General features: G+C 37.4%; 1 long non-coding RNA gene across 1 annotated transcript; it reads left to right on the forward strand.

Annotated features, from left to right (window-relative positions):
• The first annotated feature begins 4,826 nt into the window (after positions 1-4,826).
• On the forward strand, positions 4,827-119,790 carry LOC114013040 (uncharacterized). The gene is made up of 3 exons (XR_003555882.2): positions 4,827-4,981; positions 29,981-30,055; positions 119,657-119,790. It is a non-coding gene; the product is annotated as an uncharacterized LOC114013040 (long non-coding RNA).
• Positions 119,791-144,179: the final 24,389 nt, after the last annotated feature.

Here is a 144,179-nt window from a genome sequence, read left to right on the forward strand (position 1 = left end):
GTCAAAGTGTATTTTCCATCCCACCTCCTCATGTCCTCTTTGTGGTCCCGCACAGGAGATCCAGTTTTGATTTGGTTTTTCCCGTGTGTTCCTGCACAGGAGATCCTGTGGTTTGTACCTTCGATAGCCTCCCTCTTAAGCAAAAGGACACTTACTGTTAATAGCTGGGATGAAGGGCTGTGTAGGTGGGGAGTAGGTTCTATCCTCGTTGAGTTTCTGGACCAGTTTCTCCACAGCCAAGACAAGGGAGGAAAAGAGATTTTCTTCATATTGCCAGAACTGGAGAGCCACTTCATCCACCGCCAGTGCTACTTTATCTCTCTAGCTCATTACTGCCAATGAGTTGACATACGACAACAGTGTGCTCCATACAAATTTTCACCACATGGGTTGTGGGCATGGGACTTCATCAGGATCTGTGAGTAACTGTGTGTTGTTCAAGCCATAATAAATTATGTCTAGCATGGCTAATTCCCTCAGGTACTGGATACCTCTCTCTACTACTTCTCATTTGCCTGGACAACATGTAACATCTTCCTTGAAGGGATACCTTTCCTTCATGCTTGACAGGGATCAGCTCCAGAGGCTGAGGACTCATGTCCCTCTTCCAATTGTCTTCTTCCCTAGAAAGTGATCCCAGCTGCTTGGCTACCCTAGCCTGTAATTCCAGATTACTAGCCCCATTGCCCCAACATTAGAGCAGCCAGGTGATAATGTGCTCACCGGGACAACAGCTGAAATCTTTTCATATATCCCACAGCTCACTCAGGGATAGGGGTTGAATGGTTACCTCTTGTTCTGCCTCTTCTTCCTGTTCTTGTGCTGGCCCTGCTGCATCCTTCTTTACTAAATGAGCTGACTTTCATGGCCATTTCTTCTTATGTATTGGAGCAACTGGTACCAGCATGGGTTGGTTCTTTGGTTCAGCTGCAACACCTGTTGTGGGAGTTGGAGTAGCTGCAGTGTTTGTCACTGGGGTTGGCATAGCTACAACATTGTTGTTTTGTCATCAGATCCAGACACCTTCTTGTCCCCTTGAGGGTACTGAAGAGTGTTCAGCAGGGCTCGGTAGGCATGGGCTGGGCCCCAGCACATTGCAGTGATTTGTGACTATCTGAAACGACCAGGGTGACAGCGTACTTTTTCCAAATACTTTACCGGTTTTTTCTGGATTCTGTACTCTTTCAAGGGTGAAGTTCCAAAACACTGGAGGTGACCAGGGTCCTAGGTACTTGGCTGTACTACCTCACACACCCTGCCACTCACATCTAACTTAGAGACAGATCTCTGGGTAATATTCTTAAATAGTTTTTTAACCTTAAACAAGACCCACAACACATTCAGCATTCCTTGCAATAGGCTCATGCTTGGGATGCCAAGGATATTAAAAAATTTCAAAGTTGTCAAATGTTACTGTAATTAACCTGGTGGGGAAAGGGAAGATGTGGAATGATGTTTTCTCCGTAGGTTGGCTTCCCAAGGAGAATATTCAAAAGATGTAATTATTAATAGTTCCCATTAGATGACCATTGAAGTACAGATGATGTGATGGCAATGCTGAGTACACAGACCAGATTAGTTTCATGACCAGCAATTCCATAATATCACAAGCCAGTATTACAAAGTACAACAAAATGATAACCTTAGCCCAGGCCCCAGAGATGACAAACAGCACAACAGGGAACACATACTGCAAGATGTAACATTATGCAACTCTGATAACAAGTGCAACAACTCTGAGAGCAAATAAATCAACATTGCGACCGTTGACTATTAAACCAATACAATGAATGCTTATAACAAATCTGGTTTAGCACGCTCTGATCACATCTGCCATTATCTCAACACTTTGGGCTCCACGCTGGGCACCAAAATGGGACTCTCCACCCCCTGGCCAACTCCCCGCACCTGATAGACTGAGCATATCAAATGGTATGTAATATCCCCCTGGCTTGCTCAGGTCAGTTGTCCTGGCTGTGTCCCTTTTCAACTTCTTGTGCCCCTCCAGCCTTATTGCTGGCAGGGCCTGAGCTGGAAAGTCCCTGACTTACTGTAAACACTACTTGGCAATAACTCAAAACATCAGTATGTTATCAACATTATTCTCATATTAAATCCAAAACACAGCACTGTACCAGCTACCAGAAAGGAAATTAACTCTACCCCAGATGAAACCAGGACACCCATCATTACTGAAGGTTATTCTGAAGTCATCGGAGAAGAAATGAGTTCACTATGATAAAAAACCTCAGGAGAAATGTGATCTCAGGCAAATTGATTGATGTACAGAGCATTATTCTAACTGAGAATACTAAAGACTGTAATGTGCTGAGAAATAAAATTGATAACTTAGAAAAGAAGTCTGCTAAAGAAACAAAAGATTGATGGGAGGTTTTGGAGGCATGACAATAAGAAAAACTAATTTTTATTATTTGCACTGTATTACAATGTTTTGTATTATAGTATATCAAATCCCTCTGATGAAGTTGCACTCTCTTCCTACTTCAACTGCCTTGATTGAAAGCCAAGGTTAGAGCGAATAGACATTTATCACATTGCAGTGCCTTTTACCAAACTCTCACACTGATAGATGAGCTACCTAGTAATCATTTCACCCAGCACTGGAGTCTGGTTACTTTTTGTGCACAAATCAACAGTACTCTGCTACATTAAACAACAGCACTGGATTGCTGCTTGCCATGGCCCAGACCCAGGGTGTTGTACAGGGACTGCCAAGGCCTATCCAATGCTTTGACTGCTACTTCCTGCTGTTCTTCTAAGTGCACACCAATGATACTGCCAGGAGTAACCTGGACAATACCAAAAATGACTATAGAGCCTTAGGGTTGATGGTCAGGGGCATGGGTGTCCCAGTGGTGCTTTCCTCAATCCTCCTGGTGAAAAGGTTATGATGGCACTGGTACTGTGTGTCAACAGTTGATTGCAAAGCTGGTATCAGCAACAGGGTTTCAGGTTCTATGACTGTAGGACACTGCTTGAGCATTAGCATCTCCTCAGGATGGAATTCACCTCACTGAGTGGGGTAAAGGTATCACTGTCAGCATGATGGCTGATCTGGTAAGACAGGCTTTACAGTGGGAATGAGGGAGTGAGAAAGTTACTAGCAGCTCTCTGAGGGAGTGATGGACAGGTTTGGCAGGTGAAGAACCTGGAGAAGTGTGAATGAGAGGGAACACAAAATCAACAGCACTGGGTTTAGGAGGGGTAACTTCAAGCACTTGCATATAAGCAAATGTCAAGCGACTACAAGGCACTGTCACAGGGAAGAAAACCAAAACAAAACCCAACCCCAAAATGAAAGCCAAAACCTACGTGGAACTGAATGCAGCATGGGATGCCAAAGGCAACAACAACGGCTTCTCTAAATTCACAAGTGGAAAAAAGAAGAGTTGATAAAATGTGGGTCCATTGTTGAATGTGGCAGGAGGTCTGCTGACACAGGGTATGAAGAAGGCTAAGATAGTGAATGCCTTCTTTGCCTTAGACTTTACAAGCAAGCCTGGCCTTCAGCAATGCCAGAATAGGACCAGGTGGACTCCAGAGGTCTCTTCCAACATCAGCTATTCTGTGATTCTGTGAGCATCAGCGCAGTGAGGTAGCAATCAGGGAGCTTGGACTGGCCTGGCTTATTTATCCTAGGCTCTAAACTGGGTTTGGAGACCTGAGAGGTTTGCTAGAAGTGTGCATACCGGCTATATCAGAACACAAAGCAACAGACTCCCTGGGGTGTAGTTGGACCTGAGAGAGTCTTAAAAAAGAGATGCCACCTAGCAGAGCTGCCAAAAACTTGGCAGTTACACTATGTGAGCAACACACAGTGCCACTGGCACCAGGTTCCTTTGCAGTGGCATAAACTGGTGCAAAACCTGGAATGAACTGTATCATCAGAGGCCATGATTTTAAGGAAGACTGTCTGTCTTCTGTTTCTCAGCTTGTAAGACCCATGTTGTGATCAAGCATTGACAGCAAGTGTCTGACCAATGTAAATCTAAATTACTGCTTTGCAGGATTTGGTGCACCTTTGGATTAATCTTAGTGTCAATGGAGTGAGAGGGCAGCACAGCACATATAATGATACTAATAGGTATTCCAGACACTAACTTATAATTTCTGAAAGCTGCTGGCACAATAGAAACAAAGCTACAAAGCCAATCAGGTGTTACCAGCAGAAAGGACATGACAGGACAAGGTATAGGAAAAAACAATCCATGCAAAGAAAGTGTGCCGCTTTTGCACAGCTGACTGATAAATCTTTTTGCCGTGGTGGCACATATGATTATTATCATTGAGTTTTATCAACTTTTTGTTACATGTACATCCTAGGCCAGAAATGTGCCAGAAAAATTCGTCTTTTTATTTTAGCTTTACTAACACTGCAGCTGTCAGTCATTACAATGACACAACAGACTTAAATCTAAGCATAAAATGCAGCAGCAGTTCTTCTTGGTATCTGATAGTAAAAGATAAATCAGAGACCTAACCCTATTAAATAAGCATTCAGCCACCATGTTTCTTACCTTATGATATTTACTCTCAATGCATATTCAATGGTGACAAACCCATTTTTCAATGCTATGTTGAATGATTAGTATTTATGAAAATTAACATGTAAGAGACACAGTTTTGTTATATCTAACCTCATTCATCAGGAGATGAGATCATTCAATGCAATTAGGGTGATGACAGAGACAGATGGTAAACGATCATACCAAAGGATTATTATAGTTGGGTTATTTTAGTACAGACAGACATTATACAGTAAGATGCATTCACTTGAAATGTCTTTGGGAATTACAATAATGGAATGTCAGTTATATGGAGTTCACCATTACCTGGTTTTCGTATTACCAGGAATGAATACTCAAACAGAAAAGAAAAGAAAATGAAAGATAAGAGAAAAGAGAAGAAGATATAAAAGCAGAAAGGAGAAAGCAGAAAGGAAAAAAGTAGAAGGTACAAGGTAAAAGGAGAGGAGAGGAGAGGAGAGGAGAGGAGAGGAGAGGAGAGGAGAGGAGAGGAGAGGAGAGGAGAGGAGAGGAGAGGAGAGGAGAGGAGAGGAGAGGAGAGGAGAGGAGAGGAGAGGAGAGGAGAGGAGAGGAGAGGAGAGGAGAGGAGAGGAGAGGAGAGGAGAGGAGAGGAGAGGAGAGGAGAGGAGAGGAGAGGAGAGGAGAGGAGAGGAGAGGAGAGGAGAGGGGAGGGGAGGGGAGGGGAGGGGAGGGGAGGGGAGGGGACGGGAGGGGACAGGAGGGGACGGGAGGGGACGGGAGGGGACGGGAGGGGACGGGAGGGGGAGGGAAAGGGAAAGGGAGACACCAAACAACATCCCAACCAACATTCAAACTGGTAATATCAAGGGGAAAGTCATGCTAACTCTCCTAAAAACAATAAAAGTCCATGTTATCACTTGCTTTAATATCTTTAACTATTACCTTGTACAAACAGTTGAACTTTTCCTTCTTTTTTTAGACTTACTGCTTTCATTTTTTGTGTTTGATCAGGATCAGGTTGGCCATTAAGGGTTGATGAGAACTTCAATCACAAAATAAACCAACTTTGACACCTTTAGATTGAGAAGCAGAAGAATAAATTCCAGAGATTTTCAAATAAGCTAAGCATTTTCAAAGCATACTGAGAGATTTTACATAGCAATTAAAAGAAGTTTTAATTTTAGGCTCAAATATAACCTGGTTAAATGTCTGTTATATTTTTTCTAAATAATTTTTACCATCAAATATGTGTCTTTTACCTTACACCTTTGTGAAAGAAATATTGTCAGAATCTAGCATTAATTGTACTACAGTGAGCAAGGAGAATAAAAATCATGGTGCGTCCCAAAAGGAAGTCCATAATCAAGCATGAAATACCATTCATTCTACTGAGCTTCTGTGCATGAAAGTACACTTAAAATTGTTTGAAGACCCTCTCTTTTGCTCTGTCCTACTTCCTCCTGGCAATCTGGTGTCATCTGATTTTCTCTAACCTCCCAAATCTTTGTTTCTTTTCCACCAATAACACAACTCCTCACAGAGGATAAAACTCTTTGGGGGTTTTGTTGTTGGTTTTGGTGGTTGGGTTTTTTTAATGGTCTGGTGACTAGAACATTTTCTGTGGGAGGTAAGAGATCATCAGTTATTTTAGCAGTGTTTAAAGAAAACGGGTTAAAAGATACCTTTCCCATGATCAGAACCCTAGCAGATAGAGTTACCTTCTTCCCACCCTGGCTAAAATTGAGGCTTACATCTCTCCTCAGATTTTACCTGTTGGCAGTAACCAGTTACATGCTGATTTTGATAAATGTCTCTTTGGAGAGGAAGAGTCACCTTAAGTGACACAGAGCCTATTTCTGCAGTTTTGTAAACACATACCAGTACAATTTGTTGTTTTTAAACATATGTTGTTTACTAGATATGCCAGAAAGGCTTCAAGAGCTAGTATGGGTGGTATATATTCCTTACTCTACTTTTCCAGGGACTTCATTATGAGTTCGTAACAGTTTCTGAAGAAGAAAGTTTAAGACTAGTCTTTTTTTAAAAAAAATTATAAAATTACATTTTTAAGCAAGCTGAGTTCTCTCTCTCAAATGAGATCTAGGAAGACTCCACCAGCATGATTATTTTATTCATTAAAAATGCAGATAAATTTTGAAGTACATTTTTAAATGCCTGTTTGGAGGATCTAAATGAAAATGTCATGATTCAGCCTTATAATAGCTGTACACAACAGTAGGCCTTCTATCTCCCTGCTGACTTGTCCTGTTTAAGGAAAAGTCAGAAATAATTGAAGATAAATCTACATTTGTGTATGTACAGTTATGGAGTATTTTTATTGCAAGCTAGGTTTGAACAACATAACTGATGGAAGACAAACATGGAAAAGATAGGAGAAAATGGCACTAATGCTTTACTGTGCCAGAAATCATGAATGGTGACAACACTGTTGAAAAAAGCTTAAGAGAGAACCTGTGAGAACTGGAAAGAACAGATGACTTTCAGGAAAAAAAAAAGTAAAACAAAAGATGTTTAATCACTGAATACATATGAATATATGCTGAATAAATATGTATATCACATATTTATCTTATTTAAACATTGAATCTTGTGTCATCTTGCACCTAAGTGTGATTATAATGAAACTGGAACTCTGCTAGTTTATCTGATAACAGATTTCCATAAATATTTCCTCAGCAAATGTTAATTATGTTAATTATGCACAAACCAGTGGAACTTTCTCTGTTCAGCTTCATTGTTGGTCAAAACATTCACCAATATGTTGCCATTTACTTTTAACCCTTCAGTCCCCATTTTTACATATTTAAATGTTTAAGCTTTTAACCATGGAAAAATCACAGCTTTGTGCTCTATCACTATCTATATATGCTTTATACTTTAACACAGAATTCTGCGCTCTTGAATGCAGCAAAGTATTTAGAAACACCACACCAAATCCGTATGACTCCTGTGATTTGCCACTAAATTCACTAACAGCTGTAGCTGTGCCTGATCTCCAGGCCAGGAAGTTCTTAATTGTATTCCTCTGAGCATAAAGGAAGCATGTTAGTATCAGCTGTGATTTTATACTTTTCTGCAGTATGGACATCCTTCTTTTACAATCTGGGTGCAAAGGATGTCGTCCACACTTTAATATGACTTGAGTAAGTACTTGCTGTCCACGTCACCATGCCTCTTGTGGAGTCCCTCATGTTAGACACAGAGTGAACTTTTTCTTCCTTCTCCTGTTAGAATTTTTCCTTTTGTTCAAGCAACTTTCAGGTTACAAGCATCAAGCTCCCTTGTTACCTTCAGAAAACTTCAGTCACATACACAAGCATTAATCTCTTCTGTTGTAATATAAGGCTTTCCATGTTGAAGTTTTTTTTTCTCCCTTCCCTATTTTGTGTTGCACCTGATCATATTTGGGACATGCTGAAAAAGCAGCTTGGTTTTGTTCAGAATTTTTCAATAGAAAATGATCAGATTTTTTCAATACAAATGTTACAATAACAACACACTGCATATTTATAGTATTACGTAGACTTTGTAAGCAGTTTTCATTTATTATTGATCATTTACTCTCCTTCTAGAAATGCTCTTGTATTTCAGGCAATACATATAAGAGATAATTTTTAAATGGAGGTTCTAAGACTATAACAGAATTTTTACCTTTGTAATTGTCATTCAGTTTGATGTGCCTCTATATATTCAGATATACTTCAGAAAGTATGAAAAACCCCTGAGGGATGGGATGTGATTCAGAGGGATATGGACAAACATGAGAAGTGGGCTCATGTGAACCCTGAGGTTCAACAAGGCCAAGTACAAGGTCCTACATCTGGGTCAGGGCAACCCCAGTATCAATACATGCTAGGGGATTAAGGGAGTGAGAGCAGCCCTGTGGAGAAGGATTTGGGATTACTGGTGGGTGAAAAACTGCACATGAGCTGGCAATGTGCACTTGTAGCCCAGAAAGCCAACTGTATTCTGGGTTGCATCAAAAGAAGCAGGACCAGCAGATTAAAGGAGGTGATTCTGCCCCTCTGCTCCACTCTAGTGAGACCCCACCTGGAGCACTGCATCCAGCTCTGGAGCCGTCAGCACAGGAAAGACATGGACCTGTTGGGGCAGGTCCAGAGGAGGGCCACAAAAATTATCAAAGTGATGGAACATCTCTCCTCTGAAGAAAGGCTGAGAGTTGATGTTGTATAGCCTGGAGAAGAGAAGGCTCCAGGGAGACCTTATTGCAGCCTTCCAGCACTTAAAGGTGGTCTATAAGAAAGATGGGGACAAATGTTTTTAGCAGGGCCTGTTGTGATAGGAGAAGGGGTAATGGTTTTAAATTAAATCAGGGTCGATTCAGACTAGATCTAGGAAATTTTTTACAGTAAGGGTAGTGAAACACTTGAACAGGACACCCAGAGCGGTGGTAGATGCCCCATCCCTGGAAACATTCAAAGTCATGTTGGATGGGGCTCTGAGCAACCTGATATAGCTGAAGGTGTTCCTGAGGAGTTGAACTAGGAGATCTTTAAAAGTCCTTTCCAACACAAACCATTCTATGATTCTATGAAAACATGAATCACAAAGCAAAACTTTGTGGGACCTCTGATTATTGTAATGATGATAAAAAGATTCCAGAGACAGGATATATTACATTAGCAGACATTCTGAATGTATGAAAAATATATGTGTTCTTTATATTCACTAAAACATTAATCTGTAATAAAATTTTTTAAGGAAGTAAATTTAAGGAAGCAAGTAAAGGATTTTTTTCATTAATTGACATATTCTGAAGTTCACTTTAAATTCAGTATAAACCTGTTCCAGACTGGGTTTCATTTAAATGCTAGTATGATAAAATAGTGCGTTCAGATGTTACCTTTTGAGACCTTTAAGGGGCTATTTTATCTGTATGCTGTTTCACAATTTTTTTAAACATGATTTAGAATATCACAGACACGTTATGTCCACAGTACTAATGCTTATGACCCATTCATGAGCTACTTTGTCTGTCATTGTATCATTGTATTGTTAAACTGAATTTTGTCTCCTGATTATAGGTCAAACCAAAGTGATTTGGGTGTTTTTTTTCATGTGGAATATATAATTTTATTCCACCAATTAAATTTTAAATTGAAATGTAGTTTTCAACTGACAGTGTTTCAACAACATTTCAAAACTGCTGTCTAGAAATTGCTTCAATTTCGATGAATCTGTGCTTTTCTGATCAAAATTCATGTCAAAATAATTTTGTACTAGTACAACTACATAATGCACCTGATGCCTTGCCTCATTCTTTTCTGATTTAGGATTTCTCTTGAACTTACAAATGATTAGAAACTTTATGGCACATAAAAAAAATACAGTATAGTCTTCTTTCTTGTGAAGACTAAACAGTCTAATGATTTGAATAAAGGCTAGAAAAATGACTAGAGATGATCTTTATTCTCAGCAGAAATAAGCCAACACACAGGCAGAATAGGCCTCTAATTTATTACTGTATTCTGGTTAACAGCAAGGATTGGGTATGTTGTTTTAAATTTTAAAGAAATGACAACATAGCCTTCAATTTGTTTGAGTGATGCTAACCTTAAAATGAACATAAGTAGTAGCTATTAGGAATTGATATTAACCATCTCTTCAAAACCTGCATTTGTCAATAGTTACCAGAAGCAAGATGTCACCACAATGTTTCCATGCTTTCCTAAAATTAACATTTTTCCATATACAAGTCTGTGATGGAGTAACTTTTCACTCTTTTTAAAAAGCTGCTTTAAGCATTACAGTAAAAACTTTTTAATATATTTTTTCATCAATGTGAGAGCGTGTGTTCAACTTTTATATTTTATATTTATTTAGAGTCATTAATGACCATATATACACCTAAATATTTATTAAATTTATTCAAGAGCATAACTAAAAATAACTTGATATGCAGAAGGTAAAACAGTATCAGCCCTACATACATTAGACAGGAAAGTTATCAGAAATAACTAACGTTAAAAGATCACCTGAGGCAATATTACACAATTAAAAAATTTACAAATAATAAATACTGCATTATTAATATGAACATATAAACTTTCACATCAAATTAGGTATTAGTTGTGGAGATTTTTCTTTTCCTCTGAAACATGAAGAACCTAAAATCTGAAGGAAAAAACAGGGAATTGCCTTCTTGCAATAAGAAAATTTGAGGGTGTATGGTAGCAGATTCCAGCAAAATGCTGTTATTTTTTGTTTTTTCATTAAATGTGATGGAATATGGTTTGAAAAAAAAATTGATATTACAAACATTATTCTCTGTATACTACATTGAAGAGGATTTCATGTAGACAACTTATATTTAAATCAAGTGTGCATTGATAACATGATGCAGAAATCATCCAGTCACCAAAGCATCCAATTTACAATCTAAAGTTCAAAGTGCCAAAGCAGAAACCTGATGATCATGTCCCTACAGACAATATCCTCACCTGTAATTTACCACTTAGTGCATTTCCTACTTTTATGAAACAGGAGGACCATAAGCACAACCAATCCAACAGCTGTTCAGCATTTCCAGATTCCCCTGAATTAAAATGCTCACACTGATGACTTCAGGGCAGAAAGAGTTTTCCATTATAACTCTGTTTCAGAATATAAATGATTAGCTGGATATCGTTGCATTCTAATTTTTATACTGTGTGCCCACATTGGTGTTTGGGGTTTTTTTGTTATTTCAGTGTTCAAATAATCGCTTAGCAGTTCAGTACTTTATGTTTGTTGTAAAGTGATAAAACTGCAAAGACTTTTCTTCATATTTTCTAAAAAATGACATAAAATTACCATAAATGCATCTATAACACTTAATATTTTCATTTCTTTCTTTTAGCATAGTATAGAAAATACACTTTTGCTTTAATAAGTGTCTCCCACTGTTAAAATATGCACATAATGGGTTATGTTCTGAACTACTCTGTTTAATTTATATATTCACTTTCAACACATACCATGTACCATAAGATATAGCAATGTGTGCCCTCACTAATGACACACAGTGCTATACTTGTAATTGATAAGACAAAAAGTCTGAGAAGAGATACTTTTTGGGAAAGGTAGTCTGTGGTGTGATAAATGACATTCAAAATATGGAAATGATGGGCTCTAATTTCACCCTGAAATGAGTAATGCAGTGTATCAGAACTTCAGAGATCACATCACAAAAAGGTTTTGATCAAACTATTACCTTGGAATATATATGTTACTATGGATACCTGGTTACTAAGGTTACAACCAGATCTGTAAAATAATATAAGGTCATGACATACTTGATAACTCAGAATCACAGTAGGAATCTACAGTTCTTTGATTTGAGCAAAGATTTTCCTCCTTTGACTACCACTTCAGCCTTTCTACTATTATTCTTTTTGTGGTGGTTACTCTAGCTTTTAAAAAAGAATAAATTTATAAGGATGCATTAAAACATAATTTTCATTAATATATAGTATATAATATATAAATATATATTAAAAATTAAAAATTAATACTACTATTTATTATAATAAATCCAACCTTTATATAAAATTATACAGTCAAATAAAGTATATAGTTCCTTGATACAGCCTAGGCTGTAAAAAAAAACCAAAAAACTGAGCTGAGAAACCCAAGATGTCAAGCCCAAGTAGAAGGTGTAAACTCAAGGAAAACAACTTTGGTTCATTGCTTAATTTCCTTATGCAAATCCCTTTTTCATACTTTTCTCTTAAGATTTAAAAAAATGTTGCGTAGGTGCATATTTTAAGATTTGCTATGTACTGCATGCCACCAAGCTCACAAAACTGTAGAACCAAATGTGGTTTACTCCACTCAGCTGTTACTGTGAAGTTGGAACAGACGCAAACAGTGAAAATGGACATACCCATAGAGATGACCTCATTTCTGTTGTCTTCCTTCAAGGATTTTATAGGGAACAGGCTTTAAAATCTAGCCAGACATCTGTATCAGTCACAACCTTTAAAATACCCCAAGAAAGAAAATTTCTCATGCAGGGTTGTCCAGTACAAAGCCCTTCTCATTATCCAAAAATGTCTGTTGTCTTCCAGGCTATTTTTATGTTTCTCATGGCCTACTTGAGAAGGACAAGTGTGACTAGATCCTAATCATTGCTGTTAGCTTTATTAGACATGAAGCTGGATAATACCAGAAGGGTTCTGCTGCAGGTCCTAAACCCACTAGTGTAACACCTGTCAATTTGAAAAAGAACTTATATCTCTCCCGTCTCTCAAGGTCTCCAGTGTCAACCAGTAGTTTTCTGACTACTTATGCAAGAAAGTGTGTACATGGGCATGCATGCTGATTTTTTTAGTAAAATTTAATAGGAAAGTTCCTTTTTTGAACTGTGGGTTCTTCCAAAGCTAAAGATATGGTGTTCACAAATCCACAAGGTTCAAAGCCAGACAAGTTTCATAACATCTCAAGGAGGCATGGAAGGTTCCTCTCCACTAGCAAAGTTTGTTCCAAGTTTATCATAACTAACAAGGGGCAGGGTGCAAGTTAAGTACATCTTTCTAAAGACAGCCCTTTAAAAATAGACTAGGAGTCTGGTCAGCTACCAAAGGTGAAGAAAACATAATCCTTATTTGAAAATCTTCTCATTTGAGTTATAACAGTTCAAATTGTTCATTTTTAGAAGTCCTTTACAAAGTCTGAGCAAATGTAAGGTCAATTTATTAAAATGAGTTGAAATTTATTAAATATTCTTAATCATAATTAAGCCTTAAATGACATATGAGATCAATGCAATTGGTAAGAAAACATGACAAATTGCTGTATACTACAGCTTAGATATTTAAATATTAGTAGCCTGTAATTTTAATGAACATAAAGGGCTAATTATCTGGTACAATAAGTATAATATAACCTTGTTAATATGTATAGAGAAATGAAACATACAAAACAAAATTAAACTAATTAACATATCCTACCAATGGAAAAGAAACTGAATATTCAATTCCCTGAAAAAATAAACTGCAATGGAAAAAATAAAATCTAGAAGTTTTAAAAAAATCCATAGTGACTAAACTTTAATGGGAATCTGATGGGAACTTCAATCTGAGCATTGGTTCCTGCTTCATAGCATGCTCAGCTCTGAAGCACAGATCAATTTCTCTTTATTTTAGATGAGAAGTGATTTAAGAAGTGAATAATGTTATTCAGAATTTTCTTCATAATCCGAACTTTTTTGAAAAGAATTTGTGTTTTGTACACTAACCCTTTAAAGCTTTAAAAAGATGAAAATATCTGACTTAGATGTCTGAGTGTCCATTTCCAGTTCAAAACCAGTAGTTTGTTTCAAAATACAAACTTCTATTAAACAAAGTTACTGAAAATGTCATAAAAAAACCAACTGTTGTTTTGTCTTCCTCTGAATTCAGATTGACAGTTTTCAAAAATTATTTGTCTTCACTTGAAATCTACTCACATAGTCTCATATCCAGCTCTGCTATAAGGTGACGTATAACAGAAATCAGAAAGCAGGTTCTATTCCCACCTCCTCTGAAAGCTGTGTGACCCAAGCAAAGCATGACCTTTCCCATTTCTCTCTTTACCAGTGTTAACTATAGAACTCAAAGGAAAACAAGAACTGTTTCCAGCTACACATGAACTCTAGTAATAATCCCCCACCTATCTTCGGGAAGCTGGATCTTGCTCTGGAGAGCATCTGTGGAGTAGAGCTCTGCCAATGGCAACGCCAACCCAGAAAAAGTACCTCAGATGTAGACATCTGTGTTGTAAACACCTAAAGTTTGATGACATCAATCACATGTTGCTCACATGCAGGGTGACCTCAAAGTCTCCCTTCTCCTAGAGTAAAAGCATTTATGTAATTTCATTTACTTATTTACTTCTGAAAAATAAGTGTATATTTGAGGTAGTTTATTTTTAAGGATGAGTGGAAATTTCTTCTTGTGGGAAGAAGAGTTCATTTTTGCATGGAAGTCCTTTTCGACAAGTTTGACAAGACAGTCTGCTCCAGAGATTAAAGAAAATATAAAATGTTCTGATAAAACAATAAAATGTGTAATGATCCAAAGCCTGTGAAATTATCAAACCTTTGATCCTTTGTATGTAGACATACAAAATTTTTAACATACTTTTCATTTGGAAATCTACATTAACATATAATACTAGAACTCTATATTTTTTAGTCTACTTACACCAAAAGCAACACCATAAAAATAGCAAACTGACCTCTTTAAGAAGTAAATGTAACTCCTATAACATGACTTAAAACTGATTACTTCAGAAAAATGTGTGCAAGCAGAATGACTTTACTATCATATTTTATTTCTTCTTTAAAAAAAAAAAAAAAAAAAAAAAAAAAAAAGTGGTCATTTCATGGTCCAGGATTTTTGTTTTCCAAACAGTCTTTAGAAATACTAAGTATTTTTAGTGCATCCTTTTCCCATTTGTAAAACACAGTCAACTTCTCTTAAAATATGATGTTAAATGGGCTAGGTTTTATTATTAGGAAGATTCAGAAGGTACTGTCAGTAATACACAAACTGCTAAGCTCTAAGAATAACCTGAGTTCCATATTTACTGCATCCTTAGTCATCAAATTCTCATCTTTGGATATGGCAAGAAAAACACAGAGGAAACAAAAAAATGTCTGAAATATGGACAAATCTAAAAAGACAGTTGTATGAAGCATAATAACTTAGATATCACAGAAATTAATGATGTAGATTGGAGTAACCCATTGTCTTTAACAGGATTGCTTAAGATCTTTTACATGTCCTAATGTCCTAACATTAAAATTCTGCCTTTTTCAATCATATACTAATTGTACAGTAATACCTGGGGGAAGAGGAAAAAGCATAAAAGTAATCCAATTTGGACTGCCAGTGTTATTTAACTAATATGGTCCCCATGTACCACCGTATATTTTGTTTCATGCCAGTTAACCTCACATTAGACTTTTGTATTTTTCCTTGTAATAGAATGGCAGGGTTAGGAGCAAAGGAAGGCCAGCTTGCAGACAAACTAATGGATATCATTAGTAGGACTGGGTTTTGTGCACTGTTTCCAGTGTTGACTAAATTCGACAGTGGAATCAACAAGCAGAAACAATCCTTTTAGGACAAAGAATTTCAGACATCAGTTCCTATGCAGAGGGGACAATAAAATTGCCAAAGTATGAATGAAGCCTGGCTTCAATCTTAACAGCTAAGGAAGAGGAAAGCAGAATGATCCATAGTGTTGGAGATAGGAGGCCTAATAAACAGCGTAAGGTACTTGATACATTGAGGTATTTGAGTCAGATAACTTATGGTGATACAAAATATGAAATTATACAGATTGAATTGATTTGTATTCAATGGTTATACTGTTCTGCCTTGATTTCATAACAGTTGTTGTGAGCCTTGCTCCAACATTTTAATTGTTCATATGTTCATTAGAAGTGGACAAAATCGCATGCATGATGGTACATGTAAGATACCCACTTAAGCGTTGCTTTGGATGAAGGAGAGTTTTTATTGTCCACTTCTGGTTTTTTCAGTCTGGTGGTAAATATTTTAATCTCTGCAAAAGGTAATCACTGGTTTGCAAATACTCTGTGAAAATTAATCTATTCTCGCTATTTCAAAATATCAAGTGATGATCATAAATACGCAGCTAATACATTAAGTGGTGAAGAACTCAATGGCTTTGGCACCGTTGATAACATCAAAATTTATGTTTTGGAGTTCGGTGAATGCAACATTCCCTTATGTCTAGCCTAATGTGATCTAATAAATTTAACTACAGAAGTAGTTTACAGTCCTCCTCAAAATATTATCATTAGCAGAGTGCAAAACTGCATTTTGCCAAATATCCTCATGATGCTTGGGTAATGTGACCTACTTTCTGCTTATCAGAGACTGTCATGATGCTAAATGTGCCCTTAAGCATAAGTAAATTCTAAATATCTAACATTTACCAAGAAATATCCTTCCAGCAACAATTTCACATGCAAAATAGTTCTATTTTGAAATAACCATAACCTTACAAACATATGGTAATTCAAAGCCAAGCACAAAACACAAGTAAAAGTTGCATAATCAAAACATGGAATAAAAGTCCTTTACTTGACACTGGGAAAAAACAGCACATGATTGTATGAAAGGTGCTGAGCTAATGTTGAAATTTTTCACACTCATGAATACCCTGTGCATAAGAACAACAGCAAAAGTTAATTCTAGAGTACAAATTTGACCTACTACAGAGGATTATCTGCATGACTTGTATGTAATATATTCATATGTATGGAATGTCTCCTTAAAATTTAATCTGAACTGAAAGTAATGTTATACGACCTTTAGTATTAAGTCTAGTAGTTCAGTGTTTTGTTTCTCTCTACAGTCATTTGTTCTCTCAGAAGTGAAATGCTACCACTTCAGAAAGGTAGGTTTCTACAGAAGTAATAGATGCAGGGTGATGCAATAGAAAATATTGTCAACAGTATTATAACACAAGTTAAATGTGTTATATCATCTTGATGCAGCATGACAATGAAAGCTTCCAAAGCTTACAGCTACACACATACACACACAAAGAAAGAAATAACTCCATGATTAAATCAATGCACATAGATTAAATAGATGACAAAACTCTACTTCCTGGGATTTAAATCCTCAGCAATGAAAGAAAATCTGTGAAAAGCCTGGCAATGCTACAGACTAATGCCAATATTTTATAAAACAAATTATTAACATTAAACACAACTAGACCTATTCATTCTAACCATATAACCTATGTTTATGAAGTCAAAGTATACTGAAGTGAGGTACTGAACTTTGCCCGGTATCAAAGTAGGCTGGATTGGAACTGTACCATTTAAAACATGCAGGAGTGTTGCTAAGAAGTGTCTGGAAAAAGCTGAGTCACAAGCATTATATGTTGTTTCTTTCTTATCTTAGAGGGTTTTCTTAAATAGTCTTATAATTAGCTATATAACCGATCTGATCACAGTAGGTTACTTACATGCAAGTCAGGCTTAAAGACTGGTTAAGAACACATTCACTTTGTCTATTCCAACTAAAATGAAATTCAGATGAAAAAACCTAACCACTCAGATGAAATTTGCAAAATCAAACAGTAATGATATTCAAATGTATGCAGATTTGCAGTGCAACTTTAATTTCTTCTTAAGTATTTGCACATTATCTTGTAATCTTCATTTATATTGTCACACACCACTGTTTTCATATGGCCTGCCTCTTTAGTGCACAGGCTTATACATATATACTGAAAACATTTCCCTTTTAAATTTTAAGGAGAAGCTCCCAGACCAGAATACATAACCTCCAAGGCTAAATACTGAAGAAAAGAAAAATAAAATATCAATGTTTCTGAGAGCAACTTAAACTGAAAAATGGAAATAGGAACTGAGGAGTAGCCAACTTTTACATGCAGGGAAATGTGCAATGAAGCAACAAACCCCTGCAGTAGAACACTCAGGAGATGGGCATAGGTAACGTTCATAAAGCTCAAGGAAGAGTGTAGGCAGTAATTGTTACAAGGAAAACTAAAAGCATCTCAACACAAAGGGGACTACAATGTAGGCCTTCTTTTATACAAACTTCTGTAAAAGTGGATCAACTGTCTGTATGACTCAAGTGGCTCAAATGGTTGTGTAAATGGCCTTCACTGCATTAATCAGGAGAGTATATCCTCCCTGAGCTAGACAAGACCAGCATGGGGAAGTGTATACATGGCTCAGCATAACATAGAGTACAAAAGCTAAATAAAAAAAACCCAAAATAACAGAATTAACTTTGAAGACAGCAACAGACTTCAACCCATGCATTACTTCCTGACTGGTGGAGACGCCTGACAGCACCATGGTGGTAAGCATATGAAGGCCGGTAATGGGAATCACATTTACATTGTGATCCATCAGTATATTGCAATTGCCACATTACGCTGTCCTATGATTTCAGTACATTTCTGTATCACTCCACTAAATCAAAATCTTGTGTAGCATGAACTATGACTAATGAGCACATTTGATATTAAACATTATACCTTCCTCATGTGGAATATCTAAAAGATCTGGCTAGAGAGCACTGGACTCCAATAAAAGGTACCAAGATTTGCATTCATCTCCTACTTGGAGACAACTGAAGAACTCTCTGGGGCTGACATCAGAAATACTAACATATGGCTAAACTGTGTGGCAAATGATTCAATCACAGTACAGGTGACTATCTTAACTAGTAAGGAAAACGACCCTGTTTACTTCATTCCCAAATATCTCGCCAAAATATCAATGTACCCTGTGATGACAGAGGAGGTCATTAAGCAGATTCCATCAAGACCACATCATTGGTGACACAAGCAGAAAGATCAGTCATTAATTAAGTTCTCAAAGTGTCATGTTTATTTTTTTTCTACAAGGTGCAATGCAAGAGACTGTCAGAGCTCTGCTCTCTCCTTGAATTCATCAACACAAACCATAATCCTGAAGAGGGTGTTTTCACATTTTTACATCTCTTTCATGTGTTACAAAAACTATTTCTGATACACCTATAAAATCAGTTCTTCTGAAGGTTCCTTCTCCAGACAGACATTACCCATATATCAATGACCTGAAGAAATAGTGGAAGTAATCTTCACACAGGAAGTTCCCTTCAGTCCCTCACTGTAGGAACAAAACCATGTTACAACATCAAGCAGCTTTGATTCAAGCAAGATTTCCAAACTTCAAGTTGTTTTGTTAAATTTTAAATATTTTTATGATAATAACCTATAAAAGTAGGTTCATTAACTTTTCTCATGTAATTTATCCACAAAGTAACATTTTGCTTGCAGTCATTCCTAGGTTACACATCTAAACCAGGACTGTGGTTTAGTCACTTGGGTACCAGAAACAACTTCTTGCTTTCTTACTTAGAAAGTTTGATGTTTACATATTGACATGTATAAAAATAATAATCCTCCTCATTCAACCCAACATGGAGTGACTCTTTCTTATAAAAGGGAGAAAGTAACCTTTAACACTCATGAGGGGCTTCTTACAAAACAGCTGTTTTGGTTTTGGTTTTTAAAGTAATTGTTAGATGGTTTCATCTCAACAATCTACATTTTTACATCAATTCTTATTACCTCCTTTTAATTTATTTTTTTATTTATTTATTCAGAGGTACGTGAATAGTACCAATAGAACCAATTTCTGTAGGAGAAAAAAACTGCTTTAAGAAATAACAGGCAGCTTGTGCCAGTAGGAAGTACAATACAAAGCATAATATTACAATTGATTTCATTATTTAACCCTCAGGTAAAAATCTTGATTTAATATTAACTTTGTAAGTGCATTTTGCATAGTGCTTGACATGCAGAATACAAATGCCAATGCCATTGGCATCAAAATGATAAACATCATTAAGTTATGCCCAAGTGTTTGTTAAAATAGTACACTCTGCAAGGTTATATATTTTTGTTTGGTACCAAAATTTAACATCAGCATGAAAAGATGTTTCTATGTGTAATTATAATCAGAATGGTTTTGGTTTCATGGTATTTAAGTAATCCAAGAGTTCTTGAGCCACTAGAACTGGGCTTTTAAAAAGTAAAGACATGACTATTAAGAAAGAAGGCTAAAAACCAGTAGTAATGCAAGTTATTCCACAAATGCCCTGACATAATTCTGTTACTTTATTATATTATATAAAGTTATTTCACGCGAAGCATAAATAGATCCAAATTAAAACTAGTACCATAGCAACAGATACGGGATATTTATTGACCTATAAAAATAAATTAAGTACAAAACACACATACCCTATAAATTCAAATTACAAGACTAATTAAGAGATAAATATTTATTTCATTCTTTTTGGCATAGTGTGTAGGTAGTATGAAAGAAAAAAACAACCAATCAGCAAAACACCAGTATGTCCTCCCCTCAGTACATCAAATTTAGGCTTCACTAAAAAGACAAGAATATATCCAGTCCCAACCTTAAAATACCCAGTTGTGAGTAAACCCACAAGTAAAAGCTGTGGATTTCCATCCTGCTCATTTCAAAGCAGTTAAAGTGTAGATCTAATACATAATTATGCTCTTCTACACAGTGTATCTGTCAGACTGGGAACATCAGAATATTTTTAATATACAGGGCCCCTGAGAAAATTTTTAATTTTTCAATAGTGCTCTCAAAAAAAGATAAGGCAAGTATTTCCAGTTATGCTTTGTAAAAATGTAAAAATATTTCTCATGTAAACACACATTCATCTGCTATAATGTCTTAGCAGAACATGAATACTTAGTACACTAAATGTGTTCTGCTTCTTTCTGTATTTAGGTAGTCATTTAACTTGGCAACCAGATGAGCATGTACTGATTTATGAATTTTATGCACTTAATCCATTTTATTGTTAGCTACATACTCAGAAGATACTAGATGTTGCTATATTTCTAAACAAAGAAAAATAAAAGAATCATGAGCAGATAAATACAGTTTGTAAACTTCAGCCTTAAAAAAAAAGTTGTCCTAGAAGATTTGATCAAAATAGATAATAAAAAAGGTCTTGTAGCATGTCCCAGGTTTCCAGCAATATTGACGTGAAGATTGCTGCACTAATGCACAGCATCCTTTTTCAAGCAACAAATTTATCATCTATCATAAGCAGTTTCATATCACTTCCAGCAGGTACATGCTGAACCTAGATGTCTGAATGTATCTTAAAATTAGTTTCATAAGTAACCTACAGCACACAAAAATGCTGAGGAAGAAGACAGAATCCTAAGTATTTAAAAAAAAATCCAACACTTCTGATTGTTGTAAAAAAGAGAAATTAAAGTTTTAAGTAGGTAGAAGATTATATTCTTCTGCATTTTCATTTTGGAGGAGTTTAAAGCATTCATTTCTTTCAAAATGAATAAGCAAAACGATTGACATCTTTGGTAAATGTCTGTCATGGTTTAACCCCAGTCAGCAACCAAGCCCCACATAGCCACTTGCTCACTACCCCACAGTGGGATGGGTAGAAAATTACAACACTAAAAGTAAGAAAACTTGTGGGTTGAGATAAAGACACTTTAATAACTAAAGCAAAAGCCACTCACACCAGCAAAGCAAAACAAGGAATTCATTTGCTACTTTCCATCGGCAGGCAGGTGTTCAGCCAGAAAGCCAGGCTGTACCATCACGTGTAACGGTTATTTGGGAAGACAAAAGTCGCCATTCTGAAAGTCCCCCCGCTTCCTTCTTCCCCCAGCTTATGTACTCAGCATGACATCATCTGGTATGGAATGTCCCTTTGGCCAGTTTGGGTCAGCTGTCCTGGCTGTGTCCCCTCCCAACATCCCGTGCCCCTCCAGCCCTCCCAATAGAAGGACCCTAGAAACTGAAAAGTCCTTGATTTAGTATAGACATATCCTAACAGCAACTAAAAATATCAGTGTGCCATCAGTATTGTTCTCACCCCAAATCCAAAATACAGCACTGCACCAGCTACCAAGAGGAAAATCAATTCCATCCCAGATGAAACCAGAATAATGTCACAGAATAAATTAAGCTGGACTGGACAGCTGGATGTCCTCTGGGCAGCCTGCCACTCAAAACACTGCCAGCACCAGTAAGGTTGTGCAGGGTCTTCTCTGGTAAAACTTAGAGAATGTCAAAGGATAAGGTTCCACAACCTCTCTAGATGGCTTTTTCCAGTGTTCAACTACCCAAATTGTGAATTTTTTGTTAATAACATCATGTCAGAATTATAGCAAAAAATGTAGTAAATTGTACACTCAAAGCTTTTCTCTTCATTTAATGAGACATCTATAGAAATTACAGTACATTTTTTTCTAAATTTAAAAATTTGTAATTCAATGAAAGAGTATAAATTTGGTATAAAACCAGCTCTTTCTGAACTTTTGAAGTGTTTGTGTTAATAGCTCAGATCTGAAACCTCACAGTCTTTCTTCATAGGTTTCATGAACAGCCTAAGTACAAAATTTAGCAATATTAAACAATAGTACAGTGACTCGGCCTTTGGCATTTGACCTTTAATGGTTTGAAACCAGCACTGACACAAATGAAAGGCATGCAGACTACAGCTATGTAATAAAAATTATAATAATCCAGAATTTCTGTCTTAGGGTTAAATCAGATTTAAAGTTCAGACTTAAATATTGTAGGTAATTTGAAACCTTTGCAGCTTACCCTCTGACTAAAACAAGGTGTTCATCCCTACAGCTGTCGCTGCCAGCACCTTTCATTATCACTGGCTTTAACTTCAAGAACTTTCAATTTCATATTTGCAACCTGTTTTTCTCAGCTTTTAACTTTTTTCCCTCTATAAATGATCCTGCAGTTACTAAAATTAAAATATATTAACAGACACATGATAACTTACTGTATTAGAGAAAATTTAATTGAGAGTATTAGATTACTGTGACATGTATCTGTATCAAGGCTTTGGTGAGAGATCAATAATCTTTAAATCAGTCAACAAAATGGTTACAATGCTGCTGAAATTTAAATACTCCAGCAATCATGCTGACATGAAACCAAAATCCATCCTATGGTCTGTAGCTTCTAGAAATTAACTCGCTTTTGCCTTTAAAATGTCCAGCAATCTCTGCTTCCATTTTTAATTTTCCACTTTGCTTTCTGGCTGAATATAAGATTGACAATATAAACCAGTATTTTTTTCTTAGATATTGTCATTTTTATCATTAGGAGGAGCTGCTTTAGGGAACTATAAAATCCACCGCCTAGACACTCTCAGATGAATTTGCAGCTATAGGGAGCTTTCACAATAATCAGCGGTCTGCCTGAAGCTAGACCCGCTCCTCTGCTTAACAGCTAACATGATCAATCTAATGTAATAACACAGAGGAATGTCACAGTGCCCTGGACAACATACTAGATGTATTTTAAAAGAAAAAAAAGAAAAACTGATCTTATTCTCTGCTCTTATACTCTTTCCCTGTGTAAGTCATTTGTCCCGGCTGTTTGCATACTTTCATCACCTGAGTCATTATATTCACACTTAACCGGAGCAACTGAGGTTACAGCTGTTTAATGTTTTGTCAAGAGCTGTTACAGACTTTCAATAACATTCCAAAATATCTTACTTACACGTAAAGAGAAATACATATTCAAGATATTTTTCTAAATGTCTTTAACTCTTCACTGAATCAAGTACAAAGAAAATTTCCAGTTTTACTGTAGCAAAAAGAGGAGAGCTTAAACTTACTTCGAACTTCTCAAATCTGCATTAGAATTTCAGTGAGTCTTAAATTTCTTATTTGATACTGTGTATAATGCTATACTGTTATAAAAATAAGACAAAAATTCATAACTGTCCTTAAAAATGTTAAGTTCTGCTACAGGTGTTCCCTCCTAAATTTTGGGCCTAGAGTATGTACAGTAGTTTAAATACCTACAAATTAACTCACTGATGACTCAAGGGAATCATGAAAGTGTTGACTAATAGAATTCCTATTTATCCCAGGAATATTTTGACACAGATCTTTGACTATCTGGACCTTAAGTGCTTCTGAAAAAATCTTCTAACTGCACATGTCCTGAAATACTTTGAAAATTCACTCTTCTCTGTTTAAGACTAAGTTTTGGGAAAAAAAGACAGTAAAAACCAAATTAAGAGCTTGTGGCATTTTTTAAATCATGATAGAAAATATCTACATATTAACTGCTAAATTCTGTAGTCTCTATATAAATTCACAAATCCTTCAGTACATAAGAATTTAATGTCTTTAAGCATGTGATGGAAAAGGTATGGGCTTCATTGAGCAGCAAAATAGTACCATTTTTCCTCCAGCTCAGTTAATATTTCAGAACCATAATTCCAGTAAGATAAAACTATACCCCTTAGATTCCTATGGAGCATGAAACACTGATCTAAAATAATGAGTAAAACAAAAATATTAGTTAATATCATCACATTTTCTAGAGTCTAGAATTTGATGCTTTTGGAAATAATTTGGAAAGGAGAAGTAATTTGCATATAGGTCTTGAAATTTCCAAATCAGTGATACTGAGTTATAATACTACCACTGAATAATTCTGTTTGCATAATAAATCTGCCCAACCACCAGCTGTTGGGACAATGGGAAACTTAATCAAAATGGATCATAATAATATATTTTAGGTATTAAATCCCCAAAATGCACCTGCTGTCCTATTTGTCTGCATTGAGCTTACACACAAATAGTTATAATCACATTGTTTAGTCATGGGTGCTGCTGATTCTTGACAGAATGCATAAATAAATCTTTTGAACAGAATAAAATTGGTTGAAATACTTGAAGAAAATATCGATTACATTACAATTTTAATATCTCAAATGTATAAATATTTCTATAGAATTGGAACTTTCTGACTCTTGAAGGGTCATTCCCTTTTATAAAGGGAAATATTTTCAATCCATTTCTAACACATGCCCATAAAAATCTGTTACACATGCAAATGATTATTTGTATTTTCATGGAAGGACAGTGTAAAGATAAGGTACACAAAGACTCTTGCACTCAGTTTCCATAAATAGCTCATTGCTGTTTATATGACACATGAGACTCCTTAAAGGAAACGTTCCGTACATCCCTCAACTTTGGTGTGGTAGATATCTTTAAAATTGTAACCATTAGAAGTATTTGCTGAAAGTGATATTTTAAAATTATTCTTGGCACCAAATCATTCAACCACCAACTAAGCAAAGTAATTTGAATTTATTTGATATTCATTAATGCTATATAAATGTCCATTTAACATCTTTTCCATCAAAACCAATTTGGGAAGGCATTAATATTCAAGAAGCTACTTAACTTTAATTAAGAACATTTCTCTGCAATTCAGTGCTGTTTTCAAAACTCATCCATTTGTTACTTGCACACTGTACTTTTATAGAATAGATTTCTGTTAGTGTCTTCCATATTAAAAAATTAAATAGCAATATTTTCCTCAACAGCTTTCTTAATTAGAACTATCTGGCCAGAGTATCATTTTACTATTAGGGTTTAATTTCAAAACTACTACCTTAATATAAGATTAAATGATTAGCATCCACTCATAGATTTTTATATTTTCCACTAATAAAACCAAACAAAGTGGGTTTGGTACTACCCACACATCTGTTATATTGGGAAAGCTACACACATCAGAATGAAATGATGGCCAGGCAGTAAGATTTGTCCAGAGTACTGCATATGTTTCACTATCATAATCTGGAGAAATGGCGTTCTTGTAAAGATTGTGTTGTAACTGGGGAGAATAAAAAAGATGTACAGAAAGAAAGAGAAATATATATTTATCATTGCATTTATAAAATAACATGGATAAAAAAATGAAATAGATAAATCTTATGGGGTGCTCATTCATTTAGAACAGAAAAGGAGTTGAACATTTTATGAGAAAACATAATTATTTTCTATGATGTAGGCAGTACTTGCTTTTCTCAGTGAATCCACTATCATATTTTCTCAGAACAAATGTATTTAGAGCATGAAGCAAATATTGTGATGAAATCTACACTACTGTTTATAGAAAGGCAATACAGTTAATAAAATGTATATGTATGGCTTCTTCTCAGTTCTCAAATATTACATGAAAGATGGATAAAAACTGACAGAAACAAACAAAAAAAATATTAAATTTTCTTCCTGAAGATAATAAATATACAGGTATAGTTACATTGAAAATACAGCAAAACTTTATATATATACTTTATATATATAGCATTTAAATTCATTGCATTTATAGCACATATAAAACCTCACATTTATAAATATAAACCATATATTTATGAATATAGTGAAAATTTCTTTGCAGAAGGATGCAGTCAGTACATTGTGTAAGCATAATTTGATTAAAGTCAGCTCTTACATATAGTAATGTATTGGTCAGCTTGTCTTCTAAAAGCCTCATGAACTTCTTGAATTTCAACAAAAATCTCCACTTTCTTATTTTAAATCCTTTTTCTTTCTCATTTGTCCTGATTTCAGCTAGGATAGAGTTAATTTTCTTCTCAGTAGCTGGTGCAGTGCTGTGGTTTGGATTTGGTGAGAAAACAATGTTGATGGCACATGGATGGTTTTAGTTGTTGCTGGGTGATGTTTATATTAAATCAAGGACATTTCGGTTTCTCAGGCCCTGCCAGCCAGAGGGCTGGAGGGGCACAGGAGGTTGGGAGGGGACACAGCCAGGACAGCTGACCCAAACAGGCCAAAGGGACATTCCATACCAGATGATGTCATGCTGAGTACATAAGCTGGGGGAAGAAGGAAGCGGGGGGACTTTCAGAATGGCGACTTTTGTCTTCCCAAATAACCGTTACACGTGATGGAGCCTGGCTTTCCTGGGGATGGCTGAGTACCTGCCTGCCAATGGGAAGTGGTGAATGAATTCCTTGTTTAGCTTGCTTGCATGGGCAACTTTTGCTTTGCCTATTAAATTGTTCTTATCTCAACCCTTGAGTTTTACATTCCTTTCTGATTCTTCCCCCCATCACTCTGGGCGAGGTGGGAGGGAGCGAGCAGCTGCATGGTGCTTGGTTGCCAGCCAGGGTTCAACCACAACATCATTATCTCTTTTCTATTACATTCCTTTTCCTTGAATCACGTTCCCATACTTTTCTATTATAATAGATTTAATCAGATGATTTGAAGACATAAGATTTCTGAATTTGGATTCACTCTTTTATAGTCCATACAATTCCACCATGTAGCTTTGGATGAAAAAGAGCTTTACTAAGGCTTAGCTGGTAAAACAAACCTAAAGAGAGAATATATCTACCTCTTCCACTTACGCAAGTTATAGTTGTTGCAAATAAATGTCTTTCTTACATGGTTCATCCTTCAATATGATAATTCCAATAAGCTGAATTACCAACTGGTCATCAGTAATTCATAATTACCTGTCATCCCAAGTTTCCCTTACTTCTCTTCATCTGGCCCTTATGCAGGTATGCCTCCAAAATAACTGAGGTCATAAACGAACAAGTCTGACAAAAGATATTAAAGTTTACCTAGTTTATTACTTGGGCATTTCTAATACCCTTTTATACAAATTTCGTTGTCAGGTTGGAGGTTGAAGAAAGGCATGTGTAATTAGAGCATAAATAACAATTTCATTTATTTTATTTCAGGAAAGCATTTCTCATTTGCGTGGTGGCTACTATTGAAATAATGCAATGTGTTCTGAGCATATGGCAGATTTCCTAGAGGATATGCTCCTGCACATTAACGATTTGGTATCTTTTGCTGGCATTTTGAAGATACCATTGATGCCTGAGAATGGCAGCAGCAAAATGACAGAAGTTGTGTAGATATTAAGTGGGTTAGGTGAAACCAATCTTAATGAGCCATCAAAGGATGTGTAAGTGATTCACTTTATGGTTTTAGCTCATGGACACTAAGGGCATGTAGGTTACTTAAAAAGAAAAAATGATTTTAATATCATTACACAAGTTTTGTCATAATAACTTCATTTTAGCAGCCCCTTGTGTCTGTGCCCTCATCATCTACTTATTTATTTATTTATTCATTTGCAAAGTTTTGCTTCTGCTGCTTTCTTACTTCCTATCTGTGGGCCTGAAGAAGGGCTGTCACTTCTGCCAGAGGATAGCCAAAGTGAGTTTCAGAGTTAGAAGGGTTCCTGCTGATGGTCACACTAGTGGGGTTCACAGCCACATGAAGGTAACAAGCAGACACAGAACCTGGAGATTTCACATCCCAAATGCAGGTGATTTAGGTTACCCACAACAATTACTCTCCTTTAGAAGAAGCTCTTCTAAGTTCACCTTACCAGATTTCAAGAGAGAGGTCTAAGACATCTCCCACCATTCATTTCTTCTGTAGTGTAAATACATTTCAAAAAGTAAATAAGATTTTCTTTCATAAGGTCAAGAACAGAATTCTTTTTTTACTAGCAAAACACTCCAGCATAAAGACAAAGATTTGAACACTGACACCTACATTTTCTGCTTTCAGTGTTCACATGATTGTGGGTTTTTGGGGGGTTTCTTATTAGTTCAGCAGTCTGCATTTGGTTGTTAGCAAAGTTTTGTGCTTTCTTCCAAAAATATGATTAAATCATGTTTACAATTGTTTGATGTTCCCCTACTTTATTTAACCTTTTACTGTCATAATCACAAGCATCACAATCAAAACTTTCTGACCTTCTGCCTTCATTAAAGGGAAATCCAGGCATACTGAAAGTTTACTTTTGTTTGCAGAATGTGATGATGACAGGGAAACTGGAGGAAATCTCCCTTTGACCTAGTAAATAAGGAGATTTTCCTACCTCCACAAACCAGGGTTTCTTTTACTGGGTTTCTAACAAACTGTAGGATCACTAGAAGTGCATGCTTTGAGCTGCATTTAGCATTGCCAGTATATCTTCCAAGGAAAAGGGATGTTTCCCCAAAGGAGTAAAGCATTTACTGTATGCTAACAAGTACAATGTTAGGACGGGAAACACTGAAAGTTCTTCTGAGGAAATAACTCTAGCATCGCAAGAATTTCCTCTTATTCTCTCCTACCAACCTCTCTAAATATAAGTTCCAATTTTAATTAGAGACACTCTACATCATCCAAGGTGGCAAGTCCACTGCAAAGGTTTTACTAACCAGGTAAAGAGCTGGTAGTGTATAGTTGTATTAATACAGAATGCATAATTTCTTTGTTCTTCTGTGAGAATTCCAGAAAACAGGTCAGATGGCTACACTTCAAAATACGGAAATAAGGATTAAGCTTAAGATGGTGTTAATTTTACAATATTGCCATTCTTCAGTATAATTTCTTTAAGCAACATAGAATTATCTTCTGGATCATGTCCTGTTAATATTTCTGTCTACACAATAGTTTTGGTAGTTGGTAGGGATAGTTGTGTTCAGCCAAAATTCCCACCGCAACAACAGGTCCAGTAGTAGGTCTGCCTTGCAAATGAGTTCAGTCAAGCAGTCGGTTGTGATGGTGGTTGCCTCTCATCACCGAAGTAATTAAATTATATTTCAGAAATGCTGAAAAAATCTATATATCACATGCAGCTTTGCTTCTCTGCATGCCCCCCTTTGTTGCTGGTTAAGGTTTGCTCATACTTTGCCATGCATTAATAAAACTTTGTTTTCAGACCTGAGTCCTCACTTCCTTCCCATCCCTCAGACACTGGCATAGAGTTTAACAGCCTTTAGTTCAAAGAATATATTTTTCCATCACTTCCCACATGTCAGCCCCATGTTCTTGAGCTCTCAACAAACTCCAGAAAAATGCTCCAGAGGATTTAGCAACAGCACAGGAAAAATGCTTAAATTTGTAGTAAATAATAAAGACTAAGACAAAGGGTTCAATTTCCCTTTTGTTCTGCTGCTCTGAACTCAGTGAGCTATAACTTTGATTTTAAAAGGGTGGGCAAATTGCAAATGATAACAGCACTATTCATAACATGAAACAATTTGATTTTGCGTAATATTTTCTGACAGGGGTACCGAATCTGACAGCATAAGCCATCAAAACCAAAACGAAGAAAAAGTAGACATGATGTGCATGAGCCCCAAGTAAGGACTGTAACTTACTTTTAATGTGCACTCCTGAAAGCTAACAAAAAGCACTGCATCCAAAAATCATCATCCAGAGACAGAATATTTAGCATTTTTGTCCTGGTTTCAGCTGGAATAGAGTTAATTTTCTTCTCAGTAGCTGGTGCAGTGCTGTGTTTTGGATTTGGTGTGAGAGCAATGCTGATGGCATCTGGATGGTTTTGGTTATTGCTGGGTAATGTTCACTTTAAGTCAGGGACTTTCCAGTTTCTCAGGCCTTGCCAGCGAGAGGACTGGAGGGGCAGGGGAGGTTGGGAGGGGACACAGCCAGGACAGCTGACCTGAACTAGCCAAAGGGGTACTCCCTACCATGGGACGACATGCTGAGTATATAAACGTGGAGGTTGGCCCATGCTGCTGATCATTGCTCAGGGACCAGCTGGGCATTCGTCAGTGGGTGTGCAATTGTATTGTGCATCACTTGTTTTCTTTTCCCTTCTCTTTGGATTTAGTTCCTCTTAACCCTCCCTCTTTTTCATTATAACTGTAATTTTTTAATTGTTTTTGCTCTTTCATTTTAATTTTATTTCAATTATTAAACTGTTCTTTTCTCAACCCTTGAGTTTTACATTCCTTTCTGATTCTCCTCCCCATCCCTCTGGGTGAGGGGGGAGGGAGTGAGTGGCTGCATGGTACTTAATTACTGGTTGGAGTTAAACCATGACAACTGTCTACAGCAAAGCCATCAGAAGGGAATCAGAAGAGGATTATATATAAGCTTTACCCCTAATATTTTTTTTTTTAATATGCTGTTGTTTTATTTGATGCATACCAGCAGTGAGACCTTGCCTACTAAGGTCAGAACACCAGATCAAAAGATAATATGCAGGTTTGATTTTAATGCTCAGAAAGTTGTACAGATTTTATGTTGTGTCATAAAAGCATCTGTGTCATGTAGAATCTTAGCAGAACTATTTTTTTAACATACAGATTTTTTTGCATGATTTATTGTGTAAGACCCTTTAATAAATGTAGTCCATACAGCACATAAGCTTAGTCCAGCAGCTATCAATTAGGTGTAAAAATTAGCAAATGGAGTTCAGACTACAAAAGAATTGAGGCCAACTTCATTATGAGATGAAACGTCTGATTTTTTCATTCTCTTTATCCTCCTAAACCAGAAGTTAAATGCCTTGAAAAAAAAAAAAAATCCCAAGTTTCACATTAGCATTCATTAACAGACAGGAATTTGTCTGACATACTTTACAACTATTTTCCTGTTTCTCTCATTTATCAGTCCTTCCAGCAGAAATGTGCATATGACACATTCAAAACTGTGAAATTAAAATAACGATGTCTTAAAAAAACCATGTCCTCTCACTGTGCTTTACCTTCTTATTAGGATTTTCTTTGTAATTGATATGCTGATCAAAACCAACAGTCTCAAAACTTGTCTGATCCTATAAATATACTCATGACAAAGAAAATGTTGAAGTGAATTTGTGTTTGGGGAATGGAGGTAATTTTAATAAGAAAAAATAAACATGATTTCAGGAAGGGAGGATTTTTTACCTTTTAAAATATGCAGCGTTGTTTCCTCCTGAAACACAGGCCACAATTTTTCTTAGCTAAAACCATATGAAAAGTTAGTGAATTATCATCTGGCTGATAAATGCTTTATAAAGGAGAGGATGATCCTTCAAAATATGCATCAATAATATTTTTACATGAATCAAAGAGCAACATATGAAAAGCACAAAATATATTCAATATTTTTGTACCATTCATTATGCTGAGAAAAAATTCCATTGCCTTCTTCATTTTACCTCATGCGAGTGTGTTTCTCTACAGCCCATTGAAAGCACTCCTGTTTTACACGGTCATGCTAACTCATTCACCAGATTTACACAGAAAAGCTCAGAAGTTTTCAAAACAAGGATATTTCGACAATTTAAGCAACTGCTACTTTTAAGACCATTGGTAAAAATACAAAAATCCCCACTTTTTTCTATTTTAATTTGACTCCTCAATGTTATGGGTTTCTTTTAATCTTTTTCCTTTCCTTACCTTTCAGTTCTCAGTAAAAGAATTTCATACAAATAACATTCTTAGTATTACATGGGAAATTCTGCAGAATCCACTATCTGTGGACATACAAATTACTAGTTTGGGTAGAAAACAAGTGGAACAATTTACCTTGGCCTCTTTAAAACAGGTAGGTAAGGAAGGCACTACATTAAATATGCAGAGGCAAAAAAGCAGAATCTTGTCCTGCCTTTGTGCAAGAAATCACCTTTTGCCGAAGTCGTACTTTTGGGTTTTAGTTTAGATTCTTGCTTTTCTCTGGATAACCAAAATTTTTGCATCCTTCAAGAAACCCCCATGAAAAAAGTAATTTGAAAAATTGTACGGTTTTGATTGGTTGAAATAATTTACTTATTTCTGTTGGTTATCTTACAGTTTTATACTAGCTCTGTGAACTTAAAGGTGGTTCATGAAACTAGCAGCAAAGGTGACTGTCAATGTTTCCTGCTTCTTGTAGAAACAAAAATTTACTAAACACAGCTACACAATTCTTCCTCTACTTTCATTCCACTCACCACCATCCCCCATTTAGGATGGTTTTTCAAGAGATACTCTTACTGTGGTAATTTTTTAAAGTACCAAATTGGAAGGGGGGCTCGGCAATATGTGTGAAATATGTCAGGACTTGGTTGAAGCAAACATATTGGGTACTCAAGACAAAGGCAACTGAAGTCAATGGAATATTTTCTAAACAGTTCAGTGAACATATACCAAACCTAGGATCTACATTCCAGTTAGTTCAAGGGAAGGCTATTCCCAGCTCATGTTTTAAAAACCATTTACTAGTAGAATTCTGTCATCCAGAATGAAAAGTAAAGTCATATCAAAGTTATGTTATTGATTCACAGCCAGTTGCCTGCAGCTGGGGAAATCCTAAATTCCTGCACATTCATCCTACTGCTTAGGAATCTGGAATTTCAGATTGTACAAGTATGACACAAAGAAAAGAAAAATCAATACTTTGACTAATGTGTTTGTCATTCATGAACAGAGATGGTCGGCACTATCAGCATAAATTATTTAATCTTTAATTAGTATGAATCTAAGGAACAAGCATTATTTTCTAAGTTAGTCAAACAAATATGCAAGTTTTCAATGAAATTACAGTGAGAAAGGTCACTGTTATGAAATTACAGTGAGAAAGGTCACTGTTGACTGAGACATAGCTGCAGATCAGAAACAAGTTGATTAGTCCCAGATATTACTGTAACATTAAAAGTTAATTAGTGAGGAAGCATAGGATGATGAAAAACCCTTATCTATAACAGACATTGCAATTGAATTACCTCAATGGAGAATACTGTAGGCTTGACTGATGCATACTAGTAGTAAATGACTAAAACTTTTTCTGCGCTTTGAGAATATACGGTTGTGTTTCTGAAAGCTTCTTCTTAAAATATGCTCTGTTTTTTAATTTGATAGGGACTTTTCTAAATAGCAAAATGGTGATAAGGGGGTTTGCTATATGAAAGGGGTTTCCCCACATATACAACCTGAAATTGAGTATTAAACTTTTCACACTTTTGTAATACTTTTCAGATCACAGCTCATAAAAAAACCACCACATTATTTAAAAATAAACTCTTTTCCCTTGAGGCCAACTGAAGACACTCTATCCTGGGACTTCTAGAGTATCTGTCAAGATGAAAGCAAATGATATTTTTCACCACATGCCAAACATTTTTTGTTCAGATTCTCTTGATATTAGGTTAATCATTTTAACATAAAGCAAGAGATACGGAATATTTTGGAAGCAACATATAAATTTTCATGGAAACAACCCCAAAAGAATGGCATAATCAGACCTAAGAACAAAGCTAAGAACAAATCTCATATAAAAACAAAGAAAATGCATGCAGAGAGCTGGACAACATCACCTAAAGCCTCTCCAGTATGATCCTCCGTTATTGCATTTTTCCCTAAAACAAAAGAAATAAAAATAATAAAGGAAGAGCAAAATATTTTTTTTTAAAAAAACATAATAAAAAGAAGAAAAAGGGAAAATATCAAATAGTATATTCTAAGAAAAAAAAACTAAAGATTTTTCTAAATCTCCTTGTGGTCTTGTATGAGGAAGCTGTAAACCTTTAGCAGTTGCTAGGAATCCAAGTCGCAGATGAAGAATCAATTTTACTGCATGCTGTGTAAACACAAAATAAAAAAGTAGAAAATGTATATGGATTATGCTGCAGTTTGCAGTTGCAATATACAGAATTGGCACTTGCTGATCTTCAACCCACAAAAGAGGGATCTTCTAAGAGGCCTGGCAAGGTAGACAGCTCTTTAATCTTCTCTGTATGATGGATACACCAAAAACCCATCACTACCCTTTCGGGTCCCTGAAGTACTCTCGCCTAAGGTAGTCTATGTCAAGAATACATGGTGCCTCCAAGTTGGTCACAATAGCATGCTTTTGCCACTTGTCCTGTTAGGCTTACCTCAGTCTCCAGTGCAGACAACTGTTGGTATCCTCCATCACTCCAGAAATCTAGTTGAGTTCCTCTCCATTTTGTATTGTGATGGTGCTAGTGTACACTGTGCACCAGTGTCCACCAAAGTCTTACATCTCTGAGGACCTGATATGTCTGGCCATCAGATAGATCCACACAGTCCAGTAAACTCAGTTATCCCTTTCCTTCTCCTGGCATAAGGCAGAGAACCTCTATTCCTGGTCACAGTATTCACTGCTGACCATTGCAGTGCCAGACTAGAAATCATTTCACCGCAATTAAGAGAGAAACTTTTAGTCCTTCTTCTACGGGGAATCACAAGAATTTACCCTCTTGAATGGCCCTTCTTAGCAGCTGTCTTTTCCCCCGTTTGTGTGTGTTAGCTTCAAGGCAGGTTCACCATCCCACTTCCCCATGTCGTCCCTCTGGTCACACAGGAAAAAACTGAGTGCCACATGGTGTGGTTGGGATGGAGCTAACTTTCCTCATACCAGCCAGACCCAGTACAATTCTGCATTTCTGTGGTTTCCACCACCTTGACTGCAAGGTCACATTACTAAAGTTGTTACAACATCTGCAATTTTTTTACTCATAACAGCTTTAAATATAAATATATTCGCATAATTTCCATCCAAGAAGGTAAAGCAATACACTTAACTATATGTTCACATAATAAATGCAAGGTGCATCACTAGCTGTCATTTCATATCCAACTTGATGAACTAAATTATAGTTTCAGAAGAATTCTATGTATGCTTAAATCCATTTCTTTTCTATTCCTTCCGCATATGTCATTGGGAAAACAGTAACAAACAAACTACTTTGATTACCCTATGAGAAAATACAGTGTCAAACGTTGACTATGTGAAGAATCCATACCTTACTACTACAATGTCTAAAAATAACTTTCACTGTGGACAATGCTATTACCTTTACTTAGACAATAAATTAAAAAAAAAAAAAAGAAAAAAATGTCCAAGAATGAAAAGTGATGCAATTTACTGCACCGTTAAACTTCAAAGTATGTAACTGCCTATTGAAATCCACAATCATGATCACTGAGATGGTAATGAATCTTGCAGACATATCTACACTATACAATCAAGACCTTAGGCTGTCCTAGAAGACTAGAGAACCTATATACTGAAGTTACACCATACTTGGACTTGGGATCTTAAACGTTATTTAACTTTTTCATCTGCACAAGGCAGGGATGATAATGAAACAGGAATCGAAATACAGCTTTCTTTAGTCAGTATTTTGCCTTTAGGATAGAGTAGTCTGGACTCAGTAAATACGTCACTGAATCTCACTAATGGCTTATTGGTTTTATTGGCTTATTCCTCTTTGCATGAGTTATATGTATGGATTTGTGGTGACAGAGTTCAGCAGTGAAAACATTTAGCTGGGAAAGTGAGTGCATAGCTTCACACTTCTGTTGCACATACTGAGAAATAAAATGGAATCCAGGTTTTCCTTCTTCTCAGAGAATGGCCCCAACTACAAAAGGAAATGCCAATATAGCCACAATAGGATGATTTCACTAGTACATGATTATGTCCTGTGTTGTATTTTGTATTATTTAAGAGAAAAATCTATTAAATGAAGTGATTGTTTGAAATATTGCATTTTGATAAATTAATGTATAAAATATTAAGCTACATAAAATAAATCATATTTTTTTAAAATACTGTATTAGGTAAGTGTAATATAAACATTTACGTGTTTGTTTGCTTTAAAAGAAGGGTTCATATGTTCTTTGCGAAAGAATCCCTAAAGCCTGATCATACTCACATCTATAATGAAGGAAGTAAAGAACAATTTACAAAGCATACACTTATATATAACAGGAAGGAAAGAAGAAAAGAATTTACAAAGCATACACTTTGGAAAAGTCAGATATGGCTACAATACAGGAAATAACTCTGCTACCACAAATGAGTAGTAACCATGTGGTCAAATGCACAGTAGCGCCTGTCAAGAGTCTAGAACCCAAGAGCAAGCTAGCAAGATACAAAATATATGAAGACATGGAAACTAAATCAAATGTGCAAGAGTCACACCACAGAGCACTGAACTGCACAGATGATCCTTTAACAGTGTCTGGAGAAGAGTTCAAAGCAAAAGGCTGCAAAAGGCATCTAGGGTTCATATACATGTGTGTATATATACACATAAGTAAACAAATAAAGTAGAAAGCAAATCTTGTTAGGTAATACACCCAATTATTAACATAGTAAAAAAAAAAAAAAAAAAGAAGCAGCTGAGCACAATCAGTATTTTCATCATTGGCACATACAACAATAAGATAAAACGATAACAGCTTTGTAAACCAAGTAAAGACACTGACAGTAAGGAAGATAGCTCAACACAGAGGGCCAATAAATAAAACCTTGCTTCCTTTAAAGTCTTCATGAAATATTTTTAGTATGTTTAATTCTCACTTCCCTTAATTTTTACTGTACATATGTGGAATCATACAATACTGTCTTCTATGTATGAGAGGCCTATATCTTGGTTTTGCTGGCAGCTATTTGTCAAGGGTGAAAAAATTGTTTAGGTTATTAATGCTATTAGGTAGCAGATAATTGGGTATATGTGTGGGAAACTCAAAAATTGAACTCTCACGCAGAAGCCTGTCACTTGCTAGCTGTGACTGGTACAGTTTGGTTGTTAATTTTGACAACACCTGGGCTAAACAGAAGTGGCATATCTTGAATTGTGAAAATAATAGACATGAGATAGAATCACCAACTCGGAAGTTGATCACATGTTGTGTTTCTATATGTTGACTGTTTATGCTGGGAAAACTGAGGGTTTGGAGGCTTCCAGAAAGGAGGCAGTGCCAAAACAAGTTTCCAACAGGAAAAAGTGGCTTTTGAAAGAAGAATGTGAAGTGCTTGGCTGCAGAAAATATCCTGGAAGTGAGAGACAGTGCTAAAAGTCCTATGCAGAGATGAATGTCAGGGGCCCAGGGATCTCAGTCCCAAATGCTTGAGACTGGGAGCAGTGACACAGCAGAAACCAACATAACTTTCTGCCCAGCCATCACAGGCCAGCAGTGACCTTCCTGCTGGACAGGGAAGTCAAGGCCTCATGGACATAGAGGTAGCTAGGGATGAGCAAACAAGTTAAGTAAGGTAAAAACTCTAATCTCATTGCTTAAATAAACCCCAGCATCCAAATTCCCTACTGCTGCGATGAAGAGACGAGAAGCAGCTTGATGCAAGCAAATGTCGATTTATTGTATAGAAACACGGGTATATATGCTTTCAGAAGTCATGCATTTTAAACAGGTTGGTTCTTTTGAGCTAAGCATTGCATACTAGGCAATCCCCGATTGGTGGTTAACTACCATCAATTAACAGCAAGGTGTTACCTTTCTTTGGCGCCATCCTTGCGCCATCCGTCCCCCACTCCCCTATGCTCTCTCAGCATGACTCATCATGTTAATTGTTGTGTCTATACAAGCTCGAGCACATTCCCCTCAGCTAACTGGTTGCCACGCATGGTCCTAATTTCCAGCCCGCTCCTGCACCCTACAGGTTGTTTATCCTGTCTCACCCCTAACACTGTTCAATGTCTGACTCTGAAACACTTTGCAGGAAAAGCTTGAGAATATGTAAAAATGACAAAGTCATAAAGTTCCTTTTATTTGCTGGAACATGAAATAAGCTGCTGGATGAATAACCTTTGCTTTTGCTCCTTGAGTTTTGCAGTTGGATTCCTTTATTCATATATCTAGTCTTTTATTTAACAAACTTCTAAATGAAATAATAAACAAGCAGTTAGCTAGAGGCACAAGTGTCTCCTATCCACATGTTACAATTTAAAATAAATGCACGGAAGAGATGGATTCAGCTGAACTATAGCCAAAAAAGCCTGAATAGAATAGGAACCTGAGATCCTCAGCTTTCCAAGAAAATAGTGGTCATTCAACCTAAAGAAAGTTCAGTGGAGTGATCCTTTGAGTATTCATAGCTCAGATCTCAGTCTGCACCACCCTACTTGACGTGGCTATGATCTGGCTCCTCTTGAAACTACAGTGGTTTGACCTGAGCTGAAAGGAATTGTAAATCCTACTTATGGATAATGTAACCCTATTAAAATATGTAGATCTTCATTTTCATCTTTTGAGTGACCCACCACTTCTGTGCACAATAATCAGGACCTCCATACTTTTGTAGGTGTGGCATTTTAAAGAATCTTGTACTTGCATAGATAACAATAACTCCCATTCAAAATCCTGTGGCTTATATTCAACACTCTGTTTACCATCAGTGCACCATTCACACTGGAAGAAAGTCATAATTTAGATTATTTCAATGAAAGAAACTTACTGACTCATTTTTTATTTTATACAAACCACAACAATATGTACTGATCACTTGCTGGCGACTAGCTTTCTAAAGCTTGTTTTTCCTCTGGCTTCTGTTTTTTCTTTTATTTCAGTTTTGCTTCTGATTCCGTAAGTACTGCAGGTTCCACATATACAGATACACTCATTTAAAATGACATTCAGAGGTCTAGGCAAAGATAAAAATACCATTTAGCCTCAAGTTATAACTTTTAGAAAGTCAAAAGTTGAGGGGGAAAATAAAAAGAGGGAAATGTTTTTAGAACACATCAATAAATTGTTCTAAAAATGCATTTTCATCTTTCACATCTTTTTTTTCAACAAAGAGAAAGGCACTCTTTACATTTAATTTTGTTTTTACTTCTTGCAATGAACAGAAAAAAAAGAAAAGGTGGGTTTTTTTGATAGCTGCAAAGAGAGGAACAACTTCCACTGACTAAATTGGTGGCTACAAACCTGATTATTATTTAGGATGGTAAATGTATAAAATAGAAACTCTCTGTTAACATTCTTGATTAATTTAGTAGTGATTCAACAGCCTGGGAGACCAGGCTTATCCATCAATAGAGCAGCTACTGCTTGGGGAAAAAGGTGTACAAATTTCTCCATACTGATGCACCTTCAGCAGTTACAGAGGTCAGCACTGAAGTCTACATTTGTCACTATGTTACGATATCCTAGATACTATAATTTTGTAGTCATTCTGAAACTTACAAGTAAATGCCAATTTTATAATGACAATCCCTGTGGGTTATTGAAGTGGAATATGAGTATACCTCAGCCTCTATTCAGATGTTGCTTTCTCTGCTATTACTTCCATACAGCGATTCTCCCATTAAAAAGCTATAAAAACTACACAGATTTCTCAGAAGTTTTTTCTGGTAACATTTTTATCAATATTTATCAAGATTTGTTTAAGGAGTTATAGATAGCAAAAATCACTGGTTTGGTTGTATACATCACATAAGTGGTGCCAACAATTTGTGAGAACAGCAGTATTTTAAAAAGTAAACAATCTTACTCATCGCAAATGAGTTCAAATCACGTCTTGAATTTTTTAATTTTTTTAACCTGTTTTACAGTTCCAAGTATGTTTGTTTATTTCTATCTTGAATAATCCAGTCACTAATGGTTCTCTATTTTTATGACATCAGAGAAAAAGTCATTTCTGGCTATCAGTTCATCCTATAAGGTAAACTTTAAATGACAAACAGACTAAAACTATTTCCACCCAGTTCCAGGCAGAATGATGACACAACATATATTCACTTGGATATTATACTTTTCTTGAGAATTGCACAACACCCAAAGGCTTAGGTCTCATGAGCATCACTTGCTGGAACATCAAATTATCTACAAAATTTAAGTTACTTTAAAATTAAATTAATTTTGTCTTGCTGTGCACTTCACAGTTAAAAAGAAGTGTAACTGCTTAGATGCTAATTTTAGATAATTGGAAAACAAAGTGCATATTGTTTAACTATGTAGGCCTATTTTTAAAAGAATGTTTCACTAACTCCACTATTGAGAAATTATGACGAACTGGTCAATAATGAGAACTAACAGTGGATATGTAATTACACATTATTTGGGATAGTTTATTACTATGTAAAATTATTTTTCCCCTTTCTTTCTTGATAGAAAGCCTTTCAGTTACATTGCAGTCCCTCAGCATCCCCTGGATATGTAAAAAAGCCTAAATCAGATCTACATCTTGCTATTTACAGAGAGCAGGACAGAAACTTGAGGTCTATTTGCCTGCTAGGGAACAACTGGGCCAGTTTCGTCTTAAACTGCTGAAGCTAAGACTGTATACTGGGTCTAGCTGGGATAGAGTTTGTTATGTTCATAGTACATGGTATGGTGCTGTGCTTTGGATTTGTGACCGAAACAGTGTTGATAACACAGGGATGTTTTCTTTATTTCTAAGCAGTGACTGCACAGCATCAAGACTTCTTCTGTTTCTCACAGTGCCCTGCCAGTAAGTAGGTTGGGGTGCACAGGAAGTTTGGAGGGGATGCGGCTAGGACAGCTGACCCCAGCAATCAAAAGGACATCCCATACTATATGATATTGTACTCAGCGACAAAAGCTGGGAGAAGAAGAAAGGAGGGTACATTGACAGTGATGGCATTTGTCTTCCTGAGAAATATCACACATGCTGGAGCTCTGCTTTCTGGCAGTGGCTGAACACTTGCCTGCCAATGAGAAGTAGTGAATTAATTCCTTCTTCTGCTTTGCTTGTATGCATGGCTTTAGTTTTACCTATTAAACTGCCTGTCTCAGCCCCTGAATTTTCTCACTTTTATCCTTCTGATTCTTTCCTCCATCTCAGTGTGGGGAGTGAGTGTGTGGCTGTGTGGAGCTTAGCTGCTTACTGGGGTTAAACCAAGACAGTTCTTTCTGGAATGCAATGTGGGGCTCAAAGGGTTCAAGTTAATGGCAGATTTTATAGGTTGAATTCATAGCTGTAACAGCTGGTTACCTATTAATTGGCAGGTTTCTGTGCTTGCCACAGGGCTTGCTTGCCTCACTGTATATTAGTCTAGTGCTCGTTAGTGGCTGCTTCTTGCTTTCGCTGCTTGCTGTGCTGCTGCACTGCTTATCACTCACTGTGTTGTGCCCAGGAACATTCTGGTAACAGCCATGGCGATGCGCCGGGGCTGGCAGGTGGCCAGGGCATGGCTGCTGTTTCTGTGCTGCTCTGCTGGACAGGCTGGAACTCCAGTGTGAGCTCGAGTCAAAGGGACTGTGACCTGTGGATGAGTCCACATGGGAGCAAGACACCCTGAAACTTCTGTGACTGTGGATAAGTCCATAACAAAGGAGGTACATGTTGAAGTATCTGTGGCTGTGGATATGTCTATGCTGCAGCAGGTGTACTTCTGAAGGGATTGTGGCCCAAGGATAAGCCATGCTGCAGCAGGTGTACCTTGAGGCATCAGTGGCTGTGGATGAGGCCATACTGGAACATGTTGAAACATCTGTGACTGTGGATAAGTCCACGACACAGCAGGAACACCCCTGAAGGGACTGTGGCCGTGGGTAAGCCCATGTTGGAGCAGGTCCACTCCTGAAGGGATTGTGGCTGTGCATAAGGCCACACTGGAGCAGGTACAGCCCTGAAGTGACTGTGGACTCATGGATAAGGTTGCACTGGAACAGGTGCACCTTGAAGCAGCTATGGCTGTGGATAATTCCATTCCGCAGCAGATAAACCCCTGAAGAGAGTGTGGCTCACAGATATTGTTCCACTGGGAGCAGGTATACCCCTGAGGACTGTGGACCATGGATAACTCTTAGCTGCCTACCAGAGCAGAATCACAACACACTGCAATTCATTTAATTTCACAAAGCAATTGCCCACTCCAGGGTAGTACATTTAGGCTAAAAGAGAAACTGAGAACATGTTCTCTGGCTTATGTCTTTTGAGTTAAAAGAACACTGACTAGATAGCAAATTGGGGGAATGAGAAAGACAGACTGTATATGGAGACCATAAAAGGAAACTGCAAAATTGAATACTTGAAGGGGAAAGTAGGTACATAAGTAATGCTCAGCTTGTTTAAGGAGATAGAAACTCACAACTGTGAGACCAAATGGAATAATGAAAATGGAGGAAAAAAGAGAAAAATATATTTGCCTTTGAAAAACACCTCAAGAAAATACATATTCACTGCTTCTGAAAATCTTCTCTACCCAAATACAGGCCTTGCATTTCTGAATGCTTACCTAGATACTTGACTTTAAGCACACCAATTAAAATTAAATAAATGGGGTGAATGTCCTCATTTCGGTAAATGGGACCACTCATGTGATTGAAGTTAAACTTGCATCATAATGAAAATAATTTTGAATATTAGCAGAGACATCCAGTAAAGCATTCATGGGACATTTTCTAGGTCATTATACCACTGGGTTATTTGTAAGCATTTTAGATCAGTCATTCAAAATCTGTAGAAATGTATTAGAAAATCTGATTCACCTAAGCCCTAGATAAGTGTGGGATTTATTTGGGGTTTTTTTTGGGGGGTGTTATTGGAGTATAATAGAATCATAGAACATCCCAGCTTGGAATGGACCTTGAAAGATCATCTGGTTCAGCATTTCATGGGAAAGAAAGCCTATGTAAGACTATCTAAAATGCTGTCCAATTGCACCCTAAGAACCTACAGTGACAGGAACTTCACCACACACCTGGGGAGGTTGTTCCAGTGATTGATGGCTCTCACTGTAAAAAAAAATTATTTCTTACATCAAAATGAAACTTATCCTCTTGCAACTTCTACCCATTTCCCCTTGTCTTCTCCTTGTCTTCTTTTACACAGGTGTGCAGAATTATTTGGAATCAATTAGGCTTTATGGACAGATATCCCTGTATGCCAACTAATTTATTCAGTTTATTGCAGCTTAGTGAGAAACCATAGTGTGATCAATTTTTCAAAACAGCTTTTCAATAAATATATCTTGAACTAAGTCCTGTGCACCACTCAACTATGTCTAGAGCATCACCTTTTCTTGTGCAATCTGGAAGTATTTGTTGTAGAAAACAGTCAGTTACTGCCTCCAGAAACCTTCATCTCAACATCAGCAGTGCCTCACTAAAGACAGCATAGTCCCAGAGCACCCCAACAAGAATAGCAGAGAGTTTTCTGTGACCGTGACCAGACACAGCCCCTGGGTGGCCCATGGGGATAGGTACAGCCATAGGCCAAGGCCTGGCTGGAACATCAGTGTATGTGGGGAGGTCAGCACCAGGCCCAGCGAAGGGACCTAGGGTCAAATACACATGTGGGATGACTGGGCAAGCCACGGGGAAGGGCTGAGCAGCTCAGGTATGGCCCATGGACAAGGACAGAATTTAAGTCGAGTCTTAGTTCAAAAAGCAGCTCCCAAGGATACAGAAAGGACACAGAAGAGAAGGTCCAGCTGAGGCTTCTTCCACCTTGTTGTTCACAGCTGACTGAACAAAGATTAAGCATCTGCACTGTATCAGGGAACTTGTCTTGAGTACAGACAGCTAAAGGTTTAGGAGAAAGGGGAATGTTCCTAACACCCTGAACATTTCCTCGTGTCTGTCACCATCCCAGTCAAACAGCTGGCAGTATCTCCCTAATATTGCATTTTTGCTTTTAGCCTTCAGATTTCCAACCAGAGACTCCATTACCATATATGGAGATATTTTTTTTCCTCAATTTCAATGTCGTCCTTTCACTGACATGTTCTGCTCCATAACCCCAACAAAGCTATCTGCTTGGCAACATTAGCCCACTTTTGATCCAGCAGGTTTGGGTCACCTCTTAAATAAAGGTTGAGATTTGACAGAGCACTTTAGTGCCAATTTAGGTTTTTAGTGTTGGTGAAGAAGTAATTCTGACACTTGCAATACTGAGCTACAAAGCAGAGGAAATCAAATAGCATTTCAGCAATCTAATATTCCTCTTCTATTATTAAAGAGTAAATTATTTATTTCCCTCCTAGCCAATTCAGTCAACATCTCCCTCTCAAAAACCAGTGTGGACCAGGTCTTTCTGTTTGTCAGCTTCACATGTACACGTGCAAAGCTTTTATTTATTTATTTATTTTCAGAGGCAGTAGCCTGTTTATTTTAAAGTGCAACAGCTCCTTCTGTACAACTTCTTATCCTAAGAAGTACCACAGCTGTCAACATGCCTAACGTTTTTTTTCACACCATTGACTGATTCATAAATTGAGTCATGTCTGGAGGTCACCTTGTCCAACCCCTCCAGCTCAAGCTGGATCAAGCATAAATAGATATTAAGAGGCAGCAGATCTCTCAACAGGTGTTACAGACTGTCCACCAAGAATGGATCATCTTAAGTTTTAATTCTTTAGCTGTGGCTCATTTTAGTGATTCCAAGGGGAAGGAATTCAGATAGTGATGAAGCTGTATGCAAACACTATGCCTTACTTACCTCTCTTACTGTGCTATCGGAGACAAAATATGTGGTTAGGTGAATTGTGCTCTGAGGTAGGGCGGCATTGCTCATGTGGTCCGCTGCTTAAAATGAGCCATCATGTTAAAGCAGTTTTGGTTTCTTTCCTCAGTTCACTATGAGAAGCAGGCATCCATCAGATGCTTTAGGTGCTGCTGTGGAGATGACACAATATGTCTCTTTTTAGAAAATCTGTGAAGGTTTCTGTAATCAGTCTGGTACTTCCTACAGTCCAGCCTCCAGTCCCATGAAAACAGTGTGGAATAGGATTTGCCAAGTGCCATGTTACCCAACTCCCCACATAAACGTATCTTGAACACCATCAAAAGGAGGGACCATAGATAAACACCTTCCCATTTCAGGTGTCAGGACCCTCTCCATACTAAGCCTTTCTTGATTCCCAGAAACTTGAAGCCTTATGGACACACTTGAAGGAGGTAAACCAACGGCCTGTGTTTGAGACATAAGCTTCAGTTGTGTGTACAAACTTGCTGCACATTAATCTTTGTGGGAGGCAAGTATATCTTGTACCATTTATGTGCAAGTAACACTATACATCAAGACTGCAGACAAAGTCAGTGTTACACCCACATGGATTTAATCTTTCAGAACATCACTTAATGCATCAAAACCCAGTTTGTCTAAAAGCAATAGGAAAGCCATCATGAAAGGAAAATTGTATAAGTCAAAGCCGACACAAAACACCATTGACTTGACTGAGAATTTACAAATGAAGTCTTATGGTTCGCCTAATAAAGTGTTCAGAGTTTAAAACTAGGCAGCAATTTTATGGAGTACTCGCTGTTTATTTGTAATATGGGACTTTTCTTGGACTTTTTTTAATTTGCCTCATGTTGAATGCAAGATACCAAATCTTGCAACTGTCCCTTTATTTATAAAACAAATTTCTTCTACAGAGGACTGCAGTCTTTGAAAAATATGTAAATAACTATAAAAAAGGTTTATCATGAAGCGTAAATAGTTGAGTTACAGCCAATGAATATCAAAGAGTAAACATTGGATCATATTAATTTATTTAAACAGTTGTGAATTAGCAATACTTCACTAACTTGTATCATAGAATGCAAGGATACAAATAAGGCTAAATGTGCCTATTTGTAAATAAAGCATGTTCTTGTTCAATTCAAAATATGTAACATCCACTTCATTGCTCAGATAATGAGCAATGCTGCATATAAATCAGTCCAATTCCAGACTAATGAAAAGCACAGAGGAGAAAGTGACACAACTTAAGAATTAGGCAATGAATGAAGAAATACAAGTTGAATAATTCACTAGAAAAATATCACAATTCACTGAATAAATGATTTTGTGAATATTATTCAGCAGGCTTTAGGAGTGAGGCTAGTGCATCATAATCTGACACTGAAATTGACTGCTTCAATGAAACTGCATCTTTACCAAATGTCATCTCTGAAGAAATCTTTGCTTAGCATGCTGCAAATCAAGATGATCCATGTGCAAAATACCTTGATCATAGCAGTCTATTAGAGGTAAACTCTTTAACATTAATGAAATTGAAAATGTCAGAAAAAGAAAAGAGAGCTCAGGAAATAGTTACAATCATCCATTGACTGGTAACAGAAACATTCAGTAAACTAAGTTCTTAGAAGCCAGGAGTAAATGGAACCTATTAAGGCTCTGACATCATGGATTAGCGAGTCTCCCAGTGACGCTAGTCAGAGGCATATGGATGCAGTCTGAGTGTTGTGTGTGTATAACTAATGCAGATGTACCATGCATCACATTTTTGCAGATGTAACATCCATTACATTCTTAAATTATTGTCTAGATAAAGGAAGTAAGAGAGTTTAAAGAATACTTACTTTATTTTGAGATAAAACTAAATAAACTATGACATGAAATTGCTTTCATGGTATATACAACTTGTTTAATGCTTTACCATCACAATCTTATGGGACTGCATGAACATCACTCTTATCTGGTGGTTCTTCATTGTAACAAAAGACATTTGTTTAGGGACAGAGGGGTAGGGGTGGGGTGTGTCCTGGGTTTAGAATATTTTTTTTTCTCTTTGCACCAATAACAATGCAAAAGCAGTGCTACTTCCAAACTCAGACTAGGTTTCCAAGTCCAAATGCATTTGATATTGTTTGGTCAATTACAGATGCAGTCCTGCTTTCAGGATGAAAAAGTAATCTGAGTGTCTTTGCATGCTAAGAATTTTGATTTTGCAGACTGCAGTAATCTAGACAGACTTCTTAAAAACAATATTATGACCCAAGTTTCTTACAGTCCTTGACAAACAGCCAAATAGTGCAAAATAGCATCCTCTGTGCATGTGAAAAAATGTATCTTTATACTGATGTGGGAGAGTACCAGGTGGCAGAAGATAAGTAGGCTGCCAGGCATTCTTAAGCAATAGCGGCTTGTGAGCAAATGTTCTCAGTAGCACAACAGCTTTGCATGCTCAGTTTTGGAAAAGAGATCGCACCTCAGAAAAACATAACTCTGAGTTTCAGTGTCTTCAATGGGTGGTGGGAATAGACAGTAGAATAAACTTTACAAAGCTGGTGGATTGGGTTTTTTTGCTTTGTTCATGATCTCAAACCCATTATGAGGACATATTGAAGGGAAGAGAGGCAGACAGCTGTTTCAAATTTTTGTTAATGTCCGGAAACCTTTCAGATGGGTTTAGTTGGTGCCAATGTAGTCACATGGCAGACTGATCTTCAGAACTCAGATTTCTGTGCTACTAGGCAAAATAAGTGGATCCATTTGAAACTCATCTTTTGTGTCCTAGAACATAACTGTTATCAGAGAAGAGTGTCGTAGGCACAGGCAAATATGTATTCCCCCTGCCATGTTTTCCATCTTCTTGCTCTTGAAGAAGATGTTTAACGGCAAAGATATTAAAATCACATTTCACATCTGATCATAAAGTACTATAACTGGAACAGCCAATTAACGCTGAAGGAGAGGAAACAAAATTAGTTTCACAATTATGGTGGCAACAACAACCTTTATTATGAAAGTCCTTCCAGGGTGAATGCTTGTGGATAACTGGCTAGCTGAAAAAAGGTCTCATAGACATAGTCCAGCTGGCTGGACAAAAATGCACATCGCTCTCAGCTTATCTGAAGTAAAGCAAAATACACTGTCCTTGGCTGTCCTTGTTACACAATAACAGGAAGATCGCGGTGGGAAAAGAATGTTGCAGGTGGGAACAGACAACTACAGAAGAGAAACTAGGGGCAGGCTTGGTATTTAGGCAACTAACCAATAATGAGCTTAACTTTTGTAATATGTATGAGCTAATTATAACAAGACATAAAAGGTGACTGTAAGAGACAATAAAGGAAGTCTGCTGATCACTCATATTGAGTGACTGTGTCTTCCCTCCGTCGCGACAAATGGCGCCCGAACAGGGACCCTAGAGAGGGCTGAACCTGCGAGCCACGGTTCGACGGAGATTCGGGTACCGGTCCTGAAAGCAGCGCAGGAGGCGAAAGGGCACAGTCCCCGCGCCCGGGAGCACCTACAGAGGGTCCCGCCGGCCATGCGTCGCCGAAGTCTCACAAAGGCTGCAACAGCGCTGACGAAGGTATGGAGAGACAAGCGACGTATGATTCGCTCATATGCTTTTTAGAAAAGCGGAGCGTTCGGGACATAGATTGTAAAAAGGAATTACTCGGGTTATTAGCGTATGGGATAGCATCCGGGACCCCCGCGGCAGCGGCGAGCGGCGGCGTGCGGCCCGGCAGGCCCCGTTCCGGCCGCGGTTTCTCTCCAAGGCGGCACCCCCCCCCTCCGATCGGCGCCATGGCGATGCAAGCGGCCAAGCGAGCTAACATCTGGCTGCCCCCAGAGGTCAATCGGATCCTCTATATTCGGAACCTGCCATATAAAATCACAGCGGAGGAAATGTATGATATGTTTGGGAAATACGGACCTATTCGACAAATCAGAGTTGGAAACACTCCTGAAACAAGAGGAACAGCTTAAGCTTCTCAAGGAAAAATATGGAATTGATTACAAACCCACCAAAAAAAGTGCTTCAGATGTCCCCTACAAGAATTGGGTTTCTGCCTTGAACTAGCAAACATCTCTGTGCTTAAAGAGAAGCCTTTTTGCCTTGATGGAGATAATTTATTCTGTATTCTGTATTTATGCTGTATTCTGAATGTGGAAATTGGTTGGGACTAGGAGGCTGGCTTAAAGGCATTTTGCAAACGGGATTATTATTTTTGATCATTATTGTAATAATAGTTTTTTGATCAAAACCAGCCAAAATTATTTGTAAGCATTAGGCATATCTGAAGAGAATGCCTTTATTTGAATCAGCAGTTAAAGTGTAGTTTAGTCTGATGCTGTGGTTTTATCTGCTTCTGGTGAATTTTTGAAGTGATGAAATCAGAGATACAAGGTATACTAAGAGTTATGAGGTAATAAGGTAATAATCTAAGTAAGGGTGCTGTCTTTCATATCTACAAGTGCAATATGCTTTTATGTAGCAGAGAGAAACTTTAACAATAATGTTGCTTGAGTGAGATGTGCATGTGACAACTTGGGAAAAGGGATATCACAACTGGAGTGCAACAGTGTTTCTATGTCTGGCAGAGTGAAATCTTTCAAGACCTGAGTTTAGACAGTCTAAAATAAATTGTTAGTATTCAGAAAACCCATCTTAAGCCTCTTTTGCTTACATAGTGTTATGGAAGTCAACTGCTATTGTAGAGAATTAATGATTTTTTAATACATATTAACAAATACTACTATTTTAACTTGAGGCAGTTGAGTAAGAAATACTCACGTGTAGCATTTGAGGGAATGTCAGCATAAATCGCACTTACAGTAAGACTGCATTTTTAATTACTGTACTCGTTAAGATTCGATGATGCCATAAGGCTAAGGCCTTTTATCACAGATTGGTTCTGAACTAAAAGGGTGTGCACATGTAGATATGCACATTTGTGTTATTTTCCTTAATTGGCTACAAAATAATATAATTAGGTTGGGGACTAGATCTTGAGAATTTGTCTATTATACTTCTGTTTGTTAAGGAACGTGCATAACATACAGCACCCATGTAGGCTTGGCTTGTGGCACAGTTGTCAAATTTAGCATAGACATTCAGACAGATAAGCAACGTACTCTTCTTGTGTGTATCACCTACAAGCCATTATGGCTTAGTGTGTAAATCTGTATGTAACTATTGAAAAATCCACTTATGAATGTATATAGCTTAGAACTAATTTTTCCCCTTTGTTAATTCTTTGATATCAATGAGGTATTCTTCAGAAAATGTATGGACTGGTTGGTTGCATAAGGGCAGTTGTTATTTGGACAGAAAATTGTTAATGGTCAGGGATTTTCCACTAAAATATTTGCAAATATTCCTAGTCAAACATCAGTTTGGTTTCTTGGGTTTTGAGCTTGCATTAGTCCATTTTCAGAACTTTAAAATTACCTTTGAATTTTTTAAACTTTTTATATCACTGGAACAGAAAGAGCATCTAAATTAAAGCTTCAAGCTAACTTTATTTTTCAAGTATTTCTGGAATTATACTTCTGAACTGAGATTTTATAGGTTGGCTGTGTATTTTCCTGTGTTAAAATGCTGTTATTGAAAATGGTCAACCAAGCCTATGTCTCCCAAAATAAAAACGGGGGAATTGTGGATAACTGACTAGCTGAAAAGGGTCACATAGACATAGTCCAGCTGGCTGGACAAAAATGCACATCGCTCTCAGCTTATCTGAAGTAAAGCAAAATACACTGTCTTTGGCTGTTCTTGTTACACAGTAACAGGAAGATTTCGGTGGGAAAAGAATGTTGCAGGTGGGAACAGAAAATTATAGAAGAGAAACTAGGGGCGGGCTTGGTATTTAGGCAACTAACCAATAATGAGCTTAACTTTTGTAATATGTATGAGCTAATTATAACAAGACATAAAAGGTGACTGTAAGAGACAATAAACGAAGTCTGCTGATCACTCATATTAAGTGACTGTGTCTTCCCTCCGTCGCAACAAATGCTGTTCTGATAACAGCTAGATTCAAGATCTTACAGAAGAGGCCACACACTGGCAGAATATCCAGTTTCCCACTCCATGGTTCCTTTCACAGAATTACAGAATGGTTGCAGTTAGAAGTGACCTCTGGAGGTCCAACACCCCTGTCAAGGTGGGCTGCCTAGAATGGGATGCCCAGAACTACATCCGGATGGCTTTTGAATATTTCTCAAGGAGAAAGACCACACATCCTTCCAGGGCAACCTGTGCCTCTGTTCAGTCACCCTCACAGTAAAAGTGTTTCCTGATGTTCAGAGAGAACCTTCTGTGTTTCAGCCTATGCCCACTGCCTCTTGACTTCTTACTGAAAAGAACCTGGCTCCATTCTCTTTGCATCCTCCCTTCAAGTAATTATACACTTCTATGACATGTCCCCTGAGCCTTCTCTTCTCCAAGCTAAACATCCCAGCTCTCTCAGGCTTTCCTCATATGTAAGATTAAGGTCCCTCAATCATCCTTGTGGCCCTTCATTGTACCGTCCAGTATGCCTGTGTCACTCTTGTACTGGGAAGCCTAGAACCGAACACAGCACTCCAGGTGTGACTCTTACCAGTGCTGAGTAGAAGGGAAGGATCAGCTCCCTTGACCTGTTGGCAACACTCCTAATCCAGCCCAGGATACCATCAGCCTTCTTTGCCACCAGGGCACATTGCTGGCCCGTGTTCAATTCAGCGAGCACTATAAAACCTAGGGCTTTTTCTGCAAAGCTGATTTCCAGATAGGTGACATCCAGAGTGTTTTTCCCTGTGTGACAGATTTTGACCTCTCCTTGCTGAACTTCATGAGGTTCCTGTTGACCCATTTATCCAGCCCACTGAGGACCTTCTGGATGGCAGCATGACTCTCTGGCATACCAGCCACTTCTCCCAGTCTGATTTCATCTATAAACTTACTGATCACCCAGAGCCTTAATGAAGGTGTTAACCAAGTCTTGACCAAGTATTGCCTGTAGGGTACCCCACTAGTTAATGGCCTCCAACTAAACTTTACACCAGTGATTGCCACATCTGGCACTGCCCATTACCACTTTTCAATTGAACTCATTGTCTGTTCATCTAGCCCACATGTCATCAGCTTCTTTCTGAGGATCTTATGGAAGACAGCCTTAACAAAGTCCTTACTAGGCTCTGCAATGTAATATCACCACACATTGTGGGGAAAATGTCCGTGCTTTCACCATGAGGCACAGTTTAAGATCATTCAAGTTCACATCATCAGAAGAGAGGAATGTGATAACAGACTGTGGCTGTACTGGTGTATGAGTATTGCTGCGGAAGTGTAGCTCAGTGAACGTGACCTTATGTCAACTTGAAGGACATTCAAGAGCTCGATGCTGGTACTTTCATTGCTGCAGTAAAGACAGTGGCGTCCAGATAGTTTTGATGCCAGTGTCAGCAGACTCAGCCAAAGTTATTTCACGTACTTTTTGTTGTACTGTAAACTTGATGTCTCTGGCATTGACTTGCTATGTTTAAGCATCTATTCAGATAGCCTTGTTAAAAGCACCTGGTAATAAAAGCAGCCAGATGAAGCATTTTGCCTAACACTGCCTGAGTGGATAGCAAAAAAACCCAAAACACAAACAAGCAATAAGAAAAAAGCACATTGACAATAAAACCCTATGCAAGAAATGCATATTAATAATAATAAAATAAATATTAAGCTCCTGTGGAATTGAGAAAGTAGTAAGGAATAGCTGTGTGAGTAAAGGTGTTCATGTTCTTATTTAACCTGCCTTTTCTATAAGTCTTCTGAAAATGGTGAGTTCTTCTCCACCATATTTGATGTACTTCAAAGTCTAACCCAGATGTTATTGCTGCCATTTGTACTAAAGAATAATTGAATTGTCTCCATAGCAGAGACCAGGCTGACAAGGTTTCTCCTGATAGCTTCTCATGCATTCAGAAAACTCAATAGATCAAATATGGGGCATCCAGCATATTTCTGTCCTTAAATGCTGAAGCAAGGTTAGCATTTCAAGTAGAATGCAAAGGTGTTGTAGCCTGTTTCATACGTCTAGTATCTTTTAAGAGAGGGTGGAATTGTGTAAATAAAGGAAGCTACATAAATAAATACATCATCAGGAGTAAAAGCGCTTTTGATATTCTTAAACTCCAGTTTAAACTGCCTAGTCACAGATAAATGTGCAATTTAAAACTCATAAAATTTAGATAAAATTATTCATATTGAATAGTAATTACTGTACACAAATGATCTGGAGACTAGTGATTATTTACAGAATAAATTAAAAAATTACTTAAAATAATAAAGATCTAATGATTTAGTGAGCTTGTTGCTACAACCAACAAACCATGCAGAGAGTTCTGAATAAATTGGTTTTGAATTATCAGCGGCTCTTATGTTTGGTTTGATGGTTAAATGGAACAGCTGCATTTACAAAGTATTTTATCTTTAGAAGTGGCATAGAATCAGGAAAAGTGACCAAGAATCCACAAATACTTGAATATTTTGGGGATGACACAAACAAGTTCTGAGGAAATTATTACATTTCCTCACTGTCATATTTTTGTTGTAGGTTCCGTCTTTTTCGTTTTTCCCTTTTTTTTTTTTTTTTTGTACTTCAGATCAAATTTGATGGTTCTTTCCAACAACTAAGTGGTGGATACGTTATGTTTTCAAATAATGAGATACAAGGTTTATTACAAATTTTCATGAAGTTTGAAAAAAATTGTATGCATTCCAGCTATTGAGATATGTTTGCAGAACCCTTATAGGAGAGCATTGCTCTCTAAACAGAGTTTCGCTCATGTCTGTCACAGAGACTGAGACTAAAGAGTAGTGATAGCTGGCCATAATACCCAAAAGAGACAGAGGTAGCTTATACATATTCACCTATATATGTAAAATGTGAAGAAGTCCATGGACACAGCAACCAGGGGCTGTACCCTCACCATCCAGGGATGCAGTCTGACAGTACTTAGACAAGAAGAGCAGAGCAGGTCTAGAGACAGTAGAGTCAGCCATGAGTCCTATGACTGCCAGCTGAGTGTCTAGTGACAAGACAGGTCCAAGGACATGCCCTAAAGGTGAGGATCAGCAGGTCCAAGGGTGGCCAGAAGCATAATTACAGCATAGCTCAATACTCAAGCAAGGAGCCAGAGCAACAATCTTGATGATAACACAGCTTCCAAACTACACGGAGGGTTCATGGGGTTTTCCTAACACTTTCTAACACAGGTTTTTTTCTCATATAAGCTCTTTTTCAGGCAGTCTGATCCCAGGTTTTACAACTACACAGTATCAGAGCTTGAGTACAAACCCCGACTGGTGGGCAGAAGAAGTTGCTGAACTCAGGCATAAACAAAAGAAAATACACTGTTTGTGAATAAAATATGTAACAATTTCTAATTTATTAGCTTGTTTGTTTGTTATGGTACAAAGCCTGCAGTAAATGCTCTTCAACAGAAATAATCCATAGGTTTGTGGGCAATTCATTTACTAAACTAACCAAGACTACAATCTAGGAAGCCTACCGATTCTCCTTTCATTACTTTCTGTACTAATCAACCTGCCTTGGAACAAAACTCAAGAAGTTTCATTTTCACTTTAACCAATGCATTTCCTAGCTGACTGTTCAGCAGTTTAACACAATTTCTAATGGAATAAATTATTTTAACATAAATGCTCCCTTCTTCATATTTTACACTGGTACATGACATCTACTTCCAAAGCTTAGCACTTCAAAGAAGTTTTTATGCAAAGTATTTGAGAGACAGTCAACTTTAGTCCAGTCCTTGTGCCTAGTGAAGTAGTAAAATCTGCAGGTCATCCAGTCCAACCCATTGTTCAAAGTCAGCAAGCCAGATCAGATTGCTAAGGACCTTCTCTGGGCAGGTTCTGAAAAACTCAAAGGAAGAACATTCCATAGACTTTGAGAAATCTTTTCCCATGTTTAACCACACATTGCAAATATTCTGGAGTTTCTCCTACATCTACTTAGAATTTCCCTTTTTGCAGCTTGTGACTGTTGTGCCTTCTCCATTTGCTGTGCATCACCTTTGCTATCTTCTCCACACCTTCCTTTTATTGAGAATTGACATTACAGAAGACAGCATCCCACAGATATCCTCTTAACCTTCTGTTCTTCAGGCTAAATAAACCCACCTCCCTCAGCCTCTTCTTGTACATCAAGTGCACAAGCCCCTGACCATCTCTCTCTGGCTCCCCACTGAACATGCTGAGCTGAATGAACTCCAGGTGTGGACTTATGAGTGTTGAGCAGAAGGGAGAAGCCACTATTCCTGACCCACTGGCTACAGTCCTGCTAAGGCAACTTAGAGTTTGTTAAAGTTTATTTGTTAAGATATTTCTGTGCCCAATTGCTAGGAGAAACTGCAGCTTGTCACACTGACACAGGTATTTGTACTAATCTTTATTTTCTGCTGTTTATCCAGAAATGCAGAGCACTGCAGTCCTCTGCATTCCAGCCCTCAAACTGGTAGATGCCTTACCTAAAGAGGTAGTCACTATGCAAACAGAGAACATTAATGAAATAACTGATGCTATAAATATTTGGAGATTGTTTATAAAGCAGACAATGCCTTTTTTTTTTCTTTTTTTTATAACTAGGATAGTAGGCCCCCTTCAGAATTGTAACTCAGGGGTTTCCATTTGCTTTATCAGGAAGCAGGAAGGCAGATGAACCAGGTGTATCCAAAGGGGTAAATACATAAAGAATAATCAAAAGATATATTTATTACGACAGATAAAATTGTACTAGTGCTATTAGTTGATGCAGTAGTTTTCTCCTATTTCAAATGCCAAAGATACTGGTACAGGAAAGATAGGATATATTAGCTTAACTAAAAAAAATCTTTTTTTAATATACACTGACTAACTTCTAAAACCTGTACTGTGTAAGGATTTCCTCTGTATGCACAACTGAATGTATCATAAAACTTTAAGTAAATTTTAAGTACAATTTAAGCTGTTTGTAATGAATCTATTGTTTTCTTATATTTAAAATGCTACCACACATCTGTTTCTTAAAAATTTCTCAGAAAATTCTTGCCAAAAAATAAATTTCCACCTATTTGTATTTCAGTCCCAGTGCTGCTTTCAGTCTGATGTTGTTGGTCATTGTTTCTACTTACAAAAGAAACTAGAATGTGTTCTGCATGACTCATTCTGGACAGAACTATAATGTGCAGGGAGCTATGCAACAGATCATTTTCCTACTAGCGACACCTATCTCAAAAAGTTTATTGGACTAAGAAGGATATTTCTAGTTGTGGATAGAAAACAAAGTTTAGGTAGTTCCATTGGACTAGCCATCTGAACTTAACAACAACAGAAACAATAATGTCATTTCTGCTTTGAAGGAGGAATGGCAGACAACTATAGACAACTATCATCAAGAGAATAACCATTTAATCTTACTTGCATACTAGTGTGCATTCTTCATAAAAATGACTCTTTTCATCCAGATGAGGGATGGATTTTTTTTTTCTTCTTGTTTACAAATGTATTCTTATATTGTAAAAAGATGAAGGAAGTGGAAAGACAAAGAAGAGAAATGAGGCAAGTCATAAGCGTGATTTGGGACAGAGAATACCATCATAGGAGCACATAGAAATAGGGAACTTCTAAAAGTCTTTTCTGCTCTCATATGGAAAGCATAGAAGAAGACAAAAGAAAGTAAAACACCAGTGATTTGTAGAGGTGTTTGTTTTGGCTTTTTTTCAAAATAGTGAAGAATAAAATATCAAAGTGATGAAATAGAAGTGACAGAAATCTTGATCAAAGCCTAATCCTGACACATTTTAGCAAGTGAGATATTGCAAAATACTTTATTGAATCTGACTTCATATATGACCATATATGGAACATGGACTGCTGAGAATCAACTAAAAAACATCTGCCAGCATTACCAACACTATACTTCTGCAGAGTGAGTAGCTGAAAGTTGGTTCACAAACCAAGAAGAGTTTTGACTCACTGCGATTGTGGACTCTGGCTCTGTATTTTGCTTCTAGTCACCTTGAGAGAGGAATTATGTAGCTTTTGGAGCATGACACAATGCCTAAAGGAAATCATTCCATTGACTTTGGTGAACCTTTCACTGTAACCTCAACGTTCCTTCAAGGAAGTCCGATTGATATTGTCCTTCCTATATAATACATTATGCTGCACTTAGAAACAAAATAAAATGGTAAATAAAGTAAGACATTGATCAATAATACAAGAAAACAGAATCTGCAACACCCCTAACAGAAGTTAGTAAGAAGACTAATTATAGCATTAACCTGGGTAACAGCAAACCCAGGATTGATCTGGCAATTTTGGCAACAAGAATTCTGAGTTCAACAATTTCTGTGGAAGCTATCCCACACTGAAGAAAGAAGTTCTCATTCTTCTGTGAGAAAAAGAAAACAAGGCTGCATGTGATCCTGTGGTCAAGTGCCTCTTCAGTGTAACTGTGGTGATATTAGGTTGCAGTCACTTTTCCAAGGATTTCTGCAGTGCTGAATCCAGAGCAGGTGGACAAGGAGTGATTCACCTCTATCAGCTCCAAGGAACTTCTGTACTACACACAGAAAAAACCAGATATGCATAAGCCTGGGGAACTTCCAAATTGGGATACAGCAAGATTTAAGAACACTGATTTCAACTTAGGTACTTAAATTCTGCTCTGGTTACACTGGTCCTTCTGTCTTTCTTGATTTTCCCATGACTGGCAAAGTCAAATCCAGATGGTCCTACCAAGGCTTTAACAAGCTGAGCATGTAAAATGGTCATAGCTTATGAACATATATCAGACTTTCTGCCTACTGTTGGTATATGGGATTTCAACAAAATACAGGAATAGGCTTAAAAGGTATGTCTAGCTTTCTTACTTAACAGACTAGTTATTTTCAAGAATGAGAGAAATTTGTTTCAAAATCTTTCATAAACCATGTCTCCATTTCTCTGTTTTAGCTATAATTAATAAGCATACAATTCTCAAAGGGCAAATTCAATTAACTACTTCTACAGCTGCATTCAAAGAGCAGAGTAGTTTCTGTGGGAAAAAATGGTCAGTATTTGGTATTTCTGCCATTTCTGGATTTTATTGTATGGTAGAAATCATAAGAAATTACAGTCTGTGTGCTGACTTTTTAAGTCTCTGAAAATGTAAGCAAGTTTGGGTTTCAGTGTTGCAAGGGGAATGTTACAGCTGAATCTTTTTTTATGGGAAATATATTAAAACATATAAGTAACCTTGAATGTCTCTAGGTGTTATACCAACTCATTTCATTTTTCCTAGTCCTGTAACATTTTTCAGATATGAAGCAATTTAAAATGTCATCTGTTACATCAGCCAATGGGTCTACCCAACTCTTTCATAATACATTTTGAAGTACTTGCAATGGAATTAATCTGTATTTTGTAATCCCTCAGTTTAACATGTGAGCACTGGTAGACTATAATGAGCTGATGCATCTGGTAATCTTGTAGTCTGTGGCTACATTGACGTGTGTGGTCAGTCTGATGTGTGAGTATGTTCTATGTGTAGCAAATACGGCTCTACTGATCTGACAGAGGGACAATAGTGTGTCATAGTCATTACCTGCTAGCCAAGATATCGATTAACATCCTCGGGTAACTTTTAAATTGCCCAATAGGAATTTTAATACATTGCATTGCCATACATTTCCCCTTATAAAAAAAGTGTAAGACATTTCTAAATTAGTAATGAAAACTTCAAAAATTAGAAATCCTTTAGATAGCTACTAAGCATTGTTGATTCATATTGTAGCAAGAGTTGAGTAATTTTACAGCAAGAACGTGGTTTTTTACAACATGGCAGAACACTTCTTACATCTTACTTCTTACTAGAGACACTTTCTTGTCTAAGTCACTAACATTTAACTGAACACAACATACAGCTACTCCCCACATACATACAATACAAAAAAGGCTTTGACAGTAAACCTGATTAGAAAACTAGAAAGGGAAGGTGCAAAGAGAACATGAGGAAAGACTGTTACTCCTTTAAAGGTTCATGTGTTCTACCCAGAAACAAAACCTGCTGATACATCCACAAAGTCTGTATGATGGGAAAAACAAACAGCAACTTTTCATGACTTAAATGTTTCCACTAAAAAACCATCCAGTTTCCTGGGGGAAGACTACTCGTAAACTTAGCATATTCTCTTCCTATACTTTATCATTTAGACAAGACCAACACAATGCTAGTGGTAACTCTCTCTTTCTGTCCCATAAAAGAAAAAGTCTTCTCACATGATCTTCAGACTTTTATACCAAGATGAACGTAGAGTCCTCAGAGCTTTCAGTATAGGTAAAGTTTTTCATTGATCACTTCATCTAGAAAGATCTGTATCCCATTGCTTCTCCATCTCTTATAGATGAAACAATTATCAAATCATTTTAAAAATTCAGAATATCACTGGGCTACTGAATGTATGAAACCTATATCAAATACCTTTAGTGTCATCACAGAACAATCCTGCCTGAAGACCTCTAAAAGAAGCAGCAAGAATCTTTTATTCCTACACTGCCACCTGCATTTGCACACAACAGAATTATCCTGCAAAGATAAGTGACTAATCAAGCAGGTCTGCAATTCATGCACCAGACAATCGCCAGCCTCTGTGAAGAGGTCTCACTGTTCTTAATGGAAAATTAGTGCCCATCCTGCACAGCTTTCCCTCACCCCTATATAAAAACAAAAACAAAAACAAAAACAAAAACAAAAACAAAAACAAAAACAAAAACAAAAACAAAAACAAAAACAAAAACAAAAACAAAAACAAAAACAAAAACAAAAACAAAAACAAAAACAAAAACAAAAACAAAAACAAAAACAAACCAAACAAAAACACCAAAAACCAAACCAACAAACCAAAACCCAACAGCAAATAAAAAATAAACAAGAAAATATTAATGATCTCCTCAACCCATGACATTACTTTCCATCTTCACCTCTCCAGAAAAAATTAAGTGTGATTTCAGTTTCTCTACCCACTAGTGAGCAAGCCCATCTAGATTCAAATTCCTTTGGAGAAACAGAAGTGAAGCCTCCTGAAAAAAATAACATAGCCCCTTTTTTCAATAAAGCTGATGTAGAGAATGTGCAAATGTTAAAGAGTTTGTAAATCACATATTAGCACTTTGTTTTGACCCTAACTCTATAAATATTTTGAATGTTTAGGCTGAACAAATTTGCTTATTATTAATCATTTCCCCTTCCCACATTTAACCTTTTGTTTCAGGTCCTTCAAAGAGAGTGAAAGAGGGAGAGAGAGTGAGAAAATTTTCTTAGCTGTCATATACAGTGGAATATGCAGAGATTCAAAGATCATCTTCCTTGGATTTTCTCTTCCATAAATTCTAGCTCTTTAAAAGCAGAGCCCAATAATTTATATGTGAATAAGGGGATTCTGAAGCCAGTTTCTCTTAAAAAAAGTATTAAAGGCACCCAAAAAAAAATTATAATCTTCTATTATTTGCGGGCTCTTTAACCCCGCTGCTAGGCAGACATCAGAAGTACCAAAGCAGACTTCGGCCCCAGCTGCCTGTACAGAAAAGCTTTTTACCTACTTGTAAATGTACTGTTCTGTACATTGACGTAGCTAAGTGAAATTTTAAAATTAATTATCTTTATTTTAGATCATCATATCTAAATTTATTTGATGATCAATTAGGTATGTGTTTAGACTAATTATTCTATAAAAATCGTTTTTCCCTCATCAAGACTACAAGCAGAATATTAAAACTATAAATGGGGAGTAAATATGAAACTGATAGCCTGCTTTGATTGAGTTGTTTACCGCAGGATTCTGAAGGCATTTATTTCACAAAGGTCTGTATATTAGTTAATAACTAAATATTCACATAGTCACATGCTCCAGAGAATGAAAAAATTTAAAAACATTATTTCAGTCCGGTGGAGATTTTGTGCATCTCATCAGGTTTAGCTTCATGTGGAGTAAATCTGTGGTATTCTATCACAACTTAACCTTATCCCACAGGGTAAAGGGAGGTGTTGACTTTCCAGATAAATACTTCCAGGGTAAATAAGTGAGATTTCATTTTCCAACCCACAGAGGCACTATGATTATTTTTGTAGGAATTTCCCTTATCAAGATTCTGGGTCATGACAACTAGTAGGATAACTAAAGACTCAGAATAAGCTCAGAGTAAGGTAATGATTATAAAGCTCCTTTTGGAGATTTTTTTTTTTTCAAATGTCTGATCAAGTTATTTAAATATTCATCTATCAACTTTTCACCCTGTGAAATATTTTACTATTATAGCACCCAAGAATATATTGAAAGAGAAGTTAAAAAAAAAAAAAAAAAGACCTAGTGGAATACCCACCCAGAAAAGAAGAAGGAAGAACAGTCTTCTGGGTTCAAATTCCTATTTCAGATAATGTTTAAATTACATGTTTCAATAGAAGTTCAGTACAAGAGAGTAACGATACAGCACTAGAATACCCAACCATATGATGCTTAAGGCAGACGTGAAGGTCTAGATCCCTTCTCTCAGAGGAATTTTTTGAACATTTCTTGCCTGAGTACTCCAACTACATTCATCACCACGCATCATAACTATTTAACTCAAATGCATACAAATTGAACGTAAAATTCAAGTATATTTAATTATTTCCATTTTGGCAAAGATAAAATTCTGAAGTTCGTTCAGTCCTTCCATTGTATTCTATCTGATTATTGATTTTGTTAACTGAAAAATAATTCCATGCTCACATGGTTCTACTTTTAGATTTTTTTTAAAGACTCTGGAGAAAAGACCCTTGTTTTCAAAAAATCTTTTTTTTTTCATAGGTAAAACTAGCTAAGCATGAAAACAGATCAACTAACAACAACAATAAAAATTCTTCTAAAAGTCCTTTTAAAAAGAGATTGTGAGAAAATTTTACACCTTATGCTGTATACATGTGTTGAGTCCAAACATTACATGCAGCTCACCAGCCCCGCTTTGCAGCCAACAAGTAGAACCTGTCTGAGCAGAGATGCTGCCGAAGAAGCTTGGTGCCTTCCCCATGCCTAGCTGACTCCATCCCAATGAGAAAGAAACAAAATATGACTTTCACACAAAACTATTAACTAGTAACACTGCAGGAGGGAAAATTGGATCAGAACACCAGAGAGGGCCTAGCATTTATGCTTACCTACAGTGAGAATAAGCCGAAAGCCAGTGTCCCACTGGAGCTACAGCTAAGCCCTGGGTTGCTGACGTGCAGGAGCATAAACAAAGCAAGGCTAGATTCAGGGCACTCTGCCACATGCTGTGAGGTCTTCAAGAAATGAGTTTCTTAGTGAAGGACAGGAATGCAAAGAGCAGAACACCATACAGTCAAGAATGAGCACAAAAAAGAAAAGGATTTTAGCACCATAGCTTCTTACTTCCTGCTTTTTAATATTGATTGCAAGACCAAAAGAATACCTGAAGATATTAAAAGCAAACACTTTAAAATGAATGAGATCAGCTGGTTTGATATGCAAAATAGTATTAATAAGTGGAGTTATTCTTTTTACAACAAGTTATTTCTTTAGGCAGTTAATTAGACTTTTTGAAATATTAAAAAGGAAGAATGACCTCTGCATTTACCCTAAGTAAAATAAATAATAAATGCTGGCTGTTCGTAAACACACACTTGCCACTGTATAAATAAGGAAGTGAGATTGAATAGTTAGTAATAAAAGACATAGTATTTCAGAATATGAACAAATCATCAGCCTGGCTCTTAAAAACATTCATTAATGCAATGTTACTCAATGAACTACATAATACAAGTCTACACACACCTTTGAGAAGATGTGTATGTCAGGTTTCATTATCATTAGCAAAGAAAATGTTTCAATACCAGTGTAGTTTTCTTGAAAGAAAGGAAATTATTTTCTCAAACCCAGAACTCTCATTGCACTCTCAGTTCCGGCTCCCCTATGATCTCTGTGAATGTTGATTCCTGTGGACATGTGTGCCTGTAGGACCTAGTAGTCTCGGAAATATAAGAAAACGTGCTGTGGGGTATAAAATAAACATTAAGGTTTTTAAAAAAAGAAGGTCACAGAAATTTCATGTCTGAATTTCTTTCCTGCTAATAAATTTAATTCATACCTCTGCCAGATGTGTGCAAAGCTTGTAGGTGAGTATGCTCCAACTCAGCTACAGTAGAGTTGTTTGTATACTCTCTACAGGTATTTGTTCATCTGACATTCTTTACACTACAGAAAGATCTGAAAATATCCTTCTTCTCCATAAATTTAAAAAAAAAAAAAAGAAAAAATTAAAAGACATAGCCATCTCTTTTTAAAAGGTTTGGTTTCCTCTACCCAGTCTGGTCAACTGTCTGTAGTAGAAGATGCTTTGCTCCCCACAGTGAACAAATGTTATACATTACCATGTTTGAATCATTCCTCTGTTTCATAGGGGTGGGGGGTGGAAAGAAAAAGACTCAGCATATATTTAACAAAGATGAGAGCACAACAGAGAGAAAATCCAGACCTTGCAACTTCAGGTGTTTCATCAAACTTCTGATGCACATGTAAACTATACTTACCAACATTTATTCGTTTCTGAAGATATTCCAATACAGGCATCTTCTGCAAATTGGGCAGGCCACAGAGGAAAGCAGTGCCTCATTTTCCTCATTTAAAATCTACAGCCTGGAGATTACTCATCAAAACACTGTATTTATTAATTTATTTATATGCCATCTACCATCAAGAAATTGAAAGCATTGTCAAGTGCTTTGAAAGAGATTTTCTTTTCATTCCTTAATACGTTAGGGGGTGGGGTAGGATGGAAGTGGTTTTTTTCATGTTAAAGAGATTTCTTTATTTGTTTCTGGTTTAATTTTTTTCATTTTTTGAGCATTCATGAAAAAAGATCTTCCTAGAAAGTTTGACTGTAGAAATTAGTTTTCCCTTGAAAGTAGTGAGACATCATTCTTACCTCTTGCAGAAGTGAGACAACAAACAATACTTTTGAAAGTGAAACAATCTTCCAAAGTATTTATACAAGTTTACTCATAACTTGAGTACTATAACGAAAGTACAAACTCATATCATGAGATCCAGTTTAATCACTTTGAGAGGAGCTGGGGGAAAATGTAAGCAGAAAGCTTAGCTTTATTACAATAGATTCTCAGAGATATTACATAGCTGCCATTACAAAATTAGCTGTTATGGTGAAAGATCACCCTAAGCTTCTAGGCTTTGCAGTACACTTGTCAGCAAAGCATATTTGCTTATGGGGTGTTAGTTGTTGCCAAAACACATTTGATTCTTGTCTTGTCAATGTTTACACACACTCATGGTTTTTTACTCAATTGTTAGTCACATTGTGTTCAACAGAACTCACTTATATTTGCTGTAATTTTGGGGGAATTAAAAATACTTCCCCAAAGGGCTCATATTCCTGGTGAAATCTCTACTTGACCATTGACTCAGATGCAGGCTGAGAATGGGCAGTTGCAGCACTCATAACCAGTGACAGTAATGGTTTCGTCCTGTCTGTGTTCCTGTTCTGTGCATTGGCAGACTGGATTAACTACCTGCATATGCTGAAGTACCTACCAGTAAATGATGTAAATTACGTCTGTCACCATTACAGTCATGATATCAATCCACTCAAACAATGCTGGAAGTTCAGTCTTGTGTTGCTGAGGGAGAAACATGAGAAGATGAGAATCACAAAGTAGTTACATCTGCAAATGCAACAGTCTCCCTTCATAAACAGAAATCATGCTTAAGGCCAGCATAAATATTTGTCAAAGACATTCAGGAAACTTTGGATTCCCCAAAAGCACCATAAGATTCCTTTTGCAAAAGTGGAGTTTCAATGCACACCCTTTCCTACATTAATGTTTACCTTTCATGAAATATAGAAAAATGCAGAAGAAAAAAGGAGGTGTTCTTTACAAATAATGAAGCCTCCAAATACTAGTTTGTTTTAAGGTTTTCCTTGTTAACAAAACATGGGCCGCTCCTGGCCATCAGTATATTTAGTAAGCTTTCTCACAGCTATTAATCTCTGTTACAAACAGCAACTTGAGGATCCCAATGAGGAAAATTTCTAAGTACTCACACTGTCATGTTTATTTATACTGTAAACACATCACAAACTTCTCAATCCAAACAAGAATAGCTTCAAATTGACTTACTCAATAGGGCTGAATGACACTCAGAATTTCTGTTCTGCAGAAAGTATTGTTTGCCTTAAAAAGATCTGCCTGTCATGGAAATGAGTGATGCAGTTCACTCATAAGATAGAAACATCAACATGTTTACTCCTATAAAACAGTTATCTAACAAAGTCGAATAGTAGACAGTGGTTTGACAAGATTTGATGGCAAGGTACACTCGATTATTTACTGCAGAGGACAGGGTCAGGCAGGGAGACCCTCCTGTTGAATCACGAGGTTCGGAAAGGACTCCCATGCATTCTCAGCTCCTCAGAAGGGAGTCTAGGCTTAGTCCCACACTTGGTCAAAGGTTTATATCTAAAGCACTATATGTGCACAAACAATCCTTTACACCACTTAGCTAAGATTTCAAAGTTTAGCATGCTATTAATCACTTACCAAGAATCTATTGCATCAGGGAATCTCCCAGACTCAAGGAATAACCTTGAGAGTCATCCCTGCTCAAGGGGACATCCTGACACGCAGCCCATTTGCATACCAACTACAGACGTTTATTTCTTTCAAACTTGAGTTGAGTAGACCTTGACAAGCATGGTGATTAGGTGGGTGCATTGTTCAAATTAACCCTTGGCTATCACGTCATTACCTGGCTCCCCAGAACCCACTTTGAGACAGATGCAGCCACCACAACCAGATGCATACATGATGACAATCACTGACAGTTATCACTTGAGCTTTGTTATGAAAATAAAGGTCAGGGTCATGGCGGGGTATAGCACGCCACCACACTGCCCTATGCTGGCCAAAGAGCCTTGCAGCCCTCAGTGCTGCAGGTACATTTGCCTGCAGGGAACCTGGACTGCCTGTCACTGAGCTTTTACTAAAATCATTGCAAGAAAGAAAATATTAAAAATAGGTCCAGAAAAAGGAAAAATATAGCCTTACCCATAGTATTTCTCATCCTTTTAATATGAAAAAGATGGACTTAAAACAAGAGCTGCTATTATATCAAATCAGTAAGTCAAAACATATGTTCAAATTAACTAGAACAAAAATCATTTCTTCTATTCCACCTTATATTCTGAATCATTATCAAAAGCAGCCTTAAAATTTTCTTTGAAGTGCCAGATCAATAAAAATAAGATTCTCCTTTAGCAGAGATTAGCTGGCATAAGCAATGCACACATCTTATATTGACCCCTGCAAAGAGAAATTTTCACCTCTAATAAATGCTTAACACCCTGGTAAACAGCTCTGTTTTGCAGGACAAGGTATAGACGTTTGAACATGAATTATGTAATGAAATTCATATGCCAATGGAATTAATGGGCAGGGTAGACAAAGAATAAGGCTACTTCAGGAAGAAATTATTCTTTTTCATTAAATGAAGAAGCCTGTTTTACAGTGTTAGCCTATTCTGTCTTCTGCTGATATTAGAAGTCCTATTTGCAAGGTCCTGTCCCAGTTTTGGTTTGGGTAGTGAAGGTAATGAAGACCTCTTATGGGAGATAAGAGAATAATGTATCAGACACAGGTCTTTTTGCTCTTTTAAATATCTTTTCTTTGTTGCTTCAAAAGGCCTGGTAGGTCATTCAAGCACGTGGAAGGTTTTTCTTATTCCATTTCATGGCTCTCTTTCATTCTACTCCATCTTCAGTTGGAGCCTCCCAGAAATACATTTCCTATAAGTTAACTGTAAAATAAATATTCATCATAGATATTAGTACACTGTCAATTTCATTTTTCTTTGAAAATGGTCAGTCAGGAAATTCTTCAGTGAATGAGGACCTTATCCTTCCTTTTAATCTTAGCAAGGAAAATACAATAAGCTTCAAAACAGCAGGTGAATGGGTTCCTAATCTGTGTTTAATAAATCACAGGGTGTGACTCTAAAAAGGCTTGATATCTTCTGAAGATATCATCACACTTTGTAAAGTTCTTCAGAAGTTCTTGGAGATGTCTGAGAATATTTTAACTTAGGAGGCCATATATTCGTCTGCGTATGACTCATGTTATCGAAGTCCCTCTTTTCCAGCTGAAGTGGTAAGTATTACAACTTTATTTAGTTAAGAATGTATTTACAGATGAATGCTGCCAAGGTGAAAGACAGGTCCTTCTTAAAATGAATGTGTTGAAATAATTACTGGTGAACTTTGCAAAACTCAAAGGGTCACTGAGATCGTACCCTGATGATAATGAATGAGAGTAAAAGAGCAAACAGTATGACATAATTGGATTGCCTTCATTCTTAGTGAGGTTCTTTGCTAATTAGAGAATTCACAGGGCTCTAACTCTAAGTATTTTCTTTATTTTTAATAATGTAAAGTGGATATCTGACTGATTTTTTGTTTGGTTGGTTGGTTTTGGGGTTTTTTTTTTTTTGCTTATCATTGCTGAAAAGTACAATCAGATGCCCCATGCAGAGTAAAAGTTCTTGGTAGTTCAGTGGGCAGCACAGTTGCTTGACAGAAAGTTGGTCACCTATGAGAGTTTCTGCAATGATTACCTTGAGAAACAGTAAAGGCAGCTGCTATTTATACTCTCTCATTTATCTTGAATTACCAGATATCTTTACACTGGATTTTGCTTTCATCTGGTACAAGGTGACTCAACTCAGTGATGCTGAACAAAGCCCTGCCAATAAATACCTGGCCCAACAGGTTCAACTGGTTGGCTGGTCACTAACAACACTCTGATTTCCTAGTCCTCTAAGTAGTTGTCTCCATGTGGGGACCTTCTCAATAGCTCTGTACGTCCTGACATAGAAAGAGTGTTCTTTGTCCACCTTGCATATTTTTACCCACCTTAGTATTTGAAATCTCCAGAACACAGTAAGCAAATCTGCATCATTTGTTCCATTTGGGAGTTGTCTTCATGAGAATAAAATTTATTAGACAACAATGGCTGATTTTCCATAAGCCCACACTTACTTCACTTTAAGTCCTATAGTCTTAAAATATCAATGGACAAAATAATTTTTGCAAAGGCATGAGGAGCACTGCTGTCAGTATGACACCTTCCACATGTGGGATGCTGATATTCCCCATGAGACACAGAGGGAGAATGGGGATCACAACTGTTTCAAGCTGAATAGAAAGCAACAGGAGGGGAGCTAGGTAACATAGCAAGTGCATAGCTAATAGGATGTTCATGTGGTATGTGGTAGATAACTAGTATGTTTCCTATGGCAGGGTTTTTGCCTTGTCTTCTTCCCCTCTTTGTAACTTTCATTAAAATTGCATGTTTGTTTGCATGTCTATCAAAAGAGGACCCTTACATTTGGACTGCATTTTAATTAATAATACTATTTTGTATCACTACTAGTCCTTCTGCTGCTTTCTGAAACAATTAAGTGTTGTCAGTTACCTTATTCATCCATCATTTAGAAAGCAGATGTTCTTCCTTTTTTACAGGGATTTCACCAGTCTTTCTACTTATTTTTTCTAGCCACTAAAATTAAGTTTTATTTAAATAGAGTTTCTCAGTAACTTTTACTACTATAATACAAATCAGATTTAGGGCTGTGGTATTGCAAAATAGGTATTTACCACCCTAGTTTTGTATGTTTGCTCTTTTTCTCTGCTGTGCCTATGTCAGATTTTTCTTTACCAGCTAAAGAATCTTTTGTTGTTTAAAATTTTTATTTTCTCTATAACAAAAATTTTGTAAACCACCAAATATTTAGTTTTGGGAGAGATCAATGTTTAATCATCTTTCTTCCTTGAAGATTTATGAGTTCAGCATGTGCTGCTCAGTGTGAGCTTTACTAAAGCAAAAACCTCAGCTCTGCTGAATCAAGGGCCAAGGCATTCTCTTCTGCTCTTGACACTCTCTTGGTAGAACTCTAGTTTGACCTTGAATGCAAGTAAGGATGAGAACCTATGCGTGCACCTTCTCCTCCCTGGAGTGGAGGAATAAAGAAGAGAAGCCAGTTAACTGTGTTTATAACAGTCCCTAAAACTAGATGAGAGGGAGGGAACCAGGGCTGCTGGCCACAACCATGGTACTTCCACGATCTGTTGCTTAGAAACAACCAGTTACACACATCAAAATGTCACAGAGCTTTTTTTGTGTCACAGGGGGTTTTTTTATGTGCTGTAAAGAAATACAGGAAGTATGGAGAATGATGTAGAAGTGTCCTGTATAACAAAATAAGAACCTTATGTGACTGATAACAGCTCTGTGAGCTTTTATCAGACTGAAGTCCCATCTCTAGTAAGATTCTTGCCCATTTCTTTGTGTCCATTTCAGAAAAAACAGGGTGCTACCCTAGATTTTACACAACAATTTAAGACTGAATGAAAACTAAAAGTGTAACAAACTATGACAGGAAAGGAAAGAGAAAGAAGGGTGACTATATGAGAAACATGGCTTCAAAGACTTAATTTGCAGCTAGATGATTTCCATGGTGAACACCAGACTTACAATGATATTCAGATGGATAGTACCCATGAACCATAGAAAGTTTCAGGACAACTTTTCATGCAAGAACAGACCTGTTTACAGAAATGACCACATCCTTTTATGACTTTTTTTTTCCAGTTTAAAGTTATAATATCTTGTGCATATATGCAAATGTAATGACATGAAGAAAATTTAAACGTACATTAGCAACAATTTATTTACCACAATTTCAGTTATAATTCCCTATAATAAATACAACACACAGTAGAGGGCACCAGAATATGGGCAGGAGCCCTTACACTGCATTTATCAGACTACGCTCCCAGGAAGAATGAATGATCTTGTGACTGGTCACTGTAGTGCACTATTGCTATATTTGCATTTCTAAAACTGCTTCAGATTTAAGAAAGGTTTTTTTCACTAAAGTATAAAACATATAATAACTTAATTTCTAAACACTGCTTAAACTTTGCATTAAGAATGCACCATCCATCTCATATATGATCTTAGTAAATCATACTCTACAGTAATCTTCCACTTAGGCTCTGCGGGTGAGATGATCTTTTGCAGGTTGTCTTTCCCTTTCCTTTTTCTCTATTTTCTTCATGACTGACTCCTGCAATCGTGATTTGGCGTTAGACTAGAGTGAATCAGGTCTTCAGAGGTTGAATACAAATTGAATCCAATACTGCTCTTGCTTGGAGCATATCTGATTTATGGATATCAGCAAAAGTAAGCTTTTTGCATTCACTTAGTAAAAATATGATATTGCAGTGTTTAAAAAAAGCTCAAGAAGAAATGTGTTTTAAATACATTAAAATACTAAACAAACCACTAAAAAATACATGAAAGTCTTATAAGCACTAGGTTATGGCTTTGCTGCTCACATTACTGCAGTGAAGGGGCTGTGAGCCTTTCCATTAAAAATCTTATTTTCAATATTTTGTAAGTCTGCTGTAAAAGTTGCATTGGACTGAAACTAAGAATAAAGGGGTTTAGCTTGGAAATATGTCATCTAATTCCTTTTTTTTAATAACTCTCTTTAATTTCTATTGGTAAACGCAGCACAGAAAGAACTTCTTAAGGCATTTTGCACAAATAGAAAGAAAGCACAAAAGTAACCCTATATGCATTTTAGTATGATTGATACTGGCAATGTCCAATTTTGCACCCAAGCTGCACACGCAAAGAAATTTTTTGAAAGGTATGGGCCAAAGTTGATTACATCAGGGCTCAGATTTACTTCACCTTATAACCATGCCCTGTTCATGTTTAAACTAAAAAGTAATGGATATATATATTTATGTCCACTCCACTTTCTGGGTATGAACTGAATTGATTACTTTCATTGTTAATACAAACATGGAATCCATGACAGAAAAAAGTGATTTGTCTTCCATATCCAAACACTTTATATGTCAAGCTTGGGGAACTGATATAAAATTTTAGATAACAAGGGCAAAATATTTTACCAAAGTTATTTATAAGATCATAAAAGAGAAGCAAATACCATGTTGGCAAGATCTTATTCAATTAGTATCTCCAGAGAATATTTTCTCCAGAGTAAGGTACACAAATCACATAAGGCAAATTGGTGACGTTTCTTCCTAAGACACAGAAAGCAAATAAATTACTTCTGTCATGAAATCAGCCATCTTACTTTTCATTTTCTGAACTTAACCTCTTTAATAAAAGACTATATATATTCCTTAAGCCCTTATTTCACCTATATCCCTTTTAAACTATGCAAGGGTCTTGATCTTCAAGATATTTAGGAGCAGAAAGCTTTGCAACTGAATTGTGCAGCTTTTCAAAAAAATCATTTTCTCAGCCATAAGCTTAATTCCCTTCAAAAATCCTTGAATGTATTTTTAGTCTTGCAATTAGAAGGCACAAGGAGAAGTCTTACTTTTCCCTCACTACGTTTCATTCATCTTTTCTCCATATGTTCATACTCTCCTACTTTAATTTATGTTAAATATATGAAAATATTCATCCTGTTCTTAGTGAGTTTACAGATGCAATTACAATTAACCTCCTTAGATGTTGTCTCAGCTAAGCTACAGAATATTGACCAAATTCTTGATTATCAATATCAACCCTAATCAAAGTATTATCAAAAATCCAGGAAATTTCTGCAGTGATATTTACAGATGCAGAGTGTTCCTTTAACACTGACTATAGAACCTGTTAGGAGTTCCTTGTTGGCTCTGTTTGTTAATGCCTTAAGTGCTGTATTTGCACACACATGACTGCAGAAGTTCCCCAACATAAACTTCATGTTTTCATTTGAAGTTTTCTATACTTGACAGTCTCGTCTCTCTTACCCATTGCCATAGGCTACCACTTTCTGTAGTAAATCTTATAATGAGGAAGGAAAAAGAATAAAGGGAAACATAAAATAACAAGTGCATAACTTCGTTTAGATGCTTTGTCTAGTTTTATAAAACACATTGTTGCCACTACTTCTGCGATTGCAACCAACACATTCACTGGTTGGTTTTTTGTTTGGTTTTTGTTTGCTTGTTTGCTTGTTTGTCTGTTCAAATGTGTCCATTTTAATAATTAGAGATCAAATCAAACACTCACTGTGGGAACCCTTTGGTAACTATTACCTGAGCTTTCAGGTTTTGTTCTAGTTTTGAAGCAAAACATTCTGCACCACTTACTAGTTTCATGTTTCTAATTGTCTTGGTTACCCCATGCACTTTTATATGCTATGCTGTAACTAGCACCATTTTTATGTGGTAAACATTTTTCAAAATAATTAATTCTGTCAGATATGAGATGAGATGTCTTATTATGTCTCCACATAAACTGAGCTTTGAATAATATGGTATTCTTTGTCCCTATCCCAGTTAACACCAGCTTTTCTTCTGCATACTTATAATATCCCAAAAGGATTAAAATTCTTTATTCTCTGGCCAAATTTCTGCCTTCATCTTTGTACACGAATAATCCTTCCAGGGTAGACTCCAATAAAACACATCTGTTACATTTATATTCCGACATTAGTCCAATTCTGTTCTCTGAACCATTGTGTTTTGATGCAACGCACTGTTAAGCAACTTCTGTGTTTTCCAATAAAGGAAACTATATATCACTGAATGATTAAGTAAGCCATTTATAGATGGCGTTAACACCAGATTAGTACTTTGTCCTAGGGCCTGTATTGACCCTGTACCTCAGCTAAATTCTTCCTCTGCTGAACTAACTGATGCACGTTATTTTGATGTACATAGTTAGCTTCCACAATAAACAAAACACTGGCAAACTATACCCAGAAAACACCGTGATGTTTCAGGGAGTTGTGAGCAGGGATATGGAATGTTGGAAAACAGGGTATATGCTTGAAAAACAACATAGAAGCCGAATGTTATTATTTTCCTTTAACAGACATTATACTTTGTGCCTTTTGTCAAAACATATAACTATTTCTGGACATAGCTCTCAAGTTTCTTAAATGGTGGCTTTTATTATTATTTGTGTTACAGGACTGACACCACTTTTTCTTGCTGATAGGACTGCAAGCCCTTCTATCAAATATATTGGTGCTTCCTGTGAGAAAGTATGTGAACATGTTTATGGATTCTATCATATTCATCTTCCTTGACGTATTAAAAAATTAATTTCCAAAAAATTGGAACATGATGACTAAGCATGCAAAAAGCAGGTCAAGAACGTTGTATACCACATTCAGTTACCTGTGTTGTGGCGTAATCACAGACAGCAGCTGAACCCCCACAGCTGCTTGTTCACTCCCCTCCATTGGGGTGGGGGAGGGTATCAGAGGGGCAAAATTGAGAAAACTTGAAAATTGAGATAGACAGTTTAATAGGTAAAGCAAAAGCTGAACATACAAGCAAAGCAAATGTGGAATTCACTCACTGCTTCCCACCAGCCAGCAGATGGTTAACTAAGCCATTTTGATGAAAGTAAGGCTTCATCATGCATAATTATTATTTGGGAAGACAAATGTCATAACTCTAAAGGCACACCCTTCCTCCTTCTTCCCTCCAGATTTTATTGCTGAGCATGACATCATATGGTATGGGATATCCCTTTGGTCACTTGGGGTCTGTTATCCTGGCTGCGTGTGTGTCGCTGGCAAGCCTCTTGCCTACCACCAGCCGGTTCATTGGTAGGGAAACATAAGAAACAAAAAAGGCCTTGATGCTGTGCAAGTACTGTTCACCAGTAACTAAAACATCCCTGTGTTACCAGCACTGTTTTGGTCACAAATCCAAAACATTGCCCCATGTGACCTTCTATGAAGAAAATTAATGCTATCACAGACAAAACCAGTATGCTGAGTATTATAAGAAATCAAAATCTGTGTCTGGAAAAATAGGAAGCATATACTTATAATTCTCTGATGTTTGCCTTTGTCAGATGCTGAAATAAAATTATATATAAATACATCATTCTGTAGATGCAGGGAAGGTGATTATAAGCTTTTACTATGGACATCAGACTGAACTCAGAACTGCAGATACAGCCACAGTTCTTACTATAATCAGAGAAAATTATATTCCAAATAGAGAAGGTTGAATTTTGCTGCAATTACTGTACATATATGACGTGAATAGGACTAAACACTTTACATGTGAATAACAACTCAGTGGATGACCCACAGAACTTACAATTGAATCTTAGACCTTGCACTGTGAACAAGAGCAGCAAACATTAGACAGAGAATAATAATAAACTTTAAAAGTTCTTTGCATTCATTAGAACAAAGTCATTATGTTCATAATTCCTTCCTCATCATCTGCCTTTCTTTAGACTTTAGTATCTTACAGGTATTTGTGTGTCTTTTTTTTTCAGGCAGAAAATAGGATCTTTAAAAAAACAAAGCAGTTTTCACGAAGACCATCTATTACTGCTCCAGTAATTGCACTGGCTGACTAAAAGGCCCAAAGTTGTTTCTTTAAACTGAAAATTATTTCATTAACTTAGTTCCAGGATAAAGTTTTCAAATGAAAATCATTTAACTTGGAATTGTTCCTTCTTCACAATAAAATCTCTGCACTTGGAAAGCTTTCAGTCACAATCCCCTCTGATGATAGTCTGTCTGAGGACAGTCATTTGGTCATCCAGAGGAAATGAATACACTTGAACCGGTACCTTACTGGTTAATCATATTTGGAAAATGCTAAAACCAGAAGTCATTAATTTAAATCATTCCACCATCAACAATTTGGCAGGCGTGTTACTTCCTGCGTGCTCTGCAGACACATGCTAAGATGTCAAAAGCAGTTGACAATACTTGTCATTTAATTTTCTCATACTAATTCTAAAACTAATTCTACTAACTCAGTAGTCAGCTCTCAGACAGGAGTCAAAGGGAGAAGAAGGATGTCAAAGTATAGGATGACTGCATTGTCATTTCAAAACGAAACTGTCTATATCTTGCATCCAACAAGTATTTTTATCACAGCTAAATTACACTGTTCTCACTGGTACCAGAGGAATAATCCCCATCCTATTATATGAAATATTTGTCCCAAACGAGCACAAACCAACAACTAATAAACTTCATGATTATTTGTGAAGATGTACAATACGTAATCTTATTTGAAATAATATAAGCATAAAGATAAAAGAAGAGACTATGCTATCTATCAGGTTATTTAGTTGTGTGGTGGGCAGGATGGTTGATGCTGTCCAGGAACAGCTGGTTGCCTAGGGCAACAAAACAGCAGGGCTGAAAAACGTTTGCTGGCTCCTTGCATGCCTATCTAGATGCCAGGCTGCAGAGACATTTTCTCGTTTGCCTAGAGCATTAGAGCTCTTAGGGACAGACTAGGTAATAACTAAGTCTGCTTTTATTTGTAGTGACCTCCTTTTTAAGGGTCAAAACCAACAGCTCTAATACCAACAGCCTCCTTTTTCTACTCAAATACATTCATTCTCTGTGAAATACATGTTACCGGGTGATGATGTGTGGCATATCAACATGTCTATGAGTGGAGTCATTTGTGAAAATGCTGCCTCTAATTGTACTGCAGTGGAGCTTCTGCAAGTCCCACAGACCCCAGACAATGCTGAGGCACTATCATCAAGGTGTCCAAACCACAGCACTGCACCAGCTACTAAGAAGAAAATTAATACTGTCCCAGCTGAAACCAGGACAGGCACCATAGTTCGAACTCCCACAGGGGCTGCTCCCACACAGCAAGACAATCTGCAGCATTTCGCCCTGCACTGCCATCTGCCCCAGAGGTGAAATGGATCCAGAATCTGCATTCAGTGCACATTTTAGATGGTCCTGAAATGCGAATATAACCCCCCTGCCAGGGTGTTCTCAGTTATCAAATCCAAACACATCAAAGTCTTAATCTCTGTAAAAGACTACAGCTACATCAGGGGTAAGAATTAAGTATTGAAAGCCACCAGAACGTTTTCATAGTGTGAAAAATGCCTTCCCTGCTCCCATTCAGATATCTTCATCTGTATATGCTTGTTTTCTGATTCCCTGAGCAATCTACCTTTGGCCTGTATGAATATGTCAGATCAGATTTGAACTGTAAATGCTGTTTCTCCAGAATGTAAAGGAACTTTCCTTCCAGTGCAGTCATGTTTAAAAACTATTTGTTACAACATTCTCATATTGCAAAATGATCTTCACAATAAGCAGAAGAATGAACCTGGTCAGTAGTATTTTCACTTAAGTCATCTCTGTTCTGGACACACTTTCAATTTCGGAAGATTTACTTACTGTGGTGCAGTTTATGTATATATACATACACTATAGAAAAAGTGAGAAAATAGTGAAATCTAAATAAAAAATAATTAACAATCCCTTCTATGCTTTAGAAAAATGACACTTTTACATAAAGACAAAACCTTGGTCATACATCACTTTCTATAAATACTCAGCTGTAAATATATGTTCATATATGCTTACAGTGTAAACTTCCAGTGTTGAATACTGCTACACAAAAAATACATTTTTATCTAAAACCCCAAAACATGGCAATTATTAGTCCACTTTAGACTCTAGCATGGTGTTTCTAAAATGTAGCTGCCCTACTGCTGAATCACCAGATGCAGCATTACGAGGGGAAAAAGGAGCCACTGGTCTTTGAAAGATTTGTATTTTCAATTCTTTTTAAAGGAAAAGAAGCAGTTAAAGAAAGAAAGCACATCATCTGCTTAAAATCAGAGCCTTCTTACAATACCCCAAGGCTATACTTTTCTTCCAATTAATGTTTGCCCTCTTGGAACCATATACAAATACTTTTTGTGTTCTTCATGCATAGCAAATCTGTCTAATGATTTTCTTACCATGTTCTAGTCCAGATAAAAGTATTTGCTGTAGGAATGTTAACTTCACAAGTCTATCATTCATGATTAGTGCTTAGCTGTTTCTTAAGCTGTACTATCACACACAAAGTGGAAAATGCAAGCAATCTAGTAAAAAATTACATTGTTAAGAAAATGTCCCCTTTCAAGCTCTTTATTATATGCTACTAAAACTACTGGAGAAAAAAAAAGCAGTACTGCATGACTTGAATTTGCAGACATGATTTTTTATGGAGGACCAGGAAAAAAAAAATATACATTTATAACCAATGATATTGAATCTGCTTTAATTATACTTTTGTATTTTCCTGGCTATTTAGTACATTGTCATTTTCAGAAGTGTACAGAGAAGAAAGTGCACATGTAAGGTATATGTAAAAAATGAATCAGAATAAAGAGTCTATCCTTGATTTTCCCTGTTCTTATAGCAGAAGTCTAAAATGACATCACCTCTAGAAATGAAAGAAGTCTTCCAACTCACCTGCATGAAATAAATTCATGTTTCTGTCACTGAAATCAAACTACATGAAATATCCATACACTGGAAATCCAAGGAAATATTCACAAACAGCTAACTTGGAATAGTGGGAGAATGTTTCCTGGTAAAACTGCTAAAGCAAAATAAAGAAAGAAGGTAGCTCCAGCATTTCATGTCACTTTAACTCTGTTTCTGAATAAAAACAATGTGTTTACTCACATGCAAGTGAAAGAAACAATAACTAAATGTTCACTGAGCTACAGACATTAAACATAAGATATGGAAGTCAGGGCAACTCCAAACTGCCTTATACTACCAGCATTTGAACCCAGATCTCCTGCTGCCTCATTACTTACTCTAAAGGCAGGGCAATGCTGGGGATTTCACAAAGCAATTTTAACACTCCCATTTACATCAAGAATGAGTATGGGAAAGAGGGAGGAGTTAAAACTGTGCACAAACAGTTGCACAGAACTGTTCCAGTTCAACTTTATATTCAAGTGGTGAATGGGCTTTGTATTAGCACTTGGTTTAGGATTATATTCTCACCTCATCTGTATAGTGGGGATAACTAACTCTACTATTACAGAAGGAATTAAAATCTTGTTCTATACATTCAAACTCCTGTTACTCAGAAACTGCAGAGTATGCTGCTATTATTTTCATTGTTTAAAATTTGATTAATTCACCCCACCAACAAACTCCATCATATTCAAAAGTTTAATAAATTATGTGAAAATATAATCATTTCCTCTAGTATATCAAATGTCCCACTAAAAACTCTCTTGATTTAGTAATTTTATTCTTCTTTTAGTTCAGCACCAGTATTTTGAGGGTTATTTTAAACATCTATATATAATTAGACAAAAATTAATTTTAAATCACACCATTTTAAGTTTCATTATGGCATTTAAGAAACACATCTTTTTATCTTTAAGAAAAAAGTCCAAAAAGTGTTTTGCACCAGTGGGAGAAGAGGCAGAGGGCAGAAAGAAAGAGACTCCCAGTAAGAAAGGTCCAACAACAAATGACTTCTTAATAAAATAGTTTTTAATAAAGTAGAATAAAAATACTAATAAAGATAGCAGAGTAAATATTTTGTCATTCAGATACTGGTAACCCCACATTCCTAGAACTGCCAGATGGATTTTCCTATGCCATGCTGCACACATCCCCTCCATGCAGAAAGAACTTAACTGTGACGTGGATCACTGCCTCCTCAAAATGCAATGGTCCTCTCGTTAAGATCATTACATTCCATCTCTTGATCCACATAGTTTACCTTTCCCAAAGATCTTGTAAGCTACAGGTTATATTAATAAAACACAGGTTTCTCAAGTATGAGGCCAAATATAGCAGATATAGCTATTCAGTACAATGCCTTCTGCAAGGCCCCGGTACAGAAGGTTTTCCAGAGTTCAAAATGTGAAAAAACTCATCACCAAAAACCAAATCCAGCAACAACCCATCAGTTTAAATATCTGCTTCCTGATGTCTGTTAAGGGACTGGGAGTCATAACCAATATAGGCAGTAGCCTAAGTAATTTTTTAATATTGTATATAACTACTAAAGCACTATTGGATACTAAAATTTCATTTCCTTAAATAGATGAATGTAGATGAATAAACTAAATCAAAACTCATTGGCCCTTACATAGTTGTATTCTGAAATCATAAAACCCTTCTCAGAAATTTTCTGCTGACTACAGGAAGAATATCAGAATGTTGATTATCTCAGTAATAGTGCTTCTGTTCACAAGTGTAGCTTCTGAAATCTCTAGATGCTTCAAGGAGAAAAAGAGTAGATGTAATCCAGTTCCAAATTTCACATTTTTCAGGTCTATAAAATTTTATTCTTGGACAGAAATAAAAATTTTAAAATTTCCTCTCATTTCAATAATCTGAATTTCATCCTTGACCTGCAGCTGAAATCAGGGGAAAACAGAGAAAAGGGATGTGGGGGGGGGGTGGGGGTGGGAGTGGGTGAGGTGGGGGGTGAGAGGCTTGCAAGTTTGTAAAATTATCTTCTTTTTTTTCATATTTAAATTACAATCTTCTTAAGTAGTCTTAAACACAGCCTTCCATCACTTCTCAAGCAGGTCAGAATTATTCACACTTCACATATTTTATGTTAGTTCAAAAATTTGTAATGCTGAAAGTCAGTAAACTGCAACCAAGTGCTAGATGTGAAAGTCATAAAATTTTAGTGTACTATTGTTTAGAAGAACCATCGTCAAATGTCCCGTCTCAACATGAGGGGTTAAAATCACATACATACTTGAGATCAATGCAACCTAACAGCATTGTGCAGCTCCTGCTTCTGCAAACATTTCCAGTTTTAAAATATTATTAATAGATTATTGTCTGAGTAAAGCAGTCTACATTAGTATAACTCATGTGTTGTACAAACAAAAACAAAAAAAAAAAGAAGACATAAGCCATTACCTAAAGCCAGAGTCCAAAAGACAGAGTCACGCTGAGAATCCTATGCTCCTTTAAAGAAAGCAAAGTATTCGTTCTTGAAAGAAGTTAACACCAATGTAATGGGGAAAGCTGACAAGCCTGTTCTGGGGAATCAGTGTCCCTCTGAAGTGCCTCTACACTAGTGCATGTAGCATGGGAAACAACAGCAGGATCTAGAAGTCTGTGTGCAGTCACAGGGCTGTGACCTCCCTGGGATCACAGAGATAGGGTAGGACAGCTCACTTGGCTGGAGTGTTCCAATGGATGGTTACAGGCTCTTAAGGAAGCACACACTGTGAAGAAAAAGAGGTGTATTACACTTCATGTGAGAGGGCAGTGGAAAGCATGGAGGTGCATGGAGAACATCCTATCCTTGGGACTGTTCAAGAGCCATCAAAAGTACACAGTTCAAGATTAGCAGGCAGACTAACACAGGTGCGGTTGTGGTGGGTACCTCATACAGAGGTCCTAATCAGGAAGAAGATTATACCTTCCTCAAACAGCGGGAAGAAGCTTCACACCCACAGGCCCTGGTTTGCATGCACTTTAACCACCCCACTGTTTGCTGGAAACACAATACAACAGGGCACAATCATCTAGAACATTTCTGAAGTGCATTGAGAACAACTTCCTGGCACAGGTGATCAAGGACCCAACAACAAAAAGTTAACCTCATAGTTATAAACATGGAAAATCTGTCTGTGGACATGAAAGCTGTGAGCAGCCTTGGCTGTAGCAGCCATGAGATGGTGGAGTTCAGGCTCCTGAGATGAGGGGGCAGGGCAAAAAGCAGGATCACATCCTGCATTTCAGGAAAGTAGACTTTAACTTCTTCAGAGATCTGCTTGGAAGAATATAATGGGATATAGCCCTAGAAAAAAGAGTCCTGGAAAGCTGGTTAATAACCTCCTCCAAACTCAAAAGTTCATTTCAAAAGCAGGAAATCAAGCAGGGGTAGCATGAGACCTTCATGGAGGAGCAAGAGGCTCCCCATTGAACTCAGATATGGAAAGAAGGAAGAAGGGGCAGATGACCCAGACATACAGAGGTGATGTTCAGTTGTGCAGGGATGGGAAGAATGACCCCAGGCATACTACATGCTAGGGACCAACCAGCTGGAAAGCAGCTTTGCTTTCTTTTCTTTGCAGAGAAGGACCTGGGTATCCTAGTGAGCAACGAGCTGGTTATGATCCAGCCATGCACCCTCACAGCAAAGGCAGCCAACAGCCTCCTGGGCTGCATTAGCTGTGTTGCCAGCAGGCTGAGGGAGATGATCCTTCCCCTCTGTTCAGTACTGTTGAGACCACACATGCAGTACCATGATCAGTTCTGAGCTTCCCACTACAAAAAAACTATGGACATGCTGATAAGAGTCCAATAAAGGACAACAAAGGTCGTTTGCCATATGATTACAGGTTGATAGAGCTGGGACTGTACAGCCTGAAGAATAGCCTGAATCAGGAGGATCTTATCCATGTGTATAAATACTTGATAAGAGTAAATTAAGAAGATGTAGCTAGACTCTTCTTAGTGGTGCCCACTGAGAGAACAAGATGACACATATTTTAAAAAAGGGAATTCCATCTGAACACAACACTTTCATATTGCAAGGGTGGTCTAACAGTGAAACAGGTTGACAGGACAGGTTGTAAAGTCTCCATCTGGGGAGATATTCAACACCTAGCTGGATGTAATCCTAGGCAACCTGCTCCAGCTGAGCCTGCTTGAGAAGGGGGACTGGAATAAAGGATCTCAAGAGATCCCTGCCAACCTCAGCTGTTCTGTAATCAGACCTTTGCTCTGGCTTATCATTTGGGGTGTTAATGCATTACTGAAAGTACATGACATCCAGAAAATGAATAATTTGTTCAGTTGTCTTAACTAAAATGTATAAGAAATAATAAAATATACAGTGGGTTTTTGCTGCAATGGAGAGACAGGACGCTGCTTGATGCAAGCAAATGTCAATTCATTGTACACAATCACGAGTTTATATATGTTTTCAGAAGCTGTGTGCTTTAAACAGATTGGTTCTTTAAGCTAAGCATTGCATACTAGGCAATCCCTGATTGGTGGTTAACTACAAACAAAGGACACTTTAAGTGTTTACAGTCATCAATTAACAGCAAGGTGTTACCTCTCCTTGGTGCCATTCGGCTCTCTCGGCATGACTCATCTTGTTAATTGTTATCTATTCACACTCCTTGTCCTCCCAGGGTTCGTGACCTACAAGCTCGAGCACCTTCCCCTCAGCTAACTGTTACTTAGGGTCCTGATTTCCAGGCCCGCTCCTGCAGGTTTTCACATTCTTAAGAATACAGCAACACTGTAAACTAATACAGTGCAAATATTCTCAAATTAAAATGCAAATTTTGATGCCTGAGTAAAACTCTGTATCAATAAGACTATTCTATGTTAAGTGGCTTATCAGAAAAATTCATTTGTTATTCATTCCAATAAAACTAATTACAATTAATTTATTTCCTGTGCCTATCAATGTAACAAATACTTGATTTAGCATAAGTTAATAAATATGCAAATGAAAAGTTACCAAAGCAGGGCAAAAAATATTGGATGTTAACAACACTCCATCTCCTTTGGTATTTTCTAAATCTGTTAACTTTTGTGGTTTGGAAACTTCATCACCTTCCTGTTCCATAGCAACTTGTCTTTGTTTGCTGATCTCATTAGTACATCCAGACATAAACACACTGGGACTGTAGACCAAGTCAACATCTACATGGCTAGAAATGGAAAAATCCTACAGAAAAGGAGTTTCATTGTCCTCCCTGTGTGAATTACAGATATATCTTTATTTGAACAACTGATCTGTCACAATAAATCAAAACATTGCCAGGCCTTCAGTTACATAAACTTAACCATTCCTACAGACATCAAAAGTCTAGCTTCACTGTTGGACTTGCAGCTAGATAAATGACCATGATTATTCACAGCCACTGTATTCTGGAAAAAATATTGGTGATGTTTTAAATATTAAAACAAAAAACTTGTTACTTTCATAAGCAGGATTTTTATCATTCTGAAAAAAAAAAAGTAATGTAAAAAGAAATGAGGGAAGAGAGATATTCACTGTCTCAAAGCAGGACATTTGAAACAATTAGCAGTAATTTAAAAGAAGTTCCCTAGGTTTATGGATAAGCAGCGTGTAAGGTGAACTCTAAATAAAAGTATGGAAAATGCTCCACTGTGAGAACGACTTCAGAGAGCCCAAAACCTATTCAGAAAACTTAGTCTAGAAAAAGGCTAAATCAAATGTGTAGCATTATAAAAAGTAGTGCAGTTAAAGGTATTTATGCCACATTTACTTTACTCTAGTTGTGTCTACATACACATACTAGCACAGCAAGAGCTATTAAGAAGCCCATTTCTGTCTTTACAAAATAACATTTTCCTTACCATTTTCTTTGTATTGTCTGCCAGAACACATGTAATGGAAAATATTCTTCCTCTTTCATGTTAGCCACAAGATCTATGATTGGATTATTTTACAAACCTTATTTTCTATGTCCATCTCCCCCTTGTGAGTTCTCTGGACTCCATTGAAATGTGACTTTCAAAGAAATTCCATGCACCCTTAAAGAAAGCTATACTGAGCCTCTCCTAAAAATGACGTCTCTTTTAGCTAGAAAGCTCTCAGAACGCTCGATCATCTTAGAGTGTGAACACATTACCTACCTGCCCAGCTCTAAAAATTACTTAAAATTTAGTACAGACCTAAGAGAAAGGTTTGTATTTGGTACCCAACATTGAAGTGTCAGACATTCCTGACAGCTTGAAAATATTACCTTTTCTCTCACTGGGCTAGGTTTCTTCATCTGGAAAAATTGAGATCTCCTGGTTTCACTTTCAAAGGAGAACTGGGAAGATTAATTTGTTAATGTTTGTTAAATAACTAGAGACTATGCTGGATAAATGCCCTGGAAAAAAACACAAAGAGAATCAATAAAGTTCAGGATTCATATGATGTGCAACAAATAAGGAAAGCCAAAGAGTGAATAATGTTGATCAAAGTAAATATCGAACATCTTTCTCATCATGCGGGAGTTTAGCAGAAAAAAACAGTATCTGACAGTGTAATTAAGAATCCGAGATCATTATATTGTTACAGAACTTGTTAGCTAGCATATCCTCATTGTTAAGTACTTGGTTTTGCAATATTAATAGAATTCCTTTCTCAAGTGTGCCTTTTGCAAATGAAAGTGTAAATGTAACACACTAGAAGCTGCATTACCTTATGTGTTAACTTTTAGGCAGCATGTTCTCTTACAGTGTTTTTCCATAGAGAGCAGTCTTTTTCTCAAGCTGAAGTAGGATCTGCTTTGAGCTTGGGAAAACCTGAGTCTCTGATTATCCCAAATAGCAACCATTTCATAATCATTGCATGTATGCATTTGACAACCTGTCTAGAAGTATTCCCCTATAAGCATAATGCAAATGGTAAACCTAGCAAATACCTGAGAGACACTTTGTTATCAACAGCTAATCGCTACCAGGCAAAGAGAATGGGTGATAGAACCATGCACCCTCTCAGGGTGTGGGGGGAGACTGTGACTCAGCATGACTATTTCACATTACTAAGGCATTATACGGGGAAGGAAAAACCAGAAACATAATGACACAAAGCATCAGATTGAGTCTTTAGTCTTTAATGAATTTCTATTTCTGGTGTACAAATTTCAGATTTTCATTCTGTCTTTGAGGACTCATAGCTAAGATTGCATCTAATATTCCTCTTTAATTATATGTCCTACAATTGCCAGTGGAATCATTATGTAAGTCAAAAGGAAGTGTCACTGTGTTTCATTATACAAAACAAAAAAAAAAAAAAAAGAAAAAAAATGAAAAAACACACATTGTTGTGTTATTGGATCATTACTGTTAGTATATGTTCAACTCATGATCGTTGCTTATTCAACAATGAGATTAGATCACTACGTGAGCTTGCATTGATTTACTATCAAAGGCAGGCTGAAGGACTGTATGACAGCAAATTTTAATTCTAGTTGTTACACTAACAAAGTTGTCCACGAGAAATTGTTTTCTATAATTTACTTTTAAATTTTATTGTTCTATTTCTATTAAAATAGGTATTTTTGTGTAGTATACTATGACAAAGTAAATTTCATAAAAACTGAATTTTATAAACTTCATTAAATGGTCTGTCAGTGACTAAAAAACCCAATAAATTCAAATGAAACTATTTTAACTATGTGCTTTCCACTACACTGTCTATGTCAAATTCCAGAGATTCAGGAATTACAAACAGCAATGGATTTGTTGACAGAGACTTTCAACACAGAAGACATAACTGTATTTGCCTTTGGATTTGCTAGAGGCTGATCAATACAACAAATTAAGGACTCTCAAAAGGAAGGATCTTGTCTTCACTAATTAATTACAACGCTGTAGTGTTGTCAGTATCCCATTCCATGATGGGATAGTCAAGTCAGTTTTCAGAGACCCTTTCTAACACACTGTATTGAAAAGGAATTACCAGGCTCGCATGTGCCCAGTAGCCTAAGGAAAGTGAATTTGCTTTCTATTCATTTTTGAATGCTGATACTTCTTCATCAGAGAAGTAATTCTGGAAATGAACATGCACAACACACATACACAGGAATATTCCAGCAGCTATCAATGGCAAAAGATGCAGTCAGAAAAATCAGGCACACAGACATTTACTCATACGTTTCAAAACAGATCTTGCTGAGAAGAAGAAAATAAAAAAAAAAAAGGGGGGGTGGGGAGTGGGGGGCAGGCATGGACACACCTGTTGAAGCAGCTCTACTCCTTAAAATTTTAAATATTCAGATTGCTAGATAGACCAAGACTATCTTGTAACATAACCATTAGGCCACTCTAGCAAATATTTGGGAAGCCTGATTAAACATCTAAACCAGCCGCTCTCTAGAGGTGAGTGTTTGGTGCATATTTCCCTATTGACTTTTCTTGAAACAAATCTCTCCTCACATGAAACTCTGTCCTATGAAAACTCCTCCTGCCCAAAACATTTTGCATAGTTCCAATAAAAAAATAAAACATCCCCCACAAAAAAACAAAACCAAACAAACAATAATAACAACAACAACAATAAACAGAATTCAACAAAGTGGCATTTTCCTGCCAAAACCAGAAGTGATGACCACAATGAAACTAGTTGAAGCAACAAAAATTAACTAAAGGTACCACAAGGGCGGAAATTAGTAATCTTTTAGGTATTACAACCAAGGCAAGGGGGACCATTCTTCACTAAACTTAGGCGACTTGGCATGACTTCAGACTAATATTAATACAGCACTACTCAAGTAAACTACATCACTGCAGTTCTTCCTGCATGGCATCGTAGGTCAAAATCATCAAAGTTATGTAAACAGGATGCAAGCAACATTTTTATTATCCCTGAAGTTCCCTGATATAAGCCAAATACATAGCTTGAGTATTTTACAAGCAGAGCCATTGACAATATGTAAAGACTAATAAAATGTTTAAAACTGTAAACCTAATAAACATCAGATCAGGCAACAATGTCACGTTTCCTGGAAGCTGAGAGCTCCAACTGAGTGTACTCCAAAGACATAACTTCTTGCCCAGTTAAACAATCTATCTGTACCCAAGGCTAATCTCACAATCTCGAGCCTTGAGATACTAATCTCAAGAAGCATTTCACAAAGAATACCAAATTTGACAAGAAGAGTCTCCCTTCATGGCAAATAATCCAGCCAAGATAAACAGAACTCAGAAGCTCATCGGGGGATAGGGGGTGGGGTGGAGGTGGGGGGGGGGGGGGGGGGGGGGGGGGGTTGGGGGCGGGGGGAAATATCTCTTATGGATAATTTCAACATCTGTCCAGAAAATTAGACATGCAGGTTGATTAAGGAGCTACAAGGCAAAATAATAAACTGATTTTAATGACTTCTAAAGTGTACACATTTTTGGAAGGCAAATGTAAACCATAATAATCATTACGCAATAAAGGAAGAACTGGAATACAAACAGATTTTTCCACATATTCCAACAGCATTATTTATAATATATTCATGTAGAAGCTGAACATTGAAAACCACCCAAGAGATTTAGTGCCATTAACTTTCAGTTCAATTACTTCTCCTGGGTACCTTAGTGATTGTGAAAATCTTCCCTGCAGATAATCATTCTATAGTGGCATTCAACAGTGCTTTGCACTAATGATTTTTATAAATCTTTTTGTTTGTGTGCCAGCTGCATACAATCAGAAGAAATGATTGTCCAGTTTAGCTGTTACTTCAGCATGCAAGCAATTTGCTATCAGAACATCATAACAGCAAACAAGTATTACTTTTTTAAATCAAAAACACTAGACTATTTTATGGTGAAAATAAAGAACCAGTTACCACATTTCTTTTTTGCACGTGTGAGAGAAATATTTTGTGACAAAAGTAATAGAAGGAGAAAAAATTACCCAACACAGAGTAGCACAAAGCTAGCCATTCTCTTCAGCCTCCAAACAGAATATTATTATTGTGAATGTGACTGAAAGGACTCTTCCAAGCATGCATGCTTTTGCTAACTTCAATGAAATGGCTTTGGTTTGCATATTGCATAAATACTTTGCTGAAAATGAAAGAACTCTTGAAGAAATTTTTCACATCAATATCAGTTCTAAACACATGTGTAACCCACTAAGGACATACTACAGTACTTCAAATTATGTTTAAAGAAAAACTAGGAAGGTACAAGTAACTGATATGTAGTGGTAAATGCAGATCTGAATACAGCTCCCATGAAAAAAGGGGTAACTACTAGTCCTCTATAATGAATTTTGCATCAAAATCTTAAGAATCGGACACTTTAATGATTTCATGACTTCTCCTTTATTTTGTTCTGTGTTTTAATCTTTCCTTTCATCTACTACAATCACCCATAGGATTTTGCTCAAGTTTTGTCCATTTAGCACTGAAATACTTAACTCAAATTTTGTGTCGTATTTAACATAAGACCAAATCCAGACCCTTTTCTCATTTTTATTCCTCTGGGGGAATCCCAGACTACCCTTTCTTTCAGTATTTAGTATCATCATTTCTCTGACTCTTTCTGAACAACAAAAGTAGAATCAATTGATATTGTCTATTGCCCTGAGAACCTTACTGGGCCTCTTCTGCAAAAAAGACTGTGCTGTGAAAATGGTTCAACTCTACACAAACTACTGAGGAACTTTTCTAGACTGTCTTATAGATGATATGTTAGTATAAAAGCAAAATGTCTCTATAGATTTACAAAACAGTGAGAATTTGAACTAAAGAGACTACCTATGTGGCAGTGTTGACATAAAAAACATTTTTTTAAGGGAAGAAGTGACTGTTGGAGTTTTTTCAATTGTTTTCAAAACAAAGATCTTTTCTGGGTGGGTTTAATCTTTTATGCAATCAATAAAATTGTGTTCACAGTCACAAGATCTGTAATCAGTTTTGGTTTTCTGAGTAAAGAACTTTTTAAAGCTTGTGTTTAACTGCAGCATATGCAAGAATCAAAAGAATGAAACTTGACAACTGTACAAAAATTATTTTTGATGTTCTCCTCTTTTTGCTCTGATAAATAGTCCCAGATTATATTTGATTGACAATAGTAACCCTGCACATCTGGGCTTCCATTCACTGTAGCATTTTGAATTAGAATTTTATTTAGTGATGACAAGATTGGATAATTCTATAACTCTTCAATGGAACCATTATTTGCAGTCTTGCATAACATACTGGTGATGAGTTACAATTATTGCATAAGCTCAAAAACCCATTACCCAGCAGCTTCTGGGTTGCATCCAAACAGACTTCAACAGATATGCAAACTTAAATTACTTTTTAAAAAAAATCTCCTGTTAATAATCACTTGCTTCCATGAAGAAAAACAAACAAACTTTCAGAAAAGCTGTGAAGAACATAGCCATGAGATACACAAAATGTTCTAAATGAAAAGGTTTGCAGCTGTGAAAGCAGTAGTAGGTACAGGCTTTTCTTTTGAATATAATAATTTTGATGTAATTTTAGAGCTCACAGTGTCTTTGATACTGTCTTTCCATAGACATCTTTGAATTGCCTAGCAGTCCTCAGTGATTAATTGCCTTTTCTGAAAATGCTGCATCACCTGAAGAAGAAGACATGTGCTTAACACAAAAAGAGTAGAGAATAATGATTTCAAAGGCAATGTTTTGAACATAGAAGTACTGCAATGATGAATCTCGAGATTGTGTATAGGCAGCTCAATACCAGCCCACAAGTTTTCTGAATGACGTCCTAAATTCTAACAGTTTGCATATATTGGTTTGTTTTATACAGTAAACATGCTAACAGTTTGGAAAAAAATACTTGATTTTATGGCATAATTCCACTAACTTCACTGGAACTGAGTATTTATCCAATATTAGACACTAAATATTATTTGTAATCAAGATTTAGGGAACTAATCAAGGTTGGTTACTCAAGGTAAGTTAATGGTACCACTGGTTACATTAAATCTGCTATGTTTTACACAACATTTGGATAACACATGAAATCTGGTATCTCTGGTGATTAGTATCTAAAGCAACCTGCCTGTTTAAAAAGACTCCAGAATCAGCTTCAGATTAGAATCAATGGAGTTACTCAGTTTCTGGAAAGCAAATTTAAGTTGGAAGGGAAAAGACATAAAATTCCTGGAAAACAGACCATGATCGATAACAAAATAACATTTCTCAGTGACTGATCCAACCAGTGTTCCTGCACTACAGTCAAAATTCAAACTGCATGCATATTTTGCATGGTTGTATTTAAGATTAATGCTGTTAAAATGAGTTTTTTAGCTTCATTCCAAATACTTCCCTGTCAAAGCCATAAAGATCTTTTCAAGGCTCCGGTGGATTCTTTAGCAGAGATATGCAATCAGTGGCAGAGACATCCCTAGACAGCTGCTTTTACTACCTAGTCTATTTATTTTAAATTCATAGTTTCATTGTTGTATACACACCCTTGAAGGTTTTTCTTCTGGGGCCTGCTCAATCAACAAAAATACATTTCCAGTACCAATTTTATGTTGTTAAATTTAATGTGTTGACACCCTGCTTCGTATGTAGTTGTGGAATTCTTTGGAGAAGTTGGAATCTGATTTCTTTATTTCACTCATTCAGCAACCCTGACTGTATTCCACTAACAATGTAGTGTTTCTTTAGTTTCTTTCTTTTCTTCCAAAGAACAGGCATACACATTAAATACACCATTGCACATAGGTCACCAGTGCAAATGTTGTCTGATAGGTGTCCACAGTCACAAAGGCAGGAGCCATATATTCGCTTTATTGCTTATAATTTTTACTACTACAAAAGCCTGAGGTGCCCATTTGATACATACGGTATTGTGACTTAACTTACCTAGTACTTAAAATAAGCTTTACATGAGGTATTTGTTTATAGCTTAATAGAACAGAAAAATGATTATTTCTTTCTGTCTTAATCACTCCTGTGAAGGCTGAAGGAAGCTTATTTATCTGCTAAGAAGATGCTTATGTTTCCTTTTCAAGGAGAACTTTTCTCTGTGGAGCAGTTTGCAAGCTCAGCTCAACAAAATGATGGCCAAATTTCAGATTCAGGGTTTGAATTCAGATTGCTACATGAGATATGTCTTTTATTGATGCCAGCTCCTCAATTAAATTTATTTCTCTGAATCACCTACATAAAGTCAATCTATATTAATACATATTCAAAAACATGGTCTGGAATAATTATCTGCACTTCTTTCAAAACTACAATACTATTTCCTAGCTTGGTGAAATCTCTGAAGTTGGAAAAAAGGTTCATCTACATAATCTGCCCTATCTCTTCCGTTCAGTCCTAAGTGACATTTGTTGTTCAGAAATTCCCTTCTGTAAATTTAAAAATGGGTAGAAAACCATAACAGTATTAGCTTCCAGAGCAATTTTCATCCAACCATAATGTCTATAGTGTTTTTCACAAATAGCCCTGTGAAGTTCCAATTTGTTTAGCTACTTATTTTTCCAATACATTATTTATAAGTACAACACAATAAATTGGAAACAGTACATTAGCTCAGAAAAAGCACTCGGATAAATATGTTCCTGTTTAGCAAACTGCTAATTTGTTTTCTTAAATCTTTACCTGTTAGAGATCCTGTAGGTGAGATAAAAGGTGATATGATTCAGATTTATGACTCATATCTACATGAGTAGTTTACATACCATTAGTGCAGATGAATTTGTGCATTTGTTGTATGTATGTTACTTTTTCCAACAAGTAATTAAATATAGCAATATTTCCTTGTAGGTTCTCCAAGGTGTTGAAAATTTTCGAGGGAGACCATTTAGTATCATGCAGCAGATGTAGTTTTATAGTCACAGTTTTCATTCAGCCTGTGTTTAATTTGCACATGTGTGGGGAGAAAAAAAAAACAAACAACCAAACAAACAACAAAAAAAACCTAAATGGGAAAAAAGCCCAAATCAATCAAACAACTAGTCCCTTACAAAAAAAGAAACACAAGTGCAAAGCAGCAAAATGTTAAATGATCAAAAACATCTTTTAAAGTAAATTAGCAATTTCTGCTATAATATCCATGCACATTAAGAGGCAACATAGTAAGACAACTGAGTTATTTAGTTTTCTGAATAGAGCCAGGAAGAGTCTTCATTAGCTAATTGTATGAATGCAGGAAACAATCCTTCAAAGATTATCTGGATGATATAAAACAATCTGACAATTACAGTATAGAAAAATATTCATTTATTTCCTGATCTACTCTACTTATTTAGCAGGTGTTTCATCTCATAGAGATATTTTAAAATATATTGAAGGATAGAACTTCAGTGATATAACTACCAGCCACCTAATCCCACAGAAGCGAAAAGATCATGTGTGAACATGGTTAGTTTAGTATAACTCAGGTATTATCAAGGTGTATTTGGTGGTATATAATGGTGGTAATCAAGGTATGTAATGGTGGCATTGAAAGTTACATATCAAATATTAGGTTTGCAAGTTGAAAAATCAGGTAATTATCAGCAGCAGGTATAAAACGGTGTACATTCTTATTACCTAACAAGAACATTAGTTTAACTAAATTTTACAGGACTCCTGAGTACTTAGAACTGATCCAGTTCTTGAAAGGAATTTAAGCAGTTTTTGATACCATCACAAAAGTCCATTTTTTCTTTAATAGAATAGATGTGTGTGTCCCAATCTATCTAAGTAGCATTTCCTATTATAGCAAAAAAATCTGATTCAGTTGCATACAAGTAAGTAAGGACAGTGTAATTACATCAGACTTACAACAGCAAAGATGGATCAGAATTTAGCTATTTCAGTTAATTCCAGAGGCACTTGCTTTCAAATACATACTGAGCAGAGAATGACACATCAAACAACATCAATTTTCTAAAAAAAAATAAAATAGTAAATGGGACTGTGATTGACAATACAAAAAGATTTGAATGTCAGGTGCTATATGAAGAATTGGCACAATATATGCCGTACTTTCAGTTTAGGATTAATTTACAGGCCGTTTAGTCTCCTACATTATCTCTCTGGTTTTTTTGGTGCCTGGAATACAATTATATGTTACTATTACGAATAATAGTAAAAGTACATACTGAATATTTTAAAGATAAATATATTTGAAGATTACTTCTTTTGTTCTTCCAACACTTTTTCAATATTTATAGGTAAACAGAGTGAAATAAAGAGAGCTAACACTAATTACTGTCGTCCTAAGGAGGTTAATGGGTCTGCCTTGTTTTAAGACAATAGCCTCTGGACTACTTCATAATCCCAGTGATTTAGTATTCAGAAACAAACACGTTCATGAATCACTACCTGCCTAAGAAGATCAGGTGGAATACTTCAAATATTCTTACAAAAAATTAAAACCAACTTATCTCAGTTTCTGAAGTGAAGAAAGTGAAACCCCCCATTTCGCTTTCCCTTTTAGGTTCCATGTATGTTTCCTGTAGTTGACAACTCAGAAATTATCTTTACTCCTAACAAACACAAATGACATAGAACCTCAAGTTGCCTACACAAATAGTTTCATGTTTTGTAAACATAACTCACATTATTTTATACCCACATGCCCAGCAGCTGAAGCACATACTCAAATGAGATTTATGATACAAGAGTCCATCTTCAGTTCTGCAGTATGCACTGTCAATGAGACTGTCCAAATGAATCATTTTAATGGTTTTAAAAAATGGACTCTATCTATATACTGTAGCTTTTTTTAAAGAGTGCAAAATAAGCATTAAAATTTTATCAGAGAATAACCAAAAGTTAACAATCAGAAGCCTAGAGTACGCCTAAGTGCTGGATAACAGTATTCATGAAAACATATGAAACAGCAAGCTCCACCTCTTTTAAAACAAATGCACCTTTCTTAACATGCTCAGTTTCAGTTGTTGATTTTTATAAACTGTAGTCAATGTGAGTTACCATTACGATCATCAATATAATTGTGGTTTTCTACTTTTGAATGTCTCACCTCCATGATAATGCTAGTTCTGCCTTGCCTATTGCAGTTTACTCTGCAAAATATCTGGCTATTTATGGAAATGGTTATTGTTCTCTATCTCTGGGAGTTAAGGTGGAAGCAGAATCCAGTACCTTAGCAGGAATAAACTGGAATAGGTTTTGTCTGTGTGGAGCACCAAAACCACAATTGTACCTTGTATATAGGCCTGCAGTCTTTTTTTGGTTTAGGTCTAATGTTAACAGATGGCTCGTAGCCCAGAGGTCATCTGAATAGACAAGATATGCAAACTAAGGATTGAGACACAAAATGACACCAAGCATGTTAAATCAAAATTATACTTACAAGGTTACACATAGAGAAGGGTAAAGTAAGTGACTATGTCAGAGCAGACATGAGGAAAGTATGAGGGTCATGAAGGTAAAGGAAAAGAACTGGAGCAACTATTATGTCAGTACACTACAGAAAAATCTAAGCAAAATTTGAGAAAGCTCCCTTGATGTTTGAAGATCCTATCTTCCACAGGTCCCACTTGCATTTCCTGCCATCAACTGTCATCTGCAGCCAGCTGTCTCACCCAGTAAAGACCACAGGACTCTCAGAGCCTCAGGTGTGGAAGTTCTGTTCCCTGTCATTAAATCTCATTAAGCTTTATCTTAGCGATTTGTTTTGAACAGTGATGTGCTAACCCTGCACAATACTGCCTAACACAGACAGGCTTATCTAAGAATTTAACACATTATTATATACCATGCTGTTAGAACAGTAGCTAATATCTCCTGTTCCCAAAAACCTAAACTTTCAATTTGCAAAAAAAAAAAAAAAAAAATCTCATAAAAACCCTAAACTACTCCCTTTTAGGTTCCTTAGATCAAACACAACTAAGAATTCAATCCCCACAAAACCAAGTTTCAATAAACATTAAGCTGATGTTTCTCTACACTATGGATATTTTTCTTCTTGATTGGACTAGGCTGTTGAAAAGTGTTTTATAAAGTCACATTATTATTGCACTGTTATTATTCACAGACTCAAACCTACAACCTTTGTAGAGTCAAGAGTATTATTAAAATCCCTGTAAGAAAAACGTCCAATAAACAAACTTCAGATATACAGAAGCATATTCCTTAATTCTATTGAAGTCACTATACCTTTCCTTGGGAGACATACTTGAGTCACAAGTGATAGAGACTCCATATAATTGCAGCATCACTATGATCTGGTTTAGCCAAGTTTGTCTTCAGGACTGTTCAACTAAAGAGACACTATTAGAAAGAGCAAACAAGATAAGCTCTAACATGGGCTTTGTCCTCTCTCCTACCTGTTTTCTGTTATCTTGTCTGTACTAAAATGTGAATGCATACTAGAACGCAACAGGAAATGTGTACACGTTTCTGTCATGCCACAGGCTATGTATCTTTTCATTCTGGCTTGAACAGTCTATCAAGCCATAGGTTAAGTATCATTTAATTTTGTCTTGAACACTTCTGTTGGATGCAAATCTTCACTTCATTTTTCCAGCAATGCAAGTCAATCATTAGATGCCTTCTATGTAGAATAGTGACCAGAGTTTTCAAGTAGTGAGAAAAAACTGTTCAGTTATCAGTTTTCTCTTCCTGGTGTAAAAAAAGAAAAACATGCCACTTTGTCTTGACATTACTTTGTCACTTCAGATTCAGAGTATAAAGCAGGATATAAAAAACAAAACAAGCAAACAAACAAAAAATACCAACCATAATGTAATAATCTAGACCAATATTGCAGAATCATCAGCTAGCTTGATTTCAGGGTCAAGTTGCTTTACACTGCTAATTCTCCTCACCCTACTTTTAACAGTGGGGTCTATGTTTTTCTTCATTCATCTTACAAGGTTTGATCGTTTGATCAGTGGTAACACTTACATGTTTTCTCTTATTATGCTATATTCCCTGAGCAGTGCATTATTTGTAACACATTCTGCTTTTTATTTTTCATTGTTCTTTGCATGTATTAAATCACCTTAACAAACATTTCAGGCATTGATCTGCCTTCCTCTTCTGTGTTGTCCTATATTGCATGCCAGTAACAGTGAAGTCTGACCATGATTTAGACTGAAATTTATGGTGCCACGGCAAATTTGGAAGAGGTTAGATTCTATTTCAGCATTTCTACCAGGACACTCTGTGTTGAAAGATATTAAATACTGCCTAATTCTTTAATCTGCCCTATGTATCCTAATAATCTTGTGTCAAAGAGGATTGATGATTAGGAACAATCTATCATCCATTGTCCCAACAATGTACATTTCAAATAAGAATCTTTAATTCACAGGTAATGTATGGTTATGTGACACAATATAGTTTCATCAGGTACGTGCAGGCATGTAACATCTACAGTGTCAAAAAGTGACTTGACAGGAAAAGTGGGTGCTGCAGTGTTTTGATATCCCATCATCCGGTCCACGTTCCAATAACTGAGATTCCGGTATTTACAAGTAAAGACTGGCTTTTGCACACAGGTGTAAACAGACAGCGACAACAACTTTGTTTCTTTTAAGGCAGGGATTATCTTGTACTTCCTAATGATCAGGCATAGCTGTTGTTTCAGAAAAGATATACTAAACCCTAATCGTTTAGGTACAGATTTTAGCCTTAAAGTGTAGCCATCTTTGCTATATTCTACTGTTTTAGCTGGCATCATGCATACCTTTGATGTATGTATTAACATTTTATGTCGTATAAGTGCCAAAGTTCAAGAATTGCAGATGCAAATAAAGACATGCTCTTGTGCAGGGGGTCAGTGGGACTGGGGGGATGGGATGACAGACAGGACAACAAATGTTGATAGTGATATAATTGAGCTACTGGGTCACCAGAAATGGTGTGCTAATGTGCTTATCATCACAACCTGAAAAATAATTAAATGGTTGTACTGGTGTTAAAGAAAGAAGCAGCTCATTTCTTAATCTTAATCTCTGGGGAATTATTTTTTCCCCCAGAATTCATCCTCCATTCACAAGGCCACATTCTCCAGTGAAGGCTTTAGCTCACTGAAACACAAAAATTATCTTTCCTTCTCTTTTCTTCAGGGTGTGACTATTCCAGAATTATTTTCTTTAATATAAAATACAAATTTCAAGGCTCCTGCTGATAAATACAAAGTCAAATGACTCACTTGCAAAACAAGAAAACCAACCCACACAGTTGTTTTCTAAGGAGGATAAAATATGCTTTCAATAATGAACAATTCTTTTTCTACTTCCAGCATCCTTTCTGAGAAATGCATTTTCAAGTGGTCTGAAGAGAGAAGACTAGACTGCTTAGCTTCTTTTTAGAGCAAGAAAAACCAGCAAAAGCTACAAGAAGACCAACTGACTTTCATTCAGTCATCGTTTCATTCTCCCCACAAACAATTTCAGAACTATTGCCTGGTCACAGTGTCAGTGCTTCTTAAAGCTCTACCAGGCAGCTGCACGATATGTACCACCATTCTCCAGTACGAGCAGGCACCCAGGCAAGGCAAGAAATGATGGCCCCCAGCAGATTCCCATGCTCCAGTTAGCGTGTTGCAGGAGGAGTCTGAGAGCCACTTCTGCTCACTGTCCCAGCCAGAAGAGGCTGGGCCCATCCAGGGATTGAATCAGTCAAGATTTTATGCTTGAACCAGCTATAGCAGTTATGCTTTTGCCCACCTTCTCCCAGAACTTGTCCTACATCAGCAGTAGGGCAAGGAGGATTGGAAAATAAGAAAAAATTTCAGAGGTTAGGTAAACAGTCAGGCAATGCTTTGAATTTTCATTATGATTTCACTTTTAGCATCTGGATTAAAGTCTAACTATTATTATTATTATTATTATTATTATTATTATTATTATTATTATTATTATTATTATTATTATTTTTTATAGCTGGCAACTAAGCACTTATGGCAAACCTAAAGGAGTTGTGGTTAGCTCAAATCAAAAGGGAGACGGGGACCGCTGTGCTCAGATCCCATGGACACCTGTGAACAAACAGTAGGCAATTAAGGCATGGTTATTTCTCTCTTCCTCAGCCTCCCTTAGCAGAAGTGGTAAAATAGCCGCCTGCACATGGTTTGTTTGTGGGGTTTTCCCACAGTTTCCTCAGTTTAAAGAGTTTTATTATTCCCTATTTATTTTTCTTCTTAAGTTGTTTGTCTTTTTACTACATTGCTTTTGTGATCTGACAGCAGAGTTTGCCCTGTCTCTTCTGCTTTTGATTAGCCTACTTCAGTTACACTCAGAACCTTGAAACTTGAGGCAGGATGCTGCAGAGATGCCATACTAACCTTAAAACAAACTTACTCATCCATGCTTCCTAGAAATGAAACTCAACTTATCGCTTCCAGCTAAACAAATCTCCTGCAGTCAGAAACTTAATTATACTCTTTTCCTTTGCCTTCTAAACACAGAGAATCAAAAAATGTATGGTCTCTAATTAATATCACATTAAAACTATGTCACCAAGATGTAATGAGGTGATCTACAACATCATACCTGAAAATGCACCAGAGTTCAAGAGTGCAGTACCGTAATGTAATAATGTTACTGTATAATGTATGAAATCTGGATTCTGGATCATCCTATCAATTAATGTAGAATATATAACCTCCAAACTTTCACTAGGTCATTTTGAACTGCATAATTTAGAAAAACAGACAATGTCAAAATATGTTTAGAGTATGATGCAGTTCTCTTCTTAAACCATCAGACAATTTCCATGACATGCAACAAAAATCTTGAGCTATACGTTTTTGCTTGACCACTTCACTGTAATGCGTTGCTTATTATAACTTATTATATGCTCCCATATAACCACACAAATTTATCCTTAGTGCAAAGCCAGTGGCAATGGTCTACTGAACATATGAAGTTATTCCTAAATAATTTCTTCTTCCTTTCTAATGAAGAAAAAATCTAGTTCCTTAATACATTTATTTTTTTTAACTTCATTACAATAGTAGTCTCTTCAACCAAGGGAAAAAAGCAATGTTTCCTTTGGTAGATTACAAAACAATATATTTTTTTATCCTTGTTTGAATTTTGCTATGACTCAGATATTTAATCTGTTCATGCATATTTATCCATTTTTAAAGATCATCTAATGAAAATTGCCTCTCACCTTGATTAAAAAGACTTTTCAATATCTAAACATACTAATAAATATTAATCTGCATCCCAACAGAATATCAAAACTGTGTTCTAATATTTAATATGGGTTGCCACTTCTTTCTCTAATTGTCATTTTGCAGACATTCTATAATTTATTTATTTATTGTTAGAAAAGTGATAGCATAGCTGTCAAGCAGACAACTAGACTTCTCTCTGGCACCTCACAGCCGCTTAGTTTTGTAAACAACACAAGTCTCACTCATAACTTCTTAATTGATTTCATTTGTAGACTGTAAATGTTGTTTGCATGTTATTTCAAAAAGAAGAATTTAAATGAAGTGGCAGAAATAGGCTTAGCACTCTGCAAACTGAGATTCTTGCTGCTTCCTAGCTAGCTTTTGCTTAAAATCCAATTCTAGCCTGTGTTCTTCTTGTGAAGTCCATGTTGAGTTCAGAGGGAATTAAACACTTTCCTGTCGGCTTAGAGGAAAGATTCAGCATTATGCAAGGTTTCCTGTGGAAACACTGCCACAGGCTAGGTCTTGAAGGAGGAGCTATCCACTCAGGTAGTAACTATGACATTTAGTAGAACTTTTTGAAAACCAGTAAAAATGCAATAAAACAGGGGTTTTTTTCCACAATTATTACCTCCTTCTAATTCTCTTAGAATGTAATTTAAAATACTGAGAACTTTAGAACACAATTTTAAATGCTTAAAATCATTTTAAATTGCAAATGATCATCTAGACAAAAACAAAAGTCTTACCTTTTCATAAGTGCATGAAAACCAAAATATAACAGGAACAAAAAGTTGGGAAGTCAGGTAAGTTAAACCATCACCAAAAGAAGAAAAACAGCTGAAGAATGAAAGAGGGCTCAGAAATAATAGATCTCAGTCATTTTGAGCCTCTACAGGACTTTTCAAGGGCAATATTTAATAAAAATAATCTTTTCTCTATTGCAAAATAATACTTCCAAAAGCAATAGGGTAGAATATCATCACATTGACAAAACTGAGACCATTCTTTGACATCATCTGCTCTTTTGTCAGTCATCAGAAATGAAGTATATCTCATCTGACTTCTAGACACTGATATCTATGCTAACTTGTTTGCCTCCATTTCTAGTCAAGAGAGAGAAATAGTTACTTCTAAATTGCAAAATTCATACAATTTATTTTAGTTCTTACCCCTAAAATGAGATTAATTACACACTGAAAGAGCCTGTTTTTCTTCACTGTTTACAAAGAGAGTCTAGAAAACAAACTAGATATTGACATCTATGTTGTAGATGCCAGAAGTTAGAGGAAATGCATCCTTTCCTATATACAGCTAGCAAGAAACTTAAAACACAACCTTTTGTTTTCATTTTTTGTCTCATTATCCCTATTTTATGTGTCATAAAACACTCTTTTCTTCACCAACAAAATAATACAATCTATTTAATCACAGAAATTATGTTATATACATCACTTTTAAATGAATTTAAAAAATTGTTCCAGAGAAGAGACCTAAACAGTGAATGCCCTTGCCGTTCTTCCTCCTCAACAATACAAGTAACAGCAAAATGAGACAGGAGATTTGAAACTTCTGGCAGTGTTTAGTCATTTACTTCTCAGACCAGGCAGCCAGTCTTTAAAAAGGCCAGTTGAAGAGACAGAAAGAGATGAAACTTGAATCATGATTGTTCCAACAAAAAAAGACCAGAATATCTGAAACAGGGACAAAGAAGGAAGGAAGGAGAAGTGTGGAAAATCATTAATTCTGTGCTACAGACTGCAATTTCCTTTAATTTTATTTTACCAATTCGTAATTTTCCTTCACTATCTGAGGGAAATTTTTGAAGTATGTATGTACTAAACATTCTCAAAACAGTCACATTTGGATACTTAAACAATCTACATTATAATAAACATTCTAAGGTTATCTCTACACCAGAAGAAAAGTAATAATGAGTTATAGTTATCAGGACAGAATCAAACAGAAGCAGAAAGAGATGGAGAGGAAATCAGAATATTAAACTGTTTGTGTGAGTTCATGTATGAACCTTGGAAAAAAAATTACTTGTCTAAATATGCATATCACTGTATCATCTCTAACACATAAACAAAACACTTTTGTGTTTCCACCCATTCTTTACATTGCTGATGTGATTCTTACCCCACTTAAGGATGAGTTCCAGGACAGAGATTCCTACCTAACCACGATGCATGTCAGTAGCATACTGTTCACACTAACACAATAAGTGTTCATAATAAAGATATCTGTTAGATATGGCTCTGGTACTCATTAGACTTTTCTGTACCTCTAGAGAAAATTACTAAAGGTAAAAAATGGAAAATAATAATAATGAAAAAATTTTCTAATGTTCATCCTATAACATTAAATACTCCCTAGTCAACTGTAACAGTAATTATATTTGTTCAAAAAAACCAAGCCTAAACCTTTTTAATGATTTAATGGTGATCATATAAGCAGCACCAAATAAATTGCTTCTTTAAATTAAGCTTTGAATGAACAAAAGAGTAAGTAGGTCCATAGCTCATTCTACATATGAGCAGTCTATGTACCCTTCTTAATCAATCAGTTCTTTCTTGTCTCCATCAGTATTCAACATAACTTCTCTTGTTTACAAGCTGTGGACTGACTTAAAATGCCTTGAAAGATGAATGAATGGAAGATGGGCTAACAAATTCACCCCAGTGTGAAACTTCAGCTTCATTTTATCAGTTGAAATTTATTGAGGGGGCTGCAGGGGGTGGTGGGTGGTGGTGCCATTCCTCAGTAAATCAGGTGAGGAGAGTGAGGAGAGAAGGCAGTGGGGATGGAAACAAAAGAAATGATCTTAAGGTGGGCCCTACTTTCTTTTTACAATTTTTTGGAGTGTGGAGGCAAAAAGCTAGATTGCTTAGTGCATGATTATTTTATAGGATCTTCTTTTATTCTGCTGAATTTCCTATCAAAATGCTGTCATGATTGTTGACTTCAATAGCGTGGTTTCTTTGACATATGGGTATGTGTTCTGACTGCAATGTCTGCAGATTGCATATTCATGGGCAACCTTTCTCTCCCAAGCATTAAAACAAATGAGATAATCTCTGTTACTAGCACAACTTCCCAACAACTTCACCAAGAGCCAGATCAGGTCCATGACTACTTTATGTAAATATTAGAGCAAAAAAATTTACATTCTTATCTCATGTTACAGTCTTTGCTCTCTTTAAGTAAATGCAAATGGATAAAATTTAGCATTCATATAGGCATCTAGAGAAAGAAAATTACATCTAAAATATATAGAATGAAGATCTTGTGTGTTTTAGCATGAATGCAGGCTGTTGCTCATCACAGGAAATTTTACGTCATCCTATTTTAAACACACATGCCCAGCTTGAAAAAAGCTCCTACTTTATGGGGAGAAGACGCAAAGCCCTATAGGAAAATGGTGTACAGCCGAGGGAGGAAGTGACTGAGAAAATGAATTAGAAAAGCTGATATCTGATAATGAAATCTTCCCTTGGTAAAACTTTTGTGGTGTTTTCTGCAATAGCTATTTCCAAGCTCCTCGGGGAGATATAAATAATAAGACACAAGCTGATAGTAAAACGGGATTTCTATAGCTGCTGGTCACTTCACAATATACTGCTCCCAACCTGCATGTGGCTCTTGCAGTGTTTTATAGCAGTAGCTGTCAACAAAAGGTATTAGTTGTTGATGAATTTAGAATGAATAATTCAGCTGTCAACAACTGCTATTTAGATAAAGTACACAAATAAGACAATTATCGTAAAAGTACATGAACAATTTAGTACATGAACAATTACTACTGTGTGTGCATAAGCAATCATCTGTGCAAACAATGGAGTACCTCATCTCATAATAACAGTTTTATTTATAAAAATCAGTCTACAGGAGGCCCTGACAAACAAAAATATTACATGAGGCAGCTCTAATCCATTTATAATGGTAGAACTTGCAATTATAGAAGGGGATGGCAGTATGGCAAATCTAACCATTACAAGCACTTCCCATTAACAAACATATTTTCAATAGCTTATAAGTTTGTCAAACTATTCATAACGACTTTCATATACTGTTTCTCAATACTTAAAAGAGGCTTATAAAAAAGATGGGGATCGACCTTTTAGTAGGGCCTGTAACAATAGAATGAGGTGTAATGGTTTTAAACTGGAACAGGGTAGATTTACATTAGATATTAGGAAGGAATTCATTAATGTGAGGGTGGTGAGACACAGGAACAGGTTGCCCAGAGAAGCTGTGGAAGTGTTCAAGGCCAGGCTGGTTGGGGCTTTGAGCAACCTGGTCTTACTAGACCTTCTACTGAAGGTGTCCCTGTCCATGGCAGGGATGTTGGACTAGAAGACCTTTAAAGATCCCTTCCAACCCGAACCTTTCTATGTCTCTGTGATTCTATGATTATTATCATATCTCCACTGGGGGCTGAATTATGAACTATACTAACCGAAATACCTTCACCATTTTCTGTAAAAAGTCAAAGGCTTTCATTGAAAACTCAAAAGGTTTTTTATGATAGTGAGGCACATTGACACTTGGATAGGCTTTATGTTAGAGAGGTCTATATCCCTTTTGCCCTCAAAATTTATTAGTAGATTTCCATCAATTTAGAACTAAATTTCTCAGATGCTTAACAGAGTGTCTAACAGAAAATTAGATTCTGTCTGCTACAGGCATGATACAGACTGTACAAATGCACGACTTGCTATCAAACCACATGAACTAAGGAAAAATGGGCTGGTCAGTGGTCTCATCTGAAGTTCGAGCACTACAAAAGGATGGGGAACACAAAGGCTGGTTATTCGAGGTTCAGAATAATCATAGGCTAGAGCAAGCAGTCTGGATAACAAGAAAAAGGAAAATAAACTGAGTTTGGCATGCATATGCTGGGTCTAGGACTGTGGAAGAAAATCAGATCTGAGATACTACAAAGCGTGTAAGGCAGAAAGAGGTATGAAATGACCTCTCAAGAGGAGCCAGGGGTAGGTTTGGAATTGTGGGGTCCTCTGAAGGAGAACTACTGTGGTAGCAGACAAGAAACTGAAGAGAAAATGATCAGAAAGGGAGAATAATTAGCCAGGTGTACAAGGAGAAATGTATCTAGTGATGAGAAAAGACCAAACTGAATTTCCATGGGACAAGTAAAGGGAGCTAATGCATAAATTTTGATAAGAAAAAACAGAAAGGAACTTAGAATATGATTTGGGGACAAGTAAGGATAGTAAGTCAGCATGGAAGCCATCACCTGAGGAGAGCAGAGGAAAGAAGTTAGGGTCACAGAATCACAGAATCGTTCAGGTTAGAAGAAACCTCTGGAGGTCACCTTATCCAAACCCCCCCATTCAGCTAGGGCCACCTAGAGACAGTTGCCCAGGACCATATCCAAATGGCTTTGAATAGGAGGTCCACCACCTCTTTGGGCAACCTGTGCCAGTGCTCAGTCATCTTCACAGTAAAAACAGTGTTTCCTGATGTTCATAAAGAACTTCCCATGTTACAGTTTGTGATCATTGCCTCTGGTCCTCCCACTGGACAGCTCTGAAGAGAGTCTGGCTCTGTCTTCTTTACAGCCTCCATTCCAGTATTTGTACATATTTATACATCCCTCCTGAGCCGCCTTTTCTCTAGGCTGAGCAGGCCCAGCTCCCTCAGCCTTTCCTCTGGTGTGAGATGCTCCAGTCCCCTAACCATCTTAGTGGTCCTTCACTGGACTCTCCCTAGTATGTCCCTGACTCTTTTGTACTGAGAAGCCCAGAACTGAACACAGCACTCCACGTGTGGCCTCACCAGTGCTGAGGTAGAGGGGAAGTATCACCTCCCTGTACCTGCTGACAACACTCCTCCCAATGCAGCCCAGGATACCATCAGTCTTCTTTGCCGCAAAAGTATATTTCTGGCTTATGTTCAACTTGGTGCCCACCATGACCCCCAGAGCCTTTTCTGCCAAGTGGCTTTCCAGCTGGGTGGCCCCCAGCATACAGTGTTGCATGGGGCTGTTTCTCCTCAGGTGCAGGACTTTCGGCTTCTCCTTGCAAACTTCATGGGGTTCCTGCTGGCTCATATTTTTTAGCCTGTCAGGGTTTGTTTAGAACCCAATATGACCCTCTGGTACATCAGCCAGTCCTTCTCTAGTCTGGTGTCATCTGCAGATTTGCAAAGGGTACACACTGGCCTATCATCCAGATCATTAATGAAGATGTTAAACATCTTCATTGATATACCCCTAGGGTATGCTGCTAGTTACCAGCCTCTGACTGGAATATGTGTCACTGATCACCACCACCTGTGTGCAGCCATTCAGCCAGGCTTCAATCCACTTGACTTCCCTTTGGTGAGTCCATGTTGACTTCTCCTGATGTTTTTCTTGTCCTTAATATGCCAACAAATCATTTCCAGAATCAGCTACCACATTACCTTCTTAGAAATCAAGATGAGGCTGACCAGCCTGTAGTTTTCTTGGTTCTCCATTTTCCTTTCTTGAAGATGGGAGTGACTTTTTCTTCTGTCTTCAGGCACTCTTGCCAGTCACCATGACAGATCAAAGATTATCAAGAGTGGCCCTGCAATGGCATCAGCCAGATCCCTCAGTACTCATGGGTGCATACTGTCAGGGCCCATGGATTTCAGTACAGATAGTTTGCAGTATTGCCTGACATGATCCTCTTCCATCAAGGGTACATTGTGGAAGTTGTGAGCTCTTCCTCTCCCATAATCCCAGGTCCTTTGCTCATCAACCCTGTCTATCACTTTTCACAGGTCTGCTGGTAACTGTCTCCATCTCACATCATTCCTGGTTTAAAGTTCTCCTTACCAGGTTAGTCATCCTACCGGCAAAAACAAATTTTCAGCCCCTTAATGAGCTGGGTCGCATCTTTCCCAAGCAGAGATCAGGTGATCAGGTGGGCAAAAAAAGGAGTGGCTCATCAGCCAAGACCAATAAAAATATGCCCTGGTTTTGGCTGGGATGGAGTTAATTTTCTTCTCTGTAGTTAGTACAGTGCTGTGTTTTGGCTTTGATGTGAGAACATTGATAGCAGACTGATGTTTTCAGTTGTTGCTGGGTGATGTTTATACTAAGTCAAGGACTTTTCAGTTCCTTGGGCCCTGCCAGCCAGAGGGCTGGAGGGACACAGAACATTGGGAGGGGACACAGCCAGGACAGCTGACCTGAGCTCATTAAAGGGACATTCCATACCATGGGGTGTCTTGCTAAGTATATAAAATGGGGGAAGAAGAAGGGAGACCTTCGGTGTTATGACATTTGTCTTCCCAAGTAACTGTTACATGCGATGGAGCCCGGCTTTCCTGGGGATGGCTGAGCACCTGCCTGCCCATGGGAAGTGGTGAATAAATTCCTTGTGTTGCTTTGCTTGCGTGCATGGCTTTTGCTTTACTTATTAAATTGTTCTTATCTCAACCCTTGAGTTTTAGATTCCTTTCTGATTCTCCTCCCTACCCTTCTGGGTGAGGGGGAGTGAGCGAGCAGCTGCATGGTGCTTGGTTGCCAGCCAGGGTTCAACCGTGACAGTCCTTTTTGGTGCCCAGTGTGGGGCTTGGAATGTTGAGGTAACAACAGGTCTAATCAGATTGTGTTAGATTAAAGGGGTTTCAGTGTTCATTGTCTTGGATTAAAAATCATTGGCTACAGTGCTGGTTTCTCTGCCTTTGAAGTTGCTGCCCATGGTCCCAGGGTTGTATTGTCTTATTTACTTACAGAATACATTCCCTCTTGTATTGTTTGTTTACACTGGGACCTGGGTAAAGTTATTATAGTGTTGTACTATCTAGGTCTAGTTTATAATATGATGGGTTTGTTGGTTATGAAATTAATCTGGCCTGTGTACTGGTGGTGGTGTTGCCTCTGTGTGTCAGATGGCCCCTTGAGGGGGAAGCCAATAACTGTACCTTTGGCTTTGTTTTCCCAGAGAGTTGGCCTGTGGGTGGGGTCCACACTTTGTGTGATATAGTCAATCTGGCAAGCCTCCTTATATTTTTTGGTGAGGAAATCATAAAACCCAAAGGGAAAGGGAGAAAGGAAAACAAGTGATACACTGTACAACTGCTCAGCGCCCACTGACTGATGCCCAGCCACTCCCTGAGCAACGATCCACAGGCCTCGGCTACCCTCTCCCCAAGGTTTGACCGGGCAGGACCAGCTTGGTTTGCAGATCCTCTGGTATAACCAATCAGGTGGCCTTTGCTAAATATGTATCCCAATGTTTGAAAGTTCTACCACCATTGCTTTCAGTGTAGTCTTTAACAGTCTGTTACATCATTCAGTTTTCCCAGAAGCTGGTGCATGATGGGGAATGTGATATACCCACTCAATGCCATGCTCTTTGGCCCAAGTATCTATGAGATTGTTTCTGAAATTAGTTCCATTGTCTGATTCAGTTCTTTCTGGAGTACCATATCACCACAAGACCTGTCTTTCAAGGCCCAGGACAGTGTCTTGGCTGTGGCATGGGGCACAGGGTGTGTTTCCAGCCGTCCAGTGGTTGCTTCCACCATTGTAAGCACATAGTGCTTGCCTTGGGGGGTCTGTGGGAGTATGATATAGTCAACCTGCCAAGCCTCACCATATTTATATTTCAGCCATCGCCCTCCATACCAAAAAGTCTTTAACTGTTTGTCTTGCTTAATTGCAGCGCATGTTTCACATTCAGAGGTTACCTGTGCAATAGTGTCCATGGTTAAGTCCACCCCTTGATCCCAGGTTCATCTATATGTTGCATCTCTTCCTTGATGACCTGAAGTGTCATGGGCCCACCAAGCTATAAATAATTCACCTTTATGTTGTCAATCCAAATCTACTCAAGCCACTTCATCCTTGGATGCCTTATCTACCTGCTGATTGTTTAAATGTTCCTCAGGGGCCCATCTCTTGGGTACATGAGCATCTACATGACATGCTTTTACAACCAGGTTCTCCAACTGAGCAGCAGTATCTTGCCATAATGCAGCAGCCCAGATGGATTTACCTCTGTGTTGACAATCACTCTGCCTCTGTTCCTGCATCCACCCCCACAGGGCATATGGCAGCATCCATGAGTCAGGATAGAGGTAAAGTATCGGCCACCTTTCTCATTCAGTAACATCTAAAGCCAGCTGGATAGCTTTTACCTCTGCAAACTGACTTGATCCACTTTCTCCTTTAGCATTTTCTGTGACTTGTCACAGGGGACTCCGTACAGCCACCTTCCACCTCTGGTGCATTCCTACAATGTGGCAGGACCCATCAGTAAACAAGGCATGTTGCTTCTAATGTTCTGGCAGTTCATTGTACAACAGGGCTTCTTCAGCACGTGTCACCTCTTCCTCTGGTCACATCCCAAAATCTTTATGTTCTGGCCAGTCCATAATAATTTCCAGAATTCCTGGATGACTGGGATTTCCTCTCTGACCTTGTTGTGTAATCAGCGCAACCCACTTACTCCATGTAGCACCAGCTGTGTGATGTGTAGAGGAAACCCTCCCTTTAAACACCCAGCCCAGCACTGGTAACCGGGGCGCCAGGAGGAGCTGCTCTTCAGTACCAATCACTTCCGAAGCAGCTCAAACCCCTTCATAATCTGCCAGCATCTCTTTTTCAGTTGGAATATAGCGTGCCTCAGAGCTTCTGTATCCCTGACTCCCAAAGCCCAAAGGTCATCCTCGAGTTTCCCCTCGTGCTTTCTGCCAGAGGCTCCAGGTAGGGCCATTCTCCCCAGCTGCAGTGTAGAGCACATTCTTTACATCTTGCCCTGTCCAGATTGGACCAAGGACTACTGCATCTCCTGTTTAATTTCTTCAAAGGCTTGTCATTCCTTATGGACCTACTTGAAATTATTCTGCTTCTGGGTCACTTGAGAGAGAGGGATTACAATCAGAGCATAATTTGGTTGCCAGCCAGGGTTAAACCACGACAAAATACAACACTGAAGGACTACAGGAATAACGGAATACTGACAGGGCAAAAAAGACCTGGAGAATACCCCAGGGTTCAGAAAAGAGAAAATAAAGCTCAGGACAGTTTAAGAGAAAGTTTGTCTGTCCAAGTCTCCTTCCACCAGCATAAAGGCAAAAATCTGATATTCTCTCTGAAGTCCTACCATCACTTTCTCGTCAGTAAGTTGGTTCACAATTTCCTGATAAACCATGATTTTCCAGAATTGTTCAGGTACATGACAGTAGGGGGGAAGGAAAAAAAAAAAAAAGTAGACTTGGGACCCTTACTACTTGATTCCTTAGCTGTGTACATTATTACCAGCAATAGCACATGAAAAGCTATCTGAAGAACTTCAAGTTACTGACTTGTCCTGTCATACTTTTCTGGTAATCCAACCTGATTTGCTCATGACCCATAATTCAGTGGTATTCACTTCAGCTATTAGTGAACGATGTCATAAGTTTGTGCACTGAAAATATTGAGACAATACCGTCAAACACTTCAGCAAAGCACCATAAGATATGAGTGCCAGATAACAAACCCTTATACAAGGGCATATTAGAAACACACCATCTTGCTCACCTTTCTGAAGGGATGGTCTTACAGGTACCATTTGAAACAAATGCTCTAATTCTGGCTTGCAAGGGAAAACAATAGCACTCTACAAAAATAAAATCAGCACAAATGAAATAAAGAGTCCACATAATTTCTTTGCCAGTTTCATTATGCCTAAGTATATTGCCCCTTTAAAATTGCAACATTTATCAAAAATTATTATAAACATATTTATAATTATATAATTGCAAATTATATTATTAAATCATATTATGTTTCTAATTAATTGTTTTTATTAAAAAAAAATTATCCAATGTGAGAACAGTGTCAAATCTAGACACTTAAGTACGCAAATTGCTGAGTGTTCTAGAGGGCAATTGAGACAGCTTTCTCCCAAAATCCTAAATTGCAGAGATCCTAAGTTGTATATTGAGAGTCAGAAAGACAACCACAGCCTCTCCCTCATCATCACATCATGACCTGCTGAAGTGCGTTTGAGGTTTGTGTTCTGACATAATGGGAGCTAAAAGTCATAATCACTCCATCTATCAGCAAAGCACTGGGAAATATCCTTAGCCATCCAGGGAGACTGAGATAGTATAAAAGATTTATTTTAATTGTAGATAAGTTTGGAGCCACAAACTCTGAAAATTGTTTCAAGAAGGATATGCAGAAGAAGGATCCAAGATATGGGGAAGAAGGATTGTTTTAAATGTACCAGTGTTTTAGGATATGTAATACTAAATCCTCCTGAAAGACACATGAGATACAAAAATATAAAACTGCTGAGTTTCTTGGCTATAGAAGCTGCACAACCTATACCAGTCTCTACTAAAACCTGTTTTTAAAATGTGTTTCCTTGTCTTTTTTCTCAAGCTGTACTTTCCTGGTCACATTATCATGTAATTAAAGGGTCACAGCTGAAAACATTTTTCACTGAAGGGGAAATCAGCGTGTACCTACAATATCCAAGACAGCCAGGTGCTGACAGATTCCTTAGTACATCTTTCCTCAGAATCAGTCTTAAAGATCAAAGGAACATTGTTTTTTTAAGGCAGAGGCATCTCTAGCTATCTCCCGAAAAAGAGAGCAGATGATAATTGATGTGTGCTGGAGTGCATGATGTGCAAGCAAAGTGGTTTGTTAGCAATTAAAACTAAGGCAGGAAACCATCAACTTGATTGTTTTCCTACAGAGTTAGAAAGAAAACCCACATAAAACATCAGAAACTGTTACTGATAGTCGCTGCTGGCCTGCAAGAACAAATCATCCTTTGGTATTTTTTAAACAGCATTTCAAATTAAATTGTATGAATACAGAAAACAGCAGTTATATAACTTATCAAGTGCTAATCATTTAAAGACTATTTCATTGCTGAATACCCAGCTTGTGATGGGACTTAGAATAACCCTTTCTCTGTTTCCCCAGAAAGGCTGGAAAAGCAGTAACAGCCTTACAATGAAAACAATTTAGCAATACAAACAATAAGAGGACTGCAAAAACTCAATATTGTTTACAATGGAAAAATAAAAACATACAAAACAAGTAAAACCTAAACTTTTTTAGGAATGACAGCTTTCAGGTGTAGAATGGGAGTGCATAAATAGATGTTGTCACACCAAGCTTCCCGCACCCTAAATTCATGGAACTGAGCTAAATTCCTGCTCTTTTATTACGCATATCCGCTTTAATTAGAAAGGGCAATTAAATTACTACTTTAGCTCTACAAAACTCTGTTTTATCAGGAGACGCCACTCTTTCTCCTACATTACTTCCTCTTGCCTTCCTATTTTGTACAGCAGCTTTCAAAATCCATTTACCACTACAAAAAGAGTATAAGCTATGCCTGTCCTGAAATTCTGCTCACAGTGTGATTGCCCAGTAGACCCAAGTGCAGATGCAGAAAATTCTGGCAGACAACACTTGTCTGCTAGAACAGTTTCACACATAACCCAGTGACATATATCTAGAAAGCACAGCTCTCTTCCAGTAAGGTGCGGTTCAGCAGAATTACATTGGCAAACATTGAAGAGACAGGTAGACATTTTTGTTTCCTCCAAGCCAAAAAAAATAATACAACAAAAAGTCCATACTCTATAGGCTGAGGAGCTGTGGTGAGGATTGTCAACAACCACTAAACATGGCACATCATACATTTTTCTAGACATCATCACCAGGATTGCACTTAATTTCTGGGCTAAGGATCACAGCCCTTGGAGGATGCATGAAATCCTTCTACTATGCCTGCTACAGTGTATTCAGGAAAAGAGGGCTGCATGTCAGTCACCCCAGGTCCACTTTAGATCAGATACACTGTAACATGTAACATCATGAAGCAACAGAAATTAGCAACACACATTTTTATGCTAAAGTTTTTACTTAAAGCTCCCATCAGGTATGAGTGTCTGTGTACAGATTGATACAGGGCATAACTGATGAGGAAAGATGCATTTCTCACTGTAATACACAACAGCTAAATTGCTGCCCAAAAGGACAATCCTGTTTCCAGTCCCTCATCACCTGCTCCAGGACAGTCTTTCTTTGTGGCTGTTAGCTGCTTGATTAGCCCAGCTGTCATGGGAAACTTTAGCCTAAATGTACAGTTGCACAAGGAGCCAAGCTCATCTAAACAGCATGCTGCTGTTGGGAAAGGACTGCGCTTACTCCCTTCATGTCCTTCCCCCTTTCCTTCAGCCATCCCCTGAGCCACCCATATCTTACAGCAGCCCTGGTGTGTGCTGCAGCCTTCAGCAGGATGACTAAATCCACCAACCCAATACCAGAAGGACCTCAGAATCGCTGGGGTTGATCTTGAATCACTAGATCACTTATCACTGGAGTTCAGTCTTGGAAATGCATGGTAAGGAATGGGGAAAATAGGTATTTATTTTTTAACCACAATGAACTGTTTAAGTTATCTTGAACTTATTTTATGATGATTTTAACTATATATTCCTTGTAAGTCAGCAATGTTTTCTGAAACTTTTGCTGTTACCCCTTGGGTTTTCTACTTTCTTACCTTACTATTTGAAAATATTACTTGAGTATTTAATCTGAGTCTGAAGTTTACTGCATGAATGATAATCTTGCCTCTTCTTCCCTGTTTTAGTATGTTGATATTTGATTCATTTCTAAATAATCAGATTACACAAACACGGGTATCTTGCTGTTTCAGGTATGGCCTTCACACAAGGGTCCTCTAGCTGGATTTTTACTTCCAGTAACAAATCATGCTTTGCTGTGAATGTTTACACTTTGGATTAGCACAGCATTCATTTTAATTAAATGCAAACAACATCCAACCTTTTTTTTTTTTTTTTTTTTTTTTATTTTTGGCTTCTTTTGGTATTAAAAAATCATGGTTTTGTCAGTTCACAAAGGTTTTCTTCTCTCGCATTGTCCTAGAATCACCTCTCACCAGCCAACAGCCTTTTCACTGTTGCACTACACACTCATGTAAATACAACCACATCACATTGTCTTCAAGTAGCAGCTCCTCTATTTTCAATAACATGGCAGAAATCTCTCCATATTAAAAAATCATATATTTTTCATAGTGCTGAATTTATTCCATTTGACAGCTTCTGAACTCTCTCTGACCTGTTAACATTGATTGTTATTCCTTTACTTGCTGCTGCACCATTGACTCTTCAACCACGTATTGAAACATTCAGAAGCCTCATCCTCACAGCCAGCAAGCAGTAAACTGCCAGCCAGTTATATATTCATATACATGTTACCACCTGTTCATAGACCTTCATGTACACTTAATTTCTTGCACCATATCCTTTTGGGCATCACCTTACTGTAACTTCTGTCCTTTGCAAAGTCTGAATATAAATCACATACTTGTGCAGTAACATTCTGTTGCATTGAACATTCTCTGAAAGGAAGCACAAGAGGTCACACAACAAAGAATTGCTCAGTCCTGTCTTGCTTCAAATCATTATCATTAGACATTTCTTGCCATATGTGTGTCCTGATTTCAGCTGGGATAGAGTTAATTTTCTTGGTGGCTAGTGCAGTCCTGTGTTTTGGATTTGTTTTGGAAATAGTGTGGTTGGGGACTTTTTGATTTTTCAGGCCTTGCCAGTGAGATGGCTGGAGGGGCCCAGGAAATTAGGAGGGAACACAAGCAGGACAGCTGGCCCAAACCAGCCAAAGGGGTATTCCACACCATGGGTTGTCATGCTTGGTATATAAACCAAGAGGGTTTGGCTGGGGCTGCCAGTCACTGCTCAGGACCAGCAGGGCATCGGTCAGCGGGTGGTGAGCAGTTGTACTGTCTGTCACTTGCTTTCATTTCTCCCTTCCCTTTGGATTTCATTCCTCTCCTCTTCTCCTTCATTTCATTATAACTGTTACTGTTATTATTGTTCTTGTATTTTTATTTTATCTCAATTGCTAAACTGTCCTTATCTCAACCCTCAAGTTTTACATTCCTTTCCGATTTTCCTCCCCACATCCCCGAGTTGGGGGGAGAATAATGAAGCACCTGTGTGGGGCTTAATTACTGGCTGGGGTTAAACCACGACAATGTGTTGGCACTAGAAAAGGCCAAATACAGCTAAGATCTGGAGGTGATTTGGATTCAGAATATGGGAGCAAAGAAACCTTTAGGATAATTGCATCAAATACTACTGCTTCTAGGCAGCTAAATGGAATTTTTTTAGATCTGTGGGATTTGTATAAAGCAAAATGAAATTCAGCAGCCCCAGAAATCAGTTTTAGAGTGAAATAGTACAACTACTCCACATTTTATTTCTTGGTGGCTTTTCCCATCTTTCACTTATTGTAATGAAAGTTATACACTTTATTCAGCATAATCAATAACAAATTGACTTCTTAAATCCTAATAAAATTTTGTGGCTGTTGCAGTTACTATATTGGATAGAAAGTCAGTGGAAAAGCTAACCTTACCAGAAGACTGGAGAACAAAAAAACCCCTGTTTTCTCTTGATACTACTTAGATAGGTGTTAGGGAAAACCCTAAATCAAACATTTGCTATGTCTGATCTCTGATCATTCATCAGCTTTGCATATCTTGAAGGCACAGGTGCCTGATTATTAGTGCTAGCAGCTCTTATTCAAGACACATAGCTCAGATAAGAGTAATAAATGCCTTCATAAAGGAAAAGTTTTTAACCAGTGGTACCAATGCTTCTTCAGCAAACTTAGGGTGTAAAGAGCCTTAAAAATATTAAAGCAGTATCACTTTCTCATTTTTATTTTTCCCACATACCCAATTTTAAATGTATAACTACTTTAAAACACTTCTCTTAGAACTGAAAAGAAACAAAAAATGGTATGGGAATCATTACGGGGTCTAGGACCGAAGAATTTGGATTAATTTCTGAGATATAACAAATCTCGTGTGCTTTAAAGGAATCACTTAATCTGTGTCTGAAGTGCTCCACTAGTTAGATTTTGTGCCTTAGGTAAGTAATATTATTGGATGATGATCTTGGTTATCTTATCTAAACACAAAAAATAAATATCTCAATAAACATAATAAACAAAAATATTTTAAGGTTTCAGACCCTCTAATGATTTGTAAGCAATAGCCGGGAACAAATAGCATAAATTTTAACCCTGGTGGATTTAGAAGAATTTATAATGTCCAAAATGCAAATTATAGGACATTCTGGAGTTGAAATTGTGTATTTAACTTAAACCTAATTCCCATTTAATAATGAGTACAAAACTGACTGCCTAAGAATGGTGGCAAGAAATTATCTCCCAAGTACAGAACAATTCTGTGTCAAACAAGAAAGCATCATATTATATATAGACATGTCTCTGCAATTTTTTCAAATTCTTTCCTCTTGCCAAGTTAACAAGACTCCTCTGCTCTGTAAGTGACAGACAGAGATAATATTACTTAATAATTTTTGGTGGTGTCACAGTCCGAAGCAAAGAAAACAACACAAATGTGAACAGCAATCTTTACTCCAAGAAAGCTGAAACTGAAAAGCAAACAAGTGAGGATTTTTCTTTTTCCACATTTGTGAAGGGAAAAGAAGGATAAGAAGGTTCAATTAAAATGTGCGTAACATAATTATGTTATTAATAAACGTGCCTTTTGAGAAGCAAGTTTCACCTAAATATTATGAAAATGAAGATTTATCAAGTATATTTTTATATGAACTACACAATTATAATTTCTACTTCTGTCACAGAGATATATATGAAATCTGCTACAGTGGAGATTCAGGCCACTGACACAGAATTGGAAGTCAGTGTCCTGATTACCTAATTCACATAATTCACTAATTTTTCCAGTTTCATTTCTGACACTAAAGTGTGCTTTAAAAATTATTTCCCTATTTCTATTTATCTACAAACCACTTCATTTAAACATTTGTAAAAATACAGTTGGACAAGTATTTCTCTTAATTGAGAGATTTTATGTATTCTTATGTTCCTGTTAAGGTTTTCCTCCAAACTAAAGACCTGATTTATACCTGTGTGTTTTTCATTTAATTAATGGATAGATGTGATTTTTCTATGAGATGTTAAATGATTCAATAAATGTAACCTGAAATTAAATAGATTCTATATCAAACCAAAGATTATTCATAATCATGATTATAGGTATAAGAAAATATAAAAAGTTCTCATTACATTATCACCAATTTCTAGAAAACAGAGTCACAGAATGGTCAGGATTGGAAGGGACCTCTGGAGATCATCTAGTCCAACCCCCTGCTAAAGCAGGGTCACCAAGAGCAGGTTGCTCAGAATCATGTCCAGGTGGGTTTTGAGTGTCTGCAGAGAAGGAGACTCCACAACCCCTCTGGGCAACCTGCTCCAGTGCTCTCTCAGCCTCAAAGTGAAGATGTTTTTCCTCACATTCAGGTGGAACTGCCTGTGTTGCAGTTTGTGCCCGTTGCCCCTTGTCCTGTTGCTGGGAACCACTGAAAAGTGCCTGGCCCTGTCATCTTCACATCTGCCCTTGAGACCTTTGTAGACATTGACAAAATCCCCTCTCAGTCTTTTCTCCAGGCTAAACAGGCTTTTCTCTCAGCCTTTCCTGATCAGGGAGATGCTCCAGTTCCCTCCTCACTGTTGTAGCCCTCCTCTGGACCCTCTCCAGTAGTTCCTTGTCTTTCTTGAACTGGGGGAGCCCAGCACTGGGCACAGCACTCCAGATGGGGCCTCACCAGGGCAGAGTAGAGGGGGAGGATCACCCCCCTCCACCCGCTGGCCACACTCCTCTTGATGCACCCCAGGGTGACATTGGCCTTCTTGCCCACAGGGTCACACTGCTGGCTCATGGTCCACTTGCTGTCCTCCAGGACTCCCAGGTCCTTCTCTGCAGAGCTGGCTTCCAGCAGGTCAGCCCCAGCCTGTGGTGGTGCGTGGGGTCGTTCCCCCCACGTGCAGGACCCTACACTTGCCTTTGTTGAACTTCGTTAGGTCCCTTTCCACCCAATTCTCCAGCCTGTTCAGGTCCTACTGAATGGCAGTGCAGGCTGCTGAGGTATCAGCTGCTCCTCCCAGTCTTGCATCATCAACAGACTTGCTGAGGATACACTCTGCCCCTTCATCCAGGTCACTGTTGAATGTTGAACAGGACTGGACCCAGTGCTGATCCCTGGGTAACACTGTGAGCTACAGGCCTCCAGCTAGACTCTGTGCCACTGATCACAGCCCTCTGAACTCTGCCATGCAACCAGTTCTCAGTCCACCTCACTGTCCACTCACCTGACCTACACTGCCTGTGTTTACCCATGAGGATGTTGTGGGAAACTGTGCAAAAGCCTTGCTGAGGTTAAGGTAGACAACATCCTCTTCTCTCCCCTCATCTACCCAGCCAGTAATTCCATCACAGGAGGCTGGTCAGGCATGACTTCCCCTTGGTGTTGACTACTCCTGATAACCTTCCTTTCCTCCACAGGCTTTGAGATGACCTCTAGGATGAGTTGTTCCATCACCTCTCCAGGCATGCAGGTGGGGCTGACCAGCCTCTACTTGCCTGGGTCCTCCTTCTTGCCCTTTTTGAAGACTGGGGTGACATTGGCTTTCCTCCAGTCCTCAGGCACATCTCCTGTCCTCCATGACTTCTGAAAGATGATGGAGAGTGGCTTAGTGATAACATCTGCCAGCTGCCTCAACACTCCCATCAGGGCCCATGGATTTGGGGATGTCAGGTTTGCCTAAATTGTCTCTAATGTGTTCCTTCTTGGCCAAATGGAACTTTTCCTTTCTCCATACTTCGTCTCTTGCCTCCAGGGTCTGGGAAACCGAAGGGCCGGCCTTGGCAGTAAAGGCTGAAACAAAGGTGGCATTCAGTAACGTTGCCCTCTCTGTATCCTTTGTCACCAGGGCACCCACCTCATTCAGCAGTAGGCCCATGTTTTCCCTAATCATCCTTTTGCTACTGATGTACTTGAAGAAGTCCTTCTTGTTGTCCTTGACATCCTTTGTCAGATTTAATTCCAAACCAACCTTAGCCTTCCTCATTGCCTCCTGCATGTTCTGACAACATCTCTATATTCCTCCCAGGTGGCCTGTCCCTGTTTTCCACATCCCTTAAACTTCCTTCTTCTTTCTATTAGAAGGCTATTCTAGGCTATCATCCATTGCTATACAACAGTGATGTATATTCCTGCTAATGTAAGAGTCTCAGACAACAGATTCATTGAATAAACATATTATTTCACTATGAACATGACTCGAGTATTCTGAAATGGCATATTGAATCTTTCTTAAAATTGAATCTTTCTTTAAAAGCATTTCTAATGGCTATATGGTTTACAGTCTCTTCTTAAAGTAAAGGCAGATGAAACTAAAATCACTTAAAAATTACCCTTGAAGAACAGATGGCTTCAATGCAAATGTGAAGTGTCTTGCAATTTGTGTACTATAAATTGAAAATTGGTTTTAAGACTTCCCTGTGTGTTTAGGATTACAATTTAAAATTTAACCACTGTACTGTCACAAAGTGATTTCAGATTGTTACTTCTTGTATCTTTTTCCTTCTTTAACACTAAACACTATTAGTCCTGTTTGGTGCACGTGACATTTTTCAGCACGTTTGACTCCCTTCTGGCTCTGTGTCCATATTTGTACAGATGAAATATATAGTATTGGAATTCAGAAGTATGTATAGGACTGCAGTCATAAAGAAGAATAACATTCGTGCTGCATCTGACATCAGAGTGTACCAAATGGCTATTTTAAAAAAATAGAGCTGATTAATAGTAGTTGGACCAAATTCAGGAACCAGCTAAGATGATATATGGCAAAAGAGTAAGAGTTTGGACTGAATTTGAAAGTGACAATGTATGGTTTAGGTCTGGGAATCCAGTGGTTCGGTTTAGAAATGGGGTTTTCACATAAGGCTTCAGTTGTGTGACAAGCATATGAGCACCTGAGGGACAATCAGGCACTAGGAGTGAAGCTAAAGGGGAACAGCAGCTAAAAGTTGCTGGCCCTAAAACCCTTGCTGAGACAGGCTCCAGGGTATGCCCATAAAGACATGCTGGGGAGATAGGGAGGGTGAGAAAAGCTTTATGGGCAAAGTCATTAATCTATAGGTGTAAAGGTTAACAGCTCACTGGCATCACCAAGGGACGTTATGGTTTAAAGAAGGAAAAGCCGAAAAATAGCTAAAGCTGAATAAGGTCAAAGGGAGTACAGGAGCCATCAGGCTGCACAAGCTACCTTTGCTCCAGAGACTGAAGAGGGTTGCTCAGCAAAGCCATGGTTAGAGACAAAGTTGAGGTGAAAGGGGCACTGACGCAGGTGGGACAGAGCAGGTACCAGGATATGTTTTAACAGTTGCATGAGTTCAGGTCACATGCCTGCGCTGGTATTTGTTGCTCAAATTTTATGTGCTGCTTTGTTAAGTTCAATGGTACATGCAGAAGAGACAGGAGCTGATGCTCTAGGAATAGGGTCTAGAAACAGTCTCAAAACAGGTATTTCCACTGCTGACTTTAGAGGAGTCTGGGTCCAGATGGACAGGACTAATAAAATCGGAGTGTGCCTGGGCCTGATAGGCTATGTTGCAGGCTGGCCACCTCAGTGATCACCCAAACATTAACCTGTTTTTTGACAAGACTTTCAGCTAAGATTAGGATTGAGTACAGAGTAAAGCAGAAACACTCATTTTTCCCCTGATGCAAGAGCTTCAAGTCAGAGTAGAAAGGCCTGTATCCGCCCATACGAAGCAGCTCAGCACGTTTAGACAATTTTCTGCAACCTGTTTCTTATGCAAATATTTGTTAAAGGTGCTGCAACATTTTATCTGCAAATAACATACTTCCAGTGGCAAATCACTGATTCAGCTTGATATGATTCTACTGCAGTGTAATTACAGACAAGCACTTCAAGTGCTTCCTATAGTTGACAAACTTGCATCATATTTTTAAGAGGACTTCAAACCTAAGAAGCCAGTATTAGAGGGGTGTCCCATTGCGGTATATACATAAGCAACCAGTGGGGCACGAACAGATCTACACTTGAGAACATGAACCAATGTTTTTGCTGAGAAAAGTCAATGCACTTGCAAATAAGTTGTCCTGCTCCAAAATGAAAAATTTATTCTCAGGAATTAAAATAATTCATGTTTTTAACACTTTACGTGTAGACACAATTTCCAGTGGCTCTTATGGTCATTCAGCCAACAGAAGAGATGTTTTACAGCTTAGAGCACTTGAGAAACCTGGTTACATTTTGCTAGTACCCAACTCTACATACTGTCCTTTGATGCAACTTTAACACAGTCCAAACCTTTCCTGAATCTCAAATGATTACCACAAAGATAGAAACAATGGTGCTAACTTTCCTTATAGGTAACTCATTCTTCGCTTTCCTTTATCTGGCCTCCATTGTGGCAGATTTGATTGTGTGGTATGGAACACCAGAAGATTGTATTCACTGTGACAGAGAATTGGGGCACAAAAGCAGCATCAGCCTTCAGGGTAAGTTCCTGAATACTTATACATGATTTGTATTTTGGCTTATTTTGGAGATGGCAGTAAACATCAGCTGAGAAAAATCTATGGAATGACCCACAAGGAGATTTGATCACAACATTTTGGAAGGATAAGTTATTAGCTCCTACAAATTATTTGTATCCATTTCCTTGATAATTCATAAGTGGTTCAGCAGTGTTTGGTTTATTCCTAGCTGTTACTTTCTTTCTTTCTTTTTTTTTTTTTTTTTACCCTGGTGTTTTCTTTCCTTCAAAACCTGTTGTATTTGATTACTGCTGGCCTATTAGTGTTACTATTCCTTTTACAGTATGATCCTCACACCCTCATGTGAACGTTATTGCAGTACTTAATTTGCTACTTTGTTGTCATATGTCAAAAAAACCCACCCTACACTGGTGCTATCATCTTGTCACTGTTACATGTTTAACAAGCAGTTTCTAGAGCCACAATCAGATCTGTACATGAAAAATTTTAAAACAGCAAGACCTTTGCCAGCCTTCCTCTTAGATACCATCCCAGCCCCACCTAGACCAAATCAGTCACTCAAACAGGAAATATGCATATACATCTGCACGTTGTTCCTTCCTTGCTGCTAATATAGTCAAAAAGAGTCCAAATCCTCTTCATTCATTCGCTAGTGCATAATGGCTACACTCATTTCCAAAAAAAATCACAAGCCCTTAGAGTAAATTAAACATTTGTATAGTTTGAAGCTGTAATTATCTTTTTAGATTGCAGAAGGGTTTTTCCTTGTTTTTCTTTGTCTGTGTTGGGGACCTAAACCTTGGGGGTGGCATAATTGGCACCCACCACGCAGACAGTTTGTCCACTCCTCAAGCAATCTGTCAGTCAAGTTTCAGTCATATGATTCCCAGTCCTTCCCTATGTTCCTACTCTGTAACTGCCCAAAAGCCAAAACAGTGTCAACCACGCACAATCTTGAAATCCACTTTCTCATCTCATGCTTATAAAAGCAGATGTTAACATTTTCTTTCAAGCAATTTGTTTCTACAGTAGGCTGTATTGAATTTAGGAAAATGTATCAAGGATTGCATGGCCAATAATCACATGTACAATAGCATCGATTTTAACTTACTTTTTCTTCTTAAAACATTATTCAGTCCTGAAGTAATTTGCTGATTTTTTTTTACACCAAGACAAACAGGTTTGGTGCAGAAGTAGGAGGATGGTAGGAACTCCACACAGCATGAAGAGAAATTTGAAAATTTTATTGAGAAACCTGCATAACTGAAATTCTGTCTGAATTATTCAGGTTTTCTGAAGTCCGTAAAGGCATTTAATAAAAAATCAATATTTTTAAGTAGTTCCCTAGCTTATGCTTTAGAATTTCTGTGTTAAACAAGATATATATTGCTAAAAGTAAAAAATTATCTGCATACATGGAGGGGGGGGGGGGGGCGGGGAACCAATTACACGCTGAACATCCATACAACCAGATAAAGCTGATATTTGGAATTATTAGTTCAGGGGGGAAAAGTTAAAAAATAAGAATTAAATATTTAAAGTTAAGTAAGCTTTATGCATAGCAATAAAGAATCATTAAAAACTTCACTGTGGAATTTCAAAAGCATCTTTCATAGGAAAAATTTACAATGGATCTTGAGATAAAATGACAAAACAATTAATCAGTGAATATTTGGTCATTGCTATCTAATAAATCTGTGTCTGACTAGTCAATTACTTTATGTGAACATCAACATACTTTTGTAGAGAAAAATAAATTGCTAGGGTTTTTTGCGGCAATCTGCACTTTATAAAAATTGAGCCAAAGAAAAGTGTTTTTGTGGAATTCAAAGAAAAATAGAAATTATTAAAACTAATCATTTAAAAAATTAAATCTCTGAAAATTGAGGAAAATGTATCCTCCTTCCTAACATTCACCATTTCACTTTTGAAGCGCAGGACTTTTTCTTGCAATAAATGTCAGTGCAAATTTTGAGTAAATGTTTCTCTTAATTATATGGACTTTTTAAGTGAGCCCAATTTATTTGCAAACTTTTTTCCACTCACATGTGCAAGCAAGAAGTTGTTAGCCGAAATATATTTCAAAATAATGGATTTTAAACATATGTTGTAACCTCTTGATTTAGAAACATCCCAACATGGAAATGTGTGAAATCTTTCCAATCAAACAGGTTTAAATTTCATGCATGTAAAAAGTTTCAAATTAATTGTTTACGAGGAGTTATTTCAGAAATGACATTAAGAAGCTGGATAATATTATTAGAACAATAACTTTGCAAACACAATTTGCAAACAGAATATAAGGCAAAACAGTCAGTATGAGTAATTCGTTACATTCTTCTGATAATTCAGTTTTAAAATTACATATCAACAGGTTTTGTATTTTTGAGAGACTGGATAGAGCAAAATCTTCCTGTTTGTGTAAGTTTGCAAGTAAACTACAAGGAATATGTATGTACACACAAAGAACCCACCAAAACCCAAGCCTCAGAAAGTTTAATATCAGCTTCAGTTACATTCTGTAAGAATACACATTTCACAGACATGTTCTTGCCTAAATGTCAGCAGTATACACACTTATTAGACACACTGTCAACAACCGAAGAGGGTTTGCTTATGGCTGAATGTCATCTGCAAGCTGTTAGGAGTCTAATCTCACCATCTGACAAATGTTAATGGTTTAGCAAGGCATCAGATCCATTCAAGGAAAAAATGTTCCCTATGAACAGAGAAAGTGCAAATGAGATCCTACAGTAATAACTGTTAATATGACTTGCTTATGCAACAGCAATTTCAATCAGTCTTTATAAATCCACGTCGGATGCAGGCATTTACATTTTCTCTATTTTGCATATCCACATGTATGAAGACTGCTCAATCATTCATATTCATGTGCAGTGAAGAAATAAAGCTTAAAAAAAACAAACAAAAAAAAAAACCAAACAAAAAACCAACACTGTGAAATTTCCTGATATAGGGAAATTAAATCAGTTGTTTTGCTTTTCAACTCTATTTCACAACTTTAGGCAAACAGAAACAAATGACAATTGCTGTCCACTGAAGAGTGAAGCAGGCAAAAGCACTGCTTTTCACAGCTCCCATTAAATTCAATGTAAATCCCTTGTTATTTTTCTGAAGATGTTTCAGTAGTTCTAGAACACACTGATGGTTTACTTTTCTTGTTCACAGAGATTTTATTTATATGAAGGGTTCTCTCTTGCCAATCTAATGGATAAACTTCAACCTGAATTATTTTTTTATTATTATTATTATTATCATCATCATCATTATCATTATTATCGTTATTATTGTTGTTGTTGTTATTATTGTTCTTGTTGTTATTATTATCATCATTATCATTACCATTACCATTATTACTACAAGACGGATTAATTACCTGGGGGGAAGGAAGAAAGAACAGGGGAGAAGGGGATTAGAATCAGAATCATAGAATGGTTTGGGTTGGAAGGGATCTGTAAAGGTCTTCTAGCCCAACCCCCCTGCCATGGGCAGGGACACCCTCTACTAGCCCAGGCTGCTCAAAGCCCCATCCAGCCTGGCCTTGAGCACTTCCAGGGATGGGGCAGCCACAGCTTCTCTGGGCAACCTGTTCCAGTGCCTCACCACCCTCACAGTAATGAATTTCATCCTTATATCTAATCTAAATCTACCCTCTTCCAGTTTAAAACCATTACCCCTTTTCCTGTCACTACAGTCCCTGATAAAGAGTCCCTGCCATCCTTCCCACACGGCCTATGTAAGTTTGATGTGCAAGGAATGAATGCTGAGTCCTCTCAGTATAATACTAAAAGAAAACTATGGTAAATTGATAGATACTTTTAACATTGCAGCTGTGACAGTCAGACAACACCAAGATCATAAAACCCTTTTTAATAAGGCAAAAATATATTTTTATCAGGAAGAAAATTCAGGGTAAACTTAGTCACACAGAGTTTAGTCCTTTAACTCTTTATGGTGAACCTGTAAGGATGTAGGTCACATTCACAATTAGTTTAACTACAAGAGGAAAAAAAAAGTTATTAATATTCTGTGGATTGACAATTTCAGAAATAATCATTTTAAACCAAACTTTGTTATAACTGTAATTCAATTTAAAAGATCCTATCCACATAGAAGTTAGGGCTTTTACAGCTTTAAAGAGACATTAACATGCTTAAAATATCACAGCCTTCATTATTAACATTTCTTCCTGTAACTAATCTTTTCCCATTTTCCTGCCTCTGTGACTGAACCTGGTTTTTTCTTTGCTTTATTGCAATTGTATAGCGTAATTCAACGTCTTTTTTTTTTTTTTTTTTTGGTTGTTGTTGTTGCTGTTGGCCATCTATCTCCTACAGTTTCTATCTTCAGTTCTGGAGTTGCTGGGGTTTTCTTCTTTTTAAATATCACTGGAGAAAAACAGAAGTTAATACACCCATATTTAAACTTTAATTTACTCTAGATATGTGGAGTTGAAGAGACACCTCACTTGAACAATCAGTAGCCTTTTGGTCTTGAATCTCTTTTGCCAGTTTTCACCTGTCTTTCTACAGTATTAGGTCATGTTATAGGTTCAGACTACTCCCAGGCAAAACTAAGCTCTTTCTATTAGCTGTGCAGAGGTCAGTAAGAGCTTCCCACATTAATTTTTCACTGTACGTTGTGATCACTATACCTGTGGACAGGATTACTGAAGTGTTGCAGACGTGTTCTCTCAGACACACTTTTATTTTATATAACTATTTAGTACTTCCCTGAATCATTTTACTAAATGGTAAAATGTAGAGGATAAGGAAAAGATTTATTTAACAAAGTTAATGCCAATATTATCTTACAGAAGAGAATTGCTGCAAAAAAAAATGAAAGACTGAGAATAACATCTAAAGATTTTCATAATTTAATTTAAAGGATATATTCCTAGTAGCTTTTTTTTTTTTTTTTTTTTTTTTAAGAAGTAGAGAATATTCTAAAATGCAAGCTTCATTCAAAGGAACCACATACTGTGATCAGTGGTACTTTCAGACCTTTTTAAGTACTTCAAGATACTTTTCAGTGTCTCCAAATGTATCAAATATGGTAAAAATAAATTCCCAAATTTTATTTCTCGTCACAGTTTCTTCCTTACCTTTCTCTACAATGCTTCCATGAATTTATTATCTTTACCTTGAGATAGTTTAGGATCCTTATTATTCTATCTTAAAAGCCATTTTAGAACTTCACTGCTCTGATAGTTAGAAAATGTCTCCTAATCCTGAGCCACGTAATGTTGCCACAGTACTTTAATGCATTCATAAAAGTAGTCATATCCCCATCACTTTCATTTTCATAGGTTCAGATTAGGATAGCAATTCAGAACTCTAGTAACTGATGATAGAAAGCAGTGGTAATGGAAATATTATGCAATGCAGCAGTGTTTCAGGAATGATAACTATTAGATTCCTCCACCAAATACTCACCTGGATGATATATTGGATATATTCTGGTAATTAGGAAAAAACTTGCAAAAGTTTTGCTTGAAAAATGCTCTCAGATCAAGACATCTTGAATTGATTGAATTTATCTTAAGTAACAAGACAGACAAACATGGAGTTATAAATAAGGTTTAGTTCTTATTTCTGTAAATGCCTGTAAAATTATATATATATGTATAAAAATTATGTAAATCAACTTTTTAGAATTACTACATTGCAAAGTTTAATCTTGAACTGGAAAGTTCAAGAGTTTTGAAGATAAAGAAGCACATACATACATTCAATATTGGAGCCTGTCTCCTAAGGAAAGGAAAGAGACTGGTATGCAAAGAGGTGTTACCTAGATGAATTATCTTTTTAAAAACAATAGTAAGAAGAAACAGAGGCTGTTGACAGTGTCTGACAGCAAGACAACTACATATTAAAAAAAAAACATTCCAACTAGGTCTTTCTAAGGACAATTTTATTATTTTCTTCATGTAGGAAAGAAAAAAAAGAAAAAAGGAAAAAAGAGGAACCACTCCACACTAATGCGAGCGCAATAATTAATGACAATTTTCATTAAGAAGGTAAGATATGACAGTAATTGTTCCCCTAGTAGGAAATTTGAAAACAAAAATGTCCACAGCTGAGGTGGAAATAATTTATACTCTGCTCTTGAGGGAATGAGGCAGGGGAACAGGAAAGAGGAGCAGATAACCAGTATTCCAAAACAATGGTTGCTAAAGAAACAGCTTGTGGTATTACAAGAGAAACAGCTTTGTATCAGTCTCTTCTGGAGCAGGTATCCAAGAACTGTAAAATGACAAACATGGCACTTATTCACAAAACCAGAATAAAGAGGTGTAGGCAACTACAGATCCATGATTGAACTCAGATCTGTGCATGGTCTTACCACAGTTTCTGAAGGAGACACTAGTCATGGAGAAAAATGGAAAATGGTAAAGAATACAACACTTCTTATGAAATGTCAGACTTTGCAATGTCAGAATAACCTAATATCTCCTTCTTATAAGATCACTTCTTAATCAAGAGAAATGCAGTAAATGTTATCTAGCTTGATTTAAGCAGTTCATTTAATTCAGCGCCTCAGGAGAATTTATCCTCTAAGGTAAGGAAAGCAGGAATTAATGCAAAACCCATGAGATGATGTCTTAGGTGTCCTTGGCAAGGTTGTTGGCAGCTGAGGTCTGCAGGGGTGGCCTCTGTAAGGGGAGGCTGGAGCTGCCTCCTGACACATACAGCCCATTCAAGCCAGTTCACCTGGCTCCAACAGATGCACTACAGGACACAGCTGAGTCTTCAGCCAGGGTGATCACACCTGTGGGAAAACATATTTAAGAAAGAGTAAAACCACTGCACAACAGCTGTGTGAGAGAGAGGAGTGAGGAAAAAACTGTGAAACAGCCCTGCAGACCAAGACCAGTGAAGAAGGAAGGGGTGGAGGTGCTCCAGGCACCTGCAGCCCACAGAGAAGACATGGCATCGCAAGTCATCATCCTGTCCATGGAGGGCCATGGTGGATCGGATATCCACCCTGCAGCCAGTGGAGGACCCCACACTGCAGCATGTGGACATGCCTTGAGGGAAACTGCAGCCCGGGCAGAGCCCATACTAGAGTAGATTTTCTGGTAGGAAGTGTGACCCATGGGAGACCCATGCTGGAGCAGGGGAAAGGTGTAAGGAGGTGTGGCAGAGGAGCTATTAAGGATTCCATTCCCCTTTCCCCTGTAGTGCTCAGCATGGGGGATAGAAGAGTGAGAATGAAGAAATGAAATTCAGCCCAAGAAGAAGCAGAAGAATTGTTTTATGTTTTGTCTTTTTTTTCTCACCGTGCTTCTCTATTTTTAATTGGCAATAAATTCAATTAATTTCTCCAAGTCAAGTCTGTTCTGTCTGTGATGAATTTGTTTTATTCTCCATTTTTTTGATGATGTGAAGTCTCTGTCTTTATCTCAACACACAAGCTTTTCCATCTTATTTTTTCCCCTTTCCTGTTGTCCTGGTTTCAGCTGGGATAGAGCTAATTTTCTTCCTAGTTGTTGGTACAGTGCTGTGTTTCAGATTTAGTATGAGAATAATGTTGATAACACAGGGATGTTTTTATTTGTGCTAAGTAGTATTTGTACTAAGTCAAGGACTTAGGTTCTCAGGCCCTGCCAGCAATAAGGCTGGAGGGGCACAAGAAACCCGGAGGTGGCATGCACAGGACAGCTGACCAAAACTGGCCAAAGGGATATTCCATACCATATGACATCATGCTCAGTATATACACTGGGGGGGGCGGGGGGAAAGCTGGCCAGAGGCTGCTGCTCAGGGATTGGCTGGTCGTTGCTCAGTAGGTGGTGGGCAATTACGTTGTGTATCACTTGTTCTGCATATTCTAATTTTTTCATCTTTCTTTTTTATTATCTTCCTTTCTGTCCCATTAAACTGTTTTTATCTCAGTCCTCGAGTTTTCTCACTTTTAGTCTTCTGATTCTCCCCCCTATCCCGCAGGGGAAGTGAGTGAGCAGCTTTGTAGGGCTTAGTTGTCAACAGGTGTTAAACCATGACACCTGTTGAGGATGTAGAATAAGAGTGTGTCTGGTGGGAGTCTAGCATCCAGCCAAGGTCCACCCACCACGGGTAGTGTCATGGTTTAACCCTGGCTGGCGACTAAGCACCACAGCTGCTCGCTCACCCCCAACAGTGTGAGAGGGAGAGAATCGGAAAAGTAAAAGTGAGAAAACTCATGAGCTGAGGTAAAGACAGTTTAATAGGTAAAGCAAACAGTGCTCACAAGCAAAGCAAAACAAGGAATTTGTTCACCACTTCCCATTGACAGGCAGATGTTCAACCTGTGTTTCTGTCTGGGAAAGCCAGGCTCCATCAAGTGTAAAGGTTACTTGAGAAGACAGACGTCATCACTCTGAATGTCCCTCCCTTCCTTCTTCCCCCAGCTTATATACTCAGTGTGATGTCATATGGTATGGAATATCCCTTTGGCTAGTTCCAGTCACCTGCCCCGGCTGTGTCCCCTCCCAACCTCCCGTGCCCCTCCAGCCCTCTCACTGGCAGGGCCTGAGAAACTGAAAAGTCCCTGACTTAGTGTAAACACTACTTAGCAACAACTAAAACCACCCATGTGCCATCAACATCATTCTCACACCAAATCCAAAACACAGCACTGCACCAGCTAGTAAGAAAATTAACTCTATCCCAACTGAAGCCAGGACACATAGTTAATAAACTGGCTAAGTGCAATGAGTAATATTGAAAGAGCAGTTATTAAAGTAATGGAATTGTGGGGGATCAGCTTGCTCTCCCTCCTATTTTCACTAGTTACTTCTTTGTGGTGTACACCTACAACACTTGTAGATGACGAAGTCATCTACAGTCAGCTTCTGTTGAAGAGGTGGCTCAAATTTGATGACCCTGCAGCCTAGAGTAATACAATGGGAATGACACAGAGACAGTTTAACAATTGTATTCTCAGGAACCGGTGACAAGACATGCAATTTTTGGTTCTGTCACCTTATTTTCTGTTTTTTCTTGGTCTTCTCCCTGTGTACCTCTTCCCCTCCCCTCCCCACCCCCACACCCACCCACCCCACCCCCACCCCACCCCCGATTAATTCCTCCCCCCTTATTCTACTGAGCAGAAAGATTCATGACAGAGGAAAGCACTTTGTTGGAAGACCAAGTTTTCATCAGTGAACAGAAATTCTGGGCTTCTATCTGAGTTGTCCTAATAGCAGTTGCTATGGTGACATGCAGGTTGCAATGGTGGCTCTGATTCTCCCTCATAATTTCTAGCTCCATAATAAAGGAGTTGTTATGTCTGTGAATAGCTTCTGATGAGCTTTCTTTAGGGAACACTGTGAAGCCTTAAGCACTTCCTTTTCTCCTACACATTTGTATGGATAGGTTATGACAGCCCCCACGTTCAAGCTAAAAGTCAAGGCATGAGGCAGAGGCACTTACTAACTCCTGTCAGATGATTGATGCTGGTAGTTTTGGCTGCAGTATAATCGAGGAAAAGGGGAAGCCCCAAAGTGTGTGCAGTCTCCAAACTAAAGTTTATTTTAATTCCCAACTAACCCTGCGATGTTTACTTTACACTGAAGTTCTACCTTGCCAGCAGTAATGGCTTCTATACTTCCCAAGCCTGGCACTGCATATACGAAAAGTCATCTCAGCTTTCTAGCATTCAAGATAACATAATGAGACCAGATGACTATGTAGAACTTCAAAGTATGCATGTGTCGTCCCATATTAGGACTGCAACAAAGCAGAGAAAGGGATAGCTATTTCTATCCTTTTCCATCAATACCCCGTTGTCTTCCCACCCACATTTAAGTTTAAGCAGCAGACATGGAAACTTCAGTGTTGCTTTGGAACTCCATTATTCAAAAGTGACACCCTAACATACTATGATACAGTAAATTAGTTCAGTTCCTGTACAAACCATAGCTCTTCCACCCATGTTAATGGGGGCAGTGCTGAGTTATTCTTGAACTAAAAAGAGAACAGACTTATTTAAGAATTACATGTTTATCACACTTAGGAGTCACATGAGTAAAAGCAACTTGTTTATGTTGCCTTGCAGCAATGTTTCCAGCCCTATCTAAAACACGTTAAATTCCACTTTATTACTCCCAACAGCCAATCTTTCTCTGGCGCAGCCAGTAAGTAGAGCAACATAGATCACCAAGTATCTTCCCTAGCTAGCCTTTACTTAAATACTTTAGACACATACTCTAAACCAGAACATGAGAAAGTTACAAAATCAACCCATATCATACAAAGATTCAATACTATCAATGAAAAGAGAAAAATTATAGTGCTGTCAGGATTTAAAAGGAAACAGGAGTTGAACTTTTTCCTTTATATTCTTTGGGAGACACAGGAGCATGTCTTAGAAAAAGTGGGACGAGCTGACAAAAAATAGAATAAAGATCATCAGCAAGTACAGTGCATCTGCACAAGTCATGTGGCAACATCGCACAGTTTTAATGGAGCTGAGTCAACCAAGAAATCTTATGCCACAGCTATACCTTCCACATTTTTAAGTTTAATGGAAACAGAAATAGGTTTAGCCGCATTTCTGACCCAGACAAGCTGGAGAATTGGGTGGAAAGGGACCTAACGAAGTTCAACAAAGGCAAGTGTAGGGTCCTGCACGTGGGGGGAACGACCCCACGCACCACCACAGGCTGGGGCTGACCTGCTGGAAGGCAGCTCTGCAGGGAAGGACCTGGGAGTCCTGGAGGACAGCAAGTGGACCATGAGCCAGCAGTGTGACCCTGTGGGCAAGAAGGCCAATGTCACCCTGGGGTGCATCAAGAGGAGTGTGGCCAGCGGGTGGAGGGGGGTGATCCTCCCCCTCTACTCTGCCCTGGTGAGGCCCCATCTGGAGTGCTGTGCCCAGTGCTGGGCTCCCCCAGTTCAAGAAAGACAAGGAACTACTGGAGAGGGTCCAGAGGAGGGCTACAACAGTGAGGAGGGAACTGGAGCATCTCCCTGATCAGGAAAGGCTGAGAGAAAAGCCTGTTTAGCCTGGAGAAAAGACTGAGAGGGGATTTTGTCAATGTCTACAAAGGTCTCAAGGGCAGATGTGAAGATGACAGGGCCAGGCACTTTTCAGTGGTTCCCAGCAACAGGACAAGGGGCAACGGGCACAAACTGCAACACAGGCAGTTCCACCTGAATGTGAGGAAAAACATCTTCACTTTGAGGCTGAGAGAGCACTGGAGCAGGTTGCCCAGAGGGGTTGTGGAGTCTCCTTCTCTGCAGACACTCAAAACCCACCTGGACATGATTCTGAGCAACCTGCTCTTGGTGACCCTGCTTTAGCAGGGGGTTGGACTAGATGATCTCCAGAGGTCCCTTCCAATCCTGACCATTCTGTGATTCTATCATTCTGTGTATAATTGCACAGGCTTATGTATCATAAGATCTGACAGGTATGAAGATTTTAGAATTGAGCACACCCTTGCCTTTTAATCCTCTGTGACATTGCTTAGGCAGGAGGCATGCCCCATTTTGCCCCAATAAAACAAAAGATGTAAATCAGTGTAACCACACCCATTGTTACCTACACTGTTATTCCCCTGCCAAGTTACACTGCCAGAGACCCTGAGTAATAACATCTACTTCTTTCTGAACCTTCCCAGAACCATTCTTATTTCCATCTCTGACATCAAATATATCTCAGTTCCCTCTGCTAAGCATTGTCTATAAATTAAGTATAAATACTGTCTCTCTGACATCATCTGATAATTCACTAAAATATTGAAGTTTAACTCCAAGGAGTTGTTTTTTTGTGTGTGTTTAAGGTAAATGAATTTGAATAAGGTGAAAGAGTCCATGAGTTAGTCATATTGACCTGTTATCACACTACTTGTCTTTCCCCAAATTTGGCATTGCTCATAAATCTACCCTTCTTTACAGGATAGCACTTTTCCTTATCTTGAACTAGTTCTCCTAAGTCTTTTGTACTGATTCTCTGACTTTATTGACATTTTCCTTTCAAAAATTCATAATCTTACTGCAAAATTTTGATTTTTTTCATCATTCACTCTCAAGCAATTACTTTCCCTCTTAATATTTTATCCAAATCAAATCTAAAAGAATCCCTTACCCTCCACTTCATGCATCACTTGATTTCTGTAACAAGTATTAAATCTTCAGCAGGACACTCTCAATATGTTTTGGATATTTCATGCCCTGCTGCTCTCCTTCTGCTGTTACAGACAAGGGTGAAGTCCCACTAACCTCTAAGCTCCGAATTGTTTCGTCCATTTCAAAATGTCTCTGTCTACCATGGCAGTCCATAGTAGGTTTCTTCACTTATTTTAATAAAACAAGTATTTGACTGTGTCTATTTCCAGTGGTCCCTCAGTTAGTACCTAGGCACAGATGTGTTTGTTTTTGACCTGCTGCTCTTCACTTTCTCTCTCCTTTTGTCCTGCTATGAGTAACTCTATCCTACTGATTTTCTTTACTGTTGTGCAGATGATTTGGTTTACCTTTCTTTTGCTCTTTTGTTGCTGTCCTCCATTGATCAAGTTCCAAACTGTCCTCAACAGATTATGAAGCCAATGTACAAAAATACTTTTCCTCTTTTATGAGGTGTGAACAACTCTTAAGATTTACTTTGCAGCTGAAGAAGCCCATTACTCTTCCTAAGCCATGTGATTTTTTACAGGTTGCTGCTGCCACTGCTTAAATCTTGACCATGGACTGGAAAAACTGTTGAGAGCTTTATGGCAAATCCCTGATTGTTTCTCTGGCTGGTTAATTTTCATTCATGCATTTCTAAGCACAGCCCAGATTGTCCTTTGCCTATCTGCTTCCTGCTACAGCTCTCCCAACTGGTAATTCTACTGATGAGTGGACCTCTAAAACCCAGCTTAGTTTCATATAAGAATGAAACAATTCAGGGTGAAGGAAAAGGAGGAAAAGATGTTTTCTTGCTAAAGCATTTATTTTTTGCTCATTTATCTGCTGTTACTCTTTATTTTTAGTGTGGTTACACAATAACAATACAAAACATCAAGTTAGAAATGTGTTTTGATTTGAAAATATGTTTCAGTTTTTCAAACATTGCTAGCTCTTGCTTTTTCTTTTTTTTGCTCAGTAAGTAGGTACAACTCCCATAAAGTGTTTTGATTTCAGAAGAGTTTTGAGGTGGCTAACATTTTGATAATTTTTTTCTGAATGCATCTTGAAACTACACATTCCTCTTACACCTGCTGCTGAAATAAAATAACAGCTCTGAGGACTATTGCTTAATTGTATCTCTATTTTCTTCTTCTCACTTCTTTTTCTAATTCCAAATAATAGTCTCAAGTTCATCTGAATGCTCTTGAAAAAAGCTTGAAAATAAAAAATACATAATTGTTCCATCAATTAATTTTCTTCCCTCTACTAACTGCATAGCCTCTAGAATGACAATATGACAGGATATTTCTAGTTCTACACAGTCATTAGAAAAGGAATTAAACCATAATCCCTGTCAACTTCAGCCTACCACTGAATAGAAATGTGGTCTTGTATAAAACATGCCTTGGAACAAATTGGATGTGACAAGCAGGGAGGATCAGTAGATTACAGTTTTGAAGCCATAAGAAGAATGGTTGTACTATAACCCATGCTCATTACAGACTGCTAGGACAATGGATGAGTCAAGTGTCATTTCCCGTTCTCTTCACTGTCTTTGTCCAGTATAGGAAGCATTAAAAATATGATTTTCAGCAATATCATGTCAAGCACAACAGAATGTAGTAATAGGAAACTTCCTTGGCCTTTTCACTCTGCCTTTTGGTTAACTGGTCATTATACTCCTGCCTAATATTTCAGTGAAGCTGTAAATGGATAAAGAACTTCAGTGCCAGCTAACCATGTTATTGAACAGGTCAATGCATCATGACACACTTAAGTCCTATTCATCTATGTTTCTCTTGCAGTATAGACACTGAAAAAGAAACCGTGAGAGACACATATTTTCCCCTTTTGTCCTTAATTGGATCATAGTTAAAATTGTGGGTTTGCTTTCTTCCAGGTTCAGAACAGTTGATCTGTGATTTCTTTTCACCAAGGAAACTGAACCAATGCAGTGAAACTAGGTATTACTGTTATTGCCCTCTGTGATTATAAAAATAACATGCTAGGTGTAGTTAATATTTCTATCTTCATACAGTACATATAAATTATATGTATAAAGCAGCATCCTATATAGTACAATTTTTCCTATGCGCCTCAAAGCCAGAGGATTCTTCTTTAATTCATGCTACATTTTACAGTGATTTAAGATACTTTTATTAGCTAATTTAGTTTCCCATTACTTTGTCACTCCCAAAGGTCTGGTAGGGACTTCTAAAAGACAAACAAAACAAAGAGTCTCTTAACCTCTGAACTTCCATTATTTTAAGCATGCACATAACTTCTATCCATTTAGAAGTATTCAAGATAACTTTGCTGACAAAGAATGTTAAAGGCAGGCTCATGGATTATACTTCATATGCAACAGAAAGTAAGGAACAATAAAAAGATACAACATGCCTTATTCAGGGATATAGGACTGTGATACTCCAGTCATCAACAGATTCGTGTATACCTCATTGCTTGGAAGTACAAATCCTACCCAGGTGGGATGAAAGCACATGATGAGATTTTTTTCCCCAAATTAGCCAGGCCACACAATTGAGTAGTTTTGTTTCATTTATGTTGGAGAAGAACAGTACATGATCTTGAATAAAGTCTTCTGGAACAAAGTTACCACTTAAAACATTTTTTTAATAAATTTGAGTAAGGAGAGTGAATTTGTACTTCTTCAGTGCTCTGTGTCATATGAAAACAATGGGCTTTTGTCCCTACTAGGTATAGATTCCAAGATTTGTGAGAGAACCACAAAAACCTCTAATAGATATTAGCCTATGAATATTCCCAAATTTAATCCAATCCAATTTCAAACAAATCTTTCAAGGTTGAGAGAACCATGATACACGTTGATTTACTTATTTCCCAACACTTAACATAATAGGGTATGTTATTCTTAAAACATTCATACCTGGCTAACACCTAAATAACCACACATATAGTGGTTATTTCATAAAGCACAGGGTCATTCTCCTTCTTTGTTCAAAATAATTGCAAAATTCTTGTTGAATGAAACAGAAACAGGAACAAGCAGAGCCACAGCTGATTGGAAAGTAGTAATTACTTTCCATTGAGAACTTAGTGTACTGTCTAGTAATATTGTAGGTCTAGTGTGTAAGTAAACTAAGCTTCCAGTGTGAATTGATGTAGACAATGCAGTCAATGGCATCGTTATGAATTTGGTTTAAAATATCAGTCCAAGGCATAGTGTCAGGTTTGAAGCTAAAGCAAACTTTTATTTTCTGCTAAATTATAACATCTTAAGTGCATTTTAAGTAGAATTGCTGACATGATCTTGATCAAAACAGGCTGAAGTGCATGGTTCTAATACAGCTGTGCAATTTCCATTAGCATAAATGTCTTCTGCAACACAAGCAAAACAAAACTCTTCATTCACGAACACAGCACAGTTTTGTGTGTGTTTAGCATCTCTGATTTATAAAAAAAATGGATTACATTTAAAAAAAATCAACAGTCTTTCTAAGAGAAAACATTTCCACAAATGGTTTTTAAAACCTGAAACTTTGATTCAAGTTCAGATAACCAACTCTGGTCATGATTTCTAGTCAGGGCTTAAAAGCAGATCTAGTTTTTATTTTTCAATGTGATTGGAGAATTTGCAGAATTTCAGGTCTTCATTGAAAATGATAGAAAGGTGCAATAGACAGCAGTAAGAAGTTTGATTGGATGAACAATTCCCATGATTTGCTAGAAAAAAAATCCCACTTTTTTACCGTTCTTTGGATCTCATTCTTTGTAAATTAGTATAGAAGCTTTGTTCAGTTAAGGATACTCAGCAGAGATGCAGATACCGAGTAGTATCACAAGCTTAAACTGACTGGGACTTCAAGTGTAACTGTAGCGTGAGGGAAACAAAATAAACCCTAAGCAGAGGAGATACAAAGCCATACCAGTAGCAAAGGTTGCTACCGCAATTTACACTAATCTGCCTTTCCCAAAGCCCAGTTTTGAGATGTGGTAGGAAGCAATGAGTCTGGGATTCCCTGAACAACTGCCAGTACCTGGATTCATGGAAGTTCATTCCTTCCAGATAAGTTCATTCATTGCTTCTCCAGTCACATCCAATTCCACCAGCCTGCCCCTTGCCTGCAAAGCCTGAGCACAGGAACCTGTTGATGCTCTCACAGGCCCCTGCAAAGTGCCTTTTCACTTTGGCAGCTTCCTTCTAGCCACATGTTTCTTTCCTGTGAAGCAGCTTCATTCCTGGCCTCCATCCCTGGCTGCCCACAGAGTGACCAGGATCTTTTGGCCAGAAATACAACTTCAGCAATATATATTGACCACATTCCTCTTCAAGGCATTTCTGTTCATATTCTTGAGCTTCCAAGAAGAGTAATAAACTTACTTCCTCCCCATGTGGCATGGAGGATCACGGTGTTAGGCAGGATTAGACAACGAGACTGCTTTTCAGAAAAGGAACTTCATTTTGTTTTCTGATGAGATATTTCAGTCGATAATTCTTTTTTCCCGGATCTGTCTCCAGTTTACATCTCTTTGCACTTCTCTCTCCCCTTCTCCCCCACTATTTCTCCTTATTCTTTCTTTCTTTCTTTCAGAGGAAAATTTACTCTGCTTGTCTTGTGCCTTGAACCCAGCTATGGCACTGTGTAAACAATATCTATTAAACTGGTAGGTAGTAACACAGATGTTGTAATATAGCTGCTGCTGCTACTATCTTTATTAATGCAACACAGAAAAACAAATGGATAGAAAAGCACCACGTAAGGCAGAAAGAAGAAATTAAGTCATTATTTGTAATTTTTCTTGTCTTCAACTGTAGAATATTTATCTGCCAAACAGGTTTTACTGATCCCCTTAAAATCACGTTTCAAAGTTCCTGATCTGTCTTTTTGCTGCTATATGAAAGTTCCAGTGGCACACCCAGTGTTTTAAAGAGAAGTTGTTTACTCCAAACTGGATAAAAAATATTCATCTTAGAATGGCATAAAAAAAATCAAAATCTGTTTTATGCAATACATTTTAATTAGTTGGCTGTTTCTGCAAAAGCAGTGTCTGCAGTTTCTGCATGTGTTGCAATTCAATTTAATATGCTGCAGAACTGTAGGCTTCTTATATAAAAATGAACTATGTGATATATCCAGCATCTTAGGTAACACAAAAAACAAAACCAAGAAAAGTCAAACATTTGTAATTGTGCATTTTGTGGCATTGACTGCAGAAGGAACTACCTCAAGGCAGAAAATGATTACTCGTTTAGAGAAGCTTGACAGTTATTTTAAGCTTTGACCTTCAAAAAGGTGCACAGATGAAAGCTGGCACAGTTCTAAAATATGGTAACAATGACTTTTAAAAGAAATTAATGGATTGGAGTTGAAAGTAACTGTTCGAGCAGCATAGTTAAATGCACTCATTTTTTAAAAAAATATTTTTAATACGGAAAAAATACACTATCTCTTTGACATTTCATTTATCTGATTTTTGGAGTTGTGTCCCTCTAATCTTCCCACTATGGTCTCTATTTTCAGCTCGCAGTACAGTAAACTGAGGAAAGTGTCCTGGCCTCTAAAAGCAACAAACAAGAAACAAAGTCAGAGAAAGTATGATCTGGAAGAAAGATTAGCCCAGTCTTCATAAGAAAAATCTCTTAGTTGTTTATAGCAACTTGTCCTTGCCAAATTGAAATGAATTGAGCTGAAACTTTGAGTGGCAGCTCAATTCTTGTCTGTTTTCTAGACAATTTCAGCAAAAAATATTTACTTTTATTTCTGTAAATAAACATTATGTTTTACTCACTTTAAAAATCATGGTGTTCTTTTCTCAATCAGTCTAGTACTTTGGAGGATGGATGTGGAACTTGACAGTGTGTTAGCCTTAGTGGAAGGGATTTATGCTTTTAATCATCTTTAGGAAAAGGAACTCATATTTAAACAAGTCAATAAGTTACTTAAAACCTCACAGCTTTTCATCATATTCTGTAGCTAAATATTTCACTTTCACCCTTGCTAACTGTGCTTTCTTTTGCTTTGGTATAGCCTCTAAGATCCTGTTCACAACAGAACTGGACAACTGAACATGCTCTAATGCAAATCCAAATAAGACTTCCTTCTTATGACTGTTTCACAAAACCCAGTTTAACTGGCCTTCAGGACTACACATGAGAACTCCCCTTTCCTTTAGTAACACAGAATAGGTGTTTGGAAAGGTGTCTGGTAAGACTGAAACAGAGTAGATCGATTGTGATGATTAACTGGATGACAGTTTATCACAAGAAGCAAAAGACTGGGAGTGGATCTGGTGGTCCCAAACCAAGCTGGTCCAACCTGGAACTGAGGGAAGGGAGAATGTAAGGGAAGAAAGGCTTGTGGCTATAGGAGTGTTTGAGCTACTAGAACTGGGACCCCTGAGGATGAAAAACTGCAACTAGTTTTAGAGGAAAGAGGTTGGACTGGCCACACATATGTGGTGGATGCTGAAAGGATAGGTTAAGACAAACATCTAGCTCTTGTTTAACAAGGAGGTTGCCAGGACTGTGACTAGTTAGGCAAATAGATTGGAACAATGTTGGGTAGGTGGTGACTAAATGGATTCTGACAGGGAGAATTTCAAGTCTCCATTGAAAATGACAGAAAGGTCCAATAAAGAGCCAGAAGTAAGTTTGATTGGATGAACAAGCAGATTAAGGAAAAAAAGCAGGTATAGATGAAGGGAACTGTGTTGTCTTATCAAGGATACAGAAATTAAAATGTGAAGAAAAAGAACCTATTGAGTAAGAAAAGGCAACAGAAAACATGGGTATGGATGCAGTGAAGATCTAGCCTGCAGAACAGAAACTGAGACAAGATAAAGGCAGTAGGACTGGGAGAAAGAAATCAGGTTGGGAAGGAAGATGGCTGGAACAGGAGAAGACAAAAGAACAGAAGTATTTATGGTAGCACATTATATCAGATACAGGAATTGAAGGGGAATTTTTTTTAATTTCATTATGATTCTATCATCAGCAAACATAGAAAACATACTGGCAGAATTACAAGTGGCTGCTGTCATCAGCTGCTGTACCAGCTCTGAAGGTACATTCCAGTGTGATGGATCCAGTGACATCAATAAGCAATGCAGGTGATTATATATAAAAAATGTATGCACTTTACCAGAATATGACCGACCTTATATTTATTTAATCCTGTTTGGCTACTGTAGTAATGAGCATGAAAGGAAAGACCTCACAGAAAATAAAATTTTGAATAATATGCAATTAAATAGGGTAAACATTGATAAAGTAATATAATGGATAACCGCTCATTGTAGGAACATTCTGTGTGCTTACTAGGCAGAGGCTCCAATGGAAAAAATAGCAGGAAATGAAACACTGTGTAATAACATACATGTTGTAGAGTTGGATTAAGCTTCTTAAAACTACCCTTAACTCTGACACTTGCTAAGTTTTAATAGTTTTCCACCCTAATGAAGTCATTTTAATGTAGCTCTCTGAGCAAAATATTTTTTAAATAGCCTTTTCTGCATGTTCTTGATCTTCAGTTCCCCATCTCCAGCTGTTACTAGGAAGCATCAGTAAGTCAGTCATATTTTTCAGAGGCTCAGAGCACTCTAAAATCCAAGCAAAGTCAATGGCAGATGCAGTTGCTTTGGTCCCCTGAAAATGTATGTGATTAGTGCCTGAATTCTGTTAGTGCTTTTCCCTGTGCAAAAAGCTAAAAACCTTCAAACCCTACTGAGGTTAGTGGGAATTATGAGCATTCAGCATCTACTGGATGCAAGCAGGTTCTCATTAGAGCAGGCCAAAAAATAATACGTTGAACGTGACAAATTTTGACTGACCACAGTTTTCCGGGGGGTGGATGGGTTGGGGTGGGGGGCAGGAATTCTCCTTTTTTGATGTTTATGAAAGCATTTAAACAATCATGTCATATACCAGCTTTGTTTCTAACATACGGAAGTGTCTGGAAGGAACTAGAAGAATCAGATATTCTAGACAGTTCTCAGCTTGTTGTGAATAAGCAGCTGTAACCTGTTGGCTGATCCAGCATAGACTTTGCCCACACTGAGAGGATGCATGGGGCTGCATCCCATTTCAGATGGATCCTACATATTGACTTCCCCTTGTCATATTCAAAAAACTAACAGAAAAAGTAATCATGAATAGTATACAAAATGGTATTAGTCGTAATTGCCTGCCAGGGCTTGAAAATAGCTTCAGAGTGCAAAAAATAATCCTGATAATCAGGTAGCTCAGAAAAACAGTGACTGAAATCCTAGAATTTTATTTTGTGACTTTAATCACTTGACCTCAGATTACAGCTAGGCTGCAGGGTTGCTCAAATTAGAGGGCAGTGAAAGGCACCCATGCGTAGGTAAGCACACAGAGAGGGAGGGAGGGAAAGGCTCTTACCAGCTTAAAAGATTGCACTGTTTTTCAAAAACTTACATACATTCATACCTCTAGAACACATATATGCAAGATTCATTCGCTTGTCCTTATTGCCACTGGGTCATGCAGATGATAGTCTTCTAAATACTCTCTTACAGGATATCACAACTATAAGCCACAGTTGTCAGGACAATTACTGTCGAACCTAGAAATTTTTTTCGTTTTTTTTTTTTTTAACAGTAGCCATATGTACAAAAATTGCAGAACGGCACATGGACGTCTTATTATAGCTGCGCCACAGTGAAAATTAGAGTATATATCGCCCTCTGCAGCCTCCGGCGACTAAAAGAAAAACTTTAACCCCTAATTATTTCTTTGATGACAGAAGCCCAGAGGACAAATTAAGTAGAGTGTAATATATGAAATAATGCATTCATCAGTTCATCCAAAAGGAGACTGAAACAAGTAAAATGTTAATGTTTTCTTTTTTTTTTTCAATCAAAATGATGAAGTGGCAATTACACGTTTTTGTGCATGGACTAGTAATTCCTGTGCCTATTTGCAAGGCAGGTATATGATGGGTTTCTCCTCTCTGCTTAGAGCAAGGAAGCAATTATTTTTGTCCATCATCAACTTAGTTTATTGCATAGAGACATGTCAGTACTTTCATCTGTTAACATTTACACACAATTTTTTAGAGCAGCAGGAATAGTGTGCTTAGCAATTGCAAAAAGTACCATCAAAACCTGTATAAAAATAAGATCAAGAAGCCTCTGCTGGTATGAGTGGGAAGAAAAAAATATCAAACACATTGCATTCTAACACTGTACATAAAAAAGTAAAATATAAATAAATGAGGAGGTAGGAAGCAACACATTCACATTGTTTCACAGCTTGTCAACAGCTGACTTTTTTGACAGCATCAGCACATTTTTGCTTCTAAAACTAACGAAGATGAAAAAAAGTCATTCATTATTTCTACCCAGAATTCTGGTTCCATTACATCTTAGGCTTTGTTCCTTCCATAACACACACCCCAAGGAAATAACTAATTTTTCTTCAAGAACCTGAGACAGTACAGTGTCAAGAGTTGTCTGTGTCCACAGTACTTATACGGTCTCCATCACAACAGAATTTGGTCAACTCACCAACTTTAAAATGGGGCCTGCAATTCTCCTGCTTAAGTAACAAAGTATTACATTACCCTCAGATCACAACTTTGTAAGGAAAGATTTCAGGTCAGACTTTTCAAAGGCATGCAGAAGCGCTAATATGGTGCCTTTAAAATGCACGTATGTATCTCAGTTGTTGAACTTCACAAGGACTTTAAAATTTGATAATAGCAACTTGCCAGATATATGATAGTTCAAGCAGGAAACCAGGTCAAAATGCACTAGATTACCCTTCCTTCCTTAAACTAAGCCCATTATGGGCAACTACAGTAAACTTTTCCTCTGTCAGACAGTGTTTATGCTTCAGTGTTGCAAAATATAATGTTATTTTATTACACTTCCTTGGTTTTCCCCTTAGTATCTCAATGGGTCACCCTTTTATTTCCTCAGCTCTAATTAATTGACTCTGAGTTGGCAGGGTTTCAGACCACAACTAACAAAAATTAAATATCTGCAACCATGAAATATCTAAATCTTATTCCAGTTTTCTCTAAACACCTAACAGCTAAGCTTCTCTTTCATCCTGTGGTAATACAAAAGAAAGATATGCCTGTTAGAAATAATAACCTTTTTCTGATTACTTCCAAAACTAAGTCAGTGTAAATGCCACATTTCTGACAACTGTCCTAATTTCAAGCAAGAACATAGAGAAAAACATACAACTTCCACTGCATTTCCTCCTACTTACAGTTCCGTTCCCCAGCACAAGACAGGTCAATCATAAATGACAGAATATTTGAATCATCACAAAATTCAAAACATATTCCAATAATTCAGCATGTTATTATTTCAACAGAATGTAAATCCAGGTGGAATTAGTAAAAGCAGAACTACCATAGAAAAAAAGTCATTCTGTAGCATTTCCCCTGCTTAAGTAGAGCTAATCCATTTTTATTCTCTTCTTCATTTGTTTTTATCTTCTATGGATTTCTTGTTGCTTTATTATTTGTTCTATACCTTATGTCAGCATACCTGGAAAATATAGTTCCATATGTCATCAAATATTCTTAGGTGAGGTGAGAAGCATAACTTGAGTGCCGCAATATATGTTAGTGTTTTAGCACCCAAATCCATGTACCATCTCAGGAGTACAGACCACATCAGATTATGACTACAACACAATCAAAGCAAACACACAGAAAGACAGTCTAATACTAACTATTCAATCATTCCATAAGAGCAGAAGTGGAGGTGCAGTTCTGATAAGTGTAGAGAGAGGCATAGTTGCAAATCTTTGTAAGTGCCTTCTTTTTAAAAATACCAAAAACAAGAAAAAGCTGTTCTCCAAGTCTGCCATGTTGCTGCTCCCCGTCCTCCTCCTCAAACAACCTATTAAAAATATGTATTGGCTATAATAAAGTTTTGGATCCAAGCGAAGTGGTGTTTGATTTTAATAGTGGATCTCTTTCTCAAAGTTCTCAAGCTAGATTTGGTCCATATCTCAGTATGCAAGTATATACTTATAATTTATTCCTTGCAGACTCCTAGCCAGTACTTTTACTGATACAGATGCTTGCTTATAGAGCCATTCTGCATCCCTTGCCAAGCTATCTTTGAAAGCCAGTCTAAAAAAGCAAGTTCAGCTAAGTAAAGTATACCCTTGCTATACAAAGAGAAGCTGCATATTTTTCCAACAAACACTAAAGGCTCAATGTATTGCATGGATGCATACACTTCTTTTTTTTTCCTGATGCATTTCAAGATACTGATGCAAAAGGTTGCTGAGAAACCCAGACACATTTTGATTTAGTGGGAAGACTGGATCCTTATCTCACAGGATCACACCACACACTCTGAGACCAGAAGTCTTACACAACCCTGATCAAAAGCAAGAATCAATTTCATCCAAAACTATCCATATGAATAAATATATATTTATTTAAGTATCTATATTGAGATTCAAGTTAGTAACTCTGATCATAATCAAGAGGAAAAAATGGATTCTAGAGTAGTAAGATTATCATGTGAACACTCATAAGCTCTTGATGTATATGCAAAATAATCACATAACTTTGCACAATGTATTTTTACTTGGGGAAAACCTATTGAGGGAAACTTAGGACAAGTGATTCTCTTCCTATAGCATGTAACCACCTTTTGGGATAGAATATTTATCTGGCCCAGAATAAGGATATTTTTTTCTTTATTATTCCAAACTGAACCGGAAGTGATAGCTGGATTAGTATGAAATTGGATTTTGGAGATGGAAAGGAGATGGAAAAAGAAGACTGCTCTCTTTTCCATGCAGACAATGAACCTAGACGACTGGCTGCCTGTGCAGCTCCGCCTTACACCGAGTGTGGCCTCTACCTGATCAAATTTCAAGCACTCTCTGCAGCAGCCGCTGAAGCTGGTGCTCCCTTGCCTGACTGTGTTTCCTTTAAATAATGTCAAAAGAATCTAAGTGCATCGGATAAGAACATTTAAACAGAGACAAAGTACATTTTCAACTTTAAATTTCCTCTCAGTCTGGTTAGTTTTTGAAAGATGTAACAGAAAAAGAATATTTCATAAGCAAGGAACAAGGAAGGAATAAAAGATGGGAATATCATTATGCCTTCTCCTGGTAGAAAGGAGAGCCCTTCTCCATCAGCAGCCTTGTGTAACTCCTAATAAACAGCCAGTTATCAATTACAGACTAGAATGTAGTAAAACATTTTTGAAAATACAGTCTTTAAAGTCTACTTGTGAAATGGACACAACCAACATCATTTTTTGTTTGGAGGTTTAAAAAATGTATG

Source organism: Falco peregrinus, chromosome Z, assembly GCF_023634155.1.
Source record: "Falco peregrinus isolate bFalPer1 chromosome Z, bFalPer1.pri, whole genome shotgun sequence".
NCBI classification, from domain to species: Eukaryota; Metazoa; Chordata; class Aves; order Falconiformes; family Falconidae; genus Falco; species Falco peregrinus.